At 36.5% G+C, this 144179-nt stretch overlaps 4 protein-coding genes across 7 annotated transcripts in view; 3 read left to right on the top strand and 1 right to left on the bottom strand.

The window, feature by feature from the left end:
- Positions 1-3347: 3347 nt before the first annotated feature.
- On the top strand, positions 3348-75690 carry DENND6A (DENN domain containing 6A). Of its 4 annotated transcripts, none has more exons than XM_081284141.1 (20): positions 3348-3930; positions 17955-17993; positions 18094-18136; positions 25012-25124; positions 35386-35466; positions 36493-36598; positions 37672-37751; positions 38675-38737; positions 40097-40152; positions 46941-47063; positions 47587-47682; positions 49595-49689; positions 63482-63547; positions 64479-64543; positions 65859-65948; positions 70652-70705; positions 70812-70921; positions 71106-71217; positions 72804-72878; positions 73502-75690. In XM_081284141.1, exons 1-20 carry the CDS (start codon positions 3694-3696, stop codon positions 73631-73633), a joined length of 1836 nt encoding a protein of 611 aa, XP_081140267.1. In that variant the 5' UTR covers positions 3348-3693; the 3' UTR covers positions 73634-75690. The 4 variants fall into 4 exon arrangements, with proteins under 4 accessions (XP_081140267.1, XP_081140269.1, XP_081140270.1 ...); XM_081284143.1 differs by having other exon boundaries at positions 72804-72920; positions 73502-73639; XM_081284144.1 differs by having other exon boundaries at positions 3351-3930; positions 71106-71208; positions 72804-72920; positions 73502-73639.
- A 21936-nt stretch (positions 75691-97626) lies between these two features.
- ARF4 (ARF GTPase 4) lies at positions 97627-118460 on the top strand. The gene is made up of 6 exons (XM_081285875.1): positions 97627-98683; positions 108546-108626; positions 108800-108909; positions 113174-113245; positions 115702-115827; positions 116536-118460. The coding sequence occupies exons 1-6, from the start codon at positions 98617-98619 to the stop codon at positions 116620-116622; spliced, it is 543 nt and encodes a 180-aa protein (XP_081142001.1). The 5' UTR covers positions 97627-98616; the 3' UTR covers positions 116623-118460.
- An 8818-nt stretch (positions 118461-127278) lies between these two features.
- On the bottom strand, positions 127279-130806 carry PDE12 (phosphodiesterase 12). Its single transcript, XM_081284145.1, has 3 exons — positions 129378-130806; positions 128085-128163; positions 127279-127931 (listed from the first exon to the last, which is right to left on the bottom strand). The coding sequence occupies exons 1-3, from the start codon at positions 130683-130685 to the stop codon at positions 127489-127491; spliced, it is 1830 nt and encodes a 609-aa protein (XP_081140271.1). The 5' UTR covers positions 130686-130806; the 3' UTR covers positions 127279-127488.
- A 124-nt stretch (positions 130807-130930) lies between these two features.
- Positions 130931-144179, top strand: part of DNAH12 (dynein axonemal heavy chain 12) — a 299548-nt gene continuing 286299 nt past the window's right edge. Inside the window, exons 1-2 of the mRNA XM_081284134.1 lie at positions 130931-131222; positions 138516-138693. Of these exons, the coding sequence (XP_081140260.1) occupies positions 138524-138693 (170 nt within the window). The 5' untranslated portion in view covers positions 130931-131222; positions 138516-138523. The remainder of the gene's footprint in view (positions 131223-138515; positions 138694-144179) is intronic.

Raw genomic sequence — 144179 nt, forward strand, 5'->3', positions numbered from 1 at the left:
CCCTCCCCACATTCCTACCCTTTCTCTTCTATGAAAATTACTGAAATGCCAGGAGTTTGGTTAGGGGTGATAGAGAAGTCAGGAATGTTTTTAATCCTGTGTTCAGTGTTCTTGGTAATATTAGAAGAGCAGTAGAGCCATGAATCCAGTCATGCTCTTGGCTAAAGCAGCCTACCCTGACTTTAGTGCTCCTCACATGAAAAAAAAAAAAAGACTTAGGGCTTTAGCTGATGATAAACACAACCTAAGCCAAAATGTGACCTAACTGCCAAAACAAGCAAATGTGATCTGATCTGAATTGCCATTAATAGAAGGTTAGTGGTGGGGACAAGCAAAGTAATAGTCCCATGTTATATTCTTTGGTGGCCAGGGTCATACCTGGAGGATGGTATTTCCTCTATATTTTAACAGCCATGCAAAAGAAGTTGGAGTATGCTCAAGTTGGGCAATAAGATGATGAATGGCCTAGAAACTACATCCTTTGAGGAACAGTTGGAGGATCTGTGGTAGTTTACCCTAGAAACTAGAAGACATGGTGGTATGGGATAACTATTTTGGAACATTCACAGGACTATCATGTAGAAGAGTTGGACTGTTCTGTGTAATCTCAGCAAGCCCAACTTAGACTGATGGGTGTACATTACAAAGTGTCTGATCTCTTTTCTCCATAAAAGGAAGAAATTTCTAGACCTTATGAACATTTGAAAACAGCAGCTCTGAAAGGTAGTGACTTAACTTTAACTTGGGGGTATAAGAAAAGAGGTTGACTGAATATCAGAAGATGAAAGGATAGGATAGGAAGTTTGAAGAGATGATCTGATCCAAGATCCTTCTAGAGTCAAAGATTCTAATGACAAAAACTTAAGAAGGTGTTACTCTTTTTTCCTCCAAGGTTCCACACAAGTATTAACCTTAGAAACTGTTAAAATAGACTCTAAGGATTCTGTATATGAAGGTTTAAGTAATAAAATGTGCATGTTTTCCAAAACAGACTGAAGATTTTTTTTCCATTAAAAAACTCTTGGGCTGAGGTTGTGGCTCAGCGATAGAGTGCTCGCCTAGTGTGCGTGAGGCCTTGGGTTCGATCCTCAACATCACGTAAAAATAAATAAACAAAATAAAGGTATTGTGTCTAACCAAAAAATAAATATAAAAAACTCTCTATATTCTTGGTGAGCTTGATTTCTCATAAAATGTCTGATCCTCTTAATATGTTGTTTTTTAAAAATAAATATATTTTTATAACTTTATTTCATTTATTTGTTTTTTATGTGGTGCTGAGGATCGAACCCAGGGCCTTACCCATGCCAGGCAAGCACTGTACCACTGAGCTACAGCCCCAGCTCCTTAATATATTGTTTCAAGGGTACAATATTGTGATAAGATTAACTTTTTTTAAATAATTTTTAAAAAGATGGGCACATATCTTTATTTATTTATTTTTATGTGGTGCTGAGGATTGAACCCAGTGCCTTATGTGTGCTCTATCGATAAGCTATGACCCCAGCCCTGATAAGATTACCTTTAGCCCAATATTATAAAGCAGCATTTCAGAGAATGGCAGTTTGTGGTCAAATGTCAAAGAACTAGCCCTGTGGAGCAACTGGTCTTTGGAGGTCATTAATCATTAATAATGAAGTAGCATCCAGTAAAATGTGTGTGTTAGGATAGCTTGACTCTCCCCAACAGTTAATGAAGTAATGGTCATTCTCATTTACCAATGCACAAACTGGGGCCCAGAGCTTCTTGCCCACCATGATCGTGCATGGGCTGGCACTAGTATCCAGACTGATTTTTTGTCCAATCCTCTTTCTTATATTGACTGTTTTCTTCTATATAGTATGTTTAGAATCTTTCATAAAGGCAGAATATAATTTTCCTCTCTTCTTTTTTTAAGAATTTTTTTTTAGTTGTAGTTGAACACAATACCTTTATTTATTTATTTTTATGTGGTGCTGAGGATCGAACCCAGGGCCTCACACATTCGAGGCAAGTGCTCTACCACTGAGCTACAACCCCAGTCTACATTTTCCTCTCTTAATGATAGTGGTTCTGTGGAGTACGATGGCAGGTTGACTTGATCAAAGACTTGGCCTCTAACTTAAATGGTGTCTTTAAGTTCATCTTTTATCCTAAAGAAAGTTTCTAGCAGACACCAATACTGATGTCTGAGAACACTTGACCATCTCTTTAAAAATAAAGATTCCAACACTTACTCCAAATAAAAATTACAAGGATGTGGAGAGGGTAGTGTTTGTCCAGTGGAGTAGATTTAACTGGGTAGTGCAGCAAAAATACTTATGAGATCAGAATGAGTCAGAAAACCTGGGTTTAAGTTTGTTTTATTACCTTGCTGCCTATTAATGTGACATGTTCTTCACGTGGGGCTTCAATTTCCTAATAGTTATATAGGAATAATAATAGGATTTTTGGGGTAGTTGGGAATATTAGATATGATAATAAGTATGAGAGTATAAACATTTTACTGTTTAAAAATATGTTTATTGTATATTCTCATCAATTGTTTTCTACCCATTTTTCTCTTGGGGTATTATTGTATTTTCTCTTTACTTTCACTCCTGTTTATTGCCAGCATAGTAGGTGCTGTAGCAATAATCAGTAATAATTCAACAGAACAAGTGCCTCTGGGTGCAGCCTAGTGCTGATCTCAGAAAATACAAAGAAGCCTGAGACCAGCCCTTGTCCCAGTGTGCAGACAGCATGATCCACAAATTGCTGTGAAAGTCAACCTGTAGACCAACAAAGGTGGGAGAGGCGTCAGTAGAGAGGGAACAGCTGAGGGAAGGTACAGCTCAAGCAGTCACTGGAGTTGTCATACTTGTTGGGCCAGTAATGTAACCTCTCAAAACCTGAATTTCCTTATCTTTAAAGAGAAATAAATAATGCCTACCAACTTATGATGATGTGAGGATTCAAAAGTAATATGTGGCTAGGTGCAGTGGCTCACGTCTATAACCTCAGCTACTGGGGAGGCTAATGTGGGAGGATCCTATATATAAAATATAAAAAATAAGGGGCTGGGTTTATAGCTTAGTGGTAGGGAGCTTGCCTAGTATGTGTGAGGCACTGAGTTAGATTCTCAGCATCACATATAAATAAAATAAAATAAAGGTCCATTGACGACTAAAAAAAATTACAAAAAATAAAATAAAAAGGGCTGGAGATGTAGTTTAGTGTTAGAGGGCCAGTGGGTCCAGTCCTCAGTGTGGAGGGGTGTAAATAATATGTGTAAATATTTGTACTTGAACCGAGCACATCAAATGGCACAGGGTAAGAGTTTAATAATGTTTGCCATTGTTAATGCCGTTTAAATAATTTAATACTACCTTACTGTGATGGTCAATGCTGTCATTCCAAGAATAAGTCATTGCCTGGTCGTTGGACGGAGAACAAGAGTGGCAAAGATTCATACGCCACGGTTTCAGTCTTCAAGAGCTTTAAGACGAGGCCAGCTTCACAGACCTAGACCGGCAGCATCGTAACGTCTCCAAGTCCGCGCGCTGGCTTGGGAGACCAAGCCGAACCGGGCTCCCAGGGTCACGTGGCCTGAAGCCCCGCCCCTACCAAGCGGGTTCCCGGCAGCCGCAGTAGCGGCTGCTGCGCGTGCGCCGAGCCGCGCGCTCTGCGGCGCGGTCCACGGTGGAGGCGGCGCAAACAGCAAAGGGGCGGCCGATGGCTCTGCGGGGCCCAGCTGGCTTGGGGCCCGGCTCCTGCGGGCCGTTGGACGAGGCTGTGGCGGCGGCCGAGGGGCGCGAGGTGCCGGCCCTTGTGGCGACGGGAGCTACGCTGGAGGACGATGAAGAGGACGATGGCCGCGGCCGGGGCCTGCTGCGCTGGGACGGTTTCTCGGCATGGCTGCACTGCGTGTGTGTGGTGGGCTTCGACCTGGAGCTGGGCCAGGCGGTGGAGGTGAGGCCCGGCCGCACCCTGTCTCCACGCTTCGCCCCCGCGCGGGCGCGTCTGGCTCCAGCAGAGCCTGTGGCCCGCGGGCCGGCCGGCCAAGACCCCAGCTGCCGCTCATCCGGGCGTGGCCCGCAGCCCCTCCGCGGGTTGGGCCTGGCTGCGGTTCGTCTGCCGTTCTCTTGGGAGGATCTTGGGCTGTGGCTAGGGTTGAAACGTGAGCTATAGGCCCCTCCTAAATGCTTGTCTTAAAAAAAAAAAAAGAAAAGTAAAAAAGTCACAGGAATAACTGAAAGGGTTAGCAGCACCTAGAGAAGGCAGCAGGCAGGATGTTTGAGACTTGCATGAGAAAGAAACAATATTTTGACGTATGGTGAACTGTAATAGCTTAAATTGAAAAAGTTTTTAGGCATTTTGTTCGATGCCTTCTTTTTATTATTCATTTCTGTTATTTCTTAATACTGTTTCTGGAGTAGTTGGCCTGAGGACTTATGTCAAGATGAACATAGGGAAAATAATTTGCTTGTAAATCTCAAATTTTCTGTCTTTTTATGTCATCTTATTGATTTCAGTAATTTTTGATAGTGTGTAGGTCCTTTTTTGTAACACAAAAGATTGTCTTTATGTGTTCCTCCTTACCCCCCCCCCAAAAAAAAAAAAGTTATCAAAAGGTCATATATTTAGAAATTTTGTATTGTTTTTTCTTTTGGTGTTAATGACAGTTTTTAATCTTATTATGACTTTGGTGGTCTAAATGGACGGAGAAAAAAAATTGACAAGAACTGCTGCTTTTATGTTTAACCTGTCTTCTTGATGTTTTATCATTATACAGTTCAATAAGCATTGAGTTTTTGCTAAGATCTAGGCAATATGCTAGTTACTAGACATATAGATATAATGATATACTTTAACTTGTATATTCAAGTTAAAGTATAATGATATACTTTAACTTGTATATTCTTGTATATTCAAGAATTAATTCAGGGCCAGACACAGTGGCATTCAGTAAATACTTGTTGACAGAATGAGTGAATATGTGAGCAAGACATTGATAGACAATGTATGATTACATTGACATGTTAACCTGAAGTTATAGGTACAGTAAAGTAGAATTTAGCCGGAAAGCATAGGATTGGGTGTTTGTAGTTGACTGCATTTTAAAATAGCTAAAAGAGATCCTTTTGGATTCTCATCATTTGGAACATTCTTTACAATATGAATATGATTTTGCTTTTTTTTAAATGAAATAAGATGGTTATCATAGTTGAGGTTCTGCAAAAATGTGAATTATTAAAGTACTTACTTTTAATTTCATTTCCCCAAACTGTACAGGGTTTCCTTTAGGTCAGTAGTTCTGAACTTCTTTTGTGCCTAAACCTTCAAAAAATGTGAACACCATGAATTCTCTATTACAAAATGTCTTATTAAGACAAAATTATGTGTATGCTTTGATGGACTGTTTGAATTTATTCATGAACCTTCTATTCCAGATTGAGTATCACTGATATTAGAAGGTGTAGGATGAGGGTGGGAAAGATTTCCTAATAAAGAAAGATTAGCACATTAAATGAGATACAAACAATTTTGCTTTATTTGTTTCTAAAGGAGGAATGTGGAATATTGTACCTTGCCTCTTTTAAAATGAAAATGGACCGAGCCAATGGTGTATATTTGTAATCTCAGTGACTGGGAGGCTGAGACAGGAGGCTCACAAATTCAAGACTAGCCTCTGCAGTTTAGTGAGGCCCTAAGCAATTTAACAAGACCCTGTTTCAAAATAAAAAGGACTGGGGATGTACCTCAGTGTTAAAGGGCCTCTGGGTTCCATCCCCAATACTAAAAAAACAAAACAAAACAAAACAAAAACAAAACAAAACAACAACAAAAATAACCCCCCCAACCCAAACAAACAAAAACCAGAAAATGAACACAAATTAGTAACTAGTATAAAAACTAGTTAAAAAATGTTTCACATTTGTATTAAGACCATATCCATGTTGAAATGGATAAAAGGGGTGGCTGGAATGGAAATGTGTAGACTTGTGTTGGAGAAATGACATAGAGTAGCTATAACCCTACATCCTATAATGTACAACCAAAGGGGCTCAAGAGGAATACTAATTAAAGAATAGGTGTAAAGAAAATTTGGAAAGTAATATCCTGGAACCCACCTGTGTTATCAAAAAGGCAGTCATTGAACCTTGGCCTGAGAGAGACTGAGACGACTGTTCTGCCCTGACAGCATATATTGGTAGATTTCTTACAATTGCATAAACTGTGACACTTAGTGGGGGTTGTGGCTCAGTGGTAGAGTGCTCCCCTAGCATGCACAGGGAACTGGGTTTAATCCTCAGCACCATATAAATGTAGAATAAAGATATGTATCCACCTAAAACTTTAAATATTAAAAAAACACAGTGACACTTAACTGAGCTTAAATCCCTACTAAAATGATAGTATGGAATAGTGATCAAGAACCTAGAATCTAGAGCTGAATTGCCAAAATCCATGTGAGTAAGTTACTTAGCTTTTTTTCCTGAGCCTCACATTCCTCCTCTTTATAATAGGACAACTACCTATATCATGGCATTCTTGTGCGGGTAAGGCAAAGTAGTGTTTGTAAAGCATTTGGAACAGTGCCTGGGAAATAAATCTATGTAAGTTTTTATTTGGGAAACACTTATTTTCTAGAAATTCCCTTTTTCAGTGAAGAGAATTCCTGACTTTCGCATTCTGAAGTTGGGCCCTAGTTTTATCACTTGTAAAATTGGGCTTGCATGTGTGTATTTGGTTGTGGACTACAGAAACTAACTTTTTTTAAAAAAAATATTTTTTTTTTACATGTTGATAGATCTTTTTATTTCATTCATTTATTTATATGTGGTGCTGAGAATAGAACCCAATGCCTCCTCGCACATGCTAGGCAAGTGCTCTACCACTGAGCTACTACCCCAGCCCCTACAGAAACTAACTTAAGCTAGTTCAAACAGAAAAGGGGACCTTGGAGTAAAGGACACGAGTGTAAAAAGCTATTCAAGTGGAGTTTCGGAAAATGGCTAGAGCCCAGAGCCAGGAAAAAAAAAAGAAATCTTTGTTCTTTTTTTTCTCTTTTGTGGGTCTTTTTCATGCTACATTCTTGCCACAGACTGACTTCTGCTTCTCTCTTCTTTATGGTGTGGAAGTTGCCCTTTTTAACTGCATAATTGAAGAGTGAATCTTTTATACTTGGAATCTTCCAAACACCAGAGGAAGGTAGCCATGTTTTGAGCAGGTTTCCACTGAGATACAATTGGCTGAAGACCTGGCTGGGTGGGAGAGTGGTTCACCTTGTATTAAATGTCTGTGGAAGGCCCTGTCCTAGGTAAGGGAGATGTTAAGGAGATCTTTTAGGGTGAGAAAAGATTGAAAATTGTGTTGACTATAGGAGATGCACTTAGCTTTTCCCCTGAAGTGATAGCATCACAAAATCCTTGTCCTCTGAAATAAGGTTTGAAACTCCCTGGATTTTATAGACTCTTGCACTTCTAGCTTTGAAATTATCTGATTATATAGTAAGGGCTGAATTATCTGAATCCAGAACTGTCTAGTTTATTAAAAAAGGTTTTTTCTTGAATGATAGTAACATGCTCCTTGTTGAAAACTTGACCCAAAAAGAAAATCATAAACACTGGAAAATATCCCTCCTAATTCCACTACTAAGAGGAAACTTCTGTTAATATTTGGCATTTATGTTTATGCTTTTTTCTCTTTATAAACTTTTACATTAATTAAGGATCAATGTGATTGTTATGAACAAAAATCTCATTTAAAAGTAAAGGGAGATTGATTGAGAAGCTTCTAGGCAGTCTCAAAACCCAAGTGCAGGAAGCAAGGATGAACCTCATGGAATTTTTATTTATTTATTTATTTTGCTTCTTTTATTTATTTATTTATTTATTAGTTGTAGTTGGACACAATACCTTTATTTTACTTATTTATTTTTATGTGGTATTGAGGATTGAACCCAGGGCCTCACATATGCTAGAAAAGGGCTCTACTGCTGAGCCACAACCCCAGCCCACCCTCATGGGATTTTGAAAGCCCAGGCTTTTGCCTTTGTCTCTGAGTCTTTTGTTTCTGCTCCTCTTTGGATGTCTGCTCCATATGCCATCCTGATGCCCCTTTTCTCTGTAAACAGAGCCTCAATTGCTACTCCTTCACTTATGCCTTACTTTAGGTACCTGGTATTAATTTTAGCCAAAATCTACACTTTTCTTTTGGAACCAGTATGAAGCATAATGCAAATACTAGAATATCCAGTTGACTCTGCAAAGGTCAGTACCCTCTTTGGTTCAGTCAGCTGTGGTCAGGAGATAAGAGTGTTAGTAGTAATAGAGGCCACCTAGGCTTACCTCTGCAATAGAAGGGGACACTTCTATTGCATGGGTTGGGCAGCAGTCCCACAAACATGTACCTGATAAACATTTTCTTTTTTTTTTTAATATTTATTTTTTAGTTTTTGGAGGACACAACATCTTTGTTTGTATGTGGTGCTGAGGATCGAACCCGGGCCGCACGTATGCCAGGCGAGCACGCTGCCGCTTGAGCCACATCCCCAGCCCCTGATAAACATTTTTTTTAAAAATATTTATTTATTTATTTTAGTTATTGGCGGACACAACATCTTTGTTTATATGTGGTGCTGAGGATCGAACCCGGGCCAGACGCATGCCAGGCGAGCGCGCTACCGCTTGAGCCACATCCCCAGCCCCCCCTGATAAGCATTTTCATAAACAATTTGCTGGATCATTAGAGACTCTTCATAGAATTTTAATATTTATTTATTAATATTATTTACACAATGTAGGGGGTTGTTTGCTTCCTTCGTATACATGTTGGAGATGTTCTCCATTTTTCAGGTTCTTTATGTTTTAGGAATATATGGCACTTCACAGAAGGTTGATGTTTCCATAATTTGGGATTGCTGCCTGATCCACTCTGGTCCCCAGATTTTATAAGAATTAAAACATCAGGGCTGGGGTTGTGGCTCAAGCGGTAGCGCGCTCGCCTGGCATGCGTGCGGCCCGGGTTCAATCCTCAGCACCACATACCAACAAAGATGTTGTGTCCGCCGAGAACTAAAAAATAAATATTAAAAAAAATTCTCTCTCCCTCTCTCCCTCTCTTTCTCCTCTCTCACTCTCTCTTAAAAAATAAATAAAATAAACGAGGAATTGTTTAAAAAAAAAAAAGAATTAAAACATCACTCAGCTCTCTCTGTCTTGAAGGCTATGACTTATCAACTTCTTGGACAGAATTTCAATCTAGTGAAAAGAGCCCAACCTTTGGGGTTTTGAACATTTTCTAGTTGTTGTGATTAATAGCCAGTTTCATCAGCTCTCATTTCATCAGCTCTCATTTTCCTTAACTATAAAATGAGAAAATATTATCCTGCAAGTACTCTTGAAGGTAAAGAGAGAATGCATGTAAGAACTGATGACTATCATTGAATGCCTGCTCAATATATTAGTTTATTTTATAGATTAATTGAATAATCAGAATGGGACTCTTCTTGGCTAATCACCCATTCCCATTATTTTGCTACAAATATGTTTTAAAATTCTTTTTAGTTATACACGACAGTAGAATCTATTTTGATATACAAGCATGGTCAAGTGATTTTTTTTTTAAGATACACAATTTCCTGGAATGCATGTATATCATCAATATTAAAAGCCTTTCCTGGAATCAAGTTTATTAGATTTCATTTTGCTGATAGTTTACGATACAGCCTATTTATATGTACATAAATTTTGCATTCTACTTCTTGTTGAAAAGAATTTTTGACCTCTTAAATTATCCATATAAAACAGGAAAGTATCATTAATTTATTTATAGACTTTATTATGATTATTGGTCTCTTCCCTTCCTTTTTTTTTTTTTTTTGACTACTGTATTGGGAAATGAACCCAGGGTGTCATGCATGCCAGGTGAGCACTCTACCACTAAGCTATAATGAGATACTGTCCCTTGTCCTATATTTTTAATTTCCCTGTAAACTGAAGATAAATCTTTGTCTTCTTTTCCCCTTTTGGTGTTGGGGATTGAACCCAGGATCTCCTGGATGGTAAATACATACTCTACCACTGGGCTATTCCCCCAGTCCCTAAAGATAAACACTTTTTAATATTTTGGGTCATAAAATAGCCTTGGGTATAAATGGACTGTTCCAGCTCTGGTCTCCAGTAAAGAGAAACTTATGCCATTTTTAAAAGAGCAGTTAGCAGAATTGACTCTCCCTCTCCTGCTTTTTTAATTTTTTTTAATATTTATTTTTTAGTTCTAGGCGGACACAACATCTTTGTTGGTATGTGGTGCTGAGGATCGAACCCGGGCCACATGCATGCCAGGCGAGCGCGCTACCGCTTGAGCCACATCCCCAGCCCATGCTTTTTTTAATTACTGCCTGTTCCTTCCTTATCTGGTAAAAAGGTAGATCCTGGAGTGTCACCACATTTTTTTTTATCTTAGCAAAGTTTCTGTTTATTTTTTTTTCCTCCAAATGACTTAGATTTAATCATCAGAAGCAAACTAAATCGAAAGCTTACAATAGAGAAGAAGTACATGTCAGTGCTTTGTTTATTCTTTTGAAGAGAATAAAGGCAGTTGCGTGTTTCTTGCCCTTTTCATCAGAGTGTCCATGCTCTCTGTTTGATCCTCAGAAGTTTACTGTTTTAATGAAATGGGTATGTTGCTAGGGTGTCTCACTGAGCCCTCTCTTCAGATATTTAGCGGACAACTACCATGTTCCTAATACAGATGTGTTCTGGAGATGTTGCCTTAATCATTGCCCACTTCATGGAGTTTTATAGTATCAGGAAAAGTGGGCCATGATAATAGGAGGAAGTGCAGGGTATTAATGGCCTTTAAATTTCCTCACAACCTGGTAGTACTTCATAAGTAGCTTGATATAATTTTTTGATTTGGAAGATAAAGCCTCAAGTGACTTCCTGAGCCACTTATACCCCCCAGATTTTTTTTTTTTTACAAAGGGTTCTGTAGTTTTAATAACTAATGATTCTGTTATGAAATTATATAATCCCATTTTGGAGATAATCTGAGACATCCTCTTATCCAGTTAGCCTTTGCACAAATGCTTTATGCTTTTTCTATTTACTGTAAGAGTAAGTGATGTGAAACATTGACAATTGCTTCTAAATTTTACCCTGTTTTGAGGGAAGTGCTTAACTGTTCATTCCATGTTTAAAGTATTAGTTTTCCAGTAGTGTAATTTAGCTTAGATTTTTAGTGAGCTGGAGTCTGAGGCCCAGTCTTTTCTGATACTGTAATATTAGAGCATTTTTCCACTTTTAAAAAGAAAACGAACTTTTCTATCGAACTATTACATGCATAGAGAAAACCACACAAATCCTAAGTCTGTAATTTGGTGAATTTTCATAAAGTGAGAATACGCATATAACTACCATGTTAGATCAAGAAACGGAATATTACTATTGCCCCAGAAATTTCCCTAAGTCCTCTTTCAATCATGACCACTCACTTCTCCCTCCCCAAGGGTAACCATTATCCTTATCTAGTTTTAAAAAAAATTTTTTTAGTTGTTGATAGACCTTTATTTTATTTATTTATATGCAGTGCTCAGAATTAAACCCAGTGCTTCACATATGCTAGGCGAGTGCTCTACCAGTGAGCTACAACTCCAACCCCTCCTTATCTAGTTTTATGCTAGAATTAGGTGAATAAATAGATTTCAGTTTTTCTATACTGCATAGTTAACTTGATATTATAGGGCATTCAAGCATACTTTTCTTTTTTTATGTTGTTTCTTTTTTTGGTACTGGGAATTAAACTCAGGAGTGCTTTCCCTTGGTTACATCCCCAGCCCTTTTTTTTTTTTTTTTTTAATAATTATTTTTTATTTTGGCGGACACAACATCTTTGTTTGTATGTGGTGCTGAGGATCGAACCCGGGCCGCACGCATGCCAGGCGAGCGTGCTACCGCTTGAGCCACATCCCCAGCCCCATCCCCAGCCCTTTTAATTTTTTTTTTATTTTGAGACAGACAGGGTCTCACTAAGTTGCTGAGGCTGGCCTTGAACTTGATATCTTTCTGCCTCAGCCTTCTGAGTCACTGATAATACAGATGTGCACCACTCTCTCCTGCAGGAATTATATCCGTATTACTCATTTAATGAATTCCTGCCTAACTCTAGAGTCTTTTATGTTATAAAGGATCAATTTTCGTGTATTGTTAATTTTTGATGGGTACCTGTTGTAAGATATACTAAGGCTGTTTGGATAGGCCATAATAATTTTTTTTTAATATAGCACCAGTCAGAGAGAATTCTATATTAGTGTGTTTTCTGATGTTGTAGTGAAATATCCGACACTAGGTTTATTTAGCTTACAGTTTTGGAGGTTCAACAACCTGGCACTGGTGTGTGCTTAATCTTGTGAGGGCTTTCTAGCTATATGACAACAGGGTGGATGGCATCTTGGTGGAAGCACATATTAGGGCAGATTAAGATAAAAAGCAAGTGGGAAAGGGCCTGTCTCGCACGTGTGAGGCACTGGGTTTGATCCTCAGAACCATGTAAAAATAAATAAATAAAATAAAGACATTGTGTCCATCTGTAACTAAAAAATTAAAAAAAAAAAAAGTGACTATAGTGGGGTCAGGGAGCTTTGCTGCTCTTTTTTTTTTTGTTTGTTTGCAGTGCTGGAACTCAAACCCAAGGCCTTGCGATGTTAGGCAAGTGTTCTATCATTGAACTACATTTCCAACCCCAGGCTGCTTTTTTATAACAACTTCCTGTCCAAGGAACTAATCTGCTCCTCAAGACCAGCATTAATCTCTTCTCAGGGTAGGGCTCCCATGACCTAATTATCTTCCACCAGGCCCCACCTCTGATATTTTCCACCACCTCAAAACCCCCACTGGGACTAAGTTCCCTGAATGTGAACCTTTAGTGGCATGCTCAAATCATATCCAAAACATAGTAGATTATTTTAGGTTTCTCTCTCTCTCTCTCTCTTATTTTTAAATCAATGAAAATGTTCATTTTGGGGCTGGGGATGTGGCTCAAGCGGTAGCGTGCTCGCCTGGCATGCGTGTGGCCCGGGTTCGATTCTCCAGCACCACATACAAACAAAGATGTTGTGTCCGCCAATAACTAATAAATAAATAAATTTTTAAAAAAAAGAAAATGTTCATTTTATTATTAAATTAAAAAAATGTTTCATAATATGTTCAGTATAATCTTGAACATAAAATAGGGAAGAAAGATTTAAAGGGAATATGAATTCCATTCTTCCAATTCAAGTGTTTAAGTCATTATTTTCACTAAATCAATTAAGTTCAAGTCTGAACCACCTCTTCCCAGACTTGAACTTTATTTTGAGTCATTTGGAGAGCCTTCAGTTTTCAGAATTAGACCAAGGACAGCAGAATCCTGAAGAAGGTCAGTATGTGACTAGCAGCATCTTTTAGGTCTCTTTTTAAAGAGAGGTTTTATGTTGAGCTAGGGTCGTCAAAGCCCTGGTTTTGATACCCAGCACTGAAAAGAGAGGGAGAAATAGATAGATATTGTGTTTAATATGACTGGGAAGTTCAAGACAAGGTGCCAGTCAATTCTGTTTCTGCTAAGATCTCTCTTTATGGCTTTCAAACAGCCATCTTCTTACTATGTCCTTACATGGTGTAATAAAAAGAAATTTTTCTGATGTTTCTTTTTTTTAATTTTTTTTTAGTTGTAGTTGGACACAATACCTTTATTTATTTATTTTTATGTGGTGCTAAGGATTGAGCCCAGCGCCTCACATGTGCTAGGCGAGTGCTCTATTGCTGAGCCACAACCCCAACCCCTCATGTTTCTTATTATAAGGAACCTAGCCTTATGTAGGCTCTGTTCTTATGTCCTAATTATTCTTATGTCCCAAAGTCTGCATCTCCAAGTTTCATTACAATGGGGCTCAGGGCTTTCAACATCAGAATTTTAGGGAGGCAATTCAGTTACAGTACCATCCAAATGGACTAGACATTTTAAAATTGGAATCCAAATTTATCCCCAGATTTCCTGAGAAAATAGATTCTTTTAAGTTTTACATGGACAAAATATCTTTATTTTACATTTAAATAGTGCTGAGGCTTGAACCCATTGCTTTGTGCATGCTAGGTGAGCACTCTACCACTGAGCCCCAACCCTGAAAACGATTTTTTTTTTTTTAAGAGAGAGAGGGACAGAGAGAGAATTTTAATATTTATTTATTTTTTCTTTTCTCGGCGGACACAACATCTTTGTTTGTATGTGGTGCTGAGGATCGAACCTGGGCCGCACGCACGCCAGGCGAGCGCGCTACCACTTGAGCCATATCCCCAGCCCTGAAAATGATTCTTAAAACTAAATTTATTCTCAGTTTAGAAGCCAACCACAGTTTCATGTGACCTCAGAGGGGAATTTTGTGTGAGATACTCTTTATGGGTTTGGAAGAATATGTTTCTCAGAAGAAAACAGTAACTATTTATCAAGGCATTTATGTTGTGGGAGAATTTCCTATTGATTTCGGAACTGAAGGATTACTTCTTTAAAAATTAACATCAAGAAGATATTCTAGGATTAGATGTGTAGCTTAGTGTTAGGGAGCTTACCTAGTATATGAGGGTTGGATCCACAGCACTTGGGGAAAGAAGAGGAGAAGGTATTCTATAAAGCTGTATTCTGGAAAAAAGAATTAGAGAAATGATTCTATGACTGTTAAAAGAACTTGAATGCTGGGGTTGTGGCTCAGTGATAGAGTGCTTGCTTAGCACATGTGAGGCATTGAGTTCGATCCTTAGCACCACATTAAAATAAGTGAATAAAGGTATTGTGTCCATCTACAACTAAAACAAAATAGATAAAGAACATGATAATAAGCCAGGCACAGTGGCACATACCTGTAATTCCAGCAACTTGGGAGGATGAGGCAGGAGGACTGAAAGTCTGAGGCCAAATTTAGCAACCTAGACCCTGTCTCAAAATAAAAAATAAAAAGGTCTGGGGATGTGGCTCAGTGGTAAAGCGCCCCTAGTTCAACCCCCAGTACCAAAACCAAAAGAACCACAACTTGATGTGAGAGTTAGATTTTAGTGTTATATTTAAGTGGGTTAAGTCCTTTCCTTTTAGCAGTCATTTTGTATAGGAATGGCTAAATGAGATATGTTGGACTGTTTTATTGTGATGAATAACAGTTTTTGACAAAAATGGATAAATAGTTCAGGATTTATATAGTTGGAAATTAAGAATGGCATAGCATTTTATAAAAGATACATTTAACCCTTAGCAAATGTCTCTATTTAGGGACCAAGAAGGATTATAGCCAATAGGGAAAAGAATCAGACTTCCCTTAAATGCCTTTCTAATGCAAAGAAAATTTAAAGTCTAGAAAATTAAAGTCTAGCAGTACCTTTTTCTCTCAAGGAAAGAAGTCAACTGTGCTTCTTTCTGTTAAAAGTGACAAAAACAGCCCAAACTGGAATAAGAAAATAGAATTTATTCATGTTATTATAAAGTCCTCAGGTATGCCTGATCCAAAGGACAGTTGAATTTATGGTTTAAATATGTGGTAAGAACTTGGTTTCTCTTATCTTTCTGCTGTTTCACTGTAGAGGTCTGATAAATATTGTATATTTAAATGATATGAAATATCATTAAATATATTAATAGCAGGTTGAAACAGTTATTGAAAGATAACAATAGAGCATCACACATCAATGGCAAATATTCTCAGCCCCCTGTTCTGCACTGGGGTTTGAACTATGATGTGCTCTTTCACTGAGAAATAAAAATGTCTGAAGACATTTATTTTGAGTCAGGGTCTTGCTAAGTTGCTGAGGCTAAACTTGTGATTCTCTTGCCTCAGCCTCCCACGTAGCTAGAATTTAGGCATGTGCTACTGTGCCTGGAAAAAATAGCTTTGTAATTTAATTATTTAAAAAAATTTTTGGTGGTGCTTCTGGGGATTGAACCTTTGGCCTTGTGCAAACTAGACAAGCACTCTACCCCTGAGCCCTACCTTCAGCCTCAGTGGGAAAATAGAATTTTTGTTTGGAGCAAATAGTTTTGGGAATATTCGCAGTTTGAAGTGGGGGGGGGGGACCCAGTTTGAGAGACAGCTCAGAATTGAATAAGAAGAAGTCCACAAAATACTAGAGGAAAGTGTGCTAATATTCATAGTTGTTTTCCAAATTTCAATTCCCTGTCATATTATTTGTACTACTATTGAATATTTTTAACTGGACTCATCACCCCACCTCTACCTGTTGCTTTTACTTTGCTATGCCTCAAGCATTTGTATCTAGGTTATTTTGATTTTTTGAATGTTAGGTTTTTTTCTCTGTACACTTAAAATACAAATAACTATTAAAATTTTTAAATTGTCTGATTATTTAGAAAACAAAGATTTAATATATAAAGGTTAAAGAAAGAACTTTCTAAGAGTAATAATAATAATAAATCATAGTCTGTAGATTTGACAGCGTATGAATTTAAAGTTTCTTTCCATCAAATAACCAAAACTGAACTACAAAATGTTTACTGTGAATTGAAAAGTTTACAGCTTGAAAAATTTATAACATTGCCTGTTATACAGGGAAGACTAAATTGTGTATGTATGTTTGTGTTGTGGGCCTAACATTCAACCTTAGATTGCCCTTCAGCACCAAACCTCTGATGTCCTGTTTGAAAAATCAGTCTTATGATATTGATACCATGACAAAGAGGTATTACTGACAGTTCCAAAATATGCGTTTTGTACTTCAAGAATGTATGGGGTCAGTCAGCTAGTTAACAAGTATTGAGTACCCACTTTTTTGTCACTTTAGTGAATTATTGCTCATCTTCTAAGAAGATCAGGATGGTCATAACGTGGCAGTGGATTGTTCTATAGAACAGATGCCCTTTGGATTTGGTGTTGAATAGTGTTTTTTTCTGACAGCAGATGCTCTGCCTTAGTCCTTCTTCTTTCAAAGGGTCCAAGGGGCAGTAGTTCTCAGAAGGTGCTGTGATCACTGAAGGTACTAAACTAACCAGTCTCGGGAAATGTATAATGATTATTTAAGGGAAATGAAGGGAAGACTTTTTAAACTTCAGGTAATTCTTTTGTTTCTTTTTGTTTTTCTCTTAATATGTAATTAATGATGTATATTACTTCTTATAATCAATCAAATTCTTTCTTAAACGTTGATCCCAGTGGAAAGATAGGTTTCCTTCTTTATAGGGTAAATTACCAAAGCTATCCTTGAACTTGGGATCCTCCTGCTTTAGCCTCCTAAATTACTGGGATTATAGGTGTGAGCCATTGTGCCTGGCTTAGATTTTTTTCTTTTCTTTCTTTTTTCCTCTCTCTCTTCCTGTTGTATTCTTTTTTTCTTCTTTCTTTTTTTCTTATCTTTCTGTCTTTCCTTCCTTTCATCCTTTCTTTTCTTTTTCTTTATTTGGACAAATCCAGGGCTCTGTCACTAAGCTACCTTTTTATTTTATATTTTTTTAATTTTTTTAGTTGTAAGTGGACAAAATATCTTTATTTCATCATTATGTGGTGCTGAGGTTTGAACCCAGTGTCTCACGTGTGCTAGGCGAGCACCCTACCACTGAGCCACAACCCCAGTCCCATATTTTTAATATTAAAAAATAATTTTTTTTGTAGTTGTAAATCGACAGAATACCTTTATTTATTTATTTATTTTTATGTGGTGCTGAGGATTGAACCCAGTGCCTCATACATGCTAGGCAAGTGCTCTGCCACTGAGCTACAGCCCCAACCCATGTTTTTTAAATTTTGAAACAGGTCTGTCTAAGTTTGCCAGGCTGGCCTTGAATTCCTGGGCTCAAGTGATCTTCCTCCCTCAGCCTCCTGAGTAGCTGGGACTGCATGTATGTGCCACCACAACTAGCTTTGAAGTATTTCCTACAGCTCTTTTACCTCAGTTAACTAGAATTTTAGAAGTATTCTTTAATGTTTATGCCTAACAAAATTAATTATTTTCTTCCAGGTAATTTATCCTCAACATTCCAAACTTACTGATAAAGAAGTAAGTAGAACTATTGCTCCGTATAATCTATTGTTATATTTCTATTTGTTTTTATTGATGTGTGTATGTCAGCATATATAGCTTTTGTTTTCTTTTTCAGAAAACCAATATTTGCTATTTGTCTTTTCCAGATTCAAATTCAGGTAACTATTTTTCATGTGGTGTTCTGTTGAATTATATACTAAGAATACTGGTTACAATTTTAATCTGTGAAAGTTAATTGAAATGGCATATTAGAATGAAGTCTCAATTTTAGCCCAACAAATCAGTGATTTTGATTCCTGGTTTAATGATGTCTAATCATGTCATAGTTGATTTTAGTTGGTTCATTTCTTAAAGGAACTTTTACAGTGTGCTGAGGTAATAATACATCAGGGGACAATAAACTGTTGAAATAGTGAGATTGAAAATTAACAACATTGGTATGTTTGGGGACTTAGAGTATGTAGTTTACTTTGAGTTCAGAATTTATGAGCTTGCCTAACTGTAAAAACAGCGAGTTAAAGAAGAAACAACAACAGAGTGAATCCAGTTATGAAACATGACTATCATTTATTTTTATATGGATTAATATGACAAGTACTTGCAGTAGTGCTTGGTGTGTAAAAATCATGTGTTTGCTTATTGTTAAACTTCACTTTGCTAGTCTCTTTCAAAGTATCACTTGTGTGGTCCTAATTGTTGACATCTTTCAGGTTGCCTGCTATATTTTACTTTCAAAACAACTTTTTAGGCTTACAGTGACCAGAACATTTAGATTCTTGGGCCACACACAATTAGAACTCTATAAAGCAGAATCACTCCACTTCCCTTTCCTTTTGTGGTTACTTCTAATATCCTGTTAATTTAGTTCAGTTGATCTGATTTGGGAGATTTAACATTTAAAAATTTTGGGCTGGGGATGTGGCTCAAGCTGTAGCACGCCCGCCTGGCATGCGTGCGGCCCGGGTTCGATTCTCAGCACCACATACAAAGTTGTTGTGTCCGCCAAATACTAAAAAAATAAATATTAAAATTCTCTCTCTCTCTCTCCCCCTCTCTCTCACTCTCTTAAAAAAATTTTTAAGCATTTTTCTCTTTTCTGTATAAATGTTTCTAGAGTGTTTTTTTTTTTCCCCAATACATTTGGAATTTGCAGCCTTGGTGAAATATGTGGAAGAAAAATGATAGATATCTCAGTAAATTAGATATTTGCCTTTGGGAGATTATAATAGGTCTTTTGTTCTGACCTGTAATTATTAGAATTTTTAGTAATTTTTGCCCTTTTTTGGGGGGGAGTACTGGGGCACTCAACCACTGAGCCACATCCCCAGCCCTATTTTGTATTTTATTTAGAGACAGGATCTCCCTAAGTTGCTTAGGGCCTTGCTAAGTTGCTGAGGCTGGCTTTGAACTCCTTATCCTCTTGACTCAGCCTCCTGAGCTTCTGGGATTAGGTGTGTGCCATAGCACCCAGTTAATTTTTGCCTATTAATGAAATAATTACATAGAGGTCTTCTAGGATCTGTCCTTGTTTAAGTCAATATTATTATTATAAAATCTACACATTCAGTTCTGAATTGTAGTTAATGTTGGGGTGGATTTCTAGGACTCCAACTGAGATGTGTGGTTTATAGGATGAATTAAATTTTTGAGATTGAAATCCAGTGGATTGTATTATGCTCTTCTCTTTCAGACCACAGCTGGTTGTCATAGCTCTCTCTCTTTTTTTCATATCTAAACATGAGCATAAGGGGATCAGAGACCCCCTTCTCTTCATGCTGCTTGGTCTCAGGATTATTTTGAGCTGAAGGCAATTGGGAAACAGCAGTTGCAAAGATCCCTCTCCCTTCTCATTGTGTTCCGAAAAGCAGGACACAAATTTATGAAGGTGTTTACTTGCTCCTTTGTCATACTGAGAAGGGTAGAAAGATTCTGAAACATTGTAGAAGACTCTTATCTTAGGTGGGCATGGTTTCACAAGCTGTGATCCTAGATAGTTGGGAGGCTGAGGAAGGAGGATCATGAGTAGGAGGCCAGCCTGGGCAATTTAGCAAGACCTTGTCTCAAACTGAAAAACAGGGCTGGAGATGTTACTCAGTGGTAGAATGCTTGTTTAGCATGTGCCAGGCTCTGGGTGCAATCCTCAGTAATGCAAAAAATAAAAAAGTAAATAAAAAATAAAGACAAAAGAAAAAGACTCTTCCTTAGAATGGTATTAGCTTCAGTTTGTATAAATAGGTCTTACTAAAATAACCTTATCCTCCATTAGTTTTTTTTCTACATGTATTTTTTGTTCCACAATTTACTGGTTTCAAGAAGCCAAACCCCAAGACTAATCATTTCTCTGCAGTTTATCCCCTTTGCTAAAATGTTACATAAGCTCCCAGATCTAACTAACTTTTGAGGTCATTACTTTTTTCTGTGAAGTGTTCATGTGCATGTGAAATAAATATTTTCTCTTGTTAATCTGTTTTGGTCGATTTAATACACGGGTCCTAGCTATTAAACCTAAGAGAGTGGAGAAGAAACTTCACTCCACCCCAGCAAGCATATAAGTTAATTTTTTTTGGTAAATATTTTTTTAGTTGTTGATAGACACAGTATCTTTATTTTATTTACTTAATTTTATGTGGTGCTGAGAATTGTACTCAGTATGAAGCAAGTGCTCTACCACTGAGTACAGCCCCAGTCCTAGAAGTTAATTTCTCAAGAAGATACCTTGGTGTTTGAGTAGCTGTTTTAAAGTTAGCCTCTGCATGTATCATTTTGTTTTTGGAAGTTAAACTCAATTGTATATCTATGTAAATAAAAAACATTTTTTCCAATATTTTAGGCATATAAATGACCCACATTTTTTTTTCTGGTATTGGGAATTGAACCCACGTTCACTTTACCACTGAGCTACATTCCAAGCCCTATTTATTTGTTTATTTTTATTTTGAGATAGGATCTTGGTAATTTGCTGAGGCTCTCAATAAATTGCTAAGGCTAGGTTGGCCTTAAACTTGTGATTTTTCTGCTTTATCTTTCTGAGTCATTGGGATTACAGGCATTCACCACCATGTCTGGCCTTAGAGATGCTTTTTAATGCCTTTAAAAAAAATTTTTTTTTGTAGTTGTAGATGGACAAAATGCCTTTATTTTATTTGTTTATTTATTTATTTATTATTCTGTGGTGCTGAGGATTGAACCCTGTGCCTCACGCATGTAGGCAAGCGCTCTTCCACTGAGCTATACCCCCAGCCCTAATGCCTTTTTTTAATAACCTGCACATCGTTTTATCCAAAGTATCATTGGTACTTCAAGTGGAATTGATAAAAGATTTTGAAAGTAGTCACCTTGCCATCTGAATTGATGAACATTAATTAGACAGCAAGAGACTATGTATTTTGTACATGATCATTGGTCCCAGTTATGATTTCCAAACAGTTTGCTTCTCTTCTGTGTCTATTAAAAGGAAGCTGAAATTACTGTGCCAACTTTGGAATGGATTTTATAGTGCTATGGAAGGACATGGTGGAGCAGACTTTAGGAAAGTATCATAAATCAAGGTTTTGTGTTTGTGGATATGCAGAAGAAAAAGTAAAGCAGCATTTTAGACAGTGTGAAGGCTATATTGATAAAATGATTTTGGAATTCTCAATGGAATGGTTTGCCAGTCTCACCATCCTTCTTTTCTGTCTGTCTCTCACTCACTCTCTCTCTCTCTCTCTCTCTCTCACACACACACACACACACACACACACACACACACATTTTATTTGTTTATTTATTTATTTATTTTTATGTGGTGCTGAGGATTGATCCCACACACACTTACTTTAGATCCTAATGACTTGAGAAAAAACTTTGGTTTGTTTTTACGGTTCAATTCCTTATTCCATTTGAGTACCTTTTATCTTAGAGATGTAAGTTTAAATGTGCTTTCCCTCTGATACATACTTGTCAGATTCTTTTCCTCCTTATTGTTTATCATTGACATCATTTGTATTTAGGTGTTCTTGCAGCTTAAGCTATATTGGCTACCCAAGTACAGTACACACTGTATTATATAACATGTCCAGAGAGAAAACTCAGCATTAGTAGAGAAAATTTGAAGCATTGATGAGTCTAAGGGAAAAATCAGTTTTTGCTCTGGGTGGACTTGATAATATTTGTCTCATAATTTCTTGTCTATATACAGCAGTGACATTATTACATATGTTATACTTTGCACATTTATATTGAAGGATCATTTGGGGTTTTTTTTAATGTTCAGTCTGTTGTGGACCAACACTTTTGTAAAATGCAATTTAAATGCATTATTTAATAATGGATAATTATCTAATAATAAATAATCTAATGACACAAAATGAAAAAAACAAGGAATGCAAAACAAAAATCTCAAATTTGTCACAGCAATGTCCAATTGCTATAAACCTTTCAAATGTTTATTCTCACTGTCCTTATTTATTTGGTCTTGGATAAGTAACAAAAGTTTGCAGACTGGCATCATTCTAACAACTACACTTTGAGAATCTCTAATTTAAAGTATTTTTTCTCAGGAATTCCAACTTAGCCATGCTAATCACAGGGGGAGTGACTATGTAAAGTTGAGGGCCCAGGAATGGGGATGACTCTAGAAATTTTTTCTTAGTCATACATATTCTAACCCACTCTATAGCTGTGTTTATGATAAAATAGAAATAATATTTTTAAGTTATGTATTACCTTTAGGTAAAATATTTAATCTTTTTTTTTTCTCAGAAAAAACTTTTTGTGGGGGTATAGGAAGATTCCATCTGTTTACATTTACTTTGCGGTCTCAGTTTGAGTATCATATGGAAAGAAAACTTACAGAATACTCTGTGCCTACGATAGTTTTAAAATGGGACATCTCTTTCTGCCGTATTACCTGCTCATGAAGGAGGAGCCAGGATTGAAAGAATTGGTTCCTTGAATGAACAGTATGGCCCAGAGACCATTGATTTCTAGAGCTCTGTGATCTGAGGGGCCTTTTTCAGAGGGGCTTTTGTATTTAAATGAAGAAAAGTTTCATTTTTTTCTCCAATTGGCAGTGAAATGAATTAAAAAATAATAGCTTTGTTGAGATATAATTTACATAACATAAATTTACCCATATAAAGTATGCAATCCATTGAGTTTTGATTGGCTGGTTATCAAACTAGGATTTTGTGTATGCTAGGCAAGTACTTTACCAATAAGCTATAGCTGCAGTCCCACATAATTCAGTAATTTTTAGCATATTCACAGAACTGTGCAACTGTTGCCATAATCAACTTTAAAACAGTTTTATCACCCCATGGGTGGAATATATTGAGCACATTTCACATTTATTACAATGTTACTAATTCTAAATATAGTAACTTGGAAAATTTGAGTGACAAGTTATTTCATGGTTTTTTTTTTTAGAGTATCTATAGTTTTTTAAAAAAGTTAATACCTGACAGCTTAAAGTTTGCATTTAAAGAGATTGGCTAATATAATTAACTTCATTTTAAATTCAGTAGTAAATCAATTACTTGAGCTCTGAATCTTCTGTAGTATATCTTTTTAAAAAAGCTGCTTGGGCTGAGGATGAGTTCAGTGGTAGAGTGCTTGCCTAGTTTATGTGAAGCCACAGGTTCGATCCCCAGTACTGGATGGGGTGGTGTAGGAAAGAGCTTTTATTGTGAAATATAAAACACATCCAAGATTGAGGAACAGAACTTGGCTAACATCTCAGAAACTTCTTCATGCCACCTCCAATATTATTTCCCCTCACCTTCAAATGTAACCACTAAATTTTTTGCTTTTCTTTATACTTTTATCATCCAATTATGTACTCCTTTTTAAAATTATTTTTTAGTTGTAGATGGACACAATACCTTTATTTTATTTGTTTCTTTCTTTATTTATTTCTATGTGGTGCTAAGGATCGAACCCAGTGCCTTACACGTGTGAGGCAAGTCCTCTATAGCTGAGCCACAACCCCAGACCCCAATCATGTACTCCTTATCATTATAACTTTGAACTTTTTTATATACATGGATTTGAACAATATGTATTATTTTGTGCTTGGCTTCTTTTGCTCAATAGCAACAGTTTTCAAAATTTTTTTAATTACATGTGGGAAATGGAATAGAAAAATTAAAGAGACTTTAGAGTTAAGATATGCTTTAGGGGCTGGGGTTGTGGCTCAGTGGTAGAGCGCTTGCCTAACATGTGTGGGGCCCTGGGTTCGATCCTCAGCACCACATAAAAATAAATAAATAAAGGCATTATGTCTATAACTAAAAACATTTTAAAAAATGGTTCCTTCACATAAACCATTTTAAAAAATGGTTCCTTTAAAATTGATGAAACTTGGATAAATAAATATTATGCTATGATATGCATTTACTTATGGCTTTGCCTCTAACCAGCAAAGATGGTTTGAGTCATCTTTTTTTTTTATTAGTTGTTGATGGATCTTTATTTTATTACTTATTTATTTGCAGTGCTGAGAATTGAACCCAGTGCCTCACACATGCTAGGCAAGCGCTCTACCACTGAGCCACAGCTCCAGGTCTTTTTTTTTTTTTTTTTTTTTGAATTTTTTAAATATTTATTTAATTTTTTTTTTAGTTCTCGGGGGACACAACATCTTTGTTGGTATGTGGTGCTGAGGATCGAACCCGGGCCGCACGCATGCCAGGCGAGCGCGCTACCGCTTGAGCCACATCCCCAGCCCAGCTCCAGGTCTTGAGTCATCTTTTGAGGCACGTGAAGTTTTAGGATCTCCTTTTTCTTTTTAAAAACATGACAGACTGTGTTAAAATTATTCATACAAGGGCTGAGGCTGTGGCTCAGTGGTAGAGTGCTTGCCTAGCACATGTAAGGCACCGGGTTTGATCCTCAGCACCACATAAAAATAAATAAATAAAGGTATTATGTCCATCTACAACTAAAAACATTTAAAAAAATGATTCATATGGTTCCTTTAAAATTGATGAAACTGGATAAATAAATATTATGCTATGCTATCCTTAATTTCTTTCATTTTTGTTTTTATTAGGTTGTCTTGGAGATACCCAGTTTTGTTTTAGATTTCGACAGTCTTCTGGGAGGAAGGTGTCACTGCATTGTCTCCTGGATCAATTTGACAAAGATTTACCAGTTTACTTAAAGGTTGGAAAAGTAGTCATAAAAAAATGTCTATGTGAGAAGAAACTGAAGAGCTTATTACTGTGGAACTCATTTATTCCATTACCTCTGATAGCTTTCAGAAATTTGCTTTTACTTTTATTTGTTATATAGCTGAATTTGAGTCTAATTGATAAGAATTCAGCATTTGAGTGAAAGAGACCTTATAAAATTATAAGTTATAATATGTTCTGGAAACATAATGGCATTATGAATTATAAAAGTGAATTAGAATGCTGAAGTAATTTTCTTTCATTAATAATTATTTGTTTGAATGTGGGGGTGGAGTGGTACTAGGTAGTCAGTATCATCTAATGTTGAAGTAGTTGTTCCCCAAGTTGTCCTTCATACATTTAGTTGTTTCTTTTATATTTTTAATGATTTTTTTTTGCAGTTACTGTTTATTTAAACAATTTTAGTAATTCATGATTTCGGAATCTAAGTTTCTCTCTTTGAGTACTCCATGCTTGTATGTCTGGTTAGATAAAGAACATTCCCATTTGGATGTCCTGTCAGCACAATAAATATGAACGTAATATCATTTGCCTAAAATCAACTTTTACAAATTGACCTTCCTGTTTGGAACCCGCTCTCAGCACAGATAATACCTTTTGAATTTTTCATATTTATTTTTTAGTTCTCTGCGGACACAACATCTTTGTTGGTATGTGGTGCTGAGGATCGAACCCGGGCCGCACGCATGCCAGGCGAGCGCGCTACCGCTTGAGCCACATCCCCAGCCCGGATAATACCTTTTGAAATGTTGAGTCTTAGAGTCATTAGTTACTCCATTTCCATTTTCTGTTGCTACCACAATCAACATGGTCTTCCAACTGATGATAATAATAGCTAATATTTACTAAAGCTCTTTATGTTCTAGGCACTGTATTAAGAAGCACTGATTAACTTATTTACTACCTATAGTCCTCTGAAAGGGTTCTTTTTACAAATGAGGAAATTGAGCGAGAGTAAGAAATTTACTACCGGGCTGGGGATGTGGCTCAAGTGTGCTCACCTGGCATGCGTGCGACCCAGGTTCGATCCTCAGCACCACATACCAACAAAGATGTTGTGTCTGCCGAGAAGTAAAAAATAAATATTAAAAATTCTCTCTCTCTCCTCTCTCACTCTCTCTTTAAAAAAAGAAAAAAGAAATTTACTACCAAGACATTTACCTCTTGTTTTTTTAATTTTAATTTTATTTTTTTTAATTGATTTTATTATTTTTTAATATACAACAATAGTGGAATGCATTACAATCCTTATTACACATATAGAGCACAATTTTTCGTATCTCTGTTTATAAAGTATGTTCACATCAATTTATGCCATTATTCATGTATCTTTTTGCATTACAATTCTTTTTTTTTTTTAATTTAATTTTTTTTATTGGTTGTTCACAACATTACAAAGCTCTTGACATATCATATTTCATACATTAGATTGAAGTGTGTTATGAACCCCCAATTTTACCCCAAATGCAAATTGCAGAATCACGTCGGTTACACATCCACAATTTTACATAATGCCCTATTAGTAATTGTTGTATTCTTCTACCTTTCCTATCCCCTACTATCCCCCCTCCCCTCCCCTCCCCTCCCATCTTCTCTCTCTACCCCATCTACTGTAATTCATTTCTCTCCTTGTTTATTTTCCCATTCCCCTCACAACCTCTTATATGTAATTTTGTATAGCAATGAGGGTCTCCCTTCATTTCCATGCAATTTCCCTTTTCTCTCCCTTTCCCTCCCATCTCATGTCTCTGTTTAATGTTAATCTTTTCTTCCTGCTCTTCCTCCCTGCTCTGTTCATAGTTGCTCTCATTGTATCAAAGAAGACATTTGGTATTTGTTTTTAGGGATTGGCTAGCTTCACTAAGCATAATCTGCTCTAGTGCCATCCATTTCCCTGCAAATTCTATGATTTTGTCATTTTTTATTGCTGCATAGTACTCCATTGTGTATAGATGCCACATTTTTTTTTATCCATTCATCTATTGAAGGGCATCTGGGTTGGTTCCACAGTCTAGCTGTTGTGAATTGTGCTGCTATGAACATCGATGTGGCAGTATCCCTGTAGCATGCTCTTTTAAGGTCTTCAGGGAATAGTCCGAGAAGGGCAACAGCAGGGTCAAATGGTGGTTCCATTCCCAGCTTTCCCAGGAATCTCCAAACTGCTTTCCAAATTGGCCGCACCAATTTGCAGTCCCACCAGCAATGTACAAGTGTACCCTTTTCTCCACATCCTCGCCAGCACTTGTTGTTGTTTGACTTCATAGTGGCTGCCAATCTTACTGGAGTGAGATGGTATCTTAGGGTGGTTTTGATTTGCATTTCTCTGACTGCTAGAGATGGTGAGCATTTTTTCATGTACTTGTTGATTGATTGTATATCCTCCTCCGAGAAGTGTCTGTTCAGGTCCTTGGCCCATTTGTTGATTGGGTTATTTGTTATCTTATTGTCTAATTTTTTGAGTTCTTTGTATACTCTGGATATTAGGGCTCTATCTGAAGTGTGTGGAGTAAAGATTTGTTCCCAGGATGTAGGCTCCCTGTTTATCTCTCTTATTGTTTCTTTTGTTGAGAGAAAACTTTTTAGTTTGAGTAAGTCCCATTTGTTGATTCTAGTTATTAACTCTTATGCTATGGGTGTCCTATTAAGGAATTTGGAGCCCGACCCCACAATCTGTAGATCGGAGCCAACTTTTTCTTCTATCAGATGCAGAGTCTCTGATTTGATATCAAGCTCCTTGATCCATTTTGAGTTAACCTTTGTGCATGTGGAGAGAAAGGGATTCAGTTTCATTTTGTTGCATATGGATTTCCAGTTTTCCCAACACCATTTGTTGAAGATGCTATCCTTCCTCCATTGTATGCTTTTAGCCCCTTTATCAAATATAAGATAGTTGTAACTTTGTGGATTAGTCTCTGTGTCCTCTATTCTATTCCATTGGTCCACCCACCTGTTTTGGTACCAGTACCATGCTGTTTTTGTCACTGTTGCTCTGTAATATAGTTTGAAATCTGGTATCGCTATACTGCCTGATTCACACTTCCTGTTTAGAATTGCTTTTGTTATTCTGGGTCTTTTATTTTTCCATATGAATTTCATGATTGCTTTATCTATTTCTACAAGAAATGCCGTTGGGATTTTGATTGGCATTGCATTAAACCTATAGAGAACTTTTGGTAATATCGCCATTTTGATGATGTTCTGCCTATCCATGAACAGGGTATATTTTTCCATCTTCTAAGATCTTCTTCTACTTCTCTCTTTAGGGTTCTGTAGTTTTCATTGTATAAATCTTTCACCTCTTTTGTTAGGTTGATTCCCAAGTATTTTATTTTCTTTGAGGATATTGTGAATGGAGTGTTTTTCCTCATTTCCGTTTCAGAAGTTTTGTCGCTGATATACAGAAATGCCTTTGATTTATGCGTGTTGATTTTATATCCTGCCACTTTGCTGAATTCATTTATTAGTTCTAGTAGTTTCTTTGTAGACCCTTTTGGGTCTTCTAGGTATAGAATCATGTCATCTGCAAATAGTGATAATTTAAGTTCTTCTTTTCCTATTTTTATGCCTTTAATTTCTTTCGTCTGTCTAATTGCTCTGGCCAGTGTTTCGAGAACTCTATTGAATAGAAGTGGAGATAGAGGGCATCCCTGTCTTGTTCCGGATTTTAGAGGGAATGCCTTCAACTTTTGTCCATTCAGAATGATGCTAGCCTGAGGCTTAGCATAGATAGCTTTTACAGTGTCAAGGTAAGTTCCTGTTATCCCTAGTTTTTCTAATGTTTTGAACATAAAGGGATGCTGTACTTTGTCGAATGCTTTCTCTGCATCTATCGAGATGATCATATGGTTCTTATCTTTAAGTCTATTGATGTGGTGAATAACATTTATTGATTTCCGTATATTGAACCATCCTTGCATCCCAGGGATGAATCCTACTTGATCATGGTGCACAATTTTTTTGATATGTTTTTGTATTTGATTCGCCAGAATTTTATTGAGGATTTTTGCATCTAGGTTCATTAGAGATATTGGTCTGTAGTTTTCTTTCTTTGAGGTGTCTTTGTCTGGTTTCGGAATCAGGGTGATGTTGGCCTCATAGAATGAATGTGGCAGAGCTCCCTCTTTTTCTATTTCCTGAAATAACTTGAAAAGTATTGGTATTAATTCTTCTTTAAAGGTTTTGTAAAACTCCGCTGTATACCCATCTGGTCCTGGGCTTTTCTTGGTTGGTAGTCTTTTGATGGCTTCTTCAATTTCATCCATTCATATTGGTGTGTTTAAATTGTGTGTATCCTCCTGACTCAGTCTGGGCAAATCATATGACCTAAGAAATTTATCGATGTCTTCACTATCTTCTATTTTATTGGAATATAGGTTTTCAAAATAATTTCTAATTGTCTTCTGTATTTCTGTAGCATCTGTTGTGATATTGCCTTTTTCATCCCGTATGTTAGTAATTTGAGTTTTCTCTCTTCTCTTTGTTACCATGGCTAAAGGTCTGTCGATCTTATTTATTTTTTCGAAGAACCAACTTTTAGTTTTATTAATTTTTTCAATAGTTTCTTTTGTTTCAATTTCATTGATTTCCGCTCTGATTTTAATTATTTCTTGCCTTCTGCTACATTTGCTGTTGTTTTGCTCTTCCTTTTCTAGGGCTTTGAGATGAAGTGTGAGCTCATTTATTTGTTGGTTTTTCCTTTTTTTGAGGAATGACCACCAGGCGATGAATTTTCCTCTTAAAACTGCCTTCATTGTGTCCCATAGATTCCGATATGTTGTGTCTGTATTTTCATTTATCTCTAAGAATTTTTTGATTTCCTCCTTTATGTCTTCTGTAACCCATTGATCATTCAGTAACATATTGTTCATTTTCCATGTGATGTAGGATTTTTCCTTCCTTCTTTTATCATTGATTTCCAGTTTCATTCCATTATGATCAGATAAAATGCATGGTATTATCTCCACCCCTTTATATTTACTGAGGGTTGCCCTATGGCATAATATATGGTCTATTTTTGAGAAGGATCCATGTGCTGCTGAAAAAAAAGTACATCCACTTGATGATGGTTGATATATTCTATATATGTCAGTTAAGTCTAGGCTATTGATTGTGATATTGAGTTCTATAGTTTCTTTATTCAACTTTTGTTTGGAGGATCTGTTCAATGGTGAGAGAGGTGTGTTGAAGTCACCCATAATTATTGTGTTGTGGTCTATTTGATTCTTGAACTTGAGGAGAATTTGTTTTATGAATGTCGCAGCACCATTATTTGGTGCATAAATATTGATAATTGTTATGTCTTGTTGGTGAATGGTTCCTTTTAACAGTATATAATGTCCTTCTTTATCCCTTTTGATTAACTTAGTCTTGAAGTTGATTTGATTCGATATGAGGATGGCCACCCCTGCTTGCTTACGAGGACCGTGTGCGTGGTATATTTTTTCCCATCCTTTCACCTTTAGCCTGTGTATGTCTTTTCCAATCAGATGTGTCTCCTGGAGGCAGCATATTGTTGGATTTGTTTTTTTAATCCATGATACCAGCCTGTGTCGCTTTATTGGAGAGTTTAAGCCATTAACATTCAGAGTTACTATTGATATATGGTTTGTACTTCCATCCATGTTTGATTATTTATCCTTTTTTAAAAAAATTTAGTTTCTTTCTCCATGATTATCTTTCCCCTCACCCTCTGTCTTTACTGAGGCACTTCCCACTGATGGTTTTGGTTATTGTTTTTCATTTCTTCCTCGTGTAGTGTTTTGCTCAAAATGCTTTGCAATGCTGGTTTTCTGGCTGCAAATTTTTTTAACTTTTGTTTATCATGAAAGATTTTTATTTCGTTGTCATAACTGAAGCTTAATTTTGCTGGATACAGAATTCTTGGTTGGCATCCATTGTCTTTCAGTGTTTGAAATACATTGTTCCATGACTTTCTTGCTTTCAGTGTCTGTGATGAAAAATCCCTTGTTAACCTTATTGGTTTACCCCTGAATGTAATCTGTCTCCTTTCTCTTGTAGCTTTTAATATTTTCTCTTTGTTCTGTATATTGGATATCTTCATAACAATGTGTCTTGGCGTTGGTCTACTGTGATTTTGTGTGCTCGGTGTCCTGTATGCATCTTCAATTTGTATATCTGTTTCCTTTTTTATTTCTGGAAAGTTTTTTGTAATTATTTCATTCAGCAGGTTACTCATTCCCTTGGTTTGAATCTGTGTACCTTCCTCTCTCCCGATGACTCGTAAGTTTGGTTTTTTTATGTTATCCCATAACTCTTGGATGTTTTTCTCGTGATTTTTTACCAGCCTTTCTGAGTTGGCTAGACTCTTTTCAAGATGATATATTTTGTCTTCATTATCTGACGTTCTGGCTTCTACTTGCTCCACTCTGTTAGTAATACTCTCAATTGAGTTTTTAATTTGGTTTATCGTTTCCTTCATTTCTAGAATTATTGTTTGATTATTTTTTATAATCTCTATCTCCTGATAGAGATGCTTAACTTCTTCTTTTATCTGTTTATGTAATTCATTCTCAATGTGTTCTTTCGCTGCTTGAATTTGCTGTCTTGTATCCTCTTTAAGGTTCCATTCCATCTGTCTAAGGTGTTCCTTGAGTTCTTTATATGACCATTTTTCTGATGAATCTAGTTCATCCTGAATATTTAGGCTGTCCTGCATTGTTTGTACTCCTTTTCTTCCTTGCTTTTTGAAGCTGCTCATGTTACTTCTTGTTCTGTTTGACTGATGAGTTACTGTTTACTCCTATAAATTTATTAGATGCTTGGGAGGAAAGGTATTAGAAGGGAAGGGAAGAAGTCACTAAAGAGAATGAGAGTAAGCAGGTAGAATTCAAGGAAGGGGGGATAAGATAATTGAAAAGAAATGAAAAGACAAAAGAAGAAAAAAATAGGAAATAAAAAAATTAAAAATATTAAAAAAATAATTAAAAAAATTAAAATTAAAATTAGAAGAAAAAAAATTTTTAAAAATTAAAAAAACATTTACAGAAACAACAAGAAAAATGAAAATGAAAGAGAAACCCAAATCAAAAAAAAAGAGAAAAGAAAAAAAGAAAAAAAAAACCTAATAAATGCAGTCTTAGAGTTTGATTAACTTCTCTTCCACTAGGTGGCGCTGTGCCCACCAGGCCAAGTTTCTCCTGTCAATACGCGGGAACCAATCACTGTGCAGCAGCTCCTCCCAGACTGGGCGAGTCTCCAATCCTGAGTGCCTAGGGCCTCCTCTTGTGTCTAGTCACTTCCCACTTTTCCTCTAGCCAGGCCCCTCTCAAGGGTGCCGCTCACCACAATACTGGCTACACGCCAGGTCTGCTGCTCCCGGGAGCCCTGTTTTCATGAACGACTGGGCACACTCTCCCAGTTTGCCATTCCCTCAGACCCTAAGTTTGTAGAGCTTGGGGCTGAGAATCCTCAGCGAATTTTACTTGCCCTCCGGTAGCCACGCCCCCGGTAGCTGGTGCAAGAGCCCTCAGTTATCAGCACTGGTGGGAGTGGTAGTTCCGCGCCACGGGTCCCGCGCCACCTCTGATTCCCTAGGTCTGGCTATCGTGCTCACGGGAGAGCTGGGAGGGGCCCTTAAAGTTTCCCCGATGTGTGGAGAGGGAAGGCTAGGGGATTACACACCTGTAGCCGCAGGTTTCAATGAAGTTATCTCCTCCGCCGCAGTCTGATGACGTCAGTTCTCTGCCATGGTGGTATCTCTTGCAAATGGCGACAGTTCGTTTTCCTTTGCCGGGCGACCAATACAACGGGTGGGTCCTTACTGTCTCTCCCAAGCCCCGTTTCAAACCTATGACCACTACCTATGAAGGCTCGGTTGGCATTTACCTCCGTAGGATGAGAAGGGCTGACCAGTTGTTTCAGCCGGATGGATTAGTGCTGAGTCACAGCTGTTTATCTGCGGGAAGCAGGCGAACGGGAGCTTGAATTCAGCCGATCTGGGCTCAGTGTGTGTTCTGAGAGTCCCAGACTGTTCGCCCCAGATCCACGTCAGCTCAGCATTGCCTAGTGATCCTGAGCAAACAGATTTAGGTTGTTTACGACTCCCTATGCCTGCACAGCTGAAGAGGTCAGAGACTTGATCTCTCTGCGCCTGCCACCATGTTGGAATCTGCATTACAATTCTTAATACACATGCATACCACAGTTTGTCATATCTCTGCAAATAAGGTATGTTGACACCCAATTCAAGTTTTCATACATGTACTTTGTATAATGATGACCATCATATTCCACCATCCATGCTAATCTCCTTCCCACTTCTTTTCCGTCCTACCTCTCTTCCCTATCTAGAATTATTCTAATCCTCCCATGCTCTCCCTCCCTACCCCACTATGAGTCACCCCCCTTATATCAGAGAAAACATTCGGCATTTGTTTTTTTGGGATTTGCTGCCTTAGCATTATCTTCTTCAAGGCCATCCATTTACCTGCAAATGCGATGATTTTGTTCTTTTTTAATGCTGAGTAATAGTCCATTATGTATAAATGCCACATATTTTTTTGAGAGAAAGAGAGAAAGAGAGAATTTTTTAATATTTTTTAGTTTTCAGTGGACACAACATCTTTATTTTATTTTTATGTGGTGCTGAGGATTGAACCCAGCACCCCCGCGTGCCAGGTGAGCGTGTTGCTGCTTGAGCCACATCCTCAGCCCAGTGCCACATTTTTTTTTATCCATTCATCCACTGAAGGACATCTAGGTTGGCTCCACGGTTTAGCTATTGTGAATTGTGCTGCTATAAACATTGATGTGGCTGTTTTTTCTAACACACTACATCTTACATGCTGTTGCCAGCTGAAGTTTACATATATATTATAAAAATAGAATCTAAAATGACTACCAATTGCTGAATGGAAAAAAGAGCTAATAATAGTACTTTTTTTTTTTTTGGGTCCTTTCTTTTTGGACCATTAAAAATAAAACCCTGGACTGGGATTGTGGCTCAGTGGTAGAGGGATTGTCTAACACGTGCCAGGCCCTGGGTTCGATCCCAAGCACCACATAAAAATAAATAAGTAAAGGTATTGTGTACAACTACACTTAAAAAATAAATATTTAAAAAAAATAAAATAAAACCCTTGGGGTTGGGGTTGTGGCTCAGTGGTAGAGTGCTTGCTTAGCATGGGTGAGGTACTGGGTTTGATTCTCAGCACCACATAAAAATGAAATAAAGATATTGTGTGTCCACCTTCAACTAAAGAATAAATATTTAAAAATACAATAAAATAAAACCCTTTACCTTTTCAGTTTTCGTCCTCATCTCCCTTCTATACATGTGCCATATTTTAGCAAAACTGAACTATGTACTTTTTCCTGAAATAGCTTGTGGTTTTTGGTCTCTGTTTTTTGCTCATACTCCTGGCCCTCTAAACCTAGAATGTATTTGTTTTTGTTTAATCCATTCTTCAATGTCCAGTTAAAAAATCATATTCTTCTCTCTTGCCCTTCCTGTAATACTTTGTGCTTTGCATGGTAACCCTCCTCCTATTATATAATAATAATTTTTGTACTTTTCTTATCCATCCTAAATTGTATTCTCCTATAGGAACTGTGTTTTATGCATCTTTTTCTTTTCTAACACAATACATTGTTTAAAGTAGGTTGTCAATGAATATTTTTTTTAAGAAATAACAGTCAAGTAAGGGACTGAGTCAAAATTTTCCATTAGGATATAAAAGCCCTAAAGGTTTTGGAATGTAATCACCTTTCAGATCATGTGTTAATAACATTCTAATGATTCTTTATTACTGGATTAACATATATCTGGCTATGTAAGATTCATATTGCATTAAGTCCTTTTATTTTCTCTTTCAAGATTTTATATTAGGGCATCTCATGTTTGGAAAAAGACTGCTCCCTTAGTCTTGTTAAACTCAAAATTTTAATCAGAATTAAAAAATAAAAGTTAGTATAGCTTTGGGGAAAATATAGATTTTAAATATCTTCAGTTTAACTAATATTGATGGGAATGAAGAACGTAAGCCAAGTTACAGGGGGAAAAGTCTCATTTAGTGTTTAGATTATGATTGTTTTGTAATTTGGACAGGTTAGAAGGTTTTTATCTGGTAATTGCTATCATGAATTGTGTTGTTAGATAAGCACTAATAGCTCTTTGTGTATATACCTAACATCTCTATTTGGGTTTATAAAGGAAGCTGATGTTAATGTTAAAAGATGGCTATTTATTTATTTTTTGCTCAATTTTTTCTTAGAAAGATCCTGCTTATTTTTATGGATATGTATACTTTCGGCAAGTTCGAGATAAAACCCTTAAAAGAGGCTACTTTCAGAAGGTAATTTTCATATACACTAGTACAAATATTTTTATACTGTGATTAGTAAAGTAGAAATGATTATGCTTTATAATTTTCAATTTTTGGTATTTTATCTTTAAACATACTGGACTTTATAGTTTTTAGATTATAGATACCTGTACCTAGATTTTGAATAGCTGTTGAATTTTTGCTATCTCTGTGCTAGGCTCCTGATAATGTTTGTTAATATGGAGGAGTCTGCTTGATTTTGATATTTTAGAATAAGAGAAAGAATAAACGGATTATAATATTGTTACAACTAATAAAAGCTTGTGTATCTTTTTTTTTTTAAGAGTCAGTAAGTAAATTTTAGCAACTTCTTAGCTACTGTTGTTTCTTGTAAACTTAGTCTTTTTCTTAAAAAAAAGAAAAAAAAAACAATTCAATTTTATTTAATCCCAGCTAGCAGGACACACCTTTTCCATTTGTAACCAAAATTTGCCCTGACCACCATTGGATGCTGTATAGAAAGCTAGAGTGTTTTTCTAGGAAAACTTCATTAAAAAAAAAAAAATCAGCATAATCCAAATCTGAAGTGATCCAAGTAGAGGGTCACAATTTCTAATTAGATAGCTATGACAATTGAACTATAGAACACAACAGTCATAGGTCTGTGGGGAAAGCATCACAGTTTGTTCTTTCCTTAATAGGATGATTTCATATGGCTAATTCCTAATGTCCCTGTGCTATGGACAATAGTAGCTAGGCTTTGGAAATTATCCATGACCTTAATCTGTTTATTATAAATTGTTCTTAAAGTACAGGAACATCTGAGTTATTTCTTTATGCTTTTCAAGTGTGATAATAAACTTAAACTTTATGCATTCTGAGGCTATATTTTTGTATTTCCTTTAAACTATCTGCTATAAAAGCCTTTTTATTTCAAAATGCATACTTTTTGATGAATTCAATTTGTTAGTAATTGTTCTTGTGAGACATGAATGGCAAATTTAAATTATAATCATTACACATTTAAAAGAAACATTGTTTCTTTTTCCCCTCCAGTCTTTGGTTTTGATCAGCAAACTACCTTATATTCATTTTTTTCACACCGTGCTCAAACAGATAGCACCGGAGTATTTTGAAAAAAATGAACCTTATTTGGAAGCAGGTAAGCTAATGATTGCAAGAGTTATGTACCTTTATGAAGGAATCTAAAAGACCACTGAAAATATATGATAGAAATGAAGTTGACCTTCTGAAAAAATCAGAAGAATTTAAGGGTTATATGGTGGGAGAGAGAAACAAAATTATTTGGCACTTTTTCCCCCACAAACACCAAAAATAGTATCTGTTGGTATTTCCTCTAACAACATAGACAATGTCTATTTATTAGGATAATAATAAATGAATTTTGAGTTGACAGTTCTTATTATCATTGAACAGAATCCTTAGTAACTTGATACAGTTGGAGTGTGGTATGTATTTGTAGCCAACTTTAATAGTAATAAGTGAACAGGAGTCAGGTGCGGTGGCAAACATCTGTAATCCTAGCAGCTCTAGAGACTGAAGCAGAATTGCCAGTTTGGGCCCAGCTTCAGTATTTTAGCTAGATCCTGTCTAAAAAAATGGGGAAGGGGGCCTGGGATATAGCTCAGTGGTAAAGCAATCCCCAATACCATAAAAAATAAATGAACAGGAGAACTTCCGTTAAATTAATTTGTTGCTTTCAAAAAATTATTAACCAGGCCCAGTGGTGCCTGTAATCCCAGCAACTCAGGAGGCTGAGGCAGGAGGATTACAAATTCAAGGCCAGCCTCAACAATTTAGTGAGGCTGTATGCAATTTAATGAGACCCTGTCTCAGAATAAAAAATAAAAAGGGATGGGGATATAACTCAGTGGTAAAGCGCCCCTGTTTCAACTCCTAATGCTAAACAACAACAATAGTAACAACAACAACAACAAAAGCTATCTATCTATATCTGTATTGTATATCTATATATCTATATACATATATACATACATATATATACACACATATATATAAATAATCAGTTTATATCCTGGAACATGTTTCTAAGTGAAATGTTAAGATATTTTCATCACTTGTACTTTATTTCTCTTCCATTCTTCCCAGTATATTTTTCCTGCTTTACAGAAAGTAGAGTTCTAATTTTTAACACCCCATTTTAATATTTCTACTTAACACCAAGAAAACATTTTGTCTGAAAATATTTTCCAGCTTGTAATGATGTTGATCGATGGCCTGCTCCAGTGCCGGGGAAAACGTTACATCTGCCCATTATGGGGGTAGTGATGAAGGTAATAGCTTTTAGCTCACTTGTCTCCTTTTTAAAGAACTTGGTAGGAAGTTAACACATGGGTTTTACTTACTAACTTCCTCATAATATTTTGTAGTGTCATTGTTTTCACTTGTTTGTTGTGAGGCATTACAAAGAACCTACTTGACAGAATCATTAGTCGCACAACTCTGCAGCTCCAGTCCCATTGCATCCTGTGGAGTTTTCACAGGAGTATCATTTCTGTGTAATATATGTAAACATAAATGTTGCTTCCTAGAAGTTTACAACTCCATGTTTCTACTAATGCCTCCAGTGGTAAGCAGAAACAGTTCACTTTTTTAATTGGATATTTAAGAGTCCTAAATGATCTTCTTAACATGTAGTGTTGACCAAATATGTCTATCCCTAAGTATTCTCTGTTAAGATGATTTTTTTAAAAAAAAATAATTAGCATTTTACTCTCAGGCTTTGCAACTCACTATCAAGTTGGACTTACTTTTGACAATGTTCTCTTTTTAGATGTGCTTATTTTTTTAAAATGTGTATTCTTTTTTTCCATGGGAAATCATGAAAAATAATACTGATAGTTTCCTGTGGGATTTACTCAAAAATTTGGCAAGATTAAGAGGGTGTGTTTGGGTGGGTGTGTATATTAATGAACCAAAGATTGGTATGATAAACAGGAAACAGTATGAGATTGATGTCCTTTTTCTGTTTTTCAACAGTTGTGCTTCTCAGTGGGTTAGTGATTTCTCTGTGCATGCGGTTATAGAGTCCTTGGTTCAATTACTTTCTACTGTGGCTAAAATTAATATGACCTTAGTTTTAAAATCTGATATGAATACTTAATATTTATAGCTTTTTAGATATTGCCAAATATACCTTTAAGGGTGCTTCTTATTCTTGTTTTTCATAGCCAAAGATAATTTCTTTCTCTTTAAGGTACGGATTCCCACATGTTATGACAAGCCTGGGACAACTCAAATAGTACAGTTAACTCAGCAGGTAGTGTGCTACTATGGTGAAATGATCACAGAAGTTTTAAATGAGCAAATGCAGTTTGTTCATTATATATTTTTGAATGTCACTAAAATATTCCATTGAATTTTTTTTTTTTTATATTGGGGATTGAACCCAGGGGTACTTGACCACTTAGCCATATCCCCAGCCCTATTTTTAAAATTTTATTTAGAGACAGGGTCTCACTGAGTTGCTTAGTGCCTCGCTTTTGCTGAGGCTGGTTTTGAACTCAAGATCCTCCTATCTCAGCCTCCTCATGCCCAGTATATTGAATAATTTTTAACTTTGAATTGAGTAATCAACTTTCTAATATTTCTTAGGCTTTTTTTTCCCCCTTGGTATTTCTCCAGGAGACACTGGAGAACCCAGAACTTTAATTGTGAGGACAAGGGGAATGTGAATTTTTTTTTTCCCAAAAGGCTTAATTCTGGCAAAAGCAGTTATTTTAGAAGAGTGGTCAGTAGATATCTGATTTTAAAAGACTCAGTCAAAGGGATTCTGTGGTGCCAGGCACAGTGGTATTTGCCTGTAATCCCAGTGAATTAGAAGACTGAGGCAGGAGTTTGGCAAGTCAAGGCCACCCTCAGCAACTTAGGGAGACTGTATCTCAAAATAAAAACTTTTAAAAAGGCGTGCTCCTTGGGCTGGGGATGTGGCTCAAGCGGTAGCGCGTTCGCCTGGCATGCGTGCGGCCCGGGTTCGATCCTCAGCACCACATACCAACAAAGATGTTGTGTCCGCCGAGAACTAAAAAATAAATATTAAAAAAATTCTCTCTCTCTCTCTCTCTCTCTCCTCTCACTCTCTCTTTAAAAAAAAAAAAGGCGTGCTCCTGGGTTTAATCCTCAGTAGTGCACACACACACACATACATACACATAGACAAAAGATTCCCTAGTTATGATTCCACTCCAGTTTTCCAAAAGCAACATCTGTTCATGGGTGGGGTTGAATTTTTCATTTGAAATGTTTTAACTGGTGTGTTAGCTAGCATTCCCTTTGTTCTTTGAATTGAGTAAAAATTGAGAGCAGTAAAAAAGCTGATAGTTTTCTGTTACATATGTCAACTAATATTAATGATAGTATTTCATACATTTGTGAACTAATCTTACATCTGATTATTGAACTAATTCTTTATTCATAGTATCTGTGTTTTCTGTCTTCTGCCATACTATGGGAAGTTGGTAAGACCCATTTTCTCTCTGGTTGCTTCTAGCAGAATAGAATTTTCAAAAGGTAGACAGGGAAGCCTGGCTTATTGATCATGAGATAAGCATACTTTAAAAATCAATTTCTGCATCTTTTAGTGACATCATCTCTTTTGTTTTTGTCTTTTGCCTCTTAGGTAGACTCACACATATCTGTTATTTTACCTACTGTTCATGAAGTGGATCTTTTCAGGTAAAAAAAAAAAAAAAAAAACCTTTTTAAAAATGCCTTTTTTCTCTTGCTTTGTGATATTGTTTGTTGAGAAAAAGAATGTTCTTATGTAGCATATGTAAAAAACCAGAAGAAAACACTCATAATGTTTTATATGATAAAAATCGGTGTTTGCCGGTTTAAAAAAAGAAAACAAAATTAGTGTTCTTTGGTTGTGGTAGCACATATCTGTAATCCCAGTGACTTGGTAGGCTGAGGCAGGAGGATGACAAGTTTGAGGCCAGTGTCAACAACTTATAAAGGCCATAAGCAACTTAGTGAGACCCTGTCTCAAAATAAAAACGAAAGAACTCAGTGGTAAAGTACCTCAGGTTCAATCCCCAGTACCTAAATAAATAAATAAAATCAATTAATGGTTAATGGTTCATCCCTGGCTGCCTGCATCTTTATAAGCTTTGACAGAGAAATTTGGATACGGGCAGGCTATTACATGGTAAAAGCAAATTGTTTTTTTTTTTTTTTTTTTTTGGCGGGGTTTGGTATGAATGGTTTTGGAATGATGTTAGAAAATACACTTTTTTTAGAGATGCATTTTGAAGAATTTTGGGGTGAAATGTCATGATGTTTGTGCTTTATTTTAAAATGCTTTAGTAAGAAAAAATAAATGATGTAAAAACAGCAAATACTAATTGTTAAATCTACCTGTTATGTATGTGGGGATTTTACATTTTTGTCTTCATTTTTGTATGTTTGGAAATTTCAAAATGCAAAGTTTAAAAAACAGAGATACTGATGGTGCATGCCTGTAATCCCTGCGTCTTGGGTGGCTGAGTCAAGAGTATTGGGAGTTCAAAGCCAGCCTCAGCAAAGAGGCTTAGTAACTCAGTGAGACCCTGTCTCTAAATAAAATGCAAAATAGGGCTAGGGATGTGGCTCAGTAGTTGAGTGCCCTTGAGTTCGATCCCCCACACCAAAAATATAAAATAAAAACAAAGCAAAACAACAAAAATAGATACTCTGGCATTTGAGAAGGAAGAAAAATTCATAGAGAGGTTGGGAGAGGGAGTGTGGGAGGATTAGAAGAACTCTAGATAGGGCATAGGGGTGGAAGGGGAAGGGAGGAGGCATGGGGGTCAAAAAGAGGGTGGAATAAGATGGACATCATTATCCTAAGTACATGTATGAAGACACGAATGGTGTGAATATGCTTTGTATATGACGAGAAAAAAAAATTTTTTAATGAATAAATAAAAATAAAATTATAACAAAAATAGACTCATTACCTCCACGCTCATGAGTTTACGTCATTAGGAGCAAACTGAAAGAGTACCCAATGACAAAAATAAAGTATGATTAAACTAAAACCAGTGTACAAGATAAATATACATTAATTTATAATGATATAGTATATTATTAAATAAGTGTTCCTTGCAATCATTTAGATTAATTATGTATGTTCTCTATTCTCAAGGAGTAAATCTCTACTCATTCTGTATATAGAGACTTCCTCACAAAATTTTCAATGTGGAAATGGAGGAAAAGAGAAAATAATCTTACTGTACTCTCTTCATATGATGTGATAACATTGGCATATTATCTCTTTGATTTTTTTTCCTAAAATCTATACTTCAGTCTAACAATAAGAGAAACATCAGACAAATACCAACTGGGAAACATTCCATAATTTACCTAATATGCACCCCTTAAAACTCTCATGATCAAAAACAAGGAAAATCTAAACTGCCATAGCCAAAAGAAGCCTACCGGGGCATAAAAACTGGAGTATAAATGGATATCAGATTAAAACCTAAGGAAATCTGAATAAAGTATATATTTCTATTATTATTAATGATTCGGTATTGGCTTGTTAATTGTGGCAATAAATAATAAAATACACTAATATATTTTAAATAATAAAACACATATAATAATAATAATAATAAATAAAACACACTATTATAATAATAAAATATACTAGTGTATTAACATGAGAAATTGAATGTGCGCAGTGTGAATTCTGTGTACTATTTTCTCAGTTTTTCTGTAAATCTAAACAGTTCTGGATATTAGACCCTAAATAATAAAATGTAGTCACAAATTAGCATGATATGAAAAAAAAAAAAGAAGGAAGGAAAAAGAAAAAATACTAGTGTTTGTGCCTTTACCCAGAACATCCAAATAAAGAATCTTTAGATTGGTACCCAGTTCTAGCTCTGCACGAAGTTCTGATGTATAGCCCAGCTTGAGAAACCACTACTATCAATGAGCGATTACTATATGTCAAAAAAGTTGTGAAAGTAGGGTTTTTTGGATGACTTTAAACTTTATAGAATACTGCCTCAAAGGTTGAGTTGTTGCTGGATGTGGTGGTACATGCCTGTAATCCCAGCAGTTCAGGAGGCTGAGTCAGGAGGATCACAAATTGGAGGTTAGCCTGGACAATTTAGTGACACTCTGTCTCAAAATAAAAATAAAAAAAAGGAATGCACTGCAGGTGTAATTCAGCAGTAGAGTGCACCCCTAGATTTTTTTTTTAATATTTATTTTTTAGTTGTAGTTGAGCACAGTACCTTTATTTATTTATTTTTATGTGGTGCTGAGGATCGAACCCAGGGCCTTGCATGTGCTAGGCAAGCGCTCTACCACTGAGCCACAACCTCAGCCCCCAGCACCCCTGGATTTAAAAAAAAAAATTTTTTTAGTTGTACATGGACACAATACTTTTATTTATTTATCTTTATGTGATGCTGAGGATCAAACCCAGTGCCTCACACATGTTAAGCAAGCACTCTACCACTAAGTTATACCGCAGCCCCAGCAACTTTGGGTTTAATCCCCAGTACCACCAAAAAAAAAAAAAAAAGAAAAAGTTAAGTTTATTTGTTTTATATGCTTGATTTATTTTGTATGCTTACTTATATTTCTAGGTATTTGTCCAATAAAAATGAAAACATATGTCCACACAATGAATTGTATGTACTAGGTGTGATAGCATACACCTATAATACAAGCTAAGGCAGTCGGATTGCAAATTTAAGGTCAGTCTGGGCAATTAAGTGACCCTGTCTCAAAGTAAAAAATAAAAAGTGTTGGTGATATAGCTCAGTGATAGAGTGCCCCTAGTGTTCAATTCCTAGTCCCTCAAAAAAAAAAAAAAAAAAAAAAAAAAGATTTGTTTGCAAATGTTTATACTATGTAATGGCATGTAGTGGCTTTATTCATAACATCCGGATATTGGAAACAACCTCAATCCCCATCAGTTGGTAAATGGATAACAAAGCATAATACATGCATGCCCATAGAATACTACTTAGCAGAAAAAGAAAATGAGCCATTGATTCATACAACATCGGTGACTCTCAAAAACATGCTGAGTGAAAGGAGCCATACTTCTGAAAGCTACTCAGTGGATGATTTCATATAATATTCTGGTAATGGCAAAACTCTAGGGATAGAAATCAGATCAGTGCGGGGGCTAGGGAAGGAAAATTGACTATAAGAGGAATGAGGGGGCTGGGATTTTGGCTCAGCGTAGAGTGTTTTCCTAGCACATCTGAGGCCCTGGGTTGAATCCTCAGCGCCATATGAAAATAAATAAAATAGGGGCTGGGGTTGTGGCTCAGCAGTAGACTGCTTGCCTCACATGTGTGAGACCCTGGGTTCGATCCTCAGCACCACATTAAAAATAAATAAGTGAAATAAAGGTATTGTGTCCAACTACAACTAAAAAATAAATATTTTTTTTAAAAAAGAGGAATTAGGAAATTTTTTGAATGATGGAACAATTCTTTATCTTTGGTAAGGGTAAGTCTTACTGTATATAGGTTATAAATGTGACTTCAAAACAAAATTACTTTTCTTAAAAAAATTATGGTAGAGCGTTCTTAGAATGAAAAGAGGGGGCTGAGGTTGTGGCTTAGTGGTAGAGTGCTTGCCTAGAATGTGTGAGGCACTGGGTTCAATCCTTAGCATGAGGTTCAATCCGTAGCATAAAAACAAATAAGTAAAATAAAGATATTGTGTCCATCTATAACTAAAAAAAAATTTAATAAGGAGTGTCCCCAAAATGAATACACGGATATCACAGGAAGTATACTCAGAGGAATGTATACTATTCCTACTTTTTTTTTGTTTTATTGCAGTTTTGGAGGTTGAAACAAGGGGTACTCTACCACTAAGCCACATACCCAGCCTTTTTTTAAAACTTGAGACAGGGTCTCACTAAGTTGCCCAGGCTGGCCTTGAACTTGTGATCAACCTGTCTCAGACTGCCAAGTAGCTGGTTACAGGCATGCTACTGATAGTTTTGATATATGACTCATTAATAAATGATTTGAGAAATTGGCATAAATTAACATAGAATTCAGTTAACAGAAATTATTTTTTTGAACTTCAGAAATAAGTGTGAAGCCCTTTTGTTTATTACCGAAATCTGTGCTATAAGAGTAATTAATTACCCCCATCACTAACACCTTTGATTAGTGTGTGTCTTTTCTGAATATGTTACTTGTTAATGTTTTCAAACTAGGATGTTTGCTGTTGTTGTTGTTGCTGCTGCTGCTGCTTTGGCAGTACTAGAGATTGAGTTCAGGGCCTTGTACATGCTAGGCAAGTATTCTACCACTGAGATATATTCCCAACCCAGTTTGTTGCTGTTGTTGTTTTTTAATACTTTTCAAGAGATGAAAAAACTAAACTTTGAAAAATAATCTTACACAATGATAGAACTATGTCAAGCATTTAATATCTGATGATTGGATTAATACTTTGTCTATAATAGCACTCTATTTTGTGTGTGTAGAACTTAATTTTATATTTATTAGTCTGAATGAGAACTTAAATATATACCAATTATATTGAAGCAATATTGTTACAACAGGATTGAGGGTTTTTTTAATATTTATTTTTTAGTTGTAGTTGGATACAACACCTTTGTTTTATTTGTTATTTTTATGTGGTGCTGAGGATCGAACCCAGGGCCTTGCACGTGCTAAGTGAGCACTCCACCGCTGAGCCACAACCCCAGCCCCCAGGACTGAGTTTGAGAGCAAAGAACAGACACCTAATCTGGAAAGGCTTATGAGGTTGAGTGGCAGAAATGCAGTTGAATTTAGGGGCCTGTGTGCCTCCTTTCATTTGTCCAAGACTTGTTAGGCTACTGTTTATCCCAAGGACCATGTGTTTGGTTTCATCTCTCTCTATTGACCACAGAAACAGTCCTTTCATTAAGTTTTTAAGTTGAGATTGGAATTGAAGAGCAGTTTTCTAAAATAGTTGAAAGAAACCGTCATTCTCTTGGCTTAGAATCTCTTAGAGTTAGGGTCAGGGGTATTTACATGACGATACTTGACTGTTGGTTCCTAGGCATAGTTTTATGGATTTTTCCCTCTCATATCCCCTTGTATGTTAAGAATGAAGAGATTTTGGTTTTCTACCCATTTGCAGAGTAGACAATAGGTATGGAATATCATTGCTTTTAGACCTTTTTAGTGGGTAAAACTAGGGTGTGTCTGGAGGAGAGGGAATATATGCACATATAGACACAAAATCTGTATATATGTTTCTGTACCCATATATATTGATAACCATTAAGTCATATTGATACCCTCAGTTACAACACAATATGACAGTGTTTGCTCTAGTTTTTTTCCCTTCTCATGTTTGTATTTATCTCTGATAGAATAGCCCTCTATTATTTTTAACATCAAAAGATTGAGCCAGGTGCAGTGGCAAACACCTGTAATCCCAGGGACTTGGGAGACTTGAGACAGAAAGATCACAAATTTGAGGTCAGCTTCAGCAACTTAGGGAGCCTTGTCTCAAATAAAAAGTAGAAAGTACTGGGGCTGTAATTCAGTGATGACACATCCCTGGGCTCAATCTCTAGTACAAGAAAAGTAAAAAAAAAAAAAAAAAAAAAGTATATACACACACACACATATGTACTGGCTTTTTTATTGATCTGAAGATAGTGAATTATCTCACTATCTTCAGATACAAATGAAACTTCTTATTGTATCACAGTTACAAATGAAACTTCTTATTCTGCTCTTCCCCCTTCCTACTATTGCATTGGATCATAAATAGTAAATGAAAAAAGCATTGGCTTTTGTCTTTCCCATATTTTTGTGGTGATGGGGATTGACTCAGGGCCTCAGGCATGTTAATAAGCACATGCTGTACCACTGAGACCAGCACTGGTTTGTAAATTAAATACATCCAATAAATGCCCCCCTTAGAAAATTAGTTTTCAAAATTTCCTTCAAAGTATTTAGAACAGAAATTTAAATTATTAATATTAATAAAATAGAATTATCATATGGTAAAACAGTTTAATTATATGCTTTTGTTGTTTGTCAGCTATTTCATTTTTCAATAATGTATTGCATTTAATCTTATAAAAATTGGCACGTGTCAAATTGATATATACTTTTGTGTGTATAAAAGAAACTTAGAAGCTAGTATGTGGTGTATGCATGTAGTCCCAGCTGCTTGGTAGGCTAATGCAGAATGATTATAAGTTTGAGGCCAGTGAAACCCTGTCTCTTTTAAGAAAAGTAAGGGAGTTAAAATAGAAGCTCGACGGTATAGTGTATGCTCAAGGCCCTGGGTTTAATTCCAGCACTGATAAATGAATAAATAAAGCTTTTGATTATACATTGCCATGTTCTAAATTAGTATATCAGATCAAGATACAAATACCAGGAAGAATTTAGATCAATGTGAAGTTTTTAGAATGATTATACAGGGATTTAAAAAGCAGGATTGGATAAATAACAAAATATTTCTTCTGTGTAAATACCTTCCAGGTGTTTCTGCCCAGTTTTCCTTCATAGTCAGATGCTTTGGGAGCTGGTGCTTTTGGGAGAGCCCATTGTGGTCATGGCACCATCACCATCAGAGTCATCAGAGACTGTGCTGGCTCTTGTTAAGTGAGTATATTTGCTTCCTGATAGTGATATTTTCAGCACTTTCCCTTCTGTGGTATGTTTCCCAATACATCATTACTTAACATCCACACAGCAATAATGTCAGAGGGTAGTTTTTATTGTAGCACCATTTTATGGATGAGAATACTCATTCAAGTTCCATGAGGGCTAGAACTGTGTCTTTGTTGTTATGAGCAACAAGCGCATTCATTCACATACCTGAAGTTAGCCCTTGAAAACTGTTAGTGTGCAAATGGTAAGGGTTTAATCAAAGGCACATAGCTGGTGAAAGGGAAAGCCAGAATTTCACCCTATTTGCGGCATTAAACCCAGTGTTCTTTCATTATGCCATTCCATGTTGTATATTTCCATTTGTCTTTTTAGTTCCTTGAAATGAGTTTATTAGTTTTATCAAAATAAATAAGTTATCCCAGTGGGTATATACTGTTTATACAGATGCTTCATAGTTATGGCATAGAACCTTTAATTTTTGTCCTTTGTTTTACATGTTTTTCTTGTTCCACAGCTGTATTTCTCCACTAAAGTATTTCAGTGATTTCCGACCTTATTTTACTATCCATGACAGTGAATTCAAAGAATATACTACCCGTACTCAAGCTCCGTGAGTAAACAGAATAACTTTTATTCATCATGTATTAACTTTATAACCAAAATTATGTAGAATTATTTTTGGTAATAAATTTTTAATTTAAATTTTTAATTATAGGCAGATTGATTTTATAAAGGAAGGTTTGAGGAGCTGCTGGTAATAATTTTATATTTCAGGTGTTACTAACTTATTTTATTTGGGCAATTTTATTTATAATTGGAATCTGTGTTGTCATTAGACTGTACTTTTGTTTCTGCTGTCATTATGAAAAATCTTTTCCAATGTGTAGCAAGGAAAAAATAATTTTTCCTTTTTCTTTTAGTTCCTGTTCTATTGCTTATTTTCTTTTCATAGCTAAGTTTCTAGAATAACAAAAATCTCCATTTGATGTCTACACTTCTTGATTTTCTGGTTGCTTCTCAGTGAATTGCAGATCAACTTCTCTGCATCCACTGAATTTGTTCTTGCCTTATTCACCAAGATATTTCTTACTGCCTGATCCAGAGGGTGTATTATTGCCCTATTTGCCCCACCTTTTCTTTCTTGAAATTATTTTAATCCTTGATCCCACTCTCTTCTGGCTGTCTGGTGGTACATTTCAGTCTGCTTTACAGACTTTTTCTCTATTAACCTTTTAAGTATTGATGTTCTCCACTGTTGTGTTCTGGTCCTGATTTCAGTCTGATAATTTTTTCTGTATAGTCTTCCTGGTACCCATGATCTCTGATAAAACCCTATATGAGGGACTGGGAATGTAGCTCATTGGTGGAGTGCTTGCCTAGTGTGCTCAAGGCTCTGGGTTCAAACTCCAGTAATGGAAAAAGAAAATAGAAAGAAAGCTAAAAGATCCTGTACCACCAGTCATGGTAGTGCATACCTATAATCCCAGCAACTCAGAGAAGGAGGATTGCAAGTTCAAAGCCAGCCTAAGCAGTTTAGTGAGGTCCTGAGCCAGGATCCCATCTCAAAAAATAAAGAGGGCTGGGGATGTGGCTCAGTGGTCATGTGCCCCTCCAGTTCAATCTCAGTACTAAAAGCAAAAAAACAAAACCCTATATTAATGACTGAAACATATCTTCCCGCCCCAGATCTCTCTCTGAGGTTCAGACCTATGTATCTAGGTTGTGTTGTTGTTTAAGCACATTGCCACCTGCATGTCTTAATGGCATTTAGTTATCAGAATCTGAAATTGTCATAAATTTCTCTTCCTTAATATGCCCTCTGTCAAATTTTAACCAAATTCTATTAATCAGCATTCTGTTATATTTTTCCTAACTGTTGCTTTCCCCCTATTACCCTCCCTTCTTTGTAGGGCATCTCTTTTTCATTCATGTGACTTGTCTCCACTTGGTTCCCTAAAAGCTTGTCTGCATATAAGATAACATCTAAATTTCTTAGATATAAATTTGGTACTCATCCATCTACTCTCATTTTTGTCTACTCATCCTTCTCACTTTGTGTTCCAAAAATGCTGAACTGTGTGTAGATCTATGAATAGACTACCATCTCACCTCATCACGTGGCACATACTGTTTATTCTCCTGCATTACCTTTAACTTCCTTTATTCACTTGACAGAAAACTATTCATCTTTCATGTCTTTGTGTAAATGTCATCCCTTTGGTGAGGCTGTCCTTTAATACCTTGGCAGACCATAGGTTTTTCTTTGTGATTATTGTGCATTTTATTCTACCTTCAGTGTCATGATTTTGGGCATGATATTTATGTATTCTTTCTGTGTGCTTTTAATCTTTATTTGAAGTACTAAATATGTTGCCTGGCATGTAGTTGATATTAATAATTAAGTGAAGGAAAAGATATCTATATATTGTTCACTCAAAGGAAATTATAAATTATTCTTCATTGGTTTAACATTCATATTTTTCTTACCTTTTTAAATTTTGTTTTGTTTTATTTTTATATAGGCCCTCAGTCATATTAGGAGTAACCAACCCTTTTTTTGCTAAAACACTCCAGCATTGGCCACACATTATTCGAATAGGAGACCTTAAACCTGCAGGTAAAGTATAAACTTGGTATTCTATTCTTAGTGTGTAATGTGGCTGAGCAGGTTTATTTCTTCCCTTTTGTTTTCATTCCTTGGTTACTTTTTACATTGTTGGAGCTTTCTTTAAGGCATCCTAAATTAAAGCCTTTGGGGAAGAATGTAAGTTCCCAGTAAAATATGTGGATTCTTTTTTGGGGGGAAAATTTTTTAAAATTAAAATTATTAATGCTTATTAATTATACAAATTAATGGGTTTCACTGTGACATTCCCATACATGTATGTCATGCTTTGATCATGTTCACCTTCCCATCTATTTTCTCTTTTCTATTTCTCTCTCCATCCTCTCCACAGCCATTTTTCCCTTCTTTAATAGTCATTCTTCTACTTTTGGGTCATCTTTTTTTTTTCCTTTTCTATTGGACATATGAGAGTAAATGTGCAATAATTGTCTTTCTGTGTCTGACTTATTTCACTTAATGTGATGTATTCCAGTTCCAGTCATCTTCCTGCAAATGACATGGTTTCATTCATTGTGGTTGAATAATTGTTCATTGTGTATATATGCCTTATTTTCTTTATTCTTTCATCTGTTGATGGGCGACTAGACTGATTGTATATCCCAGCTATTGTGAATACGGCTGTAATAAATATGAGTATGCAGATACCTCTTTTGAAGGTTGACCTCATTGCTTTTGGATAAGTATCCAAGAGTGACAATGGCTGCATCTTTTGGTAATTCTATTTTTAGATTATTTTTATTTTTGAGGAAACTCCATACTGTTTTCCATAGTGACTGTACTAATTTACCTTCACACATTGTCTTATTTCTCCATATCCTCATCAGCATTTGTTATCATCATTGTTATTATTGTTGTCATTATTATTATTATTATTATTATTGGTTGTAGCCATTCTGATTGGGGTTAGATGGATTCTGAGTGTAATTTTGATTTGCATTTCCTTGATGTTTAAAGATGTTGAAAATTTTTCCTTTTTATGAAATATATGTATATATTTTCATATACATATGCCATTTGTACTTCTTTTGAGAAATTGCTAAGAACTTTTGCTCTTTTTGATTGGATTACTTGTAATTTTATTGTTGAGACTGTTTAAGTTCTTATGTATTCTAGATATTAATCCTCTGTGAGGTACACAGCTGGAAAAAATTTTCTCCCATTTTGTAAATTGTTTCTTTTCTTTGTTGATTGTTTCCTTGTTGTGCACAAGCTTTTTAATTTAATCTAATTCCATTTGTCAATCCTTGCTTTTATTTCCTGAACTACTGAAGTTCTATTCAGGAAATCATTGCCTGTGCCTATCTTAAAAGTATTTCCCTGTACTAGTTTCCAAGTTATAGATCTTTGATCCATCTTGAGTTGATTTTTTTAAACTCAGGGGGTGAAAAATAGGGATCAAGTTTCAGTCCTCTACATGTGGTAGTTTTCCCTGCACCATTTATTGAAGAGGCTGTCTTTTTTCAAGTGTATGCTTTTAGTACCCTTGTTAAGAATCAGTTAGCTGTAGATTTATGGGTTTATTTCTTAGTCTGTGTATATTTTTATGCCAATACCATGCTGTTTTTGTTACTGGGGATCTGTAGTATATTTTGAAATTGGGTATTATGATGCTTCCAGTATTGCTCTTTTTGCTTAGGATGACTTTGGCTATTCAGGGTCTTTAATGCTTCCATATGAATCTTAGGTTAGGATTTTTTTTTTCCTAGTTCTGTGAAGAATGGCATTGATATTTTGATGGGGATTGCATTGAATCTATATATCACTTTCAGTAGTATGATCATTTTTTAAAGTATTTTTAAAATAACTTTATTTAATTAATTTATTTTATGTGGTGCTGAGGATCGAACCCAGGGCCTTGCACGTGCGACTCGAGTGCTCTATCACTGAGCCATTACCCCAGCCCCTAGTATGATCATTTTGACAGTATTATTTCTTCCAATCCCTGGGGAGGTCCCCCCCGCCCCGCCTCTATTAGCATCTTCTTCAGTTTCCTTCTTCAGGGTTTTGTAATTTTTCATTGTAAAGATCTTTCACCTCCTTGTTTGGATTTATTTCTAGGGAATTTTTGTTGTTTGTGTTTATTTTTCTTTTGATGCTGTTGTGAATGGATTATTTTCCCAATTTCTTTGTCAGCTAGTTTATTATTGGTATATGAAAAAACTACTGACTTTTGTATGTTGATTTTGTATTGTGCTACTTCACTCAAATTGTTTTTAAAATTTCAGGGTCTTTTGATAGAGTCTTTAGGGTTTTATAAGTGTGGAATCATCATCTGCATACAGGGATAATTTGGCTTCTACTTTTACTATTTGTATCTCTTTTTTTTTTCTCTTACCTAATTATTCTGGCTAAAATTTCACGTACTATATTGAGCAAGAGTGCTGAGAGTGGATACCTTTGTCTCATCCTTGATTTTAGAGGAAATGCATTCTCTTTTTCCCCTTTAGTTATGATGTTGGCTGTGAGATTGTTGTATATAACTTTCATTAATTTGTAGTATAATCTTTCTACACCTAAATTTATTCAAGGCTTTTATCATGCAGTGATATAGGATTTTATCAGAGGCTTTTTCTGAATTTATTGAGTTGATCATGTGGTTTTTATCCTTGATTCTATTTATGTGGTATATTATATTTATCTAATTTATTTATTTATTGCAGTAATGAGCATTTTATCCAGGGATTCTCTACATCCTCAACTTTTTTTATTTTGAGACAGTCTCACTAAATTGCCCAGGCTGGCCAGGAATTTGTGATCCTTCTGCTTGAGGCTTCTGAGTAGCTAAGATTACAGGTGTGTGTCACTGCACATGGCTTTTATTACATCCATTGATTTGCATATGTTGAGCCATCTTTGCATCCTTGAAATGAAACCAACTTGATATATATTTTTTTGGTACCAGGGATTGAACCCAGGGATGCTTAACCTTTGAGCCACATCACCAATTCTTATTTTGTACTTTATTTTGAGACAGAGTCTCACTAAGTTGCTTAAGGCCTTGCTAAGTTGCTGAGGCTGGCCTTGAACTCATGATCCTCCTGCCTCAGCCTCCTGAGCCACTGGGATTACAGATGTGCATCACCATGTCCATTTTGTATGAACTTTTTAAATGTACTTTGGAATTCAGTTTGCAAATATCTGTTGAGAATTTTTGCGTCTGTGTTTATCAAGAATGTTGGTCTACAGTTGTTGTTGTTGTTTTTTAAATAAAATAGTTTGAGGTACATTGGTATTAGTTCTTCTTTAAATGTCTGATAAAATTCAGCAGTGAATCTGTCCAGTCCTTGACTTTTCTTTGTTGAGAGACTTTTTATTACTGCCTCAATTTCACTGCTTGTTAACGATATCTTTATGTTTTTTATATCCTCTTGGTTCAAATTTGTTAAGTCATATGTGTTAAGAAATCCATTTCTTCTAGATTTTTCAGTTCGCTAATGATGCTATGAATTTTGGTGGTATCTTTTGTAATATCCCCTTTTTCATTTCCAATTTTGTTTATTTATGTTTTCTCTTTTTGATTAGTTAGTGGAGGGTTTGTCAATTTTGTCTTTTTAAAGAACCAACTGTTGCATTGATCCTTTATATTATATAGTCTATAATATTAGTGTATATTTCATTTATTTCTACCTTGATATTTATTATTTTTTCCTCTATTGATTTTGGGTTTAGTTTGTTCTTATTTTTCTAAGACCTTAAGATATATCATTAGGTTATTTAGGCAATCATAGCTATAAACTTTCCTATTAGTATGGCTTTCATTGTAACCCATAGATTCCAGTATATTGTGTTTCTTTTTATTCGAGTCTATGAATATTTTAATCCCCTTACAATTTCTTCAGCACCTACTATTTGTTCAAGAGTGTAATTTTCAGTCTCCATGGATTGTATAATTTCTGTAGTTTTCTCTTGCTGTTAATTTCTAGTTTCATTCTATTATAATTTGATAAGATTATTCATATTTTGAATTTATTAAGACTGACTTTATGGCCTGATATTTGTTTTGGAAAAGATCCATGTGCTGATGAAAAGAATATGTGTCCTCCAACTGTTGGATGGAATATTCTCTTTTTTATATAGATATTTTTAAGTTATTGGTAGACCTTTATGTATTCATTTTATTTTGTTTATTTGAGAATCTAACTCAGTGCCTTACACATGCCAGACAAGAGTGCTACAGCTGAGCCTCAGCCTCAGCCCCTGGATGGAATATTCTGTGTGCGTCTGTTAAGTCTATTTGATCTGTTGTCTTATTTAACTTTCATCTTTCATTGTTGATTTTTTGTCCATATGCTCTATCTGTTTGTGAGAATAGGATATTGAAGCCACCCACTATTATTGTATTGGACTCTATCTCTCCCTTTATGTCCAATAATGTTTATTTTATAAAATTGGGTACTATTATATTCAGTGCATTATATTTACAGTCATATCTTCTTGATGATTTGTTACGTTTATCATTATGTAATGACCTTCTTTGTCTCTTCTGATTTGGGCTTAAAGTCTCTCTTGTATGTTGCAAGTATAGCTACTCCTGTTTGCTTATGGATTCCATTTGCTCAGAATAACATTTTTTCATCTCTTCCATCTGTATGTCTTCGACAGTGATGTGAGTTTCTTGCAGACATCATATTGTTGGGTTCTGTTTTTAATCAAATCAGCAAGTATCTTCTGTGATGCTTGTTAATACTGGCCATGAATTTCCTTAGTTTATGCTTATCATAGCAGGTCTTTATTTCTCCTAGATTCTGGAGGAAAACTTTGTTGAGTATTGTAACCTAGACTGGCAGTGATTTTCTTTCAGGACTTGAACTAATCTTTCCGTGTTCTCCTGGGCTTTAGAGTTTCTTCTGAGAAATCTTCTGTTACTCTGATGGGTTTACCTTTAGTTGTGACCTGGTGCTTCTCTCTTACAATTTGTTTTTGTTTTGGTTTGGTTTGGTTATACTGGAGATTGAGCCTAGGAGCACACTACCACTGAGCATAAACCCCTGGCTCTTTGTTTTTTCTTTTGATACAGGATCTTGCTAAGTTGCCTGAGGCTGGCCTCAAATTTGTGATTCTCTTTCATCAGCCTCCTGAGTCACTTGGAATACAGTCATATACCACCACACCCAGCCTCTTGCAACTGTTAATCTTCTTTCTTTATTCTATACTGTTGGGAGTTTATAATACATCATTGAAAGATTCTTTTCTGGTTGTGTCTATTTGGGGTTTTAAATTCCTCTGAATGTCCATGTCTTTCCCTAGATTTGGAAAGTTTTTGCTGTAATGTTACTAAATAAATTTTCCTATTTATCTTTGTCTTTTTTTGGGGGGAGGGTAGTACTGGGGATTGAACCAAGGGCTTAGTGTGTGCTAGATGAATACTCTATCACTTAACTGTGTACCCAGTACCTTTTACTTTGAGACAGGATCTCACTAGGTAGTCCAGAACTGGTCTTGACCTTGGGATCTTCCTGCCTGAGGTTTTCAAGTAGCTGGGATTATAGACAAGTGCCATCATGGCTGGTACTGAATAGGTTTTCTATACCTTCAGCATGTAGCCTTCTCCTCTTGTCTATTTCAAATAGGTGTCACAGAGATCTTTTCTGTTTTATTCATTCTTTATTATTTTTTTTCCTTTTTTTTGCTGTCTGAATATGATAATTCCTAGAGAAATTATCTTTGAGACGTGATAACTCTCTTCCTCTTGATCTAGTCTATTAGTGATGGTTTCTACTGAGTTTTTCATCTAAACTTTATTAAACTTTATTTCCAAGATTTCTGTTTGACTGTTTTAAAAAAATTGCTCCTTCATATCCTGCATTGTCTCATTTGTATCCTCTTGGAATTCACTGAGCTTTAAAAAAAATTGATTCTTATGAATTTTTATGTATGGCATTTTATCCACTTGAGCATCTTTGGAATTGGTTACTAGAGAGTTATGAACTTTAAGAGGTGTCATATTGCCTTATGACACCTGGGGGGGTTTTATTGCTCTATTCTTTAAGGTAAATTATGCACCAGGGTCCAACTGGGACTAGGTTCTGGCTGGAGTAAGATGCAATTTTTCTGAGCTGGGCTGAAAGTGGAACTCAGTAATATTACAACCCCTATTGGCAAAACCCTATCCCAAGCATGGCGTAGAAAGAAGAAAACAGACAACAACAAAATATTAAACCAAAAAAACAGATAAAGTAGCTGGACATGGTGGCACACACCTGTAATTTCAGTGGCTTAAAGGGCTAGGGCAGGAGGATTGCTAGTTCAAGGCCAGCCTCAGCAAGTTTGCGAGGCCCTAAGTAACTTAATGAAAACTTGTTTCCCAAAAAAAAGGACTGAGGATGTGGCTCAGTGGTTAAGTACCCTTGAGTTCAATCCCCGGTACCAAAAAAAGGAAAAACCAAGCAACAACCACAACATCAACAACAATAGAATGAAAAGGGGCAAACATAATATAAAATAAACCAAAGTATTAACAAATAAAAAATTTAAAATTAATTTTTAAAAGGAGAAGAAAAATAATAAAAATTAAAACTTGTAAAAAATGAAAGGGAAAAGGGGAAAGCAGGAGAAAAGTAAAAGTAAAAAAAAAGTGTGAAAAAAGGGAAGAAAAGAAAAATTATTAAGAGCAATGGTGGGGGTTGGAGTTGTGGCTCAATAGTAGAGCACACTTACCTAGAATTTATGAGACACTGGGTTCAATCCTCAGCACCACATAAAAATAGATAAATAAAATAAAGGTATGTGTCCATCTACAACTAAAATAAATAAGTCATGTATGCTTGTATTCCCAGCTATTTGGGAGGCTAAAGGCTAAGGCAGGAAGATTCCAAGTTCTAAGGCCAGTTTGGAAACTTGGCAAGACCCTGTCTCAAAATAAAAATGAAGGAGCTGGAGTTGTAGCTCATTTGTAGAGCACTTGCCTAGCACATGTGATACACTGGGTTCAATCCTCAATACCACATAAAAATAAATATTGTATTCATATACAACTAAAAAAAATAAATAAAAATGAAAAGATGCAGTTCAGTGGTAGAGCCCATCTGGGTTCAATTCTCAGTATCTCCCCCCCAAAAAAAAAAGTGAGAAAGAAATATTTATATTTCTTTATATATATGTATATATATAAACAAAAATTGGCAGTAATAAAAATATTAATAAAAAATAAAAACTTTCTTTTCCACTGAAGTGTTCAATTGTGCAGGCAATAGCAGATGTTTGCAATCTGTCCTGATCAGAGTTTCGTTCTGTGTCATTTTAGGCTGTGTGTTTCTTTTTTTTTTTTTTTTTTTAAAGAGAGTGAGAGAGGAGAGAGAGAGAGAGAGAGAGAGAATTTTTAATATTTATTTTTTAGTTCTCGGCGGACACAACATCTTTGTTGGTATGTGGTGCTGAGGATCGAACCCGGACCGCACGCATGCCAGGCGAGTGCGCTACCGCTTGAGCCACATCCCCAGCCCCGGCTGTGTGTTTCTTGAAGAGAGCAAAGGCTGGGGATTATTTCCCTACTTCTTTCCTCTATGATGCTTGCCAGGCAACCAGCATGAGTGGTTTGTGACTAGTCAGTTGGATTACCTCTCAGCTGCCCTGCATGCCAGAATGAGATAAGGAATTCCTGGCAGAGATTTATTCCAGAGTTATCTGGGTTGTGCAGTCCAAGAGCAGGGCAGGTGCTGACATTGCAGCATGTTACCAAGCTAGTGCAGAATGTGGAACTTGTTTGGCACAGGTTCCTTCTGGTGCCCTTTGTGCTGCATAGTCCAAGGGCAGGGCTGACATTCGTATTGCAGCATGTCAAGGACTCTATTGCCTTTGTGCTACACACTCAGAGAGTGGAGAGGTGTTGGGGGGGTTTGGCAGCAGGCACTGCACAATCCACTGGTGTTTTGTGACTTAGCTCCTATGTGAAAATGTAGGGTCCTTTGACTTTCTGAATTTTCACTGAAATGATTGGAACATGAGATAACATGCTACCTTTGAAAATTATTCCTTTTGGTATATACAGGTATGTTTAATGTATTATTAAATAACATTTCTTAAGCTATCTTCTCTACTATACACATACATATAGATTGATGTATTAGAGTCAGAGATAACATCTTAAATCATGTTATTTATAAATATTGGACTCAGTCTTAATCTGAAATCCTTAGAAGCTTTATGAAATAGGGGAAAGAGCAAAGAGCTTCACCTTGGCAATCAGAGCTGTGTGATATTAGAACAGCTTCTGTAAGCTTCAAGTTCTTTGATTAAATACAATACCTCTTGCATGGCACTCTATAAAGGTCATGGTCCCCTGCCATTTTATTGGTGTCCTGTTTGATACTAATGATAGTTCAGAGAGCAATAGTTAGAGCATACTAGAATCTTAGATATAAGAAGATAGGAGAATTTTTAAAAATCCTTAATCTTCATATTTATTTTCATGGTTTGGTTCTGTTAATCTCGGCTATTTGGTTAATTGTAATATACTAGACCAGTGTTTATTTTTTCTTCCCATATTAAAAAAGACTGTCTTGGGGGGTGTAGATAGAGAAATTTTATATAAAATCATTATTCCAGTAGCATGAACTGATAAAGGTATTGGAAGAAGTTACCATGTTTTTTCCAAAATGTTCCAGTACTTTACATTCTTAACAAAATGTTTGAGGTTTTCATTTCTTTTCTTTTTCTTTTTTTCTTTTTTTTGATCTGAAGTTGAACTCAGGACCTTGCGCATGCTAGGCAAGTGCTCTACTACTGAGCCTTCAGCTCTTGAGGTTCCCAGTTCTTTACATCCTTGCCAACATTTGATATTGTCTTTTTCATTATGACCATCTAATATGTGAGACAGTGGTTTTAATTTGCTTTTTCCTAATGATATTGAGACTGTAATATGTTGTAATAAACAGGGTTGATTGATAGAGGATTTGATGGTCCTTTGTGATGGAGTAAAAGGAAACAGAAAATAAGCATGTAAGTACTTATTCAAACCATTGTGGTTTTGACTCTTGGACATTCTTTGGATTCTTGGTGTCTGAGTCAGATGGCTTTTTAGTTATCTGATAAATATATATTAATACATATGCATATATGAAGGAGAGGGGAGTCTTGTGATGACAAGTTATGCTGAATTCTGTGAAGCATACCCTAAGATTCTAGAAGAGAGGCATTCTCAAAATAATTAATAAATGGGAATAGGTAAACTAAATTGACAGAATACAAACCAGGGTATGATTAAAAACAGAAATCTGAGGTTTGAGACTGGTGGTATAGCTCAGTTGGTAGAGTGCTTGCCTTGCATGAACAAAGTCCTGGTTCAATCCCCAATCCACATACACACCAAAAGAAAGAAAAAGAAAGAAAGAGCGGGGGGGGGGGGGGGGGGGAGAGGGAGGGAGGGAGGGAGAGGGGGAGGGAGGGAGGGAGGGAGGGAGGAAGGAAGAAATCCAGGTTTTCTGGATTCTTTCCTTTCTCTCAGTCTATCCTGCAAATCTATAGGTTTTATCTCAATGGTGCTCCAGTATCTCCCTCTCGTCTTTCCCTGATGTACTTGCCTTGCTTCAGGTGCTGTTTCCACTTAGGAGCAGTGCTCTACCATGTATACATGTTATCCTCTAGTTTTCTCTCTTGCACTTCAGACTCCTGTGTGCAGGCACAACAGCTCTGGCTCAGTCCTTTGATTGTGGCATACACTATCACCACCTGGTGGCAATAAGTGTGTTAGAATGCAGATTTGATGATGTCATTATACTGTCCTCATTTACTATATCTCACATGTCCGTGCTTCCAATCACTCATTTACCTTGGATGTCAGACATCTTTATAAAGTTCCTCTTGGTTTGACGGCACTTCTCAAGCATCATCTCCTGCCCATTGTAACTTAGTTCACCATCCGTGCTGTTTTGGTGTCTTGGTTAAGCATGATAGCTCTGAAGTTGGTTGCCCTACATAATATCCTGACTTAGCCATGTTATCTGTGTATCCCTGGACATGTTTTTCTGTGTATAGTTGTATTAGAGCTAACAACCTGTCTGAAAGGGGTACTCATCAGTCAGAATGGATGACAACAGTAAACAACTGGTATTGGTGCATATGAGGTGAACACTAGTTTTGCTCATGCCTTAATTTCTTTTTCTTTCTTTTTTTTGGGGGAGGGGGTGGTACGGGTACTCGGATTGAACTCAGTGGCACTCAACCACTGAGCCACATTCTCAGCCTTATTTTGTATTTTATTTAGAGACAGGGTCTTACTGAGTTGCTTAGCGCCTTGCCATTGCTGAGGCTGGCTTTGAACTTGTGATCCTCCTGCCTCAGCTTCCTGAGATACTGGGATTACAGGCATGCACACTGTGCCTGGCTCATGCTTTAATTTCTTCATCTTTAAAATAGGTATCATAAACACACTTTTATTTTGAAAATTAAATGCAATAATTTGTGCAGTTTTCCCAGAGCAGAGACTGGCACAGAATAAGAATTTAGTAAATAGCGATTATTAATCTCCTTACCATTTACCACAACTCTTTAAGCAGCATGTTCTTCATGCTTCTTGATTTAACTATTTATTTGAAAGTTGTTTTCCCCCATTTACATACAGATTTTTTTTTTATTTCTCTTATAAGACTGCTTATATGTTACTTCCTCTAGGAACCCTCAATAATTTTCTCACTCCTTTGTACAGGAAACTCTTTTTCCATGGTCTCTTATTTATAATTCTACCCTAGCATGTATTCCTCTGAATTGTTATCTTTATTTGTCATATTTTTCTATTAGAGTATGAGCCTCTTGGTATCAGGATTTAGTTGTTTTATGACTGTATTACATGTCGCTTGCATTATTTACTGGATCAATGGAAAAATAATGCAAATCTGTGATTTTCTTAACATGTATCTGTTTAAAGTTATCTGGGCAGCTGGAAAAATTGGAGTATAGATTGAATTGTTTTTCAACTTTTCTGTAAGATTGAAATTATTTCAGGGTAAAAAGATTATTAAAATATCTGTTTTACCATAGAACATACTCTTAAAAATTTTTTTAACAATATAAGATTGCCAGTGAAAGTGTTCCTTATTGCAACAATCCCACCCCTGTATATAGCACATTTACCAGTTTGATCTATGTAATGTTTAAAGAAAGATATTTTGTAAATTTAGATGCTTGAATTAGATAGTTTTTAGATTTTTTTTTCAATCTTTAGTTTCTTTTACTCTTTAGCAAAGAGAGGGAGGGCAGAAAATAGGAAAAAAATGTTTTTTAAAACATGTATGTTCATGACCCTTTTTTTAAAAATAATAACTTTATTTTTTCTCTTTGTGTGTGGTTCTGAGGATCAAACCCAGTACCTCACATATGCTAGGCAAGCACTCTACCACTGATCCACAACCCTAGCCCTGTTCGTGACACTTTTAAGTGTGATCCTAGAGGCATTTTTTTTTTCTGCCTATTATATGGGATGTTTAGGTTATGGCTTCCTTTGACCACAAGACCAGGGCCATTACCTGTACTATACTATTCGACACAGCAGCCTTCTCAGCTCTGTGATCTGTGGCTCAGACTTGTGGTGGTTGCACACACTCTTATCACTTGATGACAGTGTAAGTTTCTAGAGTCCAAAGATGGACGTAGTGGAAATAACAAAAAATAAAACTTTTGAATATTATATCTGCTTGGTCACTTTGGAGTTTCTCTCTTTCTATTTACTTTTTTTTTTTGGTGGTGGTTCCAGGAATTATACCCCAGAGCCTTGTGCCTGCTAAGCAAGTGCTCTACCATTGAGCTACACCCCTACCCTTCCATTTGCTCTTAAAGGGTATCTTATTCCTATTTGAAACATAATTTTCTAGTTTCATGTACTTTGCACATTTTAAATTACAAATTGAGTAACAAAAAGGGAACAATTTAAGTAATGATAGATACATATTAATTAAAGATCAAATATCTATTTTTAGTACAGTTTACCTGAATTGTTTCTATAGTGTTAATAATCCAATGTTCCCCTTTTCCAGTTTTAATATATTAGGAATGAACTCTTCAGTATTAATTGATGTTAAGAATAATGCTTTACATGGTACTGGTACCAAAACAGGCGGGTGGACCAATGGTACAGAATAGAGGACACAGTGACCAATCCACAAAACTACAACTATCTTATATTTGATGAAGGGGCTAAAAGCATGCAATGGGGGAAGGATAGCATCTTCAACAAATGGTGCTGGGAAAATTGGAAATCCATTTGCATCAAAATGAAACTGAATCCCTTTCTCTCACCATGCACAAAAGTTAACTCAAAATGGATCAAGGAGCTTGATATTAAATCAGAGACACGGCGTCTGATAGAAGAAAAAGTTGGCTATGATCTACATACTGTGGGGTCAGGCTCCAAATTCCTCAATAGGACACCCATAGCACAAGAGTTAATAACTAGAATCAACAAGTGGGACTTACTCAAACTAAAAAGTTTTTTCTCAGCAAAAGAAACAATAAGAGAGGTAAACAGGGAGCCTACATCCTGGGAACAAATCTTTACTCCACACACTTCAGATAGAGCCCTAATATCCAGAGTATACAAAGAACTCAAAAAATTAGACAATAAGATAACAAATAACCCAATCAACAAATGGGCCAAGGACCTGAACAGACACTTCTCAGAGGAGGACATACAATCAATAAGTACATGAAAAAATGCTCACCATCTCTAGCAGTCAGAGAAATGCAAATCAAAACCACCCTAAGATATCATCTCACTCCAGTAAGATTGGCAGCCATTATGAAGTCCAACAACAACAAGTGCTGGAGAGGATGTGGGGAAAAGGGTACACTTGTTCATTGTTGGTGGGACTGCAAATTGGTGCAGCCAATTTGGAAAGCAGTATGGAGATTTCTTGGAAAGCTGGGAATGGAACCACCATTTGACCCAGCTATTCCCCTTCTCGGTCTATTCCCTAAAGACCTAATAAGAGCATGCTACAGGGACACTGCTACATCGATGTTCATAGCAGCACAATTCACGATAGCAAGATTGTGGAACCAACCTAGATGCCCTTCAATAGATGAATGGATAAAAAAAATGTGGCATTTATACACAATGGAGTATTACTCTGCATTAAAAAATGACAAAATCATAGAATCTGGAGGGAAATGGATGGCATTAGAGCAGATTATGCTAACTGAAGCTAGCCAATCCTTAAAAAACAAATGCCAAATGACTTCTTTGATATAAGGGGAGTAACCAAGGACAGGGTAGGGACGAAGAGCTTGAGAAGAAGATCAGCATTAAACAGGGATGAGAGGTGGGAGGGAAAGGGAGAGAGAAGGGAAATTGCATGGAAATGGAAGGTGATCCTCAGGGTTATACAAAATTACATATAAGAGGAAATGAGGGGTAAGAGAAGAATAATACAAGTGGAAGAAATGATTTACAGTAGAGGGGGTAGAGAGAGAAGAGGGGAGGGAAGGGGAGGGGAGGGGGGATAGTAGAGAATAGGATAGACGGCAGAATACATCAGACACTAGAATGGCAATATGTAAATCAATGGAAGTGTAACTGATGTGATACAGCAATCTGTATACGGGGTAAAAATGGGAGTTCATAACCCATTTGAATCAAACTGTGAAATATGATATATTAAGAACTATGTAATGTTTTGAACGACCAACAATAAAAAAATTATATTTAACAATAAAAAAAATTTATACAAAAAAAGAATAATGCTTTATTTACAGCACTCTTAACAGTTATTAGATCATTAATCATATAAAATTCCAGTTTTGTAATATGTATGATTATAATCATTAATAAGGATGCTTATGCTGTTTCCTTCAGGTGAAATTCCTAAACAAGTTAAAGTGAAAAAATTGAAGAACCTAAAGACTCTGGATTCAAAACCTGGTATTGACTTCTTTTTTTTCTTTTCTTAACTTTTATTTATATTTATTTTATGCTGAATTTATTTCTGTGCCATAAGTTTTGATTTCTTCCACTTCTTCTAGGATGTCTTTTTCTTTTGTGCAACCTTCTCTTCTGGTTTAGGAACAGTTTATTTCTTTCCAGGGAGGATCATTTCTGTGTAGTAGGGGAGCTCATGTATGGATTAATCCAACCATGAGCTCTCTAAGTATGGCAGTGTGTTTCGTGTGCTTTGTTCACCTTGGTATGGTCAATAATCAGAGAATCGACATGTAAGTTCAGCATTACTCTCTGCATTTTAAGCAGGTATTGCAAAAATTCTAAATTCAAGAATTTAACCATTTAAAGTTGTGCTCCATTTGTGTACAAGGTGTCAAAATGCATTCTTCTATCATGGGTAAGTAATTAGAACCAATTAAAAATAAATGAATAAAAATTTTAAAAATTTATTTAAAATAAGTGGGATTTAATTGAAATTAGCTATTTAAGAACTTAATTTTATTCTAATTTAAATTCTAAATGCAAAAATTATAGGTCACTGACCCTATGTCCAGCCTCACTTGGCCTGCAATATCAACCCACTCCACCATTGTAATACTAGAATGGCACATATTGCTTCTTTAAAGTGACTTCTTTCAAATACTTGGTGGCTTTTCATGTATGCATGTCCTTGATGGACTAAGCAGTTTCACAGGTATTCTTAAAGTTAACATAAAGATTTGAACCTCTCGATTTGTGTGATTTTGGGGGGACTTTCTGGGTTAAGAGAATAAGAACCATTTTCACAGATCACCTCAGACCACCTCAGGCACTGTTCAGGAAGAGATGGTATTGACTTTTATTAAGTTTTAAATATATACTTCTCTGGTAGTTGAATTTTTCTCTTTACCATATTCTTTTCTTTTCTTCTTAGGAGTTTATACTTCTTATAAGCCATATCTAAATAGAGATGAAGAGATTATAAAACAATTACAGAAGGTAATTACTTGTTCATATTATTAAGTCTCTGTTCTGGTATGTAATATCTATTTAGGCAATATATGCTTTGTGAAATGGAGTCTATTATTTTTTTTACTGGAGATTGAACCCACAGGTGCTATACATACACTGAGCTACATCCTCAGTGCTTTTTTTTTTTTTTTTTTAATTTTAAGACAAGGTCTTGCTAAGTTGCTGAGGCTGGCCTCAAACTTGAAATCCTCCTACCTCATCCTCCAGAGATGATATGATTACAAGTGTGTGCCACCAAGCCCAGTGAATCTCACTTTAAAACCAAAGTTTTATAAAAGTCAAAGTAATAGCTTGAATATTGAAGCTGTATCTACCAAGGAATGCCAATCTTTCTAGAAACTTGGGAGTTATAGTAAAAAGAAAGTCATAGATTCTACCATGAGGTAGTTCAGCATCTAATGGTAGGAGATAAAGTTTTTAAATGTAAATAGTATTAATATAGAAAATATGAAATTAAGATTTCTTCACTATGAACTGATTTTTTTTTTTTTTTGATGTGTGTATGTGTTACTAGAGTTCAAACCCAGGGGTGCTCTACCAGAGTTACATCCCTAGCGCCCCCCTCCCCCGTTTTTTTGTTTTTTTTTTTGTTTTTGGAAACAGGATCTCTAAGTTACTGAGGCTGACATTGAACTTGCAGGCCCCCTGCCTCAGCCTTCCAGGTAGCTGAAATTACAGGTGTGCACTGTGTACAGCATGAATTGATGTTTTTAAGTATAGGATGTTCCCTAAGCTAAAGTCTCTTTAAGTTTTGCTTTAAAGATTCTGTTTGTGTTTAAATAAAATTTATTTTTTAATTGAAGCAAAAACATAAAATTATACATGTTAGTGGTGTGCCATGTGATGTTTTGATGCATGTATGCATTATTTAATGCTTAAATCAGGTCAAACATACCTATCCTCAATTTTTTCATCATTTTTTTTATGGTGAAAACATTCAAACTCCTTTTTTTCTGGATTTTTGAGATATCCAGTACATAATTATTATCTATAGTCACCTTACTGTGCAGTATAGCACACCAGAACTTCTTGATCCTGGCTGTAACTTAGAACTAATGGATCACTCTTTCTCTATCTCCCCTCCCTCTACTCTTCCAACTTCTTGCAAATGATTCATTTCACAGGATAAGACACAATTAACTTCAAATTAAATTACTGGAAGATTAAGTTCTAGGTTTTTTTATGTTAATATAAATATGTTTACAAAGTTGAACTTGGTAATTATCAGTGTTTTATATTTCTGGCCACTAGAACGTAGGTTCTCATTATTTCCTCTTTTAAGGGTGTACAACAGAAACGTCCTTCTGAGGCTCAAAGTGTGATTCTCCGTCGATATTTTTTGGAGCTGACGCAAAGTTTCATCATTCCATTAGTAAGTTAACAAATGTGTCTTTGCTTAATCTAATGATTTGTTGAAGGTATATGAACTATTTTCCCATCCTCTAAGCCTTAAGTTGTGTGCCTGCTTAATAAATTAGCCTAAAGCCCTTTGCAAGAGACTTGGATTCTTTGTTCTGGTATTAACTGTGCAACTTTGATAAGCCAGTTCATTCCACTTTTTCTTCAGTTTCCATGTTTGTAATATGTGGCTAATTCTACTTTACCTAAATACTTTCCATGTTTGTATGAATCTTAAATGAGATCATTAATCTGAGTTTTTTTTTTAATTTGGCAAAAAAAATTTTTTTTCTATTTCCATTCTTTGAAAGTAGATACAGTTTGCTTAGAATAAAGATGATTTTAAGAGCACACAAAAGTTGAATGCGAGTGATAAAATTAAATCCAATAATCCAGAGTGATGAACAGTAAAAGATACCAAGAAAAAGTAGGCACAGTGATACACACTTGTAATCCCAGCAACTTGGAAGGCTGAGGCAGGAGAATTACAAGTTTGGGGCCAACCTGGGCAACTTAGAGAGACCTTGTTTCAAAATTAAAACAAACAAACAAAGGTGGTAATGAAGCTCAGAGGTGGAGTACTCCTGGGTTTGGTCCTTAATACAGGGAAAAAAAAAAAAAGATAGGTGCCTTTGACTTCCAATTCTCCTGTCTTACTCTTCTGAGTAGCTAGGATTATAGGCATGCACCACCATACTTAGCTACAGCATAATTTGTAGCTGGACTTTTATTTATATTATTAATAACTATTAGCATAGTTAATTGTAGTCTTTAGTAGATACCCTGCAACCATGTAAATTAAACAGTATTTTCTACAGTTGATGAATATAAGACCACAATATTTTGGATAAACCTCTTAATGTAGTGATTTTAATATCAGTGTTATTCATTCTTTGGAAACAAAGTGTTTTAAGTGAATTAAAGTTATAGATAATTTTTTAAAAATACTTTTTTAGTTATACATGGGTACAATATATTTTGTTTGTTTATTTATTTATTAAAGAGAGAGAGAGAATTTTTTAATATTTATTTTTCAGTTTTCGGTGAACACAACATCTTTATTTTATTTTATGTGGTGCTGAGGATTGAACCCAGCACCCCGCGCATGCCAGGCGAGCTTGAGCCACATCCCAGCCATGTTTATTTATTTTTATGTGGTGCTGAGGATTGAACCCAGTGCCTCACATATGCAAGGCAAGCACTCTGGCACTGAGCCACAACCCCAGCCCAGGTTATAGGTAATTTTGAAAATACTACATACATCATGACTGGTTTAGTATAATTATTTACATTAGGTATTTATTTTTCCCTAGTATCTAAAGAAAAGTCAACACTAAATTGTTATAGTAGCTATGAATCAGTCTGACACACACTTATTGATTGATTCCACAGGTTTGTAATAATAGTTTAATGTCTGTTCTTTCAATCTACTATATTAGGAATACAGCATTTACAGAACAAATAAACATAGGTTGAACAACAATCCAAGGGTCATGTTAGGTCTTCAGTTAGCTGTCAGATGCTCAGCTATATATCCACACTGTATGAACAAAGTCAGATCTAATTATTTATCAAAAGGTGCTGGTGGATGCTGTTATATGCCTTCTAACATAGTTCCTGGGCCAATGGCCAGTGGAGGAAAGAGCAGCAGAGATGAAAAACCTTTAGAAATTTCACCAAGAAGATGCTCCTTTCTCTTTAGTGTGGTGTTTCTCATACTGAGAGTAGATGTGTACTTCTGGTATTTAAGGAGGAACTCCTTGGGGAGTTATATTTTTTAGATGACTTGATCAGCCATTTATTCAATCCAAGTTTTTCTTCAAGATCTTCCAGCTTCTTTCCTTAATAACATCTTTTTTGGACTGAGAGCTGTTGTTTTCTCTAATGCTAAGGGAGTCTGTTTCAGAAGCTCTATTTGTATCTAGTGGTGCCTATGAGTGAGATGGCTGTCACATTGAGAACTCTTGGAGCTACTGCATCCCAGATTCATGCTGGGCACCTGGCAGTATTTTTTCCATGTCATCATTATAAACAAAAACTGAAACTGAAGCACTGCTCCCATTTCCATTATTGCTAAAGTGCAGTTCTATCCAATAGCTCTTCAGGTTCTTCTGCAGCCTGGAAACTGCTCTGACATGACCTTGGAGGGCAGCTACAGCTGCCTGATTGGGGATCAATGCAGAGCTGAGGGTTATGCCTCTGCATGGGTCAGTCTGAAGAAGGAGCTTGTCCTAGGCACATCCACTCACTAGTTTAATGTGAAATACTATTTTTTTGGAGGGAGTACTGGGGGATTGCTCTACTGTGCTAAATCCTCAGATCTCTTTTGTATTTTATGTAGACAGGGTCCCACTGAGTTGCTTGGCACCTCGCTTTTGCTGAGGTGCTTTGAACTCACAATCCTCCTGGCTCACCCTCCAGAGCTTCTGGGATTACAAGTGTCTGCCACTGTGCCTGACTGAAATACTATTTTGATTGTTGTGTTTTGTACCTTAAAAGAAAGTTACCTTGGATTTTCTTTCTCTGATATTGTTTTTTAAATATAGATTGATATCATATTCATGAAACTATCCTTCAGGATAACAGGGATCATGTCTGTCTTGTTATCATTTCCTCAGTCTGGCATGTGATAGCATTCTAATATTTATGGAGTAAATGACTAAATAATATGACTATTTTAAGAAATTCAGTGGAATGTCATAAACATACAGAGTCTCACAATGTGGTCCTTACCTGGAGACTGCATCATAAATTTTGTCTGGTTATTTGTCTAGTTATTAATATAATCTATCTGAACATTATATGAGGGCAATCTGAAGATCTTTGTTCATTTGGGGGAAGAAATGTTGTTTCTTGGTGTGTGGATGTCAATTACTTTTGTTCTCTTTATATACCTACCTTTCAGGCTGGGATCATAGCTCAGAGACAGAGGGAAGTTACTTAGCTTTTTGAAGCTTTGGTTTCACAGTAATACCTAACACAGAGCATGGTTGCAAGGATTACAAGAGATCACGCATGTAAAATATTTAGTATATTTGCTGGCACATAGTTACTCAATAAGGTTAACAGTTATCACTAAAATAAGATCTGGGTGCAGTGATGCATATTTGTAAGTCCTAACTACTTTGGAAGCTGAGGTATGAGAATCATTTGAACCCATGAATTTGGGACCAACTTGGCCAACATAGTGAGATACCCATCTCAAAAAAACAAAACAAAGCAAAAAATGTTCTCTCTTGGATTGTCAAAGATTTAGTAACATTTTTGTTGTAAATGACTTCCAACTCAATCTAAATTTAGCTATATCTATTGTGGGCATTGATGGAGTTGTTGCTGTTAATTTGAAAGAGCATATGATGGTGAGTAGAAAAAAAATGATTCAGTCTCCTGTACACTCACAACATAGATCACTTCTGTGATCTACATGGTGTGGGTTTTCTGTCCACCAGCAAGCAAGCAGTTCTGCAACAGACACCAGTGAGATGTCCTTTATTTTGATTCTGACATTGTGTATCTGGATATAGCATCAGACCCTACAGGTTGAGGGCTCAGTTCCCAAGATTGCACCCTTCTGTTCAGATTTCAGTCAGAAACCTCAAGTTGTTTACCTGTGCTTCCAACTGCCTGGCGGTTGGGTTCCTACAATCCCCTCCTTGGTGTTGATTAATTTGCTTGAATGACTCACAGACTTAGGGAAACACTTAACATTTACTGGTTTATTATAAAGGGTATTACAAATGGTACAGATAAAAAAAAGCATAAGGTAAGATGGGGGGGAAAGGGGCATGGAGCTTCCATGTCCTCTCCTGTTCTACTACCCTTCGGAACTTCATGTATTCAGCTGTTGGGAAGTTCTACACACACTGTCTTTTGGGTTCTTATGGAGACTTTATTGCATTGGCATGATTAAAGCATGGATAACTATGTTAATATGTGATTGGACAAAAAAGATATGATCTAATGCTAATAGACTGAGTGGAGAAAACCAGCAAGGTGTGTGTATTCATATTCTTCAGCAGTCCTTCCTTGTGGGTATGGGACAGGACCCCTTCTGAAATGGGGGTCTCATCATCTACTATCAGACAAGGTATATCAGAGAATTTATTTATATGTTCAGCAGTTCCTAGTTAGATGGAAGATTAGAGTCTCTATGACCCACCTTGGGAGAGAGATAGTCTAGTTACTGTGGCCTGCCTTGAGAAGGGAGTTATAAGTCAGGAACTGTGGATAAAAACCCCAAAATATATATCATAATATTATACTAGAAAACCCATTTTTTTTTTTTAAGTTTAAGAGCTCTGGGTTGAGCATGGTGGCACATACCTGTAATCCCAGCAAATAGAGAGGCTGAGGTAGGAGGATCACAAGTTTGAGTCAAACCTGGAAAACTTGGCAACACCCCACACAAAAAAAGAAGGCTGGGGATGTGGCTGTATGTAGAGTGCTTCCTAGGTTCAATTCCTAGTAACTGCTGCTTGTAAGGTAAGAATGTTAACCTTTAGGTTAACTTTTATTAACTTATTTTTTTTTTAAATATCTTTTTAGTTGTCAATGGACTTTATTTTCTTTATTTATATGTGGTGCTAAGAATTGAACTTAGTGTCTCATACATGGTAGGCAAGCACTCTATCACTGAGCCACAACCCCAGCCCTTATTAACTTATGTTTTGGTTTTAGGAAAGGTATGTGGCAAGCTTGATGCCTTTGCAGAAAAGTATCTCTCCATGGAAGGTATGAATATATCCAAATAAATTCCTATTTAAATTTTGTAATTATAATTAACTTCTCTGAATGTATCCATTTCTAATTTCTTAATATAGCATATCTTGTTTTGTAGAGTCCACCCCAATTAAGACAGTTCCTTCCAGAAGAATTTATGAAAACACTTGAGAAAACAGGACCTCAGCTAACTTCTAGAATAAAAGGCGATTGGATTGGACTTTACCGGTTAGTCTTTTCCCTTCATCTGTAGAGCTTTATTTAAAAGAAAACAAAATAAAAAATGGCCTTATACATTCTTTTTAGAAAATTCTATTATTTGGAATGTTTTTCTGAATTATAGATAAGAAATATACTAAAGAGAGGAAATAAGTCATAGTCAAACTTTGCTTCTTGCATTTATTTTTAATAGGCATTTTCTAAAGTCTCCAAATTTTGATGGCTGGTTCAAGACTCGGCGAAAAGAAATGACTCAAAAACTAGAGGCACTCCATCTAGAAGCTCTTTGTGAAGAGGTAGAAAAAGTGTGTTTGTGTGATGACTAACAACTATTGAAAGTAAAGATAAAATTATCTTTAGAGGTTGAAGATAATGCCCACGTCTGCATCTTTATAAATAGCAATGATATTTAACTTTTCTAGATTATATACTTTGTGACAGGGACTGTGTGTAGATGATTTATATGGGTACTCCTTTTTTAATCTTCACAATTCATCAAGGTAGGCACGTTAGGATCTTTACTTGTGGCTTAGAACTTGAGTGACTTGTCTTAATTTCACATCACTACTAAGTAGCAGAGCCAGCAGTGTTCTGGAGTCCACTTGCATTTGTCCATAAGAGCTAATTGTGCACATCTTTTCCTAGTTAAGCATTTAGTGACTTCAGGTTGGTAGTTTGAAATTGCATACAGTTGGCAAATACTATAAAGACTTTTTCTGAAGAACTGGTTGCTTAATATTCATCAGCAACTGGAGGGAGTTAGGATTCAAATTCAAGCCATCTAACTTCAGATCTTTTCCAATATGATTTACTCATCTTTCTCACTCAGTATTAACAAATTTTTCATGGCTTGGGTTGGTTTTTCATACAGTATAATTTACCACCAGCCTATTTTAAATTGAACTACTTGTGAAAATATATAGTCTTATTTTTCTTTTGTATTTAGCTTTAAATATTGAGGCAGCCTAGCCTCAGTGTTTTCTTTCTAATCATAAATTCCCAGTGACTCTGGCTCTGAGAAAAAGAATGAAGAAAACAACAAAGTAAGTCCAGGAGAGTTTATTTGAAGATACAAAGTTTACATCCAGTAATACATTCATGTTCAGCTTTCTTGATTTGTTAATCAATATATATATATCTTTTTTTGGTACCTGGGATTTAACTCAGGGGTACCTGACCACTGAGCCACATCCCCAGCCCTATTTTGTATTTTATTTAGAGACGGGGTCTCACTAAGTTACGTAGCACCTTGACATTGCTGAGGCTGGCTTTGAACGTGCGATTCTCCTGTCTTAGCCTCCTGAGCCGCTGGGATTACAGGTGTGCACCAGTACATCCAGCTACTAATATTTCTTATAAATTATTTATTGGTATGGGAAAGGAATTTAATATTGCATTGAGCTACAATTTTTACTTTTTTTGGTACTGAAAATTAAACCCATGGGTGCTTTACCATTGAACTTCATCTCCTGTCCTTTTTAAATTTTTATTTTGAGATAGGATTTCATTAAATTACTGATGCAGGCCTTGGATCTTGTGATCCTCCTGCCTTAGGCTCCCAAATTACTGGGATTACAAGCATATGCCCCTGTGTCCAGCCACAATTTTGTGTTTTAGTTGTCTGTTTGTTGGTTGACCTAAAAGGACTATCTCAGAAAGGAACTTTCTTCCATTTTCTTTTACTTCCAAATTGTATAAACTTTTTTCTAACTAATGTCAAAACTTACCTAACAAACAAATTCTAGAATACTATGATAATTATTCTTATATTGTAATGGTATATATGAGTTAAATACTGTTCTTTTCCTTCTTTTGCATTAGCCTTAGCTATTAAAATAAAGAGGTTTGAATATTGAGTACATACTGATTTGGGATTTGCTTATTGTTCTAGGACCTACTTCTCTGGATCCAGAAACACACAGAAGTAGAAATAGTAGACCTTGTACTGAAGCTGAAAAATAAGCTGGTATGTAGCCAAAGCAGCTGAAGATTAAATTGGTGTGTGAAGGTATTTTCCTCTGATTTGAGATTGGTCTGTTAATGGTAGATCTGAACAAAAATATTTGGTCACTCAGGGAGATCATAGAGATGCCATATTATTCTAAAGATTTTTACATGAATTTAATGAATTCTACAAAAACATTGCCATTTATATTTAATATCATGTAGTATATCTAGGTTTTATCTATGAATTTATATAGGAGCCCTTTTTTGGCTTATTCATGTATTTTTTTAAATGGCATGTTCTTTGATTTTTTAGTTTCTGTAAATTCTAGTCTGAGATGGAAAGTTTCCAGCTAGGCTTGGTGGTGCACACCTGTAATCCCTGTAACTTGGGAGCATGAGACAGGAGGATCTGAAGTTCAAGGCCAGCCTGAGTAACTTAGTGAGGTCCTAAGCAACTTATTAAGACCCTGTCTCAAAAAATAAAAAGGGCTGGGGGTAAAATACCCTAGTACCAAAAAAAAAAAAAGGGGGGGGGGGGACAAAAAGACTGAAAGTTTCCAAGTTGTTAGAGTGTTAAGACTGTTTATATAGAGATCATAATATATTAATAAAGATCCATTTAAATGCTGCCAAATGTTGTAGTTGCAGGCTGATCGAGAGCATTTACCTGTGAAACCTGACACTATGGAAAAGTTACGGACACACATAGATGCAATTATCTTAGCATTGCCAGAGGACCTGCAAGGCATACTGCTCAAAACAGGCATGACGTGATATTTTCCAGCCAAAAAGGATTGTGCATCATGAAGCATACTGACATTTCAACCAGACGCACAAAGATCTTCCAGTGGCAGCAGAGTGGAAAATAGCTGTGAATGCTAAGATACAGGGTGGAAAGACTGTATTGTATAAACAGAACTTTTTATTGCATTATTTTTAAAAATGGATATCTGTGGTGGTTCCACTTTAATACTGAAACACCGAAAGGCAGTTCTATATTTTTAATCATGTTCTAAAGTGCTCTTATGAGAGACCTGAGGGGCCATCCGTATACGTGATTCCAAACTGCAGTGCTGGCATTGCAGATATTTTTTTAAATTGGTGCTGCTTTGCCCAATCATGTTAAAACTCAGGGGGTTATAAAAATAACATTCACACTGGCTATCTTCTTAAGAAGGAAAAGACTGAACTGTCCAACTATAGTTGATGCTTATGTAGTGCCTTTTGTTGTCCTTCATGTTTCACAAAGTCCAGCTGCTATTCTTGAGGCTTTTTCTTATTTGATTATGAAACATAATTTTATGAAGGATTATATTGACTAATCAATGCTTTAAAATGTTTATTAGAAGGCATGGTGGTTTTTTTCAATTGTCATATAGGTTTTTATTTCATTATTTTCTTCACTATTTTCACAATGTAATCTTACCACTTTCTCCAGAGGCAAGAAGGCATCTAGTATTAATTATGGAAGACTTTATTTTCCTTTACCCTTTATTCATTGGGTCTATGTAAATTAATAAGCTTGGATGCTTTTCAAAGATAATTCTAATTATGAATCTCATAATCAAATATTTTTTAAAACTGAAGTATTATTATTTCAAAGGCATTCATAAGCCTTTTATGCAATAGTTATTTGAGTGATTATAAGGTTGATTTCCAGCATTATTTGTTGGGTAGTGTTATTTCCCCAAAACTAATGTTTCTCCGAACATTCTTCCTATTGTTTAACATGGGAACTTTTGTTTTGAATCAATGTTATGGTTACTATGGTTTTTTTTTGTTGTTGTTGTTATTTCTCTTTTGTTTATACTACCTTGCCAAAAAAGAAGAATGTGATTTAGTTTAGTAAGATTGGTTTGTGTTTGAATGAGAATATCCTACAGAAGCCACTATTTAAAATAGGCACACATGATGTAGCACAAATGTAAATAGTTGTGTCTTAATTACCCTCTCAACTACCAAATATAGTTGTATGTATTTGTAAAAGAAGTGACTTCAGAAGCTATCTCTTTTTCTCTGTTGCTATAATTCTAAAGGGCATTCCTGACCTAAGAAAGGCTCCTTGTGTTTGTAAGTTGGTCTACTGTGGTTCGATACCCAGATGTGCCCTTTCCTCATGGATGCAGTATCTTGAAGCATACCTCTACGTCTAGAGTATGGCATTTGGAAGAACTCATTTGCCTAGCATCATAGGGGTTATTTTGTGAAACAACAGTTGACCTTTCAGAAAAGGGGCAACTACTTTTTTATGCTAAAGTATTTCATAACTTTCTTGGAAATTTTATTTAGGTATAAATGGTCATCTTATTATTTTTCAAAAAGGTGTATTTTAATAATCTTACAATTTATATACAGTTTGTGACCAGAATTTGAGTCATTAGTGTCATATCAAGGATCTTTTAAATTATACCACTACAGGATGTGTCATTTCAAGTTTATTTTGCACAGCTAAAGAGTAGCAAAAGATGCCAATTAGCATGATAATGGTGTCCTCATTTACTGTATGTAACTGAAACTTAACATGTTTGAAAACATTATACTCACACAGTTTATCTCTTTAATTTCAAATTATGTACTTGTAAGAATAACTTAAAGTTTCATTGGAAACTGAGAAAGACTGGTAATTTTTTTGTGTGATTTTCAGATTTTTTTTAGAAGACTTTGTTAATATCTAAGCCCTGCCATTTAATGTTTTCTCTCCACCAGCATCAGAAGGAATCACTGCTTTAAGGGTATTAAGTAATGCCTAGAGTGCCTTCTACTTATAGTCCAAAAGAGATTTTGTGAAGGCATTTTGGTCATTACCAAAACTGAATTAAAGGCCTTGGATTTTAAATCACCTGGATGTCTTGTCTTATTTCTTTAAGTTTGAAATGCTTGGAAAAGCAAAGCATAGTTAATGAAACTAATGTATTAAGAGATTCCTTTTATTTTCGGACAGATTTTAAGAAATGAACACTAGGAACTGTAGCACATGCCTGTAATCTAGCAACTCGGGAGGCTGAGGCAGGCGGATTCTGAGTTCAAAGCCAGCCTCAGCAACTTAGCAAGGCCCTAAACAACTCAGTGAGACCCCTTCTCTAAAAAATAGGGCTGAGGATGTGGCTTCGTGGTTGAGTGACCCCGAGTTCAATCCCAAGTACCAAAAAAAAAAAAAAAAAAAAACCTTTCTCTGTGTACTAACTATGAACAGATGAATAGTTCAATTAGTAAAAGGTTAATTAAGAGATTTGATATCCCTTCTATACAAGTGCATTGATTTTACAAAATATTCCAATAAAAATATTTTAGCCAGTCATACTGGCACATTCCTATGGTCCCAACTACCTGTGAGGTTGAGGTGGAAGAATCTCCTTAGCCCATGAATTTGAGAGCACCCTCGGCAATATAGCAAGGCACTGTCTTAAAAAAATCTTTTCAAGTATCTACATTTTATTAAGATTATCCTTCATTTACTACTTAAGAAAAAACTTTTAAAATCTCTAACGCTTTAAATAAGTTACATTTGTTTCTTCCTCTTCCTTTTAAAATATAACAAGCATAATATAGCTCAGTGGTAGAGTACTGGCTCAGCACACATGAGGCCCTGAATTTCATCCCCAGTGCTGCCAAAAAGAAAAAATAGAATGTTAAAGTAGCAAATACATTATTCTTTGAATTTTAACTTGTTTGTTAAATACATATTAGATGTAATTCCTCTTTGAAATTACAGATAATTAATGGCCTACAAGATGATACACTGCAAAATATTGCAGTAAAAGAGATGCCATTAAAATATGTTTTATGGCCCAAACAACAGAAATTTTATTTTTTCATAATTTTGGAGACTAGAAATTCAAGATCAAGGTCTAAGCAGTATAGGTCTCATTCTGAGGCCTGTCTCCTTGACTTGGAAAAGGTTGGCATAGATGTCATTAAAACTTGTCTTTGTTTTCACTTTCTCATAACTTCATTCATTGGTTTTTAGAGCTGGGTTTTATTAATTTTTTCCTTTTTTAGCATAATTTGGGGAAAAATTTATATATTTTCTAGTATTAGTTTTCCAAAATATTGAAGGCAAAAGCTTTCCTAATTATGGATATTTTAAAATAATAAAATAATTAATTTGTATGATAGTACAAGTAATGACTGAATTATCATAAATATCTGTTCATATATCCAAGATGTATTACATATATGCCATCTAAAAGTTGGCCAAATTTCAGTATTTATAAGTGGAAATTAGCATTTGTTAATGAAAAAGCTAAATTTTTTCTAATTACATTTCCCTGTTTTTAAAAAGATCTAACAATTTTATATGATACAGAAATATGATTACTAAAATTTATTCCACATTAACCAATTTTTGGATAAATAAATTTTAAACTAGTAGTTGGTTAATGCAAGATAAGTTTAGGATCTTAATGTCTTTGTTTTATTTTTTGTTGCTTAGGGCCTCACTACCTGAGGCTGGTCTCAAATTTGCAATCTTCCTAGTTCAGCCTCCTGAGTTGCTAGGATTACAGGTATGGGCCACCACACCCATCTTATGATGTTTTTTTCACAGTTATAACATTGCCTATCTCATGATATACAGATGTTGAGGAAGAAAAGATGGTAGTTTCACCACATCCTTTTCTCTAGTGTTACTTTCAGACTTCTGAATGCCAGCCTTTCTTTACTGCTACTTGAATGGTAAACCTTTCTCCAAATTAAGATCATTGTCTGAGGCTGTAGCTCAGGGATAGAGCATTTGCCTAGCATTTGTGAGGCAGTGGGTTCCATCCTTAGCACCACATAAAAGTAAATAAAATAAAGGCATGTTGTCCATCTACAACTACCAAAAAAATGTAAAAAAAAATCATTGTCAACTAATAACCATAGGTCTCATTCTGTTTTACTAGTTTCACCACTGTGGTTGACTGCTTCTGTCCCCCACATTTTTTCATGTCAGCCAGTATGAATACATTATAGTATAAATTGCTTCTAGAGTCACTGAAAATACTTTTTGGAAAATAGTAGGTTTACATTTCAAAGTTGTTATATTTGTTATTAAGTGAATGTATTTTCATACCTCAGTAGGAAACTGTTGAAATGATTGTTTTCATTTAATGAAAGAGGTAAATATTTTTATAGTCGGAGGCTTTTGGTTGTAGAACACAATAATTTTTTTAGTTTTGTTTTTGTGGTGTTGGGGATTGAACCCAGGGGTTCTCTACATTCCAGCTCTTTTCATTTATTTATTTTATTTTATTAAAGAGAGAGTGAGACAGAAAATTTTTAAAAATATTTTTTAGTTTTCGACGGACACAACATCTTTGTTTATATGTGGTGCTGAGGATCCAACCTGGGCCGCATGCATGCCAGGTGAGCGCGCTATCTCTCGAGCCACATCCCCAGCCCAGCTCTTTTCATTTATGTTTTGAGACAGGTGTCATTAGGTTGGCAAGGCTGGCCTAAAACTTATGATCCTTCTGCAACACAAGCATCTGGTTTACCTGGAGTTTTCTTTGAGGAAATAAAAGTATTATTAGTAGTGTTTACACTTTCAATCTTTCAAATGGATTAAAAGGTTATTAAATTGTCCATATCTTCTTTTTTAAATATTATTTTTAGTTGTAGATATACACAATACCTTTATTTATTTTTATATGGTGCTGAAGATTGGACCCAAGTACCGCACATGTGAGGCAAGCTCTCTACCACTGGCTACACTCCCAACCCTTATCCATATCTTCTTGAGAGAGTTGTGGTAGTTTGTCTTTCAAGAAATTTGTTCATTTCGGCTGGGCACGGTGGCACACACCTGTAATTGCAGCGGCTCGGGAGGCTGAGGCAGGAGGATCCCAAGTTCAAATTCAGCCTCAGCAACTAAGTGAGGCCCTAGCAACTTAGTGAGACCTTGTCTCTAAATGATATTTAGAAATTTTCTTATTTTTTATTTTGAGACAGGTCTTGCTAAGATGCTGAGGGTCTTGCTAAATAGCTGAGGATGGCCTCAAACTTGGGATCATCTTGCTTTTTCCTCTTGAGTTGGAATTACAGGCATGTACCACCATGCCCAGCTTATATCTTTTCCATACTTTTACTCATAACCTAGTTTTGTCTTTATAGTTAAATGTTTTAATTGTAGGTAGCATATAGGTTATTTCTACTTTGAATTCAATCTGAAAAAATGATATTTTTTGTCAGGATTCTTTAAAAAATATTTTTAGTTGTAGATATACACAATACCTTTATTTATTTTTATGTGGTGCTGAGGATTGGACCCAAGTACCTCACATGTGAGGCAAGCACTCTACCACTGGCTACAACCCCAACCCCTGTCCATATCTTCTTGACTCAACTAGTAAAACAGAATGTAACTCTCTTTTTTAGTGGTAGTGGGGATTGGACCCATTGGCATTCTACTACTAAGTTCATCCCCAGTCATTTTTTTAAAAATTCTAATTTGTTATGTGTGACAGCAGAATGATATACAATTCATATAATGCATAATTTTTCATAACTCTGGTTGTACAGAAGGATCACACCATTCATGTCTTCATACATGTACTTATGGTAATGATATCCATCTCATTCCACTGTCTTTCCTACTCCCATGCTTGCTCCCTTCCTCACGCTCCCCTTTGCTATATGTAAAGTTTGTCTAATCCTCCCATGCTCCCCCACCAACCCCATTATGAATCAACATCCTTATATCAGAGACTGATATAAGGGACTGGCTAACTTCACTTAGCATTATATTCTCCAACTCCTTCCATTTACCTGCAAATAACATGATTTTATTCTCTCTTAATGCTGAATAGTATTTCATTATGTATATATACCACATTTTCTTTATCCATTCATCAACCGATGGACATTTATGTTGGTTCCACAGTTTAGAGATTGTGAATTATGCTGCTATAAACAGCATAACAGAATTATGCTGCTATAAACTACTGTTTCCCAGTAGTATGCTGTTTTTAAGTCCTTTGAGTAAAGACTGAGGAGAGGGATAGCTGGATCAAATGGTGGTTCCATTCCCGCTTTTCCAAGGAATCTCCATACTGCTTTCTATATTGGCTGCACCAATTTGCAGTCCCAGCAGCAATGTATGAGTGTGCCTTTTCCCCACATCCTCTCCAAACTTATTGTTGTTTGTATTCTTAATAGCTGCCATTCTGACTGGAGTGAGATGAAATCTTAAGAGTGGTTTTGATTTGCATTTTTCTATTTGGTAAAAGATGTTGAACATCTTTTCATATATTTATTGATTGATTGTATATCATCTTCTGAGAAGGGTCTGTTTAGTTCCTTGGCCCATCTATTGATTGGGTTATTTGTTTTTTGTTTTTTGTTTTTTTGGTGTTAAGATTTTTATTTCTTTATGTATCCTAGAGATTAGTGCTCTATCTGATGTGCATGTGTTAAAAATTTACTCCCCAAATATAGGCTCTCTCTTCACTTCACTGATTGTTTCTTTTGCTGAGAAGAAGATTTTTAGTTTGAATCCATCCCATTTATTGATTCTTGATTTTAACTCTTGCAGTATAGGAGTCTTATTAAGGAAGTTGGGGCCTAAACTGATATGATGGAGATTTGGGGCTACTTTTTTTCTAATAGATACAGTGTCTCTGGTTTAATTCCTAGCTCCTTGATCCACTTTGAGTTGAGTTTTATGCATGGTGAAAGAGAGAGGTTTAATTCCATTTTGTTGCATATGGATATCCAGTTTTCCCATCACCACTTATTGAAGAGACTATCTTTTCTCCAATGTATGTTTTTGGTACCTTTGTCTAATATAAGATAACTGTAGTTTTATGTGGGTTTGTCTCTGTGTCCTCTATTCTGTTCCACTGGTGTACAAGTCTATTTTGGTGCCAATACCATGCTGTTTTTTTTAAATGATTGCTCTGTAATATAGTCAAGGTCTCGTGTAGTGATGCTACCTGTTTCACTCTTCTTGCTAAGACCCCAGATGAATCTCATGACTTCTTTTTCAATTTCTATGAGGAATGTCACTGGGATTTTGATTGGAATTGCATTAAATCTGTATAGTGTTTTTGGTTGTATGGTTATTTTGACAATATTAATTCTGCATATCCAAGAACAAGGTAGATCTTTCCATTTCTAAGGTCTTCTTAATTTCTTTCTTTACCATTTGTAGTTTTCATTGTAGAGGTCTTTCATCTTTTTCATAAAGTTGATTCCCAAGTATTTTATTATTATTTTTTTGTGAGAGAAAGAGAGAGAGAGAGAGAGAGAGAGAGAGAGAGAGAGAGAGAGAGAGAGAGAGAGAATTTTTAAATATTTTTTAGTTTTTGGTGGACACACCATCTTTATTTTTTTATTTTTATGTGGTGCTGAGGATCGAACCCAGCACCCCGCGCATGCCAGGCGAGCACTGTTACCACTTGAGCCACATCCCCAGCCCCTATTTTATTATTTTTGAGGCTATTGTAAATGTGATAGTTTTCCTCATTTCCCTTTCAGAGGATTTGTCACTGATATACAGAAATGCCTTTGATTTATGGGTGTTGATTTTATATCCTGCTCTGCTGAATTCATTTATTAGGTCTATTAGTTTTCTGGTGGAATATTCTAATAGTTTTCTGGTGGAATATTTTAGGTCTTCTAGGTATAGAATCATGTCATCAGCAAATAGTGCTAATTTGAATTCTTCTTTTCCTATTTGTATCCATTTAATTTCTTTCGTCTAATTGCTCTGGACAGTGTTTCAAGAACTATGTTAAATAGAAGTGGTAAAAGAGTGCACCCTTGTCTTGTTCCAGCTTTTCGAAGGAATGCTTTCAGTTTTTCTCCATAATGTTGTCCTGGGGCTTTGCATAGATATCTCTTACAATGTTGAGACATGTTCCTGTTATCCCTAGTTTTTTTTGGAGTTTTTAACATGAAGTGGTGCAGTATTTTGTCGAATGCTTTTTCTATATCTATTGAGATGATTATATGATTCTTTAAGTCTATTGATGTGGTGAATTACATTTATTTGTTTCTGTATTTTGAACCAAACTTGCATCCGTGGGATGAACCCCACTTGATTGTGGTGCACGATCTTTTTGTTATGTTTTTGTATTCAGTTTGTCAGAATTTTTATTGAGAATTTCTGCATCTATGTTCATTAGAGATATTGGTCTGATGTTTTCTTTCTTTGATGTGTCTTTGCCTGGTTTTGCATTCAGGGTGATACTGGCCTCATAGAATGAGTTTGGAAGCTCTTCCTTTTTTTCTATTTCATGAAATAAATTGGAGAGTATTGCTATTAGTTCTTCTTTAAAGGTCTTGTAGAACTCGGCTGTGTATCCATCTGGTTCTAGGCTTTGTTTGGTTGGTAGGCTTCTGATGGCATCTTCTATTTCCTCACTTGAAATTGATCTGTTTAAATTGTATATATCATCTTGATTCAATTTGGGCAACTCACATGACTCTAGAAATTTGTCCATGCCTTTGATATTTTCTATTTTATTGCAGTACAAGTTTTCAAAATAATTTCTAATTATTTTCTGTATTTCTGTAGTGTCTGTTGTGATATTTCCTTTTTCATCATGTATGTTAGTAATTTGAGTTTTCTCTGTCCTTCTCTTCGTTAGCATGGCTAAGGGTTTGTCAATTTTATTTGTTTTTTTTTCAAAGAAGCAACTTTTTGTTTTGTCAATTCTTTCAGTTGTTTCTTTTATTTCAATTTCATTGATTTCAGCTCTGATTTTAATTATTTTCTGTCTTCTACTAGTTTGGTGTTGGTCCGTTCTTATTTTTCTAGGGCTTTGGGATATATTGGTAGGTCATTTATTTGTTGACTTTTTCTTCTTTTAAGGAATGAATTCCATGCAATGAACTTTCCTCTTAGTACTGCCTTCCCAGAGATTTCAATATGTTGTATCAGTGTTTTCATTTATCTCTTAACAATTTTTAATCTCCTCCTCGATGTCTTTTGCAACCCATCGTTCATTCACTAGCATATTATTTAGTCTCCAGGTGTTGCAGTAGTTTTTATTTTTTATTTTATCATTGATTTCTAATTTCATTCCATTATGATCTGATAGAATGCAGGGTAGTATCTCTACTTTTTTATATTTGCTAAGAGTTGCTTTGTGGCATAATACATGGTCTGTTTTAGAGAAGGATTCATGTGCTCTGAGAAGAATGTGTATTTGCTCATTGAAGGATGTCAATTAAGTGTAAGTTATTGATTATATTATTTAGTTCTATAGTTTCTTCATTAAGCTTTTGTTTGAAATATCTATCCAGTGATGGAAGAGGTATGTTAAAGTCACCCAGAATTATTGTGTTGTGGTCTATTTGACTCTTGAACTTGAGAAGAGTTTGTTTGTTTGAACGTAGATGCTCCATTTTGGGGGGCATATGTATTTATAACGGTTATGTCTTGTTGTATTTATACTTATATTTATAATGGTGTATTGTTCCCTTTAGCAGTATGAAGGGTCCTTCTTTATCCCTTTTGATTAACTTTAGCTTGAAGTCTATTTGATATGAGGATGGAAAATCCTGCTTGCTGCCACAGTCCATGTGAGTGGCGTGATTTTCCCAACCTTTCACCTTCAGTCTGCAGATGTCTTTTCGTAGGAGATGAGTCTCTTGGAGGCAACATATTGTTGTTGTCTTTTTTTTTTTTATCCAGTCTGCTAGTTTATCTTTTTATTGGTGAGTTTAGGCCATTAACATTCAGGGTTATTATTAAGACATGATTTGTATTCCCAGTCATTTTTGTTATTTAACTTGACTTGGTTCCTCCTTTGATTAGTTTTTTTTTAATTTATTTATTTATTTATTTTTTAATTTTTTATTGATTATTTAAAGCATTACAGAGCTCATGATATATCATCTTTCATACATTAGACTCAAATTGTGTTTTGAACTCCCATTTTCACCCCAAATATAGATTGCAGAATCACATCTGTTACATATTCACATTTTTACATAATGCCATATTAGTGTCTGTTGTATTCTGCTACCTTTCCTATCCCCTACTATCCCCCCTCCCCTCCCCTCCCCTCCCATCTTCCCTCTCTATCTCCCCTGCTGTTGTTCAATTCTCTCCCTTTTTTTTCCCTCCCCCTTGCCCCTCATAGCCTCTTATAATTTTATGTATCCTTGAAGGTCTCCTACCATTTCCATATGCTTTCCCTTCTCTCTCCGTTTCTCTCCCCCCATTCGTCTTTGTTTACTGTAGTCTTTTCCACATGCTCTTCCTTCCTGTTCTGTTCTTAGTTGTTCTCTTTATATCAAAGCAGACATTTGGCATTTGTTTTTTAGGGCTTGGCTAGCTTCACTTAGCATAATCTGCTCTAATGCCATCCATTTCCCTGCAAATTCTATGATTTTGTCATTTCTTAGTGCTGCATAATATTCCATTGTGTATAGATGCCACATTTTTTTTATCCATTCATCTATTGAAGGGCATCTAGGTTGGTTCCACAGTCTAGCTATTGTGAATTGTGCCGCTATAATCATTGATGCAGCCGTATCCCTATAGTGCGCTCTTTTAAGGTCCTCAGGGAATAGTCCGAGAAGTGCAATAGCTGGGTCAAATGGTGGTTCCATTCCCAGCTTTCCCAGGAATCTCCATACTGCTTTCCAAATTGGCCTCACCATTTTGCAGCCCCACCAGCAGTGTACAAGTGTACCTTTTTCCCCACATCCCTGCCAACACTTGTTGTTGTTTGACTTCATAATGGCTGCCAATCTTACTGGAGTGAGATGGTATCTTAGGGTGGTTTTGATTTGCATTTCTCTGATTGCTAGAGATGGTGAGCATTTTTTCATGAACTTGTTGATTGATTGTATGTCCTCCTCTGAGAAGTGTCTGTTGAGGTCCTTGGCCCATTTGTTAATTGGGTTATTTGTTATCTTATTGTTTAATTTTTTGAGTTCTTTGTACATTCTGGATATTAGGGCTCTATTGGAGGTGTGGGGGGTAAAGATTTGTTCCCAGGATGTAGGCTCTCTATTTACCTCTTTTATTGTTTCTCTTGCTGAGAAAAAACTTTTTAGTTTAAGTAAGTCCCATTTGTTTATTCTGGTTGTTAACTATTGGGCTATGGGTGTCCTATTAAGGAATTTGGAGCCCGACCCCACAATTTGTAGATCGTAGCCAACTTTTTCTTCTGTCAGACGCAGTGTCTCTGATTTGATATCTAGCTCCCTGATCCATTTTGAGTTAATTTTTGTGGATGGCGAGAGAAAGGGATTCAATTTCATTTTGTTGCATATGGATTTCCAATTTTCCCAGCACCATTTGTTGAAGATGCTATCCTTCCTCCATTGCATGCTTTTAGCCCCTTTATCAAATATAAGATAGTTGTAACATTGTGGATTAGTCTCTGTGTCTTCTATTCTGTACCATTGGTCCACCCGCCTGTTTTGGTACCAGTACCATGCTGTTTTTGTTACTATTGCTTTGTAGTACAGTTTGACCTCTGGTATCGCTATACCTCCAGATTCACACTTCCTGCTTAGAATTGCTTTTGCTATTCTGGGTCTTTTGTTTTTCCATATGAATTTCATGATTGCTTTGTCTATTTCTACAAGAAATGCCGTTGGTATTTTGATTGGCATCGCATTAAACCTATAGAGAACTTTGGGTAATATCGCCATTTTGATGATGTTAGTTCTGCCTATCCATGAACAGGGTACATTTTTCCATCTTCTGAGATCTTCTTCTATCTCTCTCTTTAGGGTTCTGTAGTTTTCATTGTATAAATCTTTCACCTCTTTTGTTAGGTTGATACCCAAGTATCTTATTTTCTTTGAGGATATTGTGAATGGAGTGGTTTTCCTTATTTCCATTTCAGAAGTTTTGTTGCTGATATATAGGAATGCCTTTGATTTATGCGTGTTGATTTTATAACCTGCCACTTTGCTGAATTCATTTATTAACTCTAGCAGCTTCTTTGTAGACTCTTTTGGGTCTGTTAAGTATATTTGCATGTCATCCGCAAATAGCGATAGTTTAATTTCTTCTTTTCCTATTTTTATGCCTTTAATTTCTTTTGTCTGTCTAATTGCTCTGGCTAGTACTTCGAGAACTAAATTGAATAGAAGTGGTGATAGAGGGCATCCCTGTCTTGTTCCAGATTTTAGAGGGAATGCCTTCAATTTTTCTCCATTCAGAATGATGCTAGCCTGAGGCTTAGCATAGATAGCTTTTACAATGTTGAGGTAAGTTCCTGTTATCCCTAGTTTTTCTAGTGTTTTGAACATAAAGGGATGCTGTACTTTGTCAAATGCTTTTTCTGCATCCATCGAGATGATCATGTGGTTCTTGTCTTTAAGTCTATTGATGTGGTGGATAGCATTTATTGATTTCCGTATATTGAACCATCCTTGCATCCCAGGAATGAATCCTACTTGATCATGGTGCACAAGTTTTCTGATATGTTTTTGTATTCGATTCGCCAGAATTTTATTGAGAATTTTTGCATCCAAGTTCATTAGAGATATTGGTCTGTAGTTTTCTTTCTTTGAAGTATCTTTGTCTGGTTTTGGGATCAAAGTGATGTTGGCCTCATAGAATGAATTTGGAAGAGCTCCTTCTTTTTCTATTTCTTGAAATAGCTTGAAAAGTATTGGTATTAATTCTTCTTTGAAGGTTTTGTAGAACTCCGCTGTATACCCATCTGGTCCAGGGCTTTTCTTAGTTGGTAGTCTTTTGATGGCTTCTTCTATTTCTTCTTTTGTTATTGGTCTGTTTTAATTGTGTGTGTCTTCCTGTCTCAATCTGGGCAATTCATATGCCTTAAGAAATTTATCGATATCTTCGTTGTCTTCTATTTTATTGGAATATAGGGTTTCAAAATACTTTCTAATTATCTTCTGTATTTCTGTAGTGTCTGTTGTGATATTGCCTTTTTCATCCCGTATGTTAGTAATTTGAGTTCTCTCTCTTCTTCTTTTCGTTAGCGTGGCTAAGGGCTTGTCTATCTTATTTATTTTTTCAAAGAACCAACTTTTAGTTTTATCTATTTTTTCAATGGTTTCTTTTGTTTCAATTTCATTGATTTCTGCTCTAATTTTAATTATTTCTTGTCTTCTACTTCATTTGCTGTTGTTTTGCTCTTCCTTTTCTAGATTTTTGAGGTGTTGTGTGAGTTCATTTATTTGTTGGTTTTTTCTTTTTTTGAGGTAAGAACTCCAAGAAATGAATTTCCCTCTTAAAACTGCTTTCATTGTGTCCCATAAATTCCGGTATGTTGTGTCTGTGTTATCATTTGACTCTAAGAATTTTTTCATCTCCTCCTTTATGTCTTCTATAACCCATTGATCATTCAATAACATATTGTTCATTTTCCATGTGATGTAGGATTTTTCCTTCCTTCTTTTATCATTGATTTCCAATTTCATTCCATTATGGTCAGATATGGTGCATGGTATTATCTCCACGCCTTTATATTTACTAAGAGTTGTCTTATGGCATAATATATGGTCTGTCTTTGAGTAGGATCCATGTGCTGCTGAGAAGAACGTGTATCCACTTGATGATGGTTGATATATTCTATATATGTCGGTTAAGTCTAGATTATTGATTGTGCTGTTGAGTTTTATAGTTTCTTTATTCAGTTTTTGTCTAGAGGATCTGTCTAATGGCGAGAGCGGTGTGTTGAAGTCACCCATAATTATTGTGTTGTGGTCTATTTGACTCTTGAACTTGAGGAGAGTTTGTTTTATGAACGTTGCAGCTCCATTGTTGGGTGCATACAAATTGATGATTGTTATGTCTTGTTGGTGGATGGTTCCTTTTAACAGTATATAGTGACCTTCTTTGTCCTTCTTGATTAACTTAGGTTTGAAGTTGATTTTATTCGATATGAGTATGGCCACTCCTGCTTGCTTCCGAGGGCCATGTGAGTGGTATGATTTTTCCCAACCTTTTACCTTCAGCCTGTGTATGTCTTTTCCTATCATATGAGTCTCCTGAAGGCAGCATATTGTTGGATTTGTTTTTTTGATCCAGTTTACTAGCCTATGTCTCTTGATTGGTGAGTTTAGGCCATTAACATTTAAGGTTACAATTGAGATATGATTTGTATTTCCAGTCATGCTTCTTTATTTATTTATTTTAGTTTGGTTAGTTTTGCTTTTTGGTTATTTTCCTCCCCCTTTACTGAGATACTTCCTGCTCTTAGTTTTGGGCACTATTTTTCACATCCTCTTCTTGTAGTGTTTTGTTCAAAATGCTTTGCAGAGCTGGTTTTCTTGCTACAAATTCTTTTAGCTTTTGTTTATCGTGAAAGATTTTAATTTCATTGTCAAATTTGAAGCTCAATTTTGCTGGATATAGTATTCTTGGTTGGAATCCATTATTTTTCAGCGTTTGAAATACGTTATTCCAGGATCTTCTCGCTTTCAAAGTTTGTGATGAGAAATCTGTCGTGAACCTAATTGGTTTACCCCTGAAAGTAATCTGCCTCTTTTCTCTCGTAGCTTTTAATATTCTCTCCTTGTTCTGTACGTTGGCTATCTTCATAATTATATGTCTTGGGGTTGGTCTATTATGGTTTTGAATGTTTGGGGTCCTGTAGGCTTCCAGGATTTGGCAATCCATTTCATCTTTCATCTCTGGGAAGTTTTCTAGAATTATTTCATTTAATATGCTGTCCATTCCTTTGGTTTGAATCTCTGTGCCTTCTTCTATCCCTATGACTCTCAGATTTGGTTTTTTTATGACATCCCATATCTCTTGAATAGATTGCTCGTGGGAATTAAGCATCTTTTCTGTGTTGACTATATTCTTTTCAAGTTGATAAACCTTGTCTTCATTATCTGATGTTCTGACTTCTACTTGATCAAGTCTATTTGTAATATTCTCGTTTGAGTTTTTAATTTGGTTTATAGTTTCCTGTAATTCTAGGATTATTGTTTGATTTTTTTTTAATATCTCTATCTCCTGGTAGAGCTCGTTCTTTGCCATTTGAATTTGTTTGTTTAATTCATTTTCAAAATATATTTTTATTTCTTGGACTTGCTGTCTCATGTCTTCTCTAATATTCCTTTCCATTCGAGTTAGGTATGCCTTGAGTTCTTTCCCTATACCTGTTTCTGAAGTTTCTATGTCCTCCTGTAGAATTGAGTAGTCTTGCATTGTTTGTAATCCTTTTTTCCCTTGTTTTCTCATGTTGTCCACGTTACTTTCCAGCTCTTTTTGATTGTCGTGTTTCTGCTCTCCTCTATAGATTTGTTTTGTTTCTGTATTACTCTGATGTCTCTCCTTTGTGTTGTTGAAGTATGACTCCTAACGTGGATTCCGCTGGGAAGGAATTCTGACGTTCGAGCTCCAGTGACGACACTACTCTGCTATGACGGGCCCCAGTCTCCTTGCCGGGGTGCCCTAATGGGGGGGTGTGACTGGACTGTCTCTGTGTGGTTTCAGCTCCCGGTCATGGCAGGCGGGTAGACTCCAGCCGCCCAGTATCACAGGCCGCGGGCAGGTGATCTGTCACCAACGGGAGGGCGTTCTCCTACCGCCCAGTTACGCGGGCAGTGGGTGAACTGTCGCCGGTGGGCCTGCAGTTTACAGCTGCCCAGTCGCGAGGGCCTTGCCTCTAGGCTCCTGGTTTCTCCTGCTAGCCTTGGTTTCTCCTGCTAGACCAGATTTCCCCTCAGTGATGATTCTCGGCAGTTCAAACTGTACTCTGTGCCTGTTTTGTTGTTGCAATCTGTCGGACAGTGGCGGTGGATACTTCAGCTGTCCAAGATGGTGGCCGCTGGTTACCTTAGTGGAGTGTCCCTTGTGGGGGGTGGGGCTGTACCGCTTCCGTCCCCGTCAGCAATCCCGAACTCAGCCCGGGGGTCAGTGCGGGCTTGGGCTCGGCTGGTGGGATACCACCGTGTCGCAGCCACTTAATTCCCTGCTGACTAGTTAACCCCTTCTCTGGGGCGCCACGCCTTCTGTAGCCTCGGGGCAGGCCGCGCGAATCAGACAGCCTGGATCTCCGGGGTCACACCGTTGGCTTTTGGGATCCCCGGCACTCTATGGTTTTGATTTTTTCTGCTTGCCCCTCCCCAGCGCTGGCTAGACAGGTTTTGTTTTGGCCGCTGATGGGAGGGGGGGGTTGAGGGTCAGGTGCCTCTAGCTCTCCTTTAGTCTTTATGCAGGCTCACTCTGATAGTCCCTCCCCCTGAAAGTCTAGGAGAGATTTTAAGCGAAATCCCCCTATGTATGGGGGCTGAGCTGGGTGACACACACCTGTTTGTTGTTGCAATCTGTCGGAGAGTGGGGGTGGATACTTCAGCTGTCCAAGATGGTGGCCGCTGGTTACCTTAGTGGAGTGTCCCTTGTGGGGGGTGGGGCTGTACCGCTTCCATCCCTGTCAACAATCCCGAACTCAGCCCGGGGGTCAGTGCGGGCTTGGGCTTGGCTGGTGGGATACCACTGTGTCGCAGCCACTTAATTCCCTGCTGACTAGTTAACCCCTTCTCTGGGGCGCCACGCCTTCTGTAGCCTCGGGGCAGGCCGCGCGAATCAGACAGCCTGGATCTCCGGGGTCACACCGTTGGCTTTTGGGATCCCCAGCACTCTATGGTTTTGATTTTTTCTGCTTGCCCCTCCCCAGCGCTGGCTAGACAGGTTTTGTTTTGGCCGCTGATGGGGGGGGGGGGTTGAGGGTCAGGTGCCTCTAGCTCTCCTTTAGTCTTTATGCAGGCTCACTCTGATAGTCTCTCCCCCTGAAAGTCTAGGAGAGATTTTAAGCGAAATCCCCCTATGTATGGGGGCTGAGCTGGGTGACACACACCTGTTTGTTGTTGCAATCTGTCGGAGAGTGGCGGTGGTTACTTCAGCTGTCCAAGATGGTGGCCGCTGGTTCTGATTAGTTTTTTCCTTTAGTGTAATACCTCCCTCTGCTGATTTTCATTGTTTTTTTTTCCATATCCTCTTCATGGGATATTTTACCAAGGGTGTTCTGTAGTGCAGGCTTTCTAGTTGTAAATTATTTTATCATGGAAGGTTTTTATTTCACATCAAATCTAAAGCTTAATTTTGCTGCATATAAGATTCTTGGTTGGCATCCATTTTCTTTCAGAGCTTGGTATATGTTGTTCCACAATCTCCTACCTTTGAGGGTCTGGGTTGAAAAATTTGTTGAGATATGAATTGGTTTCCCCCTATATGTGATCTGATTCCTCTCTCTTATGGCCTTTAAGATCCTATCCTTATTCTGTATGCTAAGCATTTTCATTATCATATGCCTTGGTTTAGCTCTGTTGTAATTTTGTATATTTGGTGTCATATAAGCTTCTTGTATTTGAGTTTCCCATTCATTCTTCATGTTTGGAAAATTTTCTGATATTATTTCATTGAAGAGATTGCATTCCTTTGGTTTCAAACTCTGTGCCTTCCTCTATCCCAATAACTTTCAGATTTGGTCTTTTGATACTATCCCTAATTCTTGGATATTCAGTTCACTGTTTCTTACTATCTTCACTGTGTGGTCACCTTTATTTTCCACGTTTTAAACTTTGTCTTCATTATCTGATGTTCCGTCTTTCAAGTGATCTACTCTGTTTGTGATGCTTTCTGTTGAATTTTTCATTTGGTTTATTGTTTCCTTCATTTCAAGGATTTTGATTTTTTTTCAGTGTCTCTAACTCAGGTCTTTTGCTACCTGTATTTATTCCCTTATCTTTTTTTTTTTTTTTTTTTTTTTTGGTGTTATCAATGGACGCCTTTATTTGCTCTCTTATCTCTGTTGGAGTGATCAATTTTTGCCTGTATTTTCTCATTTAGGTCATTCTTTAATTCACAGATTATTTTAATTATGAACATTCTGAGCTCCTTCTCTGACATTTCATCAACTGTGCTGTTATTGTCGTATCCTGGTTTGTTTGGGGCACTTTCCTCCCGTGTTTCTTCATGTTATTTATGTGTCTTCCTTTCTTGCAGTGTGTATCTGAGATATTACAGTTTCTACCCTGTAATCTTGTAGTATCTGTGCAGATTATCTCTACCTCACCTTTATGTTGGGATTCCAGACCTTGCCAGTGTCCCACGTTGGATGTTATTGCAACTAAGGGTGGTGGCAGCAACAGTGGAGGTAACTCGAGATAGCAGTGGAGGTGCCTCAAGGTGGATTCAAAGTGTTTCAGAGATGGGGCTCAAAGGGTGGGCATTACACTGGTTTTGGGACGCCTGCTTTGAGATGCAACTGTGTCTAGGCGTTGTCTTTTGTTGCAAGGTAGAGGCTACTGGGAAGGCTATGGCAATAGCTGCAGTGTCCCAAGATGGAAGTGGGTTAGGCCTGGGCACCCAGGTGGAGGAGTGGGTGGACCTGGGCCTACTCTGAGCTGGGGGTGTAGCTCAGTGGGAGAGTGTCCAGCAGAGGCAGATCTGGGTTGGGCCCTGAGCTCTGGTGGTTGTCTCTTGGTCTGAGGAGGTGGTCCTGGCCCGGGGCCTAAACTCCCACAGGTGTCTCCAAGTTGGTGGGATGGGCGTGGGCCTCCCAGCCCTTTTTGAAAAGTTTTCCCTAAGTTGCTTTAGGCCTTACTAAATTGCTGTGGCTGGTCTTGAACTTGCCATCCTCCTGCCTCAGCCTCCTGAGTTGCTGGGATTACAGTCATTTTCTGCTTGCCTTTAACATTTCTTATATTGCAGAGATTCTCATGAATTCTTTCAACTTTCATATTATTGAAAAAAACAATATTTTGCCTTTGTGTGTGTGTTGCTAGGGATAGAACCAAGGGCCATGCACATGCTAGGCAAATACTCTACCACTAGCCTCTTGGTAAATGTGTATACACACACACACACACATACACACACACACACATACATACACACATGCACGCACTCGTGATTGAAAATAATCAGATGAGGAAAATAATATCTAATGTAATGTGTTTATGAACACATGCCTTAGAATTTGGGCAACCTTATAACACCTTCCTGAAAACTGTTAAGATTTAATGAAGTACAGGACTTGATTCATGGAAAGGAATAAACAATAACAAATTTTTTCTTATGGAGCTCAATTTCCTTATTTCTAAATATAAGACAATACTTTTAGTGATCAAAGATGTTAATATCAGAAGAAATGGATTCTCCCTGCTCCCCATTTTTTGGGATTGAACCCAGGGACACTCTCCCACTGAGCTACACCCCCAGCTCATTTTTAAAAAATGTTTTGAGACAGGCTATCCCTAAGTTGCTGAGGCTGGTGTCAAATTTTCTATCACCTCAGCTTCGAGTAGCTGGGGTTATGTGCTAGTTGCCACCATACATAGTAACAAATGGTTTCTTTTCTTTCTTTTTTTTTTGGAGGGAGGGAGGGAGGGAGGGAGGGAAGGAGGGAGGGAGGGAGGGAGGGGGAGAGAGAGAGAGAGAGAGAGAGAGAGAGAGAGAATTTTAGTATTTATTTTTTAGTTTTTGGCGGACACATCTTTGTTTGTATCTGGTGCTGAGGATTGAACCCAGGCCGCACACATACCAGGCGGGCGCGCTACCGCTTGAGCCACATCCCCAGCCCACAAATGGTTTCCACTACCTTTAGCTATGTGACTTTGGACAGTTTACTTCTCTAGTCCTGATTAGCTTTATCAGTACTATAATAGAAATATTCCAGGGCTGGGGATGTGGCTCAAGCGGTAGCGCGCTCGCCTGGCATGCGTGCGGCCCGGGTTCGATCCTCAGTACCACATACCAACAAAGATGTTGTGTCCACCGAGAACTAAAAAAAAAAAAAAAATTCCAGCCTGTTGTTAACATCCTGTTTTATAACCTAGTACCTAGGTTAGGTACTTGATGTGTAGCATACTCTTAAGTAATAAGATGTAATTTTAATTTAGGTTTTGGAGGCTAAATATGGACAAGAGAACTTTTGTCTTTTATTTTGTTTAGAAAACACATATTAAGATTTGTTAGAGGGCTGGGGATGTGGCTCAAGTGGTAGCGCGCTCGCCTGGCATGCATGCGGCCTGGGTTCGGTCCTCAGCACCACATACAAAGATGTTGTGTCTGCCGAAAAACTAAAAAATAAATATTAAAATTCTCTCTCTCTCTTTAAAAAAAAGATTTGTTAGAAATTATAGGGAGCAGGTTTCATATAATTGGTCTTGCGAAATTCAAGGAGTCAATTTGAGAAGATCCTTTGAAAAAAGTGGGTGAGTATGTGTATGTGTGTTGCAGTGCTGGGGACTGAATTCAGGGTCATGTCTGTGCTAGGCAAGCACATTACCACTGAGCTACATCCCCAGCCCTGGGTGAATATTGTTTTAAGAAATTCTCTCTATATAACTATATAATTCTATATATAACAAAACAGTTGCCAAAAGGTATAAAAATGGTTCAATCCCAGGTTTTTTTTTTTTTTTTTTGTGGGGGGGGGGTAGGGGTTGGGGGAGCATGCACATGCACAAAGATATAAGAATGTCTTAACCAGCAAGCTTTCAGAATGCATTTTTATTTTATTCAATTGCTAAGCAACTCCAGTTGTATATTCCCTGCAAAGGAGAGTTTTTCTGTTCTTCTCAAGGAGTTTTCAACTGCATTTAGATTAAATTTCAGGAAAATGGGTAGATCTGCTAATTTCATGGTTTTTGTTTTTGTTTCACTATGCTGGGGATTGAACCCAAGGGGCACTCTACTATCAAGCCACATCTCCAGCTCTTATTTTGAGATAGGACTTGCTAAGTTGCCCAAGCTGGTCTTGAACTTGCAATCCTCCTGCCTTAGCATCCCACACTGCTAGGACTACAGGTGTGCTGCTACCACACGTGGCTCCCTAAAGCATTTTTGACCAAATATAACAAACTATCTTCTGCTTTTCACTGAAATTACAGGCTCTGCCATTGTGTGTTCAGAGGCCTTAAGTTATTAAAAAATTAAATAGTATTTTCTTTGCACTAAAAATGAACATTTCTTTTAGACTTTAAGTCTTGAATTTAGTTTTCCCCAGCATTTCACTCATATTCCTTAAATGTTATATATTTAATCTTAAGAATGTTATTACTGGAATATTTGGACAGTGAAAAAAAAAATCAGTAAATCCATTGTTGTCTATACAATGGCTTTACCTTTGATCTATCTAAGAAGTTTTTGCTCTAAGAGTGCTCAGGGCCACTACTGAGAAACAAGCCTCTGAAGGGTAGTTCTATCAAAGGGAGCTTTCCTCAGGAAGCCTTCAACAACACAAAAAGCTTATCCTTTTTGAAACTTTCCAGGTTTCTTAATGTAACCCATTCTACACAAATGTGTTATTTGGAATAAACAACTACAGGCCTGCATAGGACAGCACTATCAGGAAAACTTTTTTTGGTGAGTACTAGAAATTGACCTCAGGAGTGCTCTACCAGTGAGCTACAATTCCAGTTCTTTTTTATTTTGAGACAGGGTCTTACTTAGTTGCTAAGAGTCTTAAATTACTAAGGCTGTCTCCAAACTTGCAATCCTTCTGCCTCCACCTCCTGAGTCACAAGTGCCACCATGCCCAGGTTATTTTAATTTTGAGACAAGGTCTTGAATTTGCTGTTCTGTTGCCTCAGCCTTTGGAATTGCTGGGATTACAGGAATGCACCATTGCACCTGGTTCCTTATCATAAAAGTTGAATTTTTGGATCAAAGAGCATGTACATTTTATAATTTGACAGATAGGTTAAGTAAGTTATTTTATATGTACACAATGACGTGCAGCCCATAAAAAGAACAAGTTGCTGGGTATGGTGGCACACACCTGTAATCCCAGTGGCTCGGGAGGCTGAGGCAGGAGGATTGTGAGTTCAAAGCCAGCCTCAGCAACAGTGAAGCGCTGTATCTAAAAAAAAAAAAAAAAAAAAATAGGTTGTGGCTCAGTGGTAGATCGTTCACCTGGCATGCATGAGACACTGGGTTTGATCCTCAGCACATATAAAAATAAATAAAGGTATTGTGTCCATCTACAACTAAAATACATATATATGTAACAGCTTAAAATTTTTAAGTATTGATATTAAGAACTAATATGTTTGCAGCATATTAAATAGAAAAAGGATTTGCTTATCAGTATAAAAATCCCATTCATGTTTATGTAGAGACAGTAGTATTTCAAAGAGGAAAGTCTGGAAGAATATATGAGGAACTAATTGTGCTTAATTCAAATCTGAATATTATTTTTTAAATTACACAAGTAAAGCACAAATAAATTAATCTTGTAAAATTAATGCAGAAACAAAAACACAGGGGTGAGATGTGATGGTGCATGCCTGTAATTCCATATTTGAGAGGCTGAAGCAGGAGGATTGCAAATTCAAAGCAAGCCTGGGCAGCTCAGTGAGACCCTGTCTCAAAAACTTTCAAAAGAAGGCAGGGGAATCTGGGGATGTATTTCATTGGTAAAGTATCTCTGTGTTCCATCCCCAGTACCCAAAAGGGGGGGGGGGAAAGGAACGAAAACATATATTCAAATATTCATAATAGCTTTATTCATAATAGCCCCAAACTTTAACATCCCAAAGTCCATTAACTTGCAAGTGCATAAAAAATGAATTATTACTTAGCAATTAAAAATAATAACTGAGGGGCTAGGGGTGTGGCTCAGTGGTAGAGCACTGGGTTCGATGTGAGGCACTGGGTTCGATGTGAGGCACTGGGTTTGATCCTCAGCACCACATAAAAGTTTAAAAAAATAAATAATAACTGAGGACTGGGGATATAGCTCAGTGGTAGGACACTTGGCTAGTATGTCAGAGCTCTGGGTTCATTCCCTAGTACCACAAAAATACCCCCAAAACTAGTGATACATGCAATTACATAATGAATCTCAAAATCATGCTAGCAGAAAGCAGACAGACATAAAAAAAGAAAACTATATATAATTCCATTATGAAATCTTGGAAAAGAAAAAATTATGACAACAATGATCTGCTGCTGGACTGGTCGTGAAAAGAAGGTGACTGAGGAAACTTTTTGGGGTAAAAGAAATGTAAAGATGGTAACTACACTACTGAACACATTTTTTAAAATTAATCAAATTGGGGGCTGAGGCTGTAGGTCAGTGGCAGAGCACTTGCCTAGCATGTGTGAGGCACTGGGTTTGTTCCTTAGCACCACATAAAAATGAAACAAAATAAAGGCATGCTGTCCACCTACAACTTCAAAAAATTTTTAAAAATTTATCAAATTGTACATTTAAATTGGTGAATCGTGTTGCTATAATTATATCTCAATAAAGCAGTTTTTAATATCACAGATCTCCTTTTACTATCACTCCAAAAATCAGGTTTTCTCACTACCTGTGGGGCTTTCCAGGTGCTTGTTTCCTGCCCCTATTCCCCCCGTTTTTTTATTACCTACAGCTCTCACGATTCCCGCCCCCAACTGTACTTTGGGGATCTTTACCTTAGACAGCTGTACATAGTTTTATATCATTCTAACTCGTGACAGTATTCCACAGTACCGATGTGAGTTTATTTCGTCATCCTATCACTCAACCATATTTACTGAGTGACCAAGGTGTGCCAAGTCCGAGGAATACAAAAACAGACTAGTTCTCTGCCTTCTTAGTGCTTTTAGACAATTGGGGAAGGGGGAGCGAATTGTGAAGACATCATTAAATGTGAAATTTTAACTATTTTGGAGGTTTATGATGCTTTGAGCCTGAGTAATCAGAATATCTATTTAGCCAAGAAGTCAAAAAAGTACTATAAACAGAGCTGAAGGGTGGATAAACATAGAACTAGTGAAAGGGTGGGAACTGTGGCACTATTAAACCGAAACGTCAACAGCAGAGTGATGAAGGAGGTGAAATTCATGAAGAACTTTATTTTATTAAACGTTCCTTCTTTTTAACATTTATTTTGTAATTAGAAAAAAACAATGATATGTTTTTAAAATAAGGAAGCTTTACACTTCCTGAACATACAGAATAAATCTTTCATGCTTCTAAGAGAGGAAAGATACAAGAAACCTCGTTGACTTCCTTCTGTTAAAAAAGCAACAGCCGATGGAAATGTCTTGGAACTCTCGTCTTGATATAGGACCTGGTGTGTCCTACCACCTTACTAGATTGCCACTGTTTCTCACCCACAGATCTGTTATTAACCACTTATCTGTCTGAAATGCAGGGTCCATCTTCGCCTCTCCACCAGGCCAGATTTTGATCGCGTGCGTGAAAAGGGTACATTCGGGGGATCTGGGAATCCCCAAAGCATAGCGTGAAAGAGAAAGACGCCCAAACATTCACTATCTAACCCATAATGCTTTTCTCGCATTCCCGGAAGCAAGGATACAACCCTACAACACATTTTTCCGGGCGGAAGCACTTTTGCCTTGAGTCTGATTGGAAGTGACAAAGTGAGGCATCATGGGATTTCGCCCTTCTCCCAGTACGCCTGTGCATCCGGCATCGCCCCACTCCTGGAGCCACGTCCGGAAAGTGGCGGCGGCGAGAGATGCACGTCAGCAAAGGTATGGCCAATTCCCTGCGTGCGCAGGCGTAGTGGCGCTGGCAGTACCGGAAGAACAGGGGGATGGGGCGACGGTGACGCGAATCTGTCCGCGTTGGAGGGGCCGGGCCGCAGCCGGAGTTGCCGCGGCCGCCGTGTGACGTGGCACAGCCGGAGAATTAAAGTCAGAGCCTGAGCTGCCGCGCCAGTCGCCAAGCCGGTCCTCCACCCGCTAATTCCTGTCCCGAAGCTTCACCCGTCACGCCGGCCAACGAGCGGTCCCTGTCGCCCCCTTTCTGCCTCAGGTCTTTCTTTTCCCTTGCGCTCAGTTTGTTGGGAGTGTGAAAGGAGAAGGCCCAGGGACGCCCCGACCCCTTTTTCTGCCCATCGCAAGTGCCACTACCGCCATGGGCCTCACCATCTCTTCTCTGTTCTCCCGCCTCTTCGGCAAGAAGCAGATGCGTATTTTGATGGGTGAGTGAGGGACCGGAGGCCAGACCCCAGTACGGGTCGGGAAGGAGGCCGGATCTTGAAGCTTGGGGCCGCCTCGGGGCCTGTTTTTTCCTCCGCCAGCTGTGGTGGGGGAGGGGTGACGGGTCGGGGGTCGGAAAGAATTCTTTAGGGGGAACAATGGCGAAAGGTGAGCGATTACCCCAGGTCGGCCGCTGAAGAGGCAGGTTCAGAGCCTCGGAAAACATTTTTCTTATTCTGGACTTGATTTTCCTTGATCTAATTGAAAACCGGACTAGATTGGGTGGAGATTTGGGGAAAGCGAACGCTGGTAAGGCCCGTTCTGAGAGTGAGATTTTCTTTCCCTCTAACCTGGGTGTGGGCAGCAATTGAGAGGGAGGCTAAGCGTCTCCAGCCTTCCTCCTCCTCCTTTCCCCTTGGTGTACACGGTCTGCGTACACCATTGGTAGGTGAGCGAGCGGCCACCGACGACTTGGAGCCGCCTGGGGCAGGAAGTGATCAGGGCCAGTGCGCTGGCGAGGGGGCACCCTAGGTTTGTGGGGAGTCCGGAATCTTTAGCTCATTTTGCTAAACTTTGCCTTGCGCTGGATTCGGCTTCTTTTTTCCCCCCTTATTAATGAGCTGATTCCATGCAAACCAAGTTTAGCATGTATCTGTTTCTTTTGTCTACTTTTAAGAACTCTAAATATATTTTGTTTATTATAAACTAATATCTGTCCAGCTTAAGGTTTAACACACAAAACTTTGAGAAACTACTTTTAAAACCTGGTAAATTTTTAATACCTTAACCGAACATCATGACGCTTGATTTTAAGATAACCTTATTAAATAGTAACTACAATTTTTTAAAATTTCTTTTCGAAAATTAAAATTTTAAAAACTATTTTTTCAGAGGCCTTTTTTTTTTTTTTTTTTGCACAGCTGAGGGAGAAGGGCTGTCACTTGGGTGATGTAAGCAACCCCTCCTTCCTAGTACTGGGAGTAGTTTCTACCTCACAACCGAATAATAGACCTGAATAATGTTAAAAGTAGCCTCTCAAGTGTGAAGCTTGTTGGTTTATTTGTTTTCTAGAGAGTGGCAGTGGGACCTATTTTTCTAGTTCTGCTACTGTGATAAGTTCAATATTTTAATATTGCTTTACACATTTGGTTCTTGTTTTATTTTCCTCTTAGTTCAGTTTCTTTACAATCCATAAAACAATTGTTCATGATTCGTTCACAAAGACAAGTTAGTGTTTTTAAGTTTCTCATATTTCCTTTATAAGAGGACAGACTTAGAAGGGCAGGCATATTATCTAAGTTTTAAGTGGCTGAAAATTGGCAGTCAGAAAAAGAATCTGAAGTCAGTGGGAGAACTTTTGGACTATGATAAATAAAATTTCCAGCCTGTTTCTTAGAGGTTTACCTGGACGTAATTGTGTTCCTGAAAATGTAGTACATTGGTCGTTTTACTTAATGTTTATCACAAATCAGTTGCTATTTTTCCTTTCCTTGGTCTTTTGTGATGGTTAAAACTGTCAGAATGGGAAGAAGGGCAGAAATCTGCTATAAACAATGTCTTATATTTGCTTTCCCCTCTTTCCCACATAATGATCAGAAGAAAATGGAAGGGGATAAGTATTTAATTTTCTGCAAGTGATAGAAGACAGGATTTGGAATTATTTATTTTATGGTTTGCTATTGTTTTTCATTAATTTTTCCTTTTTTTGGTAGTTATAGATGGACAGAATGCCTTTATTTGTTTATTTTTATGTAGTTCTGAGGATTAAACCCAGTGCCTCATGCATGCTAGTCAAGTGCTTGCTGCTGAGCTACAGCTCCAGTCCTATGATTTGCTTTTTTTCTTTTGCACTTTAGTTTAGGAATAATCAGTTTTACTTGATTAAAAACACTTTTGTCACAAGGCCAACTTTTATGGTAACTTATTAGAGTAAGTACAAATAGGGATATGTTCTCAAGAACAGGGAAAGAGGTGGTTTAAAAGTTTGATAAGTCTTAGGTTTTTCTTTGTGGCTTTAAGAGTGATTGACAGCATAAATAGTAGGTCACAAAATGTATTAAAAGTTAGCAGTTAGCTAATGTGTCTGTTTTGCCAGGCTACTGTGGAAAAGATGTAAATTTAATTCCTGCCTTTACTGCTGTCCCAAAAGTTCAAGTTATTGAAAAAGTCAGTGTTGGAAGATAGGGCTGGTAGTTAACTGTAATTAGAAATAAAAAGCCAACACTATCAAATTTAAAGTCTTTTGGACTCTTGAAGGACAGAAACTATGTAGTATTTATAAGGGCTAATTACTCATGTTTTGCTATTAAGTTTAAATTCAAGGGCAGCCAGATATCATCCGAGTTCTTATACAGCTGGAGTTAGAAAGCAGTTAGCCTTACATTAACTTATTTTAAGTAGGTATCCATATCTTGGTCTGTGATAAAATGTTAGTTTTAATAAGGGAATCTGTGAATTTTTGTTTATATCTGAATATGCTCATGGGTTCTGCAGAGGATAGTTATTCTCACCTCTTTTACTTTGAATTTTTGAGTTTTTAACCTGTTGAAAAGGATCGAAAAGTATTGCTTTAAAAGTTTGCTAATACCAGTGTAGTCTGTATTGCCTTGAATGTTACTGTGGTTCTTTGGGACCAGAGAGGTTCAAGAGGAAGGATCTTTTATTTGCCAAGTTTAAGAAATATTAGCAATATTTTATGTGGGTCTTCAAACTAAAAGTGGTGTTTCATATTTTTCAGCATATTTCGTAAATCCATTTATTATGTAGTTTTTTTGCACTGATTAAAAAATATGTCCTGTTTGTGAAATTTAGACAACATGTGACCGAATAAAGTAATAATTGCTTGTAATTACTATTTCACTATTATTTGTCATCTTTACTCTCATGTTTTAAAAGTTCCAAAGTAGCTATATCATTTTACAATTCTAAAATTGTTTTTGTGATAGTTTTTGTTCTCATTTTTAACTTATCCTTATTGCAAGCATTTTGCTAGCCCTTTAAATTTTTTTTGTAAAGGGTCCTGGGCTGAGGATGTAGCTCAATGGTAGAGTACATGCCTAGCATGCCTGCGGTCCTGGATTTGAGTCCCAGCACTGCAAAATAAAATAAGGCCTTTCTGATTAGTTATGAGAATATAGGAAATTTTCAAAATCTGGAAGGGAAAAAATCAAGTTTCATGTTACTAGAAGTTGATAGATGCAGCCATACCTAGATACATCTGCATTACAACAAAGTGTGGCTAACACTGACTTTTATGATATGTTTCTAATTAACCTGATAAATCAAATGCAAATGTTCCTAAACTGTTAAGTAGAAGCAAAACTTACACTCACTGTATTTTTTCATAGCTGGTAGCCTCAGTTTCTGTTTGAATGGTCAAACAGATAATATTAAGGTACAATACATCCTCCAGAAAAAGTTAAAGGCAGAATGGCAGTATTTATAAACAATACTTTAGTACTCTGGTGTCAGGATTAGGTTGTTTGTCGTTTTATTTTTTTAAGTTGTAATATTTATGTACCATAAAATTTATGGTTTTTAGTATTTTTGTATTTTGTAGCCATCACCACTCTCTAATTCCAGAATATTTTCATCATTCCAAAAAAGAAATCCATACCCTTTAGCAGACATTTCCATTCTCCTCTTCCCATTCTCTGGCAGTCTCTAATCTACTTTATTAATTTATTAAAAAAAAATTTTGGAGGGGGGGGGCTGGAGTTGCAGCTCAGCTGAAGAGTGCTTGCCTAGTGCGTGTGAGGCCCTGGGTTCGATCCTCAGCACCACATTAAAGTAAATTTTAAAAAGGTATTATTGACAACTACAACTAAAAAATAAATATTAAAAAAAAATTTGTAGTTGTAGATGAATTAGAATGCCTTTATTTATTTTTTTATGCAGTTCTGAGGATTGAACTCAGTGCCTCACACATGCTAGGCAAATGCTCTGCCACTGAGCTAAAGTCCAGCCTCTCTAATCTACTTTATTTTTGTGTTTGTCTATTCTGAACATTTTATACCATGGAATCATGTAATATGTAGCCCTTTGTGTGGCTTTTTTCACTTGGAATGATGTTTTCAAAGTTCTTGTTGTAGCATGTATTTGTACTTCACGCCTTTTTTATTTTATTTATTTTACTTTTTAAATTTTTTAAAAATATTTATTTTTTAGTTGTAGTTGGACACAATACCTTTGTTTTATTTATTTTTATGTGGTGCTGAGGATCGAACCCAGGGCCTCACACTTGCTAGGCGAGTGCTCTACCGCTGAGCCACAACCTCAGCCCTTCATGCCTTTTTTAAATGGCCAAATAGTAATTCCATTGTATGACACTATAACACATTTTGTTTCTCCTTTCATTAGTTGATGGAAATTTGGACATTTGTACTTACTGGTCTCATAAATAATGGCATTATGATATTATGAACATATGTGACAAGTTTGTTTTGGTGGGCACATATTTTAATTCTCAGGTAAAAACCTAGGATTGGAATTTGGGGGTTATATGATAATTGTTTAACATTTTGGAGAACTGACAAATTGTTTTCAAAAGCAGTGTGTTGTTCACATTCCCACTAGCAACATTTGAGGGTTCTAATTCTACAGAATACCTAGGGTTTTGAACACCTGCTGTTTTACTTCTGTGATTCTGGGGACATTTCTGAACTTAAGATGCCTAGTCTGAAAAATGGAAGGTTAATTTAAGGATGTAAGTGTCAAAAATATGGACCTGGTACTGTGCGTGGAACACAGTAACTCTCAATTTTAAATGATTATTTTAAAATTATGGTGTATTTCAAACTTTTAAAGAAAATTTGAAGTGGAAAATGAAATTAAAAGGAAAACAAAATTTGAAAGAGAAAGGAAAACATGAAGAAAAATAATTTTTCCCATCTGGAAAGGGTTCTTTCTGTACCTTTTATTTTCCTTTCAAAGTTGATATAATTGCATCTGACTTCTTTTTAAAAATATTTTTATTTAGTTGTAGAAGGACACATTAACTTATTTTGTTTAAAATTTTTATGTGGTGCTGAGGATTGAACCCAGTGCCTCACACATGCGAGGCAAGTGCTCTATCACTGAGCCACATCCCCAGCCCTGCATCGGCCTTCTTTAACTTGAAATATAAGAATTTCTTACTGCTGTAAGTTGGTAGACATACTTTTTAATGATTGGCAAAGGTTACTGAAGTAGTTTTGCTTGGAATATTAACACTTTGATCAAAGTACAGGCCTAGTTAAGAATAAGTAGTGATTCCAGCATATCTTCCAATACATTGACCTATTTATAATAGTGAAGGGGAGGGAAAACTTACTGAATTGTACAGATTATTCTTCCCTTGGTTATTTGAGAATTGGTAATAGTTTCACTTTGTGGAAAAAAATCTATTGCCAAATATTGAAAAATAGGGAAATACATATTAAGAAATGACTAAAGTGGGGCCAGGGTTGTGACTCAGTGGTAGAGCGCTTGCCTAGCATGCTTGAGGCACTGGGTTCAATCCCCAGCACCACATAAAAATGAAACCAAATAAAATAAAGGTGTTGTGTTCATCTACAACTAATATATATATATATATATATATATATATATATATATATATTTAAAAAAATAGAAATGACTAAAGTGGCATAAAATTGTTAGACCAATAAGTTTTTGTGTAAAGAACTATATAATGAGTTTTAAGTTGATGATGGTGTGTTCCTACAATTTGTGCATCTTAAAGCTCACAATAGAAATGCCTTTTTTTGAGTTGTTGATAGACCTTTAATTTTATTTACTTACATGCAGTGCTGAGAATTGAATCCAGTGCCTCACACATGCTATGCAAGTGCACTACTGCTGAGCCACAATCCCAGCCTTTAAAAAACAAAACAAAACAACTCTTCGTTTGTATTTATACAGCACCATTATTTTGGATACAATTGAGAAGATATCTTTTATGTGGCTATGAGCTATTAAAACTGTAGTTTGGGAGGGAGTTTTGTGGTGCTATAGATCAGACCTGGGGCTTAATGCATGCTGATCTATATCCCCAGCCCTGTTGTCTGGTAGTTTGTTTGTTTGTTTGTTATGCTGCTGGGAACCAAACCCAGGGCTTCTTGAATACTAGGCAAGCTTTCTACCATCTAGCTACAGCCCTAACCCCTTGTAATTTTCATGTAAAAAATAATTTGTGGGTGCTTAAAAGGTCTTTCTGATTGCATTATTTTGTAAATGTTTCCCTGAAAAATAAAAGTTCTTATTGAAGGCTATAAAGCAGTCATCTTCAAAAGGATGCTTCAGGAAATGTAAACAGTTCAACATTTTGATAAAAGAAATTTATTTATTTATTTATTTAATGAAAGCCATACTTGCTAATCAGGTTAAAAAAGACTCTGCAGGTTGCTATTGTAGTTAAGTGGTAGAGTGTTTGCCTAGCATGTGTGAGGCATGGGTTTGATCCTTGGTGCCACATAAAAAAATAAATAAAGGCATTGTGTATATCTACAACTGAAAAGAATTTTTTTTTTTAAATAGTCTGCAGTAGATAAGTAGAAGAAACTATGAAAACAGGCATCCTGAGCCTGTGGTAGAGTGCTTTAATAGAATGCTTGAGGCCCTGGGTTCAATCTCCAGTACTGAAAAAGAAGGGAAAAAAGACTTACCGTTATAAAACTTATTAAAAGAATAATTGGAATACTTCTGTCTTTTTCTATAACTTAAAATAATTATGTAATCATGATTCATCTTGGGCTTTATGCATTCTTAGTATTTTTTGATTTATATTTTATTGGTGTGGTACTGGGAATTAAACCCAGTAGTGCTCTATCATTGAACTGCATCCCCAGTCCTTCTCATTTATTTTAAGACAGGGTCTTGTTAATTTGCTTAGGCAGTTTAAACTGGCAGTCCTCTTGCTCAGCTTCCTCACTTGCTGGAAATGCAAGCGTGGGCCACCATGCCTGGCTTTTACATTGGTTTTTTATTTATTTATTTATTTATTTATTTATTTTTATTTTTTAAGACTTTTTTTTTTTTTAAGAGGGAGAGAGAGAGAGAATTTTTTAATATTTATTTTTTAGTTTTCAGCGGCGGACACAACATCTTTGTTGGTATGTGGTGCTGAGGATCGAACCCGGGTCGCACGCATGCCAGGCGAGCGCGCTACCGCTTGAGCCACATCCACAGCCCTTTACATTGTTTTTAAAAGGTGGTATGAGGTCCTCCTGGATCTCCAATGAGGATTGGTCAGTTCTCAGAATATGATTTGAGTGCTTTTGTTTTTCATTTTCCTTTTTCCTAACCAGCATTTCAGTTTCAGTTATGACTTGGCTTAATTGTGTTTGGATTTTAAGGTGATTTTGTTGTTGTTGTTGTTGTTTTCTTAAAAATATCTTATTCTCTCAAGAGAGATAGCATTGTAGAAAAATTAAAAGATTTGGTTGTTTTACACCCCTTCCTTTTGTGTGTGTTTTCACTGAAGATGTCAGACTTTACAGTAGTGTCTTCTCTTTGCTAATTATTCAAATTGTTTTCTTATTTATTTTTTGTGGTGCTGGGGATTAAACCCATGGCTTGCACATGGTAGGCACTTTTCTACCATTGAGTTATATCCCATGCTCCCCGATCTTTTTTTTTTTTAAACACAATACCTTTATTCTATTGTTTATTTTATGTGATGCCGGGGATTGAACCCAGTGCCTCACACATGCTAGGCAAGATCTCTACCACTGAGCCACAACACTGGCCCCAAAGAGCACTTTATTTTTATTTTTGGTGTGTGTTGGGGATTGAACCAAGGGCCTTGTGCATGCAAGGCAAGCACTCTACCAACTGAGCAATAGTCCTCACCCTCTACTGATCATTTTGATACTGTTTCATATTCAAAAATAAAACTTTGTATAGTAGTTCTTATGCCCAAGAATGAAGGCTTGGGGTGGATGACTCATTGTACTGTATGTGTCATAGAATTTTAGAAAGAGTAAACCTGTGATCTAGTATAAAAGGGGGAAAAGGGCTTGATTAGAGGGCACAGGTATAAGAAGTCATAGAGGCTAGAGCATGAAGGGAAATCTTAAAGTAGGGTGGAGAATAGGAAGGATTAGATGGGATAAGTCTGAATTACTATATAGTCTTCATTTTGGACAAACTGATAAAAATTAAACTTACTGCACAGGAATGAAAACAAGATAATTGAGATGATTTCAGTTTTTTATAAAACTTAACTGTCATTGCTTTCATGTGCTAAATTATGCTTTGATTTTAATATATAGAATGTGTCCTTGTTGCAATCAGTACTCAGTTGATTTTTAAATAATATATATTTTTAGTTGTAAATGGACAGAATACCTTTATTTATTTATTTATTTATTTTTTTAATGTGGTGCCAGGAATCAAACCCAGTGCCTCACACAAGCGCTCTACCACCGAGCCACAACCCTGGCCACTCAATTGATTTTTTTAAAAATATGTCATAAAAATAAATGAGGCTGCTAAATGTGACATTCTTAGAAAATTGAGAACATTCAGTGAGGTTATTAGATATTGGTCTTTGATTTATGAGGGCTTTTGCAAACAATATAGAATATACAGATTTTGAGAGAGTCATATTTGAAAGGATTTAATTTGTTCTTCCCTATCACTGTAAAAAGTTTATCATTTTCTAATGTGGATTTTTCCTCTATAGCAAGTACATTTCTCCCTACTTACACCTTAGCTTCAATTGAATTGTTTTAAGAAGAAAGACTTGATTTATATTGGAGAACCATTTTTACAATAAAAATTAAGCCAGACTTTGGTTCTTTTTTTTTTTTTTAAAGAGAGAAAGAGAGAATTTTAATATTTATTTTTTTAGTTTGTCGGCAGACACAATATCTTTGGTTTTTGTATGTGGTGCCGAGGATCGAACCTAGGCCACACGCATGCCAGGCAAGCGCACTACTGCTTGAGCCACATCCCCAGCCCCAGACTTTGGTTCTTATTTGTGCATATTTGAAGTTGAAATGGATGAGGTAGAGGTATATTTAGCCTTTTCTTTATTTATTATTATAAGGAGACCAAGACACTGTTACCTATATTTTCTCCTTAACATCAAGACATTTTGCTTAAAATTTGCTCTATAGATTTTGTTATTATTCTGTGTTCTCTGATTCATCTTCTAATTTGTTTTTGTTTTTTAGTTTTCTTTTTAGTACCAGGTATTGAACCCTTTATTTTATTTTGAGAACGGGGTCTCATTAAAGTTGCCTAGGCTGACCTTGAACTTGTGATCCTTGTGCCTCGCACTCCCAAGTTGCAAGGATTACAGGTGTATGCCTCTACACCAGGCTTTACCTTCTAATTTGTGTTTTAAAAAGAGGGTGGGTGATAGACAGGTTCTGAGATGTGCACCTGTAATCCCAGCTCCTTGGGAGGATGAGATTGGAAGATTTTAAGATTGAGGCTGGCCTCAGCGATTTAGTGAGGCCCTGTTTCAAAATAAAAGGGACTGAGAGGATGTACTTACACCCCTAGGTTTAATCCCCAGTACCACAAAAAAAAATAAAAAAAATAAAAAATAAAAATCATTTAACCTAGGGCTGAGTATATGGCTCACTGCAGAGTGCTTACCTATCAAGTTTGTGGCAGAACCAAAGGTTAGATTCTGAGTCAACCAGATATTCTTTTCCTTTTGCTACTTTATGCTGTCTTGATAGGTCTAGAAAGAAAAATAGAAAGGCTTCTAGTATATTCCCTTTGGGAATCAGAAGTGAGGTGATTTTTGTTTCTAACTCAGATTTGTGCCGTGAACAGTCAACTTTTACTTTCAAACTAATAAGTCATTATAAAATTTATTTCTTTGTATGCTTTTGGTCTAGATTTTAAATCTGTAATGTCTTCTTCTAGTTGGATTGGATGCTGCTGGCAAGACGACCATTCTGTATAAACTGAAGTTAGGGGAGATAGTCACCACCATTCCTACCATTGGTAAGAAAGTTTACTGTTGACCTTAACTTACATCTTAATGGGAAAAAAGGCAGAGTCTGTGTTTTTGTTAAAACTTGATGATTTTCTTGATAGGATAACTAAGATATTCCATAGTAAAGGAGTTTATTTTCTTAACAATGCATTATGCACAGCATTTTTGTTTTTCCTTGTAGGTTTTAATGTGGAAACAGTAGAGTATAAGAACATTTGTTTCACAGTATGGGATGTTGGTGGTCAAGATAAAATTAGGCCTCTCTGGAGGCATTACTTCCAGAATACCCAGGTAAGAATGGTATAAAAAAAAATTTAAGATCTTTTTTATAGGTTTCATGTAATGAATTTTACATTAATATCTAGTGTTTACTTGGAGGTTGGTGTGTACCATATGAGTTGATCTTGAAAGCTAAACTGCCTGTGGTGAGAGTTAGCTAACCTAGTAAGATTTTGAAAGATGAGGTGGGATGGGTGCAGATGTGGTTTTCAAGAATGAGGTACCAGAAGATCTCAGACTATCTCCCAAATTAACAAGTGAATTACAACTTCCACAGAGAACAGTGGAATATGGTCTTGGAATCACCTCTTCAAAACCTCCTGTCCTGCTGATGTGCAGAATCACAGCCTCTGGGACAGGAGTCTCCTGTGTTTCTCCTTTGCTAGCAAAGCAAAAAAATAAAATAAAATAAAACTTCTTTTTCTCAAAAAAAAAAAAAAAAAGCATGAATTAGGTTTCTCATTGTTAGTTTAGAAAGAAAAGTATGTGTAAATTTCTATCGTAGTGGTTTCTAATGAATGTAAGATAATGATAGACCTTCTCAAGTAGCCCAGTGTTTGTTACTTTATTTAAAATTTATCTTAAAATATTTAAAATAAATGTTATGTTGACTTGTAAGATAATTTTATTAGTGTCATGTAGTATATGTAATACTGGCATGGAAGGGACTTTAGTGATCCTGTAGATTAGGAGTTCTCAAATTTAGCTGCATATGATAATCACCTAAGGAGCTCTCAAAATCCAGAAGCCTCAATCATATCAAAATACCACTTGAATCAGAATCTCTGAGCAAGTAACTAAGCATCATTAGCATTTCTAAAACATGAATGTGCATATGAATTACCTGGATATTTGTCAAAAATACATATTGGTTAAACAGAGCCTCGCCTGGGGTTCTAGCGCCTGGGGTTCTAGCGAGTTCTCTGGTGATGCTGATTTTGGATCTTACAGTCATACTAACACTTTTGGGCTGTAAGTGAGGCTCTCTTCCTTGTCCTCTACTCATTCGATAAATGTCAGTAGCAGCTGTCTCACTGAATTTTGACAATCCAAAATTTGGAAAATAGTCCCTGGGAGCAAAATTGCTTTTCAGTGAGAACCACTGTTGTAGTTTAAATCTCATGAGGAAATTAAAACTTGAAATGAATTCAAGATTGGAGAATTCTTTGCTTAATCTAGTCCCGATTCTGCTGTCTCTTCTACTCACTAGTTTTTATTTATTACTGAAGTTGATAATTTTAAAAAATTAAAGTGTGATGGGGCTGGGATTGTGGCTCAGCGGTAGAGCACTGCCTAGCATGGGCGGAACCCAGGTTCAATCCTCAGCACCACATAAAAATAAAGGCATTGTGTTGTGTTCATTTACACCTAAGAAATAAATATTAAAAAAAATTAAAGTGTGATATTAAAAGTACTGATATGTTTTAAATTTGTAACGTTAGACTTGCTCTCCAACATTTAAAATATTGCATGCAAATGAGATATAATGCCACCAGAGGGCAGTGAATATCCCAGGTGAGAGGTTGGAACAAACCTAGTATAAGTAGTAGGTCAAAATAAGAAAATGGGATACTTTCTTATTTAAAAACAAGAATGTGTATGTCATTAAAATAGCTTTGCTTATCAAAGTTGCCCATACTTTAAAAAACTTTATTTTGGAAAATTTCAAACATACACAAAAAAATAGAGTAGCATAATAAATTCCCATTTATTACAATTTTAGTTGTTGGATATAGTCAATATTGTTTAACCGATAGTCATGTTTAGTGAACCCCAATCCCTTGAATTATTTAAAAATGAGTCTTAGCGTTTCATTTAGGAAGTTTTTGTTTTTGTTTTGGGAGTTTGTTTTTGTACTGAGATTGAAGCCAGGGTGCTTTATAACTGGGTTACATTCCCAGCCCTTTTTAAAAAAATTTGAGATAGGGTCTCTGGATAAATTGCCCAGGTTGCCTTTGAACTTATGATGATCTTGCCTCTGCCTCCCAAGTTGTTTGGATTACAGGTGCCACCACTGGGCCTGACTAGGGAGCATATTTTTGAAGTAAAGTTAAGCATCATGTAAAACCTTATAATTCTTGATCCACCAGTAACCATGGTTTTATTTCTGGATTTACTTACAACACTTTGTAAGAATTTTTGAGTTTTAAATTTTAGATTAGCTCCATTCCTGGCCTTCAGGCCACCCTAGAATTAAAATCCCAACTATTTCTTCCTAGAGAATTCATATCTGCTGGAGAAAGACTTAGGTGTCACCTGATGTAATCACAGTTAAGCTCTTAGCTTGCATTTCTAGCATTCCTGATCAGTTTTTCTCAGTGGTAGTGCACTTGCCTGGCATGTGTGAGGCACTGGGTTTGATTCTCAGTACCAAATATAAATACATAAATAAAATAAAGGTCTATTAACAACTAAAAAAATATTTAAGAAAAGTAAAAAGAGGGCTGGGTTGTGGCACAGTAGTGTAGAGTGCTTGCGTAGCATGTGTGAGGCACTGGATTTGATCTTTAGCACCACAAAACAAATAAATAAATAAATAAAGGTATTGTGTCCATCTACAACTAAAAAAATAAGGAGAAAGAAAAAAGAAAAGTAAAAAGGGCTGGGGTGTAGCTTACTAGTAGAGCCCCCTAGGTTCAATCCCCCATTACAAAAAAAAAAAAAAACATAAAAAATATTTTAGAAGATAGGGTTGTATGAAGAAAAATATTTAAAGCAGTGAATCACATTAGCAAAATACGAATAGATTTTACCAAAGCTGTTAAATTAATCTGTCCCTGCTTTTCTGGCTGAGAATTTCATACTTTCCCATATGAAAGTTGTTTTAACGTTTTGAGGTACTGGATTAAACCCAGAGCTGCTTTATCACTGTGCCACATCCCAGCCCTTTGTATTTTTTGAGACAGGATCTTGCTAAGTTATTTAGGGCCTTTCTAAATTGCTGAGGCTAGTCTCACACTTACAATCCTCTGCAATCCTCTGCTTCAGCCTACCAAGTTGCTGGGATTACACCATGCCTGGCTTCCATTTGAAATTTTTTCAAAAAGTCTTAATTCAAATAATTGCCTCCAAATGGTATCTCTTTTGTAGTACAGAATTATTATATTTGTAAATATCTTTAAAGACTGTCACTACTGAAACCCTGCCTCAAAATAAAAACAGCTGGTGATGTAGCTTGGTGGTAGATCACCCTGAGGTACTGCCAAAAAAAAAAAAAAATCACTACCTTCCTTTTTTGTTGAGAATTTCTTATTTGCACAGGGCACAGTTGTGCACCCCTGTAATCCCAGTGGCTCCAAAGGCTGAAACAGGAGGACTGAAATTTTAAAGCCAGCCTCAGCAATTGAGCGAGGCCCTAAGCAACAAATTTTTGTTTGATCAAGTGAACCTTGAAATTTTCATGTTTTTGTTTGTTTTGTTCCCAGATTAAACTTGATAAGATAGTTTTAAAGATTTTATGGGGCTGGGGATGTGGCTCAAGTGGTAGCGCGCTTGCCTGGCATACATGCGGCCCAGATTCAATCCTCAGCACATACAAACAAAGGTGTTGTGCCCGCCGAAAAACTAAAAAATAAACAAATAAATAAATATTAAAAATTCTCTCTCTTTAAAAAAAAAAAAAGATTTTATTTTTCCCCTTTGGCAGTACTGAGGATAGAACCCAGGGCCTGTGTGTGCAAGGCAAATACTTTACCACTGAGCTACTGTGCTATATCACCAATCCTTGTGTTATATTTTGTTTGAGTCTTCTCATGAGAGTGGGCAGGCAACATTCTGGAATAAGGCTCTTTTTTTCTTTCCACGTTGAAGCATGCTCTCCCTTCACTCCTGCCACTTTTTTTCTTTTTTGTAGCATGCTTTTTTGGGAATAAGCCTGTTCTTAGTAAATTCATGATTCTTTGGGATCCTTAGTTTATTCTTTTTCCTTTTGTCTTCACGTTGTGTTTATTTTGCTCTTTACTTACTTGTGCTTATATATGCTAGGGAAGAAAAAAGGGTTGAGTAATTTAAGCATAGTTGGAAGTGGTCATTGGTTAAGATTAAGATTTTTCTTTTAGATTTGAAATTACATAAGTTAAAATCACAATTAAAGCTTATTAGTGTTTAGTATTAAAGCCCTGAGGGTTTTTTTTTTTTTGTTGTTTTTGTTACATTTCAGTAAGGGAACATTTTCTTCCAGTGTCTAACCTTGATAACATTTTGCTAGTTATGTTTCATATTTATTCTGTGCCTTAAGTTTTATTTTATAATTTATTGAAATAATTTTTTTTCCTAGGGTCTTATTTTTGTGGTAGATAGCAATGATCGTGAAAGAATTCAGGAAGGAGCCCAAGTACTGCAGAAAATGGTAAGGATATATTTTAAATTTTATCATTTCCAAGGTTTGTTTTTCTGGGCGATTGTGGTGGTGTTAGTGGTTGGTATATATTTTTAAGAGGTAGAAAGTAACTTGAGAAACTGTATTATTCTCAGATTCTTAAGAATGCACAAGAAAAATCTCCTATAAAGCTATTTATTTATTTTTTTATTCGGTTCCAGCGATTATACATTGGAAATATGTTTCTGTCACTGGACTTGCATCCATGACCCCCTATGGAGCTTATTATTCATTTATGTTTTTGGTACTGGGGATTCCATTGAGCTTATATCCCTAGTCCTTTATATTTTTTATATTGAGACAGGATCTCGATAAGTTGCTGAGATTGGCTTTGAATTTGTAATCCTCCTGCTTCTGCTTTCTGAGTCACTGGGATTACAGTATTATGCCACTGTGCAAGTCCCTGTAGAGCTTTTTTTAAAAAACAGAAGAAAAGCTCCTCGGTAAGTTGAGAAAAAGATGCATGGAGCTTAGTGATAGTATACTTGCCTGGTATGACAAAAAAAAAAAAAAGGGAAAGAAAAACTGCCCAGAATGCTCTGATTGATTTCAATGCCTGTTTCTGGTTAAGGATATTTGATTTAGTCCAGTTCTTTATTTTACAAATATAAAGTCTGCAGTTTTTCAGTTTTAACCTGAGATTTCTGGTTTGAATACCTTCTTCTCAAGGTCATCAGGTTCAGTTTTCTTTTTTTTTTTTTCCATTTTTTACAGTACTGAGGGGCACTCTACCACTGAGCTATATTTCCAGCCTTTTGATTTAATGTTGAGACAGGATCTCACTAAGTTGCCCCTGGGCTGGCATTGAACTTGAAATTCTCCTGCTTCAGCTTCCCCAATTCTTGGAATTATAGGAATGTGCTACCACACTGGACTCGGGTTCAGTTTTTTCTGTGCTGTGCCTATTATTCAGAAATATTATATTTTATAACAACAGCTATGATAAAGAATTCCATTAGAAAGAGGAGATTTGGTTGACAGTGGCATTTCTGCCTTGCCATGTATCTGATTAATGTTCTCATGTATTTATGATTATTAAAAATCTGGAAGAGAGAAAAATTGTTGAGGAACCTTGTTATGGTTTCAAATGTATGGCCATGAAATATTGACTGAAATGAAATTGTAATTCTCATTCATTGCTCCTGTGAGTGGAATAGTTTATAAAAAACTTTTTTCTGTTATTTGTATAACTGAGTCACTGATGGCTTTTTGCCTGTTAAGTCAAATTTCACCTACTCTTTGTTGCAAACAGTTAAATTGAAATATAATTCACAAACCATAAAAATGGGCAGCTAAGTCTGGGTTCAGTGGCACACGTCTATAATCCGAGTGGCTCCGGAGGCTGAGGCAGGAGGATCATGAATTCAAAGCCAGTTTCAGCAATTTAGTGAGGTCCTAAGCAACTCAGTGAGGTCCTGTCTTTAAATAAAGTATAAAAAAGGGCTGGGGATATGTATCAGTAGTTAATACCCCTGGATTGGGTTAAATCCCCAACACCAATAAGTAAAGATAAAATAAAATGTGCAAGTCAAGGCTGGGATGTAGCTCAGTGGCATAGCATTCAGTATATTCAAGGCTCTGGGTTGGATCCCTTGTACCCTAAAAAAGGTATACGTCAGTGGTCTTTAGTATACAGAGTTTTATAAACATCACTACAATCTAATATTAGAAAATTTCCATCATTCCAAAAAGAAATCCTGGAACCATTAGCAGTCATTCCCCATTACTTCCCTTTCCTACCCACATCCCTGGCCTCTGACAACCGCTAATCTAGTATTTGTTTCTTTGTAATTATTTATTCTTTATGTTCCTATAAATGGAAATATTAATATGTGATCTTTTGTGTCTAACTTGTTTCACCTAGAATGATTTTTCAAGGGTCATCCATATTGTGTTATACAATATTTAATCCTACTAGCTTTATGCTTGGTACTCTTCTTGCACCTTTTATGATACTACTAATATCTTAGTAATTTTATTTTCTCAGTGTTGTGAGACCCCATTGTCTGGAAAGGATAAAAATCCAAAAGGATCACCATCTAAATACTTTTGCCTCTAAGTACTGTAAGATCGTGCCTTAAACACTATATTCCCTTATATATGTCTTGTCCTTGGCAGTCCTCATTCTCTGTGGAAATTAATGAAGGTGATTTGCCTTGATGGGATATAGGATGATTGGCTTAAAAAACATTTTTGCTTTACTTCAAGGCATATGATTATTTACTCTGGATTTAAAAACTGAAAGATATGATATTTAAGTTGTAAGAGTACCTGAAATTTACGTAGAGAAATTTGGTTGTTGTTTAACACTATTTAATGTTGAAAAAAATATATATATATATATAGGAAGACATTGTTTTGGACAGTTAGTTACAATAATTGGATCCCAGTTTTGTAGTTGTTAATGGCCTACTTTTTATTTGTAGCTTGAGGAAGATGAGCTGCAAGATGCAGTGCTGCTACTTTTTGCAAACAAACAGGATTTGCCAAATGCTATGGCTATCAGCGAAATGACGGATAAATTAGGCCTTCAGTCTCTCCGTAACAGAACAGTAAGTATTTGAAGGTTAATATACTGACCTCCTGACTTCTAGAGTTACTATTTCAGCTAATACTCAATTTAAAAGTTGATAGTTATCCTCTTTGAAGGCAATGAGCACATCATTTATAAAAATTATGGTAACATAAGCCAGGCTGGTTCATGCTTATAATCCCAGCTACTGGGGAGGCTGATGTAGGAGAAATTTCAAGTTTGAGGCCATCTCAACAACTTAGTGAGACTTTGTCTCAAAAACAAATAAGTAAAAAGAGCTGGGATTAGGATTTTCTAATACTGTTAGCTCAGTAGTAGAATGCTTGCCTAATGTGTGAGGCCCTGGATTCAAACCCTAATACAATATGATAATTTTTGATTATACAAAAGTCAGCCCTTTCAGTTGAGTAGTTTGTTAGTTACTGTTTCCTCATGAATATTCTCTTCAGTTTAAATGGTGGAAAGTTTACTAAATTTAATGACTAGGTAGATGTAGCTTTAAATATAAGGGGGGGGGGGTTTGTGAGAAGCAAGAGGTGTGAGAAAACTCCTAATCTTAAAGCATAGATAATTTTGAGTAATCTTTATAGTTAGAAAATCTTTAGATAACAAATTAATTATGTTTGAGAAGTAGTCATTTAATACATTTCCTCATATTTTCCATTGTTTTTGAACACTGCTTATACACAATCTTGTTAATCAGTATTTTCTTGTCCTTTCTTCACAGTGGTATGTTCAAGCCACTTGTGCTACACAAGGAACTGGTCTGTATGAGGGACTTGATTGGCTGTCAAACGAGCTTTCAAAACGTTAAATGAAACTGGATATCTAACCAAGGACACATTTTGATAGAATTGGTCTAGGCTTGTTACAACAAAATTAGTTTGCATCTTGGTTATTAAACTGTATCTGGGACTGGTTTGGGCAGAATATTACAGCGTTTAAACTTATTTTGTTGCCAATTATTGTTTACCAAGTATAATGTTGCTCTTTAGCAATATGCTTGGTTTTGAAGAAATTCTTGGGGAAAAAAGTATCCTCTTTTAATTTTGACTTCCTTTAAACCTAAATGCCTGGACATAGCTATTGTGACACCTTTAAATAAATCAGTTTTGAATGTTTTTTTTGAGCCCACAACAAATGTTTTAAAGTTATCCCCTTGCTACTTTACTGATACCTGTATCATTCCTGGGACAGTCTGCTGATTTGAACATGTAGCATTCCATTTGTATTTATTTCTATCCCTTGCCAAAAGGATTTTCTAATACTGCTTGTACCAGCCAGGGAAATGCTCCAAAACACTATTCAGCTCTCTTGCACTGAGGAACTTAATATTTTTTCCCTATTATTGACTCCTGGCTTCCATCAGCCAAACTTAACCTTGGTGTGGTTTGGATTTGATAGCTAATTCTGTGCTGGTTGCAAAGAGTTCATATTGAGATGGCTTTTAATACTCAGCAGATTGTCTTTCTTTATATTATTATCTTCTTTATGTTGCATGTTGCTTTTGGTATCAGCCTGACTCTTTGCCCAGTATATGATAGTTCTGCTGGTGTTTTGTTTATTGATGAACATGTCTTCATTAAGAGTTTTTTTGAAAACTCAGCAAACACAATAAGTTTTCTTCATAACCCATTTGAAATTATTCCTAATAAAATGATAAAATATAACTGTGTGTTCTTCATCTCTTTGTGTTTGAAATAAATTTTCCTGTATAGCAAAGTTGATTTGCATATTTTATAAACTGTGTACCTGTAATTCTCAGCAACTCGGGAAGTGAAGTAGGAGGATCACAAGTTTGAGGCCAGCCTCAGCACCTTAACAAGGCACTAAGCAACTTAGTTAAACCCTGTCTCAAATTAAGAAATGAAAAGGGTTGGGGATGAAAATCATTCTGGGGTAAATCCCCAGTACCCAAACAAACAAACAAACAAAAAAGCCAGAAAAATTTAGACTTGTAAAATCCCATTTGAAGCAGTAAATTTCAAAAGTTGCATCAAGAGCAAACAAATGGACTGCTCCAAAAGCATGTGTGATGTTTATTTTACAGCTAACACTAGTTGAAAGTTTTTTCCTCAAGTCCTGTTTGCATGGCAGAATACATAGACTTAGGTGATGCCACTGCACTACAAAGAAGAGCAAAGTTTACAATCACTTCTCTTTTTGACTTTACGGATTTTAAACTTCAACTGAGAGCTGTATGTGACTCATTCTTTGGTTACTAAGGCAATAAAATTATACCCTATTAACTGTATCTACTAAGTTATTAAGGACTAGAACTTGTTAGCTTTGAGTGACTTAAAGATTTTGTCTGTATTCTAATATTTTATGTATTATAAATCTTGCTTTTTTATGGTGTTTTATTTTATTATACTTAGGATCAAACCCAAGGCCTTGAGCATGCTAAGCAAGTACTCTACCACAGTGTTACTTTTTTATGGCCTGAATAGATTCAGACATATTTATGTATCAAAAAGTTATTTCTAAAACCAGGTATAAGCTTTAAAAATTGTATACTTTTGAATTAAAATGAATATAAGGAAAATGTACGTAAGCAGTTTATGATCATTAAAAGAGGTTCTGGGATATAGTATATGTTTAACTAGTTTGTGTCACTTGATATGATTACAACTTTCCTAGACTACTGGATGAATTCTCTCTTCATATGGGATATGAAGTAGACAGTAAGTTCAAAGTTCAGATCATTAATTTTAAAAAGCTAATAACTCAATTAAGCTGAAGTTACTTTTCATGGACTCTAGAGAATCCATATACTCTAATTTGTTATAAAGGGCAGCTGTTGCTACCATTGGAAATGACTGTATTAAAAATGTTAAAGCCGGATGCGTGCTGGTGCATGCTTAAAATCCCAGCAGCTTGGGAGGCTAACGCAGGAGGATCAAGAGTTGAAAGCCAGCCTCAGCAAAAGTGACTGACTCAGTGAGACCTTGACTCTAAATACAAAATGGGGCTGGGGATGTGGCTTAGTGGTTGAGTGCCCCTGAGTTCAATCCTTGTTACCACCCCCCCCCCCAATAAAGTTGTCTAATTTTCACCAAATGGGTTGAAAAATACTTGTAAGACTGTTTTGTTTTGTTCTGAAAACATTAAATTGGTAACCGGTTTCATTATTTGTTCAAATGCATTCCAAAAATATAAAATGAAAATTTCAGAAACCATTAACTTGGTAACTTGGCAACTCTTACCTCTAGAAATTACTTTTTTCTTAAATCCTTAAAATATTAAAGCCAAACTGAGAATTTTATTTTCAAATAGAAGTGACCAGATGCTTTGGGAGAGTAAATCATGAGATGATGCTAGAATGATTTTCCCTGTTTTATACAGACTTATGAAATCACTATCACTGTCCTAATTTATTGTTCATTAGTCTTATTAAATATTTAACACTCTCAAGATTCAATGTTTACTCAAATGTTAAAACTTAGTGTTGGTCAGTCAGTAAGACATCTCAGTGACCTCCCTTATACAGACCAGTTAATTATACCCCTAAAAAGTATTCTGCCAAATAGTAGTCAAATATGTTAATAGAAAAACTGAAGAGGAATTGTAATTACTTTTAAAGGCTCATTAGCAGCATCAGAGTTGAAGATGGGCCATTATCTGTTCTCTGACCCCTCTCCAGTAAGCATTAATTGTTTTGGTCAATAATATATTTCCCACTGTCTTTTGTCTAGCTATCAGTTGCTTTTCTGTGGTGTAATATCTTGATATTTTGCTAAAGATTTCAATTTCCATGGATTTCCCCCCTTTATCTTACATATTACATACTCTTTGTTGAAAATAAAACCTGAGTGAAATATATTACCTTAGTTTTGTAGAGTACCAATGTCTCACTTAGATACTTTATTTCCTTATATGTAATAATTACTAAACTTTCTTTAATATGGATTTCTGGTTCTTTGTGATGGAGCTTTGAAAGTGACTTTGGATTTGTTGAAAACAAGTGTTGTACTTCATGGCATGCTAATATTTCGGTAATGTAAATACTGGCTATCAACTTGGATAGAATTAATATGAAAGGTTGAGTAATAAGAACAAATGGTATTTGCTAGTACACTGTCTAAAGATCTGATGTAGGGGAAATTATTGAAGCAGTTCTAGAATCTTCACTGATTACTTATTTAAGAACGTTCAATTCTGAGAATGTTATCGGAAACAATCACATTGCTAGCATTTTTCCGAGGGATCAACAGAATTAGTATTGGGACAGCACTAACTAGCATGCCAAGAACTCTTCTCAGATAACATTTATGTAATCAACTAGTTAATTTTTAGGAAAATGTTTGGAATGAGGTACTAGCTTTACATTCTTAATGTCATTGAGAATAATATAAACGTTTTACTTTAAAGGCTACATTACTATAAAAATGGAATTCATTCAGATGTGGTTCTAAAATTTACTTGAGTTATTAAACTTTATCATATTTTTGATACATTTCTTCTAGTATATGCATTATGACATTGTATTCAAGTGCCTAAGTTATCAGTACAGGAAGAAAATGTCCTTTATTTTGTATTTCCACAAGCCATATAAAACGTTTTAAGAACAAAGATTGTTGAGAAGTAAATAGCATGAGCAAATATCTGGACTAAGGCAAGAAACAATGTAGCTGTACTAGCAGGTGACTCCTAGATCACTTAAGTGTTTAAGAACAGTGAAATTAGATTCCCTCTTGACCTTGTCACCAATTCCTTTACTGTTGTAATAGTATGCATAGGCATGTTAAGTACTTGGTGGTGGGAGGCTTAGCCCTGCCTTCTGCAGGCAGAGAACTGGTTAAGAACTGACTCATATGTGGAAGCAAGAAAGGGAAAAGAAAGGTGGTGGGTGCTGGGGCAGGAATCTCATGAAAATGAAAATAGTAGAATAGAAGAAAGTGACTGGAGGAGGGAAGGGAAAGGAAGGGAAATACTGGGGAATGATACTGACAATTGTATTGTTATATTGTATGCATGTATGAACGCATAACAAATTCCACCATTATGTACAACTATAATGCAGTGATATTTGTGTGTGTGTTGATAACCATGTCTGGCCACATGGTTCTTTTTAGGCTGGATTGCCATTCAACTAAATAGAAATGTATAGTAGTTACCCATTCTGGTGTTATTTTCCATGGTTTCAGTATTTAATTCAAATGTATTCCCAAAATCTTAAATGGGAAATTTCAGAAACCATAAGTTTTAAGTAACTTTTAATATAGTAAAATGTATTTTACTAATTGTTAATCTTACTGTGTTTAATTTATAAGTTAAATGTTATTATAAGTATATACAGGAAAAAATAACATATATAGGGTTTGGCACTATTTGTTGTTTCAGGCATCCACTGAGACTGGGGGTCTTGGAACACATCCCCATCAAGGAAATCTAAATCAAAACCACAATGAGATGCCACTTCATAGTAAGATACTTATAATCAAAAAGAGAATAACAACTCTGGCTCAACAATTGTAGTCCTATACTGCTATATACCCAACAATTGGGCAAGAGATACGTGTACAAAAACCACTGCTTTCAATGGCAAAAATAATACAAAAGTATTCTGGTTAAATTATTATGGCATACACAACTTGAAAAATAGTTATTGTCTATTGACATGGGAAGATAATATACAATGCAGATGATCCTATATGTACTTAAATAGGTATATGTTTTTATTTATGGATATTCAAAGAAATGGCCTGGACAGATAAACACTAGCTATTAAAATGGGTTTAGGGTGTTCAGGTATGGAAAATACAAGTTTTTACATTGCTGTATTGTGATTTCCATTTTAAAAATGAGCATATTTTGGGGGGGTTAGTTTCAGGGACGTTTTACCACTGAGCTACATCCCCATCCTTTTTTATTTTGAGATAGGATCTTGCTAAATTGTCCAGGCTGCCCTTGAACTTGTGATCCTTCTGCCTTAGCCTCCTCAGTAGTTGGGATTACAGGTAAGTACCACTGCAACTACAAGAGCATGTATTATTTTTATAATAAGATATTAATAATAAAATTTATTAATACATTTTATTTTATGTAGAGAAATTAGAACCTATGTGTATTGCTGGTGGGAATGTAAAATAGTACTTTAGTTAATAGTATTAATTTTGGTAATATTTCGGTAGATGCTCAAAAGGTATAACAGATCCCACATGAACATCTATCTACTAAAAAACGTGTACGCAAATATTTGTTGCAGCAAATAGAAGTAATCCAAATGTCTGTAAACTGACAAATGATAAATGTGTGGTATGCATGAAATGGAATATTCATAAAAATGAGTACTAATATATGCTACAACATGGGCCCATCTTAAATGAAAAGAAGCCAATCAAAAAACTGCATAATAATTTGGTTCCAATTATATGAAAGGTACAGAGTAGACATTCATATAGACAAAGTAGGTAAGTGGTTGCCAGGAGCTAGGGAGAATGGGGAGTGACTGCTAGGGTTTCTTTTAGGGCCTGTGAACTAAATTGACAGGCAGTGAAATCCCTTATAGACAAAAAAACATCAATTTAGGATAGAAGAACCAAATCATCATGGAGTTATTTCATTTGGAGAAAAGAAAAAGGACACAATGCAATATGCAAAAAGCCAGACTTCTAAGATATGTAATAAAAAGATGTTAAGGGTAGTATGCCATTATTTCTAAATTATTCTACAAGGGAAATAAAGATATTTGATAATTCTTGTAAAAGTGCATATTCATCCAATACAACATCTAAATCCAATTGACTTCTCTACTGAATCAATTTAAATATAGAAAGAACACAAATAGGACAAGCTAGTAAAAATATAACCCAGGAATACTTAAGCACACTAAGAAAATGTCCATTGGCAACACTTTAGGATGAAATCATTAAGATGAGTTACTGGGCACAATGAACTATGTTATGCAAATATGCAAATGTTTTGACAGCATCAACACAAAATGGGCAGATGGAGATGAATTGTTTTTAGGGAAGGTTTTCAAGGAAATTTAAAATTACGATTAAAACCTACACAAATGTGGATTTTGACATGCCAGAGTTCGCTGTCATAACAATGAATCCACATCAACCAGGGTCACTGGGATTTCAAGCATGTGCCACTATACCCAGCAGTATTTATACATTCTTGTGATCTATTATTCTGTGTACCTAAGATTTAAAAAGGAGCATTGTTAATTGTAAGCCAGTGTTACTAAACAAGTTCATTCTGAGACAAACATTTTAAGACTTAACTTTTTGTTATCTTAGGTTTTTTATTTATTTACAGCTTACGCTTTGGTATTTTTCTAATTTTTGTCTTCTCAAATTTCTTCAAAGGAAGCCAGGAAACTGACCTTTCCCACTTGACAAAAGCTTGTAAAATGAGAAGGAACTGAATATGGGCCTTCTTGGAAAATAGGAAGTCGTGTAAACCATTTGTGAATAATCTAGTTCATGACTGTCAACATTAATTCAACTAAAGTTAAAAAAGAAAAGAGAATCACATACACATTGGTAGAGTGGGGAATGGTGGTGCACGCCTGTAATCCCAGGAGGCTGAGGCAGGAGGATTGTGAATTCAAAGCCAGCCTCAGCAATGTCAAGGCACTAAGCAACTCAGACCCTGTGTCTAAATAAAATACAAAATAGGGCTGGGGATGTGGCTCAGTGGTGGAGTATCCAAGTTCAATCTCCAGTACCTCCTCACAACCCCCCCCCCAAAAAAAAAAAAAAAAACATTGGTAGGGGCTGGGGATATAACTCAGTTGGTAGGGTGCTTGCCTCACATGCACAAGGCCCTAGATTGAATACCCAGCACCACATACAAACACAAAAGCACTGGTAGAGATATCACTTCAAACCCACTATTTGGTGAGGATGTGGAAAAAATGGGGGACCCTCATACATTACTGAGGGAATGTAAAATTATACAACAAGAAAACAGAATCACATACAGCCCTGCAATCCACTCTTAGGTATATACTGGGAAGAACAGATTCAAACCAAAAAAACTGCACAGATGTTTATAGCAGCACTAGTCAAAATAGCCAAAAGATATAAACCATACAAGTAAGTGTCCATTTAGATAAGCGAATGTGGTATATCTACATAGACTGTCATTCAGCCATAAGAAGGGATGAACCCTGAAAATATATGTTAAATGAAAAAGGCCAGATACAGAAGATCATATGGATTACATTTAGATGAAATATCAAAAATAGATCCCTAGCAGACTAGTAATTTTCAGTTGCTGGGGGAGGTGAGACAGGGGATTGACTGCTTGTTCCTTTGGAGGTAATGAAAATGCTTTGGAACTAGATGGTTGTACAACATTGTGAATGCATTATACACATTAAAATGGTTAATCCTATGTGAATTTCATTTTAAAAATGCTTTGGTATCATCTCAGAGTGTAGCAATATTTCCTTATAAAAAAGGACCAAAAGACTTAACCCATATGAATTAAAGCTCTTAAAATTCTTTCCTTCCCCCAAATGAAATCTAAACAGTATTTCCTTTGAATATTATCCTAGGCAAAATATTAAAAAGTTTCAATACATTTAAATGTTTTTAAATTGATTTTAGAGGAAAGATTTTTCCTAATGAGTTGTTCATTTGGGTCTTGTTAAATTAATATGCAGTATCTTTTTATTATTATATATGGATTTTGGATTTTACTTAAAAGGATTAGTTTATAGGAAACCTTTGCCTATATTTCAGAGCTAAAACGTGAGATCCAAAAATGACTATTTTGACTAGGGAGATCTTCCCACAGTAGAGTTCCCATCTTTTCTCCTTTTGTTTGCTCTTCAGACATCTATCCTCCAGTATGAAACACCACATTCAAAAGGAAATTTGGAACAACTGATTTTAGTATTCAAAATTTTAAAACAACACACATTGTTGCCAGAAATGATTTGTTTGCTAATGAATTCTGAACTATCAATGTATATATTTGCTGTAGTGACAACTGTGCAAGAGATCATTTTAATAGAATAACATATATTAGGCTGGGGTTGTGGCTCAGCGGTAGAGCGCTTGCCTCGCACATGCGAGACTGTGGGTTCGATCCTCAGCACCACATACAAAAATAAACAAGTGAAATAATGGTGTTGTATCCAACTACAACTAAAAAATAAATATTAAAAAAATAGAATAACATCTTAAAATACTTGTATTCATTTATAGCTATAAAATTTTGAAATGTTAATTCCTGCAGCAAGAACTTAGGACATTATAAAATGTGATGTGCCATAAAAAGTTGTTAAACTTCCCATATTTGTTACAATGAAATATACTGAAAATTCCAATGTAATAGAAAAAAATCAATCACAAAGATAGCTTTAAACATTTCTGAATAACACTTTGTCTTAACTTATGAATACAGGAAATTTTGGTATGCTACTTACATAATTTTCTTACTGTCATCTATCTACCTTTGGACTTGAGTCATTCTAATGGGAGATCTGACTAGAGTATATAGCACTTGAAAATAACATACCTTTAAATACCTGTATATAATCTGATTACACTATTTAGTCAGGAAATACCAACTTTAGGTATTTAGGATATATGGACTATTTAGTAAGTGCTTAAGAGTTTTTCTGACTAGATTCCAATCTAGCTAGGACTTGTATAATATAGAACCTGTGTGTTCTTTTCATGGACATGGGTAATTATATCACATTAGAAATTTTTTTTAAACATTTTTTTTGAGAAACTTGTTTTCTCTTAAGTTACTATATGGGTCTGTCAACGTGTATTTGGAAGCAGACCAAAACCAAATTTTTAAAAGAAAGAAAAAGTATATTAAAAAAATCAGATTTTAGCTTTATTTGTTTATTTATAAACTGCTGTTAAAATGCTCTTGAAAATGGTTTTTAGAAAGGCACAAGTCGGTAGCATCTATTTCCGCCCCCCCCCCCCGCCCCCATTTAATAGCTCTTTCTAAATAAGATCACAAGACTGCCACCTTGCTGGGCATAGAGGCACATGCCTGTAATCCCAGTGGCTCTGGAGGCTGAGGCAGGAGGATTGTGAGTTCAAAGCCAGCCTCAGCTGGCTAAGGTGCTAAGCAACTCAGTCTCTAAATAAAATACAAAATAGGGTTGGGGATGTGGTACAGTGATTGAGTGCCCGAGTTCAATCCCCAGTTCAATCTGGTACCTCAATCTTTCCCTTCAAGTACTTCAAATACTTCAAGGTTTAATCTGAAGGGCAGGTAAAATTTCATTCTCAAACTTGCTAAACTAAGAGATAACAATACATCTGACAGCAGATTATCTAAAGAAGACAATTCTTATGGTATTGGATTCAGAGAAGAATTTGAAATGAGCATTTTCATAACTGGAAAATCAGAGCTTTTCTTGAGATGAGTAGGATTTAATACCTAATCTAGAAATTAAATGCAGAAATATGAGAGAACACTATAGTTATCTTGAATATCAAAAAAGCAACAGCTTAAGCATTACAAATAAGGTATGGTAATAAATTAGTATAGCTTAGTTATCATTGTAGGCTGTTTGTAATTTCTAATCTTAAAAGAGTTTGGCCTCCTATTTAAATCTTGTTTTACAATAAATTATAATGCTTACCTATAAAAATAAGTTTTTATTTCAGATATACTCAAAAGCCAAACTACTTCTCTATTCCCTATTCATAAAAACTAACAATTTTGAAAATGCTTACGGCATAGAAATGCTGAATGAGTTTATCCAAAGTTTCGAGTCCATATCAGTAGGCAGTTTCTCAAAAATAATGTATTATGCTGTATTTTGTTAATATCACCTGGTCAAATACTCTTTTGTCTTAAGTTTTTTGTAGGCAAGAGTAATTAAATAAAATGGGATCAAATGTTGCTATTTATTTTGAATACTAAATTGTGCTTACATACTAGAAATTAAAATGAGCTGCTGTATGACTCAGAATATAAATTATGTCCATTTTACCATATATTAACAAAAAAAATACTAGAGAATGAAGACACTGAAAAACTAGCTGAAAAACGGAAGTTGGTTACAGTGGTGCATGGGAAGCTGGGGAGGCTAAGGTAGGAACATCCCAAGTTCAAGGCCAGCCTGGGCAACTTACACCATCTCAAAAAGGGTTGGGGATGTAACTCAATGACAAAGCACTTGCCTACTGTGTGAGAGCCTCGGGTTTAAGTCCTGGTACTTGGGGGTGGAGGGTGGAGGAAAAAAACAGAAGCAATCAACAACAACTTTAATTTTTTGTCAACTCTGAAATTGTAATAAACTGCTGACCAAATTGAGGTAGAGGTAGACCCTAAGGTTATTCCATGTGTCAGAATTTAGGTCTTTCACCTTAACCTGTATGCATTTTTTCATATAATTAAATAAACATGATTCAATCTGAAATGTGTCATGAAAAAAAATTAAAAGATCATTCAAATGGTACTTAAAAAATTATTAATTAGATTAAAAATCATTTATAAAAATGTACACAGTATTTGAACTTCCTGTTTCTCCATAAATATATTTGCTTTACCTCCAAGTGTAGGGGGAAAAAGGGTCTATATGATGCAAACATAAATAGTCTTGGAACATAACTAGTAGGGAATGAATAGAAAGTTTTACCATTGAGTCTATATTTCCTCTTTGAAAGTTACATATTAGCTTTGATTCATATCAAATTTTCTACAAAGTAACGAATTTCCTTTCTATACTTAAAACAGAAATCTATTTCCATTTTAGATCACACACAAGTGCTATGTGATCAGAAGGATGGGAAACACTAGGTAAGGCCTGGTGGGTGGTAACTTCTTCATGACTAGGTAATGGAATCACCTGTTCAACCTCTAAAGCATGTAAGTCAATGAAAATGTAATCTAGACATCCATGAAAGCCACCAACATAATTTGTGTAAGCTGGTTCACCACAAGCACTTTTCAGTTTGAAGAAATGTGTTAGAGACATGTTGCATCTTTCTTCTTCCCCATTGGAAGCCCAGTCTTCATGATCCTCTGGAATGTTGCCAGTGATGACAAAATGATACATTCCTGTTGATGGTGTACTATTAAAGTCCCCACAAAATATAACTGGTATGCCAGGATACAGATCACATGAGACATGTCTAATGTGAGCCAAAGCTACTGCCATTTGAATGAGACGAATGTACCCACCTATGAATATAAAAAACATTAATGTAAGTACTTTTAAAGTAGTCTTTAAAAAGAAAAAAAAAACATTTCATATGGTGACACTCAAAATATATGTATAAAACAGATTTAATAACATTGAGTCACCATGTTTAAGTCACAAAAAATAAAATGTACCTTTTGGATGCCAGTAGAGATGGGTATTAGCAACACATATCTTTTTAGAAGACTCCTTTGTAGATTGAAGAACTGAAACCTAAAATAAATGGAAAGTGTCAGGAAGTCAATTGATGTCTGTCAATCTCCTGAAAAATTTTTTTTAATGTTTATTTTTTAGTTTTAGGTGGCCACAATATTTTTATGTGGTGCTGAGGATTGAACCCAGTGCCTCATGCATAGGCAAGTGCTCTCCCTCTGAGTCACAACCCCAGCCCCAGATTTTTTTTTTTAAATCTAAGTCTATATGATGGACATTTTATTCCATATCCTTCCCTTGATGAACTGATATCAAGTATGAAAAGTTTTAGAATATATATGAGTAGGATTTAGTGTAATGTATTTTAATAGTCCAACATATAAAGCTAATATGATACATTATAGATGAATATATTAAGGTTGGAGACAGTGTTTTCTAGTGGTCAGGGGCAGGCTTTGGAGTCAGATGGACCTATGTTTGAATATTCAACACAGCAGTATGACATGGAGAAACACACTTCTAAGCTAGTTTCATAATGGTAAAAAAACTCTATCCTTACCTCATGGAGGACTTCAATGTGTATTCAATTATATAAATTTACAAAAAGGTGCATAAAACACAGGTGCTCCAGAAAACCCCAAAAGGTAGCTAACTCTTTTTACTCTGAACCAAACCAATGACCTCAAAATTCTGGACAAACACAGTAAACATATTTCTAAAAACAAAGATAGCTTTAAGTAGCAGTTAATACTCAGCCCAGTGATGATTGTTATATGTATATAGTTGAGAATCCTGGCTCCATGTTTGTGTGAATATGGATAAGTAAATTTGACCATTTATAAAATGAGCAGAATCACATCTGTAAAATGAGAACACAGGGATTACTGTGAAGATTAAATGCTCCAATGATAAAGACTACTAGTTAATAGTTATGAAGCACATGGTAAAGGTCACCAAGCACTTTAAGTACTTTAAAATATGTCAGAACAGTGCTTGACAAGTAGTTAAAAAATTAAATATTGCTATTTTTCTTGTATTTAACATGTCTCCCCCAGATTGTGAGGCACTAAGAAAATCCTTGTTTGTCTTGCTGAAGGCAACCTGCAGCACAGGAGGCACACAAGAGTGCTCAATAAATGCCAAATAAATGAAAATTAAACTTTTAACATTTCAATAAAATTTGGATGATTTCAATCATAACCTCTGCTGCCCTCCCTCTACTCCGCATTCCAGGCCCCTAAAAATGGGAAAGTATGAAAAAAGAGCTACTTCACCTGAAGGACAGAAGATCTCTGGAGCACTCTTTCCTGTGCCAATGGGTACAAAACTAGTTTCTGCAGCAGTTCTTTGTGAAGTGGGTCAGACTCCAGGGCTTCTTGGAAAGAAATGTCATGCTGGCTAAGGAGGTTGAACTTTGACTTCCGGTAAAAAGTGGCCAGGCCTTCGTGCTGCTTGATTCGAAACACGCCCTCCAGCCCGAAAGCCTCCAATGCGGGTACCAAACTGTCCGAAAACACCGCGCGGTCAACCTCCTGCAAACAGATCAGGTCGGCATTGTAGCCTGTGAGTTCCTTCTGGATAAGATTCTGGCGGTAGTCAAGCTCCAGGGCATAGGGGGCACAGTATGGGTACAGAACAGTCCGTGAGAACTCAGTCTGGGCGTACGTGTCTGCCAAAATGTTGTAGGAGACAGTGCGGATGAGAGCGTCCTCTGTCACTTTCTTGGTGTAGAGATGCCGATGGTCAAAAGTGCAAGTACCAGGCCCAGCCTCCACTGGACACACACTTTCCAATTCCCTGCTCGGCCCGAAACGCTGCCCATTGCCTGGAGTGCAGTGAAGTTTCAGCCGTAGTCCGATGTCAGCATTGGACGGGATGTAGACGCGCTCATTCACATCCGTTTCGGTCCAAGTAGAAGATGGCGAAGAGGGAGACAATGACGAAGGGCCACCACCTTCAGGTTCCGCGGCACCAGGGTTGGCTTCCTTGTACCAGCGGTAGAGAGAGCCAGACGGATCCCCAAATTCAAGGCTGAGCTTAGGGCACACGGGGAAGCCGGCCATGATGTAGCGTGGTAACTGAAGCTCGGTGAAGGCGGGTGGGTTGCGCTCCACCTTGTACTTGACATCGCCAATCTGCAGCACCGCGCCGTCCTGCCAGGCGTCCACGTTGAGCACATCCTCAGCCACTGCTTCCTCTCGGTAGTACAGCTTTACCACCGGCTCGCAGATTGCTGCCGTCTCCGACCCAGACCCTGCACAGGCCGCGCCACCGCTCGCGTTGGACCGGTTCTTCCGGTTCTTTCTAGCTGCGGCTGCCTTAGCGTGGCCCTTGAGGGCATTGGTAGCGATCCGGCTGAGGGCCCGACCCAGCGGCTCACTCTGGTCGCGCTGCATGTTCTTGTGGCTGCCGTCGGCCAGCGCAAACGACAAGCTCAGCTTGGGCTCCGAGGGAACACAGCGCACTACAGCGCGCTCCATCGCGCCTGCCGCCTTTTCAGGAGCCGCTTCAGTCCGGCTGCACTGCTCCACCGCCGTCCGGACCCCACGAAGCACGGCGCGGGTGCTTGGGAGCCTCCACATGAACCTGGCAACCCAGAGGCTGACAAGACCAGCAGCCAAGCAGCCGCCCGGTGTCAAGTGAAGACTGAGAAGCTACATCCGCCGGCTCCGGAACCCATTCCGACCCAGCGACTTCCGGCAGGCTAGGAGAAGGCGCACAAAGCTCGCGCCACGCACTTTCGCTAGGCCTGCTTATCTGCTCCTTTTCGTGGCAATACTTTTCTCTAATTACTAGCCAATTAATTTTTATATTCAACCAGAGTTAGGTTTATTGAGGTGGAGGAAGTATATATATATATATGTGCTAGAGAGAAATATTGTACTCCAAGCTTTGTTGAAAGTGCAACTTGGGGCCCGGAGGGAAAGGTGCATCAAACCGGAAGAGGTTGGACGGCGTCACTCGCTCTACTTTGCGAACTGAGGCGGGCGTTGAGCGGGTTTTCTGGAGGCGTCTTCCTCATACTTCCTGTGGCTGGACTGAGTGAGGGTTTAGGGGTTCCCACCCGAATTGGAAGGCTCACTGGGGACCTGGAAAGCGTTGCTCGTTTCCTTTCTATGGTATTGTTCACCCTGCTCGCCTTTTCCTGAACTGTGGAGGGTTCACTCTGGCGGGGCCGGCAACCAAGCGCCCAACTGAGTCTCTGATAATGACCAATATACATTAAGTCCCATTTAGTGAACATTGAGTATGCTAAAAACGGTACACGCTTGGTGTCTATTTTTAAGCCTCACATTTTTTGTGAAGTAGGGTTTATCCGAAACCCGGTCAAAGTTATACAGACAGCTTAGTAAACGAACAAAAACAAATAGTAGTGATGAACTGCGGAAAGCTGTTCATTTTTAGTTAGCAAAGAAGATCTTATCTTTTTAGAGATGCTAGATTTAGCAAATAAAAATCCAGGGCTGCCAATTAAGTGAATTAAAGAAAAATAATGATAATGCTGCATACTTAACACCTAAATTTTTTTTTCTGAAATTCAAACTTAACTGATATATTTCTCATAAGTCCCTTGAAAGGAAAGGATCTTGATTTGTTTGTGGACCAGAAAGAAGTCCAGTATAACTTGCAGTGAGCCCAGGGAAGAGTAGCAGGTTGGAAAGTCACCCACTACATTGAGTGAGCAACAGTATGAAGGTCTGCGTTTTCTACTTATTTATACAGAGAAAGCGAAACTTTAATGGTGGTCTCACCCCCGAGGACAGTTACAATCGGCATTTTTTAAAAAATGTGTTGTTTTTTTTTTTGTTTGTTTGTTTTTTAATTTGGAGCTAAGAATCGTACCCAGTGCCTCAAGCCTCCTATGCAAGGGCTCTACCACTGAGCCACAACCCCAGCCCTACAACCAGCATTTTATCCCATAGAGTGCAAGTTTCTTCCTCTGATTTCTCATTGGCTGAGCACTAATGGAGTGTGTGTTTTAAGAAAAAGAGAAGGCATTGGAGTAGCTTTGCTTTCAGTTTTGGAAAATAATTTTAACTTTCATTTTTCTCAAAGGAGGAAAGCTAATTGTTGCTTAATCGTGGAAGGAAGTTTTGTGTATCCTAATTCTCATTGGCTTCCATATAGTTTTGTTTCACAATTTTCATAGAGCCTTAATAGCCCAGGAAGGGCTGTTCATGTAGCCAGAGATCCTGGGTTCCATCCTCAGCACCACCAAAAAGAAGAGAAAAAGGAAAAATATTAAGCTGGGCGCTGTGGTGCACACCTATAATCCCAATGGCTGGGGAGGCTGAGGCAGGAGGATTGAGTGTTCAAAGCCAGCCTCATCAAAAGCGAGGTGCTAAGCAACTCAGTGAGACTCTTTCTCTAAATAAAATACAAAATAGGGCTGGGGATATGGCTCAGTAGTCAAGTGCCCCTGAGTTCAATCCCCATTACCCACCTCCACCCATGCCCCTACCCCCCAAAAATCAAATACACATATCTAGTAAGGCATTGTATAATTAAAAACAACTTTTTGTTAAGTTTTTTTCCTGATTCTTTTATTTTATTTTATTTTTTTAAAGAGAGAGTGAGAGAGAAGAGAGAGAATTTTTAATATTTTATTTTTTAGTTCTCCGCAGACACAACATCTTTGTTGGTATGTGGTGCTGAGGATCGAACCAGGGCCGCACGCATGCCAGGCCAGCGCGCTACCGCTTGAGCCACATCCCCAGCCCTGATTCTTTTATTTTAAAATTGAGGTATAATTCATAAACATAAAAATCACTCTTTTCAAATGACATAGTTCAGTGGCTTTTAGTACTCTCATACAAATTTGTGCAACCATAATGCTAGGCAATTCCAGAATCTTTATCAGCCCCAAAAGAAATACCACACCCACCAGCAGTCAGTCTCCATTCCCACTTACCCCAGTTACTGGTAACTACCACTCTACTTTGTGTTTCCATGGATTTACCTAATCTGAATATTTAAATCATACATTAAGGGACCTTAATAGGCTTCTCTTAAAATTTTTTCTTTTCTTTCTTGCAACTTGGAATTGAAACAGGAACCCTTTATCACTGAGCTACATGCTCAGTTTTTTTTTTTTTTTTAATTTTGAGACAAGGTTTTGCTAAGTGCTGAGCATCTCACTAAATTCCTGAGGCCTGCTTCAGCCTCCCAAGTGATTGGGATTACAGGTATGCACTGGGTACTGTGATGGACCCCAATCCCCACACCCCACAGTGGAGAACCTCGGGTATATTTTACCACTGAGCTACATTCCTACCCCTTTTTATTTTTTATTTTGAGACAGGGTTTCACTGTCCAGGCTAGTCTTAAACTTGTAATTCCTCTGCCTTAGCCTTCTGAATCGCTAGGATTACAGGGGTGCACCATCACACCTAGCTTCACTTAGAATATTTTCAAATTTCATCTGTATTGTAATATGTATTAGTGTCTTATTCCCTTTTAGTGGCTGTAAAGTGTTCTATTGCATGGTTGTACCACATTTTGTTGATCCATTCTCCCATGGGAAGATTTTAATCAGGGGAGTAAACTTTCATGATACATGTTTAAAAAGACAATTCTGATTTCAGAATAGAGAGTGGATTATTAGGGCTGGGGATGTGGCTCAAGTGGTAGCGCGCTTGCCTGGCATGCGTGTGGCCTGGGTTCAATCCTCAGCACCACATACCAACAAAGATGTTGTGTCCGCCGAGAACTAAAAAATAAATATTAAAAATTCTCTCTCTCTCTCTCTTTCTCTCTCTCTCTCTCTCTCTCTCTCTCTCTCCTCTCTCACTCTCTTTAAAAAAAAAGAGTGGATTATTAGGGCAGGAATAAACAGAGCAGCTAAACAAGTGATAGGACATTTACAGGAATGGGAGATATTAGGATTAGAGTATATTTGCAGAAGAAAATCAAGAGACTGTCTAGACCATATTAAATTTTAGATATTTGTTAGGTTCCAGGAGGTTATTTCTCATATCCATAGGCAGTTGGATATGAATCTGGATGTGGAAAGGTCAGGCATGAGAAGACCTGCTCTTATTTGAGAGGTCTAGGGCAAGTATCCAAATGGAGGCCCACATAGCATTTTAAGTCAAGCTATTAAATAGAATGTATTTGATTTTTATATTTTGAAAATGTATCTTCCTGAAAGACCAGACTGGATTTGAATTGGGGATTGTTGGTTTTCTTTTCAGGTTACTCTACCACTGAGCTATATCCCTAGCACTATTTTTTCTTTTTCTTTGAGAGAGGGTTTCACTAAGTTGCTTAGGGCCTTGCCAAGTTGCTGAGGCTGACCTTGAATATGTGATCCTCCTATCTCAACCTCCCAAGTTGCTGGGGTTATAGGTACATGCCACTGTTCCAGTCTTTCTTTGTCTTCTTAAAGTTCTGAGCCATAACATGCATCTACAGGTAAGTTAGTCCTTGCTCATGGTACCAGGTCCATGTTCAGTCTTTGGCTCTGTTGCCAATCCAAAAATGAGAACAAAGTTTTTAGAAAAAAGACATTTTATTTATTTGTTAGCAAAGGAGAAACACAGAGACTCCTGTCCCAGACTTAAGGCAAGCAAGAGGTAAGTCTCCAGTTTATAGGACCCATATGAGTATTCTGAAATTTTTAATGTTTATTTTTAGTTGTAGTTGGACACAATACCTTTCTTTCTTTCTTTCTTTCTTTCTTTCTTTCTTTCTTTCTTTCTTTCTTTCTTTCTTTCTTTCTTTCTTTTTTATGTGGTGCTGAGGATAGAACCCAGGGCCTTGCATGTGCTAGATGAGTGCTCTACCACTGAGCCACAATTCTGAATTTTGAAATGTCATTTATTTTTCTTATCCCCAGTATTCAAGCAACTTTGCAGAATTTAGTCAATCTTAAAATAGCTTATTTATGCAAAATAAAAGTTCCATTAAAAAATAAGATTTTCCTTTAGGCAAGCTGATCTAATTTAATCTTCTTTTAGTTTTAATCATTGTTTTAATACATACCACAAAAATATCTCTGACTACTAGAGATGGTGAGCATTTTTTCATGTACTTGTTGATTGACTGTATGTCCTCCTCTGAGAAGTGTCTGTTCAGGTCCTTGGCCCATTTGTTGATTGGGTTGTTTGTTTTCTTATTGTTTAATTTTTTGAGTTCTTTATATATTCTGGATATTAGGGCTCTATCTGAAGTGTGAGGAGTAAAAATTTAGACAGGGTCTCACAAAGTTGGCTATGCTGGTTTTGATCTAGAGGGTTCCAGTGATTCTCCAGCACCCTCCTAAGTAGCTGAGTCTACGTACAACAGCATGCCCAGCTAGTGAAGTGGTTTTTTAAAACAAAGGTGCCAAGGTCACTCAGCTAGGGATGGAAAAATGCACATGGATCTATATGCAGAATTAACCCTATGCAAAAATTACACCATTTATTGTCACTGCATACACAAATTAACTCTAACTGGATCATAGACCCAAGTAAACAAAATTAGAAGAAAACATAGGAGAAAATCTTCATGATTTTCTGTCTTTATAGATGACTTCACTATCACAATCTATAAAAGAAATATATACACTGGGTTTTATCAAAGTTAAAAACTTGCTTTTCAAAAGATACCATCAAAAAAAGGATTAGACAGCGAGGTGTAGTGGCACAGACCATTGATCCCAGCAACTTGGGAGGCCAAGGCAGGAGGATTACAAGTTCGAGGTCAGACTGGGGAAATTTAGCAAGACCCTGTCTCAAAATTTTAAAAAGGATTGTATGTAGTTCAGTGCTAGACTGCCCTGAGTTCAATCCTCAGCACCCCAGTATTGGAAGGGGAAAAAAAGGGTGATTATACAGGGTTGGGTTGAGTAAAGCTCAGTGATGTAGTACTTTGCTAAGTATGCACAAGACTTTGGGTTCAATCCCTAGTACTGGGAAAAAATCTGATAAGACAAGTCAGGAGGATATATTTATAAATTATCTGATAAAACTCTTATAGCCAGAATGAATATAATTTTATTCTCTAGCTGGGCACCTGTGATACCAGCAGCTCTGGAGGCTAAGGCAAGAGGATCTTGAGTTCAAAGCCAGCCTCAGCAAAAGTGAGGTGCTAAGCAACTCAGTGAGACTCTGTCTCTAAATAAAATACAAAATAGGGCTGGGTTGTGGCTCAGGGGTTGAGTGCCCCTGAGTTGAATCCCTGTTAAACCCCCCATCCAACCCCCCAAAAAGGAATTCTACTGATTGAGACAAACTCATTAAAGATAATCTTTCTAGGCTAATATAAATTGATGGGGGATTTGAATTATATCTGCAAATTTTCTTTATTGCAGCACCAAATTAGTGTTTGATTGAATAACTGGGAGAAAGCGTATCATACAAAAGATTGCTGCCTTCCCTTCAGTTAGTACAGTTAAGCCTAATCAAATTAGCACTCAAAAGACCATCACAAACTTATAAAAGTATTTTGTTTTCTACAGAAAGATAGTTTGCTTTTACAAACTACCAGGACAAGCTGGGCATGGTGGCACACCTGTGATCCTGCAGGAGATTGGGGCAAGAGGATCACAAGTTTGAGGCCAGCCTCAGCAACTTATCGAGGCCCTAAGTACTTTAGTGAAATCCTGTCTCAAAATAAAAATATAAAAAGGGCTGGGGATATTGCTCAGTGCCAAAGCACTCCTGGGTTCACAAAAAAACTATCAGGACATTCTATTTTGTCATTCACTGACTTAAATGACATTTTGGAGCACTTACTGTGTGTCAGACATAATAGTGTAAGGCTGTGTAGGGAAGGCCCAAGATGGCTTCTTCACTAAGGCTTCTGGCAGGCTATTTTTAGATATAGCTAAAGTCATAGTCTGATTCAGCATATGTACTCAAGGTCATAAACAGTGCTTGTGAGCATGCATTCACTTATGTAACTCATTGGCAATGTGCCTTCTTTGTCTGGTGTGCATATAAAAAAGGCCTATGAAAGGACTCAAGGGTGCTGAAATCAGGCTGGGGCTACTGTTGCTTCCAAATACAGCATGACTACTCTACCAATGGCATCTTTCTTCATCTGTTGGGATCCTGAATTTCTTTCCCAGGGTCTGAGCCTCAGCAGGATAGGCTATATACCCTCATTTAAATTTTTTTTAACCTGGTGACTGGCACAGAGAAAGTACTCAAATGTTTGTCAAATGACTATGCCAGTCAATACACAACCCTGATTTTGTTTAGGTATTGATTAATCATGTATGCTGTTCTTTTTAAATTTTTTTAAAAATTTTTTTAGTTGTAGTTGGACACGATATCTTTTTAAAATTTATTCATTTATTTTTTAATGTGGTACTGAGGATCAAACCCATCCAAGGCCTCTTATGTGCTAGGCAAGCACTCTACCACTGAGCCATAACCCCAGCTCCACGTATGCTGTTCTTTAGAGGGAGTATATACTGTGCAGCTTCAATTGCAACATTTCACATTTGCTTTCCAGACACAAAGTTACACACCTTACCTATTTGATTTTGGCAAGATTTCCTGAAATTACTGTAAACTAACAGCAAATATAAAAACAAGATAAATTATATTGCTGATTAGTTGTAATATTTACAAGTCACTATGGCTACACTTGATTTTCTTTCTTTTCTTTTTTGACTTGGGATTGAACTCAGGGGCATTTTACCACTGAGTAAAGCGCCACTCCCTCCCCGCCCTTTTTAAATTTTTTTGAGGCAGGATCTTGCTAAATTGTTAAGGCTGGCTTCAAATTTGTGACCTGTCTGCCTCAGCCTCCCCAATCTCTGGGATTACAGGCATGCGCCACAGCTCCCCGAACTATGGGGACACTTGAAGACTTGATTCTCCTCTGAGAGTAAGTATTTATATAAACCTGTTTATTTTCTAGCGGATTAAAATTTCCAGTCACACAGTTTTTCGAGTTTGAAGGTCCTGATTTTCTGAACCCTTTTTGAAGAAAGGTAATCTGACTCACTCACCCTCCATTTACTTGAGTAATGGGAATTATTGTTGTGACAGGTGATCTAAATCTGTCGTGCTTCACAACAGGCTCTCCAGGCAACCTTCATTCAGCCCTTCTGGCATTGGCCACAAGGTTTCTATGGCGACAACATTGCTAACACTGGGTTGAGGATTGCTGTTCACCAGTTACTGGATCTGGAGCCTGTGAGATGCCTGAGGATACCCCTCCTTACCTCTTTACTTTCACCAGAGGAGAAGTCTCTTTTCTTTTTCTCTCCCTGTCACTCGTCCTCTCCTCCTACTTTGCCTCTCTCTCTTACACTCTTCTCCTCTTTCCCTCTGTCTCATATTTGGGAGGGAGATGAGATCTAAAAGGGTGTAGAATTTTATTTTGGTCTTGAGATGTTATGAATGTATTGAGGCTTGCTTTTACAATAATGGCTATATGGAACTTTTCTCTTCAGAGTATATTTTAATTTTTAGGGGACAAGATGTCAGATCCAAACAAAGCTGCCATTGAAGCAGAAAAGGAGGCTTTGAACTTGAAATTACCCCCTATTGTCCATCCCCCAGAAGACATAGGGGTTGATACACCACAACAAAGTAAGCTGCTAAACTACAAAAGATCCAAGGAGCAGCAGAAGACCATCAATCAGTTAGTGTAAGTAGCATATCAGTAATTAATTCTTGCTTGGAATTCAAGTGAACTGATTAGTGTTCATATTCCCATAAAAATTTTTAAGCATTGTAGGTTGTTTACAGGCAAGATACTATCAGGAAAACAGCTAAAAAGTAATCATAATGATAGCTAATATTATATAGTGCTTACTTTTTCAGATATTGTTCTTTTCACTTATATTTCTCACAACAGCCAAATAAGGTAGGCACTATTATTTCTACTTTTTAGATGAGTAAACTGAAGTACTGAGAAGTTAAGTAATTTGCCCAAGGTCACATAGCTGGGGTTGAGACTCAAGTGGTCTGGTTCTAGAGTTCACATACTTGAAGCACCATACTATTCTACCTCTCAAGTAGGTAAACCAAATAATTGGGTCTGTAAAAATAGCATTTCATTTGAAAAAAATATTTAAGAAAGTAAATTATCTTTAAACTACTTGCAATTAATTTTTTTTCTATATAAAAGAAAACATAGTCTAACATCTTTCTTGTCTCCCCCAATTTAGTGGAAATTAATTTAGGTACCAGTAACCAAAGGCTGTGATAATGCTGATGCAGTTCAATTCAATAGTTAGAATTTCCTGGGTACCTGACTCTGTTGGACTCTGGGGATAAAAAGAAGAAAAAGACGTGGATCTTGTTTACAAAATTCCAACCTAACAAAATTCCAACCTGTGAAATGGGAGATTTCTTTCTGCTTCTCTTTCTGGATTCTCTTTCCTTTCTTTGTTCGATTCTTTTATCAACAATTTTACAATTGATTGGGTTTTATTATAACATTGTCAATGATCATATTTGAAAGCAAATGAAAGAGAATACAAAAAGGAAAAAAAAATGGAGACAGTCCTCAATTCATCAGCAATGCTTTATTAAGCATCGGAGGAGCACATTTTCAGGAAAATGGTGACTGGCTACAGCAAGGATCTGAGTTTTATAGGGTTTAGCAGGACCACACCATGGGAAGAGTTTGTCAGATACTTTTGGTGGGCTTACTTTTGGAGGCAGGGGAACTTTGGCAGATAAGGGAAATTGCAAAAAGTCCTCAGTTTCCTTTTCCCCCACTAGGGGTTGTAAATTTCCACCTCCGTCAGTGTTGTCACTTTAATAATTTAAATATTGGCTTATGTTACTTTTCTTACAGCTAAATAGATGTGTTAATCATATAACTTTTTTAGATTTTAATTTTTTATTAGGTCATCAATCTTTACTCATTTAAATCTTAATTTATAGTGTATTGACAAATACCAATGCATGTACTATTAGACATCTTTTATCCCCTTTATTTCTAAGACTCTATTAAGTGTTTCAGAAGACTTAAAAGGGAGTTCACTAGGAGTTAAGACTATTCTTCCTCTGAAGCTTTTTATTATCTCATATTGCCATATTGAATTACTCACAATTCTATGAATGAATCTTATTTTCACAGTTTAAAGATGGACTCCACAATTTGCTTCACTGTACTGCCTGACTAAATACTTAACACTAATTCTTCAATGCTTATTTATGGATCTCCTCCTTTGGAAAGCCTCCAAATCCCTTCTTTATCCCTCTCTACATATTTCTCTTAAATCATTGTATCACCAGAGAAGAGATATCTCTGGAAAAGTGTACCAAGGAGATCTCAGAAGGGGGGAGACTTGACTTAGTATTAATGGGGTCGTTGATGTATGTGACAGAAAAGAATTTCTGCATGTATTAGTAGAAACACAAGAGATTTATTTAGGAAAGCAAGTAGTATACATTCAAGGGAGAATGAGGATCAACCAGCTTAAGAGTGAGAGATGCATTTTCAGTGTTCCTGACTATTCTTTTAAAGGTAAGTTGGTGAGGGGTGGGTATGGGAAGGTATATAAGGGTGACATCAGTCTGGCTAGTCTCAGGATCCTTAGGCTGATGTGGTCCCTAGATAATGTTGGAAAGTCCCAATATTATAGGTCTTTAAAATGTCATCTCTCTATTAATCTGTTTATTAGTGGGCTGACAATGCACAAGATAATTTTTATAAGTGAGTAACTTTTTAAGATTTATGGATTTCCCAGAAATTTAGGAGTGACAGGGCTGGAAAGGTATGCAGAACTTTAAATTAAAAATTATATTTCTTTGTCTTTCCTTACACCTATTTTTATTTCTTCTAACCTCAATTTAGAATATTCAGGGATGTTTAGAAATATTAAGTGCTTGCTATTATACAGATGCTGTGTTTGCTCCTAGGGAGATCATAAAAAACACTAAGGGAAGAACTGTACTGAGTGGTAGAGTGCTTGCCTAGCATGTGTGAGGCATTGGGTTCAATTCTCAGCACCACATAGAAAAATAAATAATTAAGATAAAGTTATTATGTCTGTCTACAACTAAATATTTTTTTAAAGGAACTATGCGTTTAAGAAGTTTGTATACTAGTGGGAGGAGACAGTAAATGAGTAAAGAAAAAAAAGTTATGTTAGTCTTTTTAGATAGTGATAGATGCTATGAAGAAGTAAGATAGTGAGATATACAGACAGGGAAGGTGTTCCCAGGAACACTGCAGGAAAAAGGCCTCTGGAGATAATATTTAAGCAAAGATCTAAAGAATGGGAAGAAACCTGTCACTCAAATAAGCAGGAGCAAAGCACTCTAAGAAAGGTGATAGCAGCCACAAAAACCTTGAAATATGAATGTTTTTAGTTTGTTGCAGCAGTTGACAAATGCCTGCATTACTAGAGTATTGCAAGTCTGGGGAAGAGTGGTGTGAAGACAGAGAAGAAAGTGGGGCAAATTGCATGGGGTTTTATGGGCCATGATAATGAACTCAGATCATTTTAGTGTAATAGAAGCTGTTGAAATATTCTAAATGGGGATGAATGTGAAATCTGATTTACATTTAAAACATTCCAGTTATTAAGAATAGACAGAGTGGTAGAGAAGAATGCTAGAGTAAAAGGAAAGAAGCCAGGTCAGATGCTATCACAGTAGCATAGATGAGAGCATATGGTAATTTGGGTAAGGCTGGAGAGAAGATTTTCGAGGCTATGTTTTGGAACCAGAGTCAGTAGGACTTGCTATTAGATTTGCTTCGGTAGCTGGGTGGATGGTAGTATCATTTATAGAGAATTGGAAGTCCAGGAGATGGGGGTAAAAAAAAAAACAAACATCAACTCACTTTTGGAGCTGAATTGCCTATGAAACTTAAGGGAAAATGTTATTAGGAAGTTGGTATTAGTAAGAGAAGTCTAGGCTGAAGATAGAAATTTGGGGATCACCAGCATTTAGACGATTTTTAAAGATAGGGGAATGATTGAAAATCACTAGGATGGGGGTAGGGGAGGAGGAGCCAAAGGGGGAAGAAGGAGGAAGAGGCAGAGGGTTGAGGGAAATATGAAGTGAAAAACCTAGGGCTGAGGTATTAGGAATTAGATGCAGTGTGGAGCAAGGGCAACTAAATATGACTGATAAAGCAGAAAGAAAAGCAACAGAAAAGAGAATTACAGGGCGCATTGCTGTTTTTTTCTAGTAGTATTTCTCTTTCACTAAACTCTCACATGCTTAAGGAGAGAAATTTCAACACAAAACATAGTGTTTGGTATGTTATTATTGGTGAATGAATGTGATTGTGCTTTATACAGATTTGTAAATAGTACCACATTTATTTGGCTGCGTAATCAAAAAATATTGCCTCAAAATTAACTGAAGTAAATGTCATATTTAATATCAGACTTAGAATTGCCATATGTTTCTTTGGGAATAAAGCATTTAGAATTGGAAGTTTTAATGCTGGAAACATGTCTTTCTGGATGGCCACAGGCTTTGGAATTTTCTATTTCCTCATATTAGACAATTGGAGAGTTAGACAATTGGAATGCAGGCTTGTTTCAAAGATGGAATGAGGTTTGTGGAATAGAGTCCAGGGTGAGGTAGAATGTAAGGAATTCTAAGCAGAATTGGGCCTGCTGCTGGTACCAGTTCCTGAGACCCACATTGATGAGTCAGCATCATTTCATAGCTTTCCCAAGTTCTAGGAAAGAGCTGCCTTCTTCCTTGGCTGCTACTTCCTTTCTTGAATTAAACCAGTGTTTCTCTTTTTTACCACATGTGGTCATCCACAGTCCTGTGAAATCCAGTTTTTGTTTATTACTTTTAAATTGTTAATATACAGAGCAAAAACAGGGAGTAAAAGGCTCGTTATTATGTCCTTCCCAGTTCTTTTTATTCATAGACAGTAGGAGAAAACATGTTCCAGAAATTGTTGCTTTATTAAGATGTGGCATTTTCATATAGAAAGTTCAAGGAAATTGGCATTTATCTTTATGTTGGGATAACTACAGTGCAAGCCTGCCTACACAAATGCCAATTAGCATACCAATCTATAAGTAACATTCCTTGAAAGTGGCAATTGCTGAAATCTAGGCTATTCAGGGAGAAATGAAGGAGGGTCTTGAAGATTAACAAAGAAAAGAGGAGGGCCAGGTGTGGTGGTGCACATCTGTAATCCTAGAAACTCAGGAGGCTGAGAAAAGAGGATGGCAAGTTCAAGATCAGCCTCAGCAATTTAGTGAAGTCCTAAGCAACTTACTGTAGACCTTGTCTCAAAATAAAAATAAATAATAAATAAAAAGGACTGGGATGTGGCTCAGTAGTAAAGAGCTTCTGGGTTTTATCTCCAGTATCAAAAAAAAAAAGGAGTATTTCTACTTAATGTCAAAAAAGTCTTAGGATGTCGCTGTGGTTGTGGCTTGCCTTGCACATGTGAGGCACTGGGTTTGATCCTCAGCATCACATAAAAATAAATAAAGATATTGTGTCTATGTGTACGCTAAAAATATTTTTAAAAAGTCTTAGGAGTTTAGTACAGGCTCAGTAAGATTCAATAGGGGTGGTAAGGGTACTCAAAAAAGCAAATGCAGTCTTAGGCTGCTTTAATAAATGTAGAATATCTAGTATAGGGAAGAGGAAAATTTCACTCTGTACTTGTCAACATCTGGGATCCTGGGATCACATTTTAAGAGAGACATTGATAAACCAGAATAGGTACAGAGGAGGAAGGAAATTTGAAGCCACAAAATTTACTTAATTGGTGAGAATATAGACTCTCACATCACTCAGGCCTTGATTCATATCCCATCTCTGCAGTCATGTGAATTTGACAAGTTATATAACTTTACTTATATACCTACCTATAAAAGGAGAAAAGAGGGGCTGGCGTTGTGGCTCAATGGTAGAGCACTTGCCTGGCACGTGCAAGGCCCTGGGTTCAATCCTCAGCACCACATAAAAATAAATAAATAAAATAAAGGTATTGTGTCCAACTACAACTAAAAAATAAAATATTTTTAAAAAATATGTAGAAAAGAATATTGCTTACTTAGGATTGGTATGAGAGTTAAATGAAATCCATGCTTATAAAGGTCTTAAGTCAATGCCTAGGATATAATAAGCTCCTATAAACAGTAACTCTTATTAACAGAAGTAGTTGAAGGAACTGGGCAGGTTATC

This window comes from Spermophilus citellus (genome assembly GCF_964194105.1).
Source record: "Spermophilus citellus genome assembly, chromosome: 3".
Taxonomy (NCBI): Eukaryota; Metazoa; Chordata; class Mammalia; order Rodentia; family Sciuridae; genus Spermophilus; species Spermophilus citellus.

What these genes read in the sequence shown, in the direction of transcription:
- DENND6A (XM_081284141.1), top strand. Translation starts at nt 3,694, where the DNA reads ATGGCTCTGCGGGGCCCAGCTGGCTTGGGGCCCGGCTCCTGCGGGCCG. An exon ending in AGCTGGGCCAGGCGGTGGAG is followed by an intron (nt 3,931 to 17,954) that starts GTGAGGCCCGGC and finishes ATTTTCTTCCAG; the next exon opens with GTAATTTATCCTCAACATTC. An exon ending in GATTGGATTGGACTTTACCG is followed by an intron (nt 70,922 to 71,105) that starts GTTAGTCTTTTC and finishes TATTTTTAATAG; the next exon opens with GCATTTTCTAAAGTCTCCAA.
- ARF4 (XM_081285875.1), top strand. Translation starts at nt 98,617, where the DNA reads ATGGGCCTCACCATCTCTTCTCTGTTCTCCCGCCTCTTCGGCAAGAAG. An exon ending in CACCACCATTCCTACCATTG is followed by an intron (nt 108,627 to 108,799) that starts GTAAGAAAGTTT and finishes TTTTCCTTGTAG; the next exon opens with GTTTTAATGTGGAAACAGTA. An exon ending in CCCAAGTACTGCAGAAAATG is followed by an intron (nt 113,246 to 115,701) that starts GTAAGGATATAT and finishes TTTTATTTGTAG; the next exon opens with CTTGAGGAAGATGAGCTGCA.
- PDE12 (XM_081284145.1), bottom strand. Translation starts at nt 130,685, where the DNA reads ATGTGGAGGCTCCCAAGCACCCGCGCCGTGCTTCGTGGGGTCCGGACG. An exon ending in AGAGATCTTCTGTCCTTCAG is followed by an intron (nt 128,164 to 129,377) that starts GTGAAGTAGCTC and finishes CATTTATTTTAG; the next exon opens with GTTTCAGTTCTTCAATCTAC. An exon ending in TCTCTACTGGCATCCAAAAG is followed by an intron (nt 127,932 to 128,084) that starts GTACATTTTATT and finishes TTATATTCATAG; the next exon opens with GTGGGTACATTCGTCTCATT.